The sequence below is a fragment of the Stegostoma tigrinum genome, chromosome 38, assembly GCF_030684315.1.
Source record: "Stegostoma tigrinum isolate sSteTig4 chromosome 38, sSteTig4.hap1, whole genome shotgun sequence".
NCBI lineage: Eukaryota > Metazoa > Chordata > Chondrichthyes > Orectolobiformes > Stegostomatidae > Stegostoma > Stegostoma tigrinum.
The window spans coordinates 19,753,806-19,880,691 of record NC_081391.1 but is presented as its reverse complement, the minus strand read 5'-3'; the positions used below and the strand labels follow the sequence as shown (position 1 = coordinate 19,880,691).

General features: G+C 43.1%; 1 protein-coding gene across 3 annotated transcripts; it reads right to left on the bottom strand.

The window, feature by feature from the left end:
• Positions 1 to 7,405: 7,405 nt before the first annotated feature.
• Positions 7,406 to 104,882, bottom strand: LOC125447222 (transcription intermediary factor 1-beta-like). 3 transcript variants are annotated; one of them, XM_048521460.2, is made up of 20 exons: positions 104,515 to 104,882; positions 67,855 to 67,970; positions 53,170 to 53,317; positions 44,354 to 44,486; positions 39,828 to 39,944; positions 39,213 to 39,327; positions 37,768 to 37,914; positions 36,423 to 36,540; positions 35,100 to 35,851; positions 34,027 to 34,374; positions 30,404 to 30,571; positions 27,279 to 27,470; positions 26,135 to 26,207; positions 22,791 to 22,839; positions 20,549 to 20,735; positions 14,815 to 15,167; positions 13,491 to 13,614; positions 12,110 to 12,187; positions 11,227 to 11,361; positions 7,406 to 8,113 (listed from the first exon to the last, which is right to left on the bottom strand). In XM_048521460.2, exons 1-20 carry the CDS (start codon positions 104,756 to 104,758, stop codon positions 7,895 to 7,897), a joined length of 3,816 nt encoding a protein of 1,271 aa, XP_048377417.2. In that variant the 5' UTR covers positions 104,759 to 104,882; the 3' UTR covers positions 7,406 to 7,894. The 3 variants fall into 3 exon arrangements, with proteins under 3 accessions (XP_048377417.2, XP_048377418.2, XP_048377419.2); XM_048521461.2 differs by lacking the exon at positions 27,279 to 27,470 and having other exon boundaries at positions 104,515 to 104,881; XM_048521462.2 differs by lacking the exons at positions 27,279 to 27,470; positions 30,404 to 30,571 and having other exon boundaries at positions 104,515 to 104,881.
• Positions 104,883 to 126,886: the final 22,004 nt, after the last annotated feature.

Below are 126,886 nucleotides of genomic sequence, written 5' to 3'. Positions count from 1 at the left end.
GAATAAGAAATGTTTGCAGGGATATGAGCCATGGTTTGGGATTATGGTTGGCTGTATGACTTTATGAGTGAGACAAATAAATGGAGATGATGCCCAGAGGGATCCGAAGGGATTGCTGATCATAAACAGGGAGAGAGATAAATGCTAAATGGGTGCTAACGACAAGTCTGAATAGTTGAAAATGGGTTGGCTGTGCTGGGAATAATCCATGCAGAAGAAAGCTTGGGGGTGTGGGGTGGCTAATGAACGTGGAGATAGTTGTTAATGCTCTGAAATTGTTCAACTCATCATTGACTCCCAAGGGCTGTAAGGTACTTAGGCAGAACATGAGGTGCTCATTGTCATCTTCTTGTTCCTTGTTGTGTTGAGCCTCGCTGGAGCACTGCAGCAAACCTAAGACAGAAATGTAGGCAATGGGAATATGGCAATCAATATTTATTCCTTAATCAATATTGCAAAGAAAAACTCATCCAGCTTACATCTGTGAGACTCCTGATGGTTTCCAACTTCCTAGTGGGTTGTCACATGGGACACTCAATCCTTCCATAACTTCTGAAACCCTCCAGGGCAATCTGGGGGCTCTCCACTTCCTCCTTGAATGGAGGCCAAACTGGTCACCATCCAACAACATCTTCGTTAGCCTGGCTGCATTTGTCCTGACAATGAATGGCTTCTCAATTGACTTGCTTAAATTAAAGATGTTGCTATGGGCAACTGCATAACTGCACTTGCCTGTTTCCGGAGCATCTCATGTTCTGATCCCACAGCTCATCCTTCAGAGTATTCATAACTGTCACTGATGCTTTGCCCAGCCTCTCCTTTTAAATTGGAATACATCATCAGTTTTGCTTCCAATTCCACTTTAATCTCACCTTCACATGGTCCACCTCAGACTCTCTCTTCCTCAACTCACTACTTCCATTTCTGAGCCGGATAGTCACTATCAAATCACATGCCTGCACCTGCCCATTGTGCCTGACAGGACCATCAGCCACATCCATCCCATGTCCCACATTCCTGTCATTCATAGAACATAGGAACAGGAGCAGGCCATTCAGCCCTTCAAGCTGTTCTGCCATTCAATATGATCATGGTTCATCTTCCAGTGCAATATCATGTTCCCACTTTCTCCCCACATCCATCAATCCTTTTGGCCCCAACAGCTACATTCAGTGTTTTGGCTTCAATTGCTTTCTGTGGTACAGAATTCCACAGCCTCACCACTGTCTGGGTGAAGACATTTCTCCTCAACACAGTCCGCATTCATACCTCCTCCAGTCATATATATTGTTTCCTTACTTTTCCCATTAACACTCCATACAACACCAACTCTCTATTGTCATCTGATCTCTCTTTACAGATCTGCCCTTTTGTTCTTTATACACATTTCCTCTGCTCATGCCCCTCCCCCACCAAACCCCGCTTTCATTTGCTTAACACCAATTACGTTGCTCCCTTTCTCCAGTTCTGATAAAAGACCATGATCCCGGAACTACAACATTCTTTCTCACCACAGAAACTTGTTGAGTATTCGTTCACAACAATTTCTGTTCTTGGTTGAAATCTCCAGCATCACCACATTCCCCTTTGATAAAACTATTCGAACTGCTCGTTATCTCACTGCCAGTTGTGAGATCTTGCTGTGCACAATTGCCTGCTGACTGCATTCCAAATTTGTTGCCTGTAAAGTGCTTTAGGACATTCTGATGTTATGAAAGGCACCACATTGAAGAACAACTTGTCATCAGACTTATCGTACAATCCCTACAGTGTGGAAGCAGGCCATTCAGCCCATTGAGTCCAAACCAACTCAAAGAGCATCTTACTTACCCTACCCTATGGTCAATCCACTTAACCTGCACATCTTTGGACTATGGAGGAAACTAGAGCACCCGGAGGAATGTGCAAAATCCACACATAAAGCTGCCCAAGGCTGGAATCAAACCTGGGTCCCTGGTGCTGTGAAGCAGCAGTGCTAACCACTGAGCGAGTGTCATCGACTGGGACCTCTCATATATTAGAGTGGGTTTTTCTCTGTAGCTGTGACACTACAATGTGCATTCTGTCAATTAACCTGTTGTACCTATGTAAGGTATGATTTGCCTGCTTAGCTCACAAAACAACACTTTTCACTGCATCTTGGTACATGTGACAGTAATAAATCAAATGTTCTTCCCTTTCCCCTCTCATTTGTTTTGATGTGGTGTCCAACTGTAATATCTTCTAGTCCTGAAGGTGGTTCTTTAAAGTCAAAATACTACTTGACCTGACTGCAGCCTCTCCACCTTATCTGCCCAGCATTTCGCTTTACAGTTGCTGAATCTCAGAATGGCAGGCATTGAACCCTGGGACCTGTGCTGTTCCCATTGAGAAACACAGCAAAGGGATTATTTCTGCATTTGCAATGGCTACGTGTGCACTAATTCTGATACTCCGGAGCTGGCTGAATGGATGACTAGATGTGTTGACATTGAAGGTTCCAGGACTGGGTGCCTGACTTCACACACAAACATAAGAATTAGGAGCACAGGTAGGCTATTTTCCCCATTCGGCACTATTCTATAAAGTCACAACTGAGTGGATTTTGGCTTTAACCCAATTTTTTTCTCTTGTCCCTCCAACGTACATACCTTCCAGTTGGAGGTCCCTTCACTAGCAATGGCAGTGGCATAGTAGTGTGACTACACTAGCAATCTAGAGTCCTTTACTAAAGTTCTAGGATCAAACACCCAATGTCAAATGGTAAAACTTGAATTCAGTTGAAGTTCAGAATTAAAAGCTAGTCTGATGGTAACCGTGTAACCACTCTTGATGTCATTAAAACCCATTTGGTTCACTGATGGCCTTACCTGGTCTGGTTTACATATGACTCCAGACCCACAGCAATGAAGTTGATTCTTCATGCCCTTGGAAAGGGCCAAATAAGCCACTCGGTTCAAGGACAATTAGGGATGGTCAATAAATGTTGAAGGTGCCATTATTTATTTTTACAGCAAAAAGAACATACAAGACTGAGCTCTGCAGAACTTCACTGGAAACAGCCTTCCAATCACAAAATACCCATTAGCAAATAACCTTTGCTTCCTGGCACTGACAGCATTTTCGATCCACCCTGCCACTTTCCTTTTGATGTCGCAGGGTATTACTTTCCAAACCAGTCTGTCATGTTGGATCTCATCAAAACCCTGCCAAAATCACAGACTACAATAAACATGCTAACCTCACCAACCCACGCCATCTCATACAACAAAATACAATCAAGCTAATGGAATTAAATCCATTGGTTTCAAAGCCCATATTTTGGAGGTGGTCCCTAACTAAAAGCCCAGGTTTCTAGGAAAGGGTGTAAATTCTAATTCTTGGCTGTGACATCAGGCCTCTCAGAAAGGAAGTCTCTGTCTCCAATTGCTCAATAATTGGAAATGCATTTCAGAATACTTACACAAACTGATTGACAAAAATCCAGTCAAGGTCATCGAGGAGTTTTAAGATCAAAATTTTCCAGCTGGAGGAAAATGTTTTCCTGATTGTGAGGAAGCTGTATGCAAGACAGTTAAGGAAGGAAGTCATGGTGCATTAGAAGAGAAAGCCAAAAAGGCCAGTTCTGTGAGCAGAGACAACAGGATAGGCAGAAAGATGTGCCTTTTCTTACTTGTGAAACACTGGTACTGTAAAACTGTCATTGGGCGACACTTTGTGACCAACTCTCACAGGAGTAAAAGAAGTCAGTAGTTCCTTGAAAGTGGAATCACAGGTAAACAGGGTAGTGAAGGCATTTGGTACACTTTAATGGTCAGTGCATTGAATACAAGAGTTGGGATGTCATGTTGTGGCTGTACAGGACATATGATTGGCCACTATTGGAATACCACATTCAATTCTGATCTCCCTGCTATAGGAAGGATGTTGTTAACTTGAAAGGGTTCAGAAAAGATTTACAAGGATGTTGCCAGAGAGGCAGTGCATTGGTGCTGGACAGATAACCCAGAGACCTAGGTAACGTTCCTGGGACCCCTGTTTGAATCGTGCCATGGCAGCCAGTGGATTTTGAATTCAATTTTAAAAATGTGGAATTAAGAGTCTAATGATGACTGTGAATCCATTGTTGATTGTTGGAAGGAAACTGCCATCCCTGCCTGGTCTGGACTACATGTGACTCCAGACCCATAGCAACGTGGTGGACTTGTAACTGCCCTCTGGGCAATTAGAGATGGTCAATAAATGCTGCCTGGCCAGCATTGCCCTCATCCCATGAATGAATAAAGAAAAGAGCTAAAGTTGGAGGGTTTGAGCTATAGGGAGTGGCTGAATAGGCTGGGGCTATTTTCCCTGCAGCATAAGAGGCTGAGGGGCGACCTTATAGAGGTTTATAAAATAGATGTTGCACAAGCTATTGTGAATGTAATTTATTTGATTTGATTTATTAGTGTGACATGTACCTGAACAGTGAAGTTGTTTTTGCATGCAGTACCGGCAGATCATAGCATCCAAAATTCATAGGGTGATAGAGGAGGGTGAGGAATACAATGTTACAGCTGCAGTGAAGGTGCACAGAGATGAACACTAAATTTAAAATCTGAGAGGTCCATTCAAAAGTCTAATAATAGTAGGGAAGAAGCTGTTCTTGAACTTGTTGGTACCTGTATTTAAACTTTTGTATTTAAACTTTTGTATCTTAGGCCTGACAAAACAGGTTGGAGGAGATTATAACAGGTTGGCACAGGTCTTTGATGACGCTGGCTGCCTTTCCAAAGCAGCGAGAAGTGTAGATGGAGTCAATGGATGGAAGGTTGTCTTCCAGAATTATGGATCCTAACAAATACAAGTTCAACGTGAGAACAGATAAATTATGTTAATCCTAGTTTGATTGTCAATGGTTAAAAGTTCAATAATATCCATTGGTTTCTTCAAGATAACTGTTGAACTACAATGTCAATGTGAATACAGTTTGGCGGTTCATCATTGTTAATATATCAGAATGTGAACTATTCGGGAGATCCTGTTTAGCTAGACCTCGAATGCCTGTGGTTACCTTATGCTGTTCAGCCTGGGATTTCATTGACAGCAAGCAGGTAACCAAAATAAAAACTCCCCACAAGCATATTTCACTCGTCACTAAAACGTAGAGTTGCATCAATGACAAAAAACCCAAAGATATGTTTTGCTTTAGATCTTTCAGTTTAACCAATCAAATTATGTCTGGAACGCAACACCTTACACATTTACCTTTAAATTGTGGAGGAACAGAGGGATCTTGGGGTTCATGTCCACAGCTCCCTGGAAGCTGCCACCTAGGTGGATAGAGTTGTTAAGAAGGCATATGGTGTGTTAGCTTTCATTAATAGAGGGATTGAGTTCAAGAGCTGTGAAGTTATGCTCCAGCTATCCAAACCCTGGTTCGGCCACATCTGGAGTACTGCGTCCAGTTCTGGTCGCCTCATTGCAGGAAAGATAAGGCAGAGGAGATTTACCAGGATGTTGCCTGGAATGGAAGGAATGGAGGGAGGGTCTTAGGAGGAAAGGTTGAGAGAGCTAGGGCTTTTCTGTTTAGAACGATGAAGGATGAGAAGTGACTTGACAGAGGTGTACAAAATGATCAGAGGTATAGATAGAGCAGACAGCCAGAGACTTTTTCCTAAGGTGGAGGTAGCTATTACGAGGGGGCACAGTTTTAAAGTGAGTGACCCATAAACAAATAATTTTTAAAAGTAAAGTTGTCATAGTCCCAGGTGGAAGATATAGAGGAGACATCAGAGGTAGGTTCTTTACTCAGAGAGCGGTCAGGGCATGGAATGCATTTCCGGAAAGGGTAGTGGGGTCGGCCTCATTAGGGGCATTTAAGCAGCTATTAAACTGGCACATGGATGATAGTATAGGTAGGGGTGTACCTTAGGATTAGGCTAAAAGTTCAGCACAACATTGTGGGCCAAAGGGCCTCTACTGTGCTGTACTGTTCTACATCCTATGTTCTAAAGTAAGAAAAAGTTAGTGTTTGGACTATTTTGAGGGGGTTTGGTCTAGTCCATAACAACAGACACTCATAATGCTGTTAGGGAGGGAAATTCCAGGAGTTTGGCCCAGCAGCAAAGGAATGACGTGTGGCTGTGTGGGAAATTTGCAGGCAGTGGTGCTCTCACATATCTGCTGGTATTGACCTTCCAGGTGGTACAAGTTGTGGGTTTGGCATGTGCTGTCAAAGGCATCTCAACTTTGCAGCTGTGCACACTGTAGATAGTCCACGTTGCCACTACCATGAATTAGTGGTAAAAAGCAGTGAATATCGAAGGTGGTACCAATCAGATAGCTGCTGTGTGCTGGACTGTCAAGTTTCTAGGGTTTTTTAAAAATTCATTCATGGGTTGAGGGCAGCACTGGCTCGGCTACTGCCCATTTTTGTCCCTAGAGGACATTAGTGAACCAGATGGGATTTCCTGACAACTGACAATGGATTCATCGTCATCAGTAGACTCTGGATTCCAGACTTCTATTGAATTCAAATTCCACCCCCTGCCATAGCAGGATTTGAACATGGGCCCCCAGAATATTGCTTGGGTCTCTTAGATTAACGGTCCAGTGATAATACTACTAGGCCATCACCTCCCCTTGTTGCCAGAGCTGCACTCATCCAAGAAATAATGTTCACAGAAATGATGATACCTGGGTCCACCTCTCCTGCTCATTGCCTCTATGACAAGGTGCAACAATTGGCTTTATTATTCATTCATGGGATTTTGGATATTACTGGCTTGGCCAGCATTTACTGTCCACCTCAATTGCTGGAGAAGGTGATGAGCTGCCTTCTTCAACGTCTGCAGTCCCATCTTGTGTCAACAGGGAGGGAATGCTAGGATTTTGACCTAACAACAGTGAAGGAACAGAGATTAGTTGCAATTTACGATGGTGTGTGGCTTGGAGGGGAACTTACAAAATGATTAGGGATGATCAATAAATGCTGGTCCAGTCAGTAATGCCATGACCCATGAACAAATAATTTTTAAAAGTAAAGTTGTGATAGTCCCGGAAAACCATACGTTGCTCTCTCATTAGAAATGGACAATTGGTGGTGGTTGAACCTGAGGGTCACCGGACCTCAGGTAAGGGGAGAAGGACAGTCCTTCATGGTAAGTGACAGGCGAGAGAAATGGCTAGCTCCAGTGTTCCCTCTGGATGGCACTAGGTGGAAAAAGAACCAGTGGTTTCTCGCTCCTACTTCATTAACGGAGTACCATTATGTTGTTTGTTTGAGGAGCAGAATCAAATTTGTCTTTTGCAGTCTCACTCCAACACCCAGTGACAACCTTGAGCCATACCACGAGAATGAAGAAAGGAGGGGATGGGGGTGAGAGGGATGGGGAGAGGGAAATACAGAGTGGGAATTGAAGAGAGAGTCTACTCTGAATAAAGATGGATTTTCCTTTCATTTTTATTACTGAGTGACGTAGTATTTCCCCTCAGAGAAATGAGTTTATTTCCTTTTCTGTTTTACTATGATCCAGTATGAATTTCAACATGAAATACAGACAATGTATATTACACATTATCGAATTCTTTTAATACATACAGTTTACATATAGAAAAACACAACTCTCGCTCTGACTTCTGCTTGTAAAAGTCTCAGTAGACCAGAAACCAAGAAAACAAAATTATCTTTGCACTAGTTGGACTTGATCCAACACTGGGCACTTCTGAAGATGAAGTTTTCCAATGCCTGTTATTGCCCAGGACCCAGCTTGAGGCACCCTAGCACATCAAAGTCATTGAAGATTGCTGGGGCTCTCGTGTATTTAGTCTCGTAAAACGAAAATCACTTGAATAAGATCGGCATGTGCACTCAGCTGGCAAACCATTCACCTAGTTACTGGTTCGTAAACACAAGCTTCCCAACCCAAAGCTGCTAGTCTTCATCCAGCCGCCGCCTTTTAGCTTGAAGTGGGCTGCTGTCAGCAGAACAAGCCGGCTCCCTCGTGTCAGTTTCGTCACAGTGTTTGATGACCAATTCCACCTCTGGCTTATCCACAGGGGACGGGGTGAAAGTTTTGCCGCTGAAGACATCCGCCAACCTCTCCTCAAAGAACGAATGCAAAGTCTTCACAGACTCTGTCACTTCCTTATCCTTCAAGAGAATTTGATTGGAAACAATTTATATTAAAACCATTGCGACTGAACAATGAAAGGGGGCCAGGAAGTCAAAATGCTTGAAATTCCCATCAGGGGTCTGTCTAGTGAGCTGTCATTGAACACAGACCGACATGCATTCACACAGTGAAAAAAAAATCTTTAAATCAACTTTGGCATCAGTGTGCTCCCCTTAACCTGCATCTAACTGAATCGACTTCCTTAGACTCACCTGAAGAGGAGAGAAGAGTAAAATGCAGGAAAAAGAATGGTAAGTGTGGACTTCAGAAACTGGGACTGGGGTCCTCAAAGCACATTTCTGACACAAACGCAGAATTGTTCTTCGGTTCACAAACACCACATTGCATATCAAGTGTTTCTACCATTGCAAATCTGGCACTTTGAATTTGTGATACACGATACTACAGGCCCCCCCAATAGCAGCAGGGAGATTGAAGAAAGCATAGGTTGGCAGATTTTGGAAAAGTGCAGACGTAGTAGGGTTGTTGTAATGGGTGACTTTAAACTTCCCAATATTGATTGGAACCTCCTTCGAGCAGAAGATTTGAATGGAGCTGTTTTTGTAAGGTGTGTTCAGGAGGGTTTCCTAACGCAGTACGTTGACAGGCCGACGAGGGGAGAGGCCATTCTAGACTTGGTGCTCGGAAACGAGCCGGGGCAGGTATCAGATCTTGTGGTGGGAGAGCATTTTGGTGATAGTGACCATAACTGCCTCACATTCTACATAGCTATGGAGAAGGAGAGGATTAGGCAAAATGGGAGGATATTTAATTGGGGAAGAGGAAACTATGATGCGATTGGACACGAGTTAGGAAGCATGGACTGGGAGCAATTGTTCCATGGTAAAGGCACTATAGACATGTGGAGACTGTTTAAAGAACAGTTGTTGCGAGTGATGAGTAAATATGTCCCTCTGAGACAGGCAAGAAGGGGTAAGATAAAGGAACCTTGGATGATGAGAGCGGTGGAGCTTCTCGTCAAAAGGAAGAAGGTAGCTTACATAAGGTGGAGGAAGCTAGAGTCAAGCTCAGCTCTAGAGGATTACAGGCAGGCGAGGAAAGAGCTCAAAAATGGTCTGAGGAGAGCCAGGAGGGGGCACGAGAAAGGCTTGGCAGAACGGATTAGGGAGAACACAAAGGCATTTTACACTTATGTGAGGAATAAGAGAATGGTCAAAGAAAGAGTAGGGCCGATCAGGGATAGCATAGGGAATTTGTGTGTGGAGTCTGAGGAGGTACGGGAAGCCCTAAATGAGTTTTTTGCTTCTGTCTTTACGAAAGAAACGAACTTTGTAGTGAATGAAACCTTTGAAGAGCAGGTGTGCATGCTGGAATGGATAGAGACAGAGGAAGCTGATGTGCTGAAAATTTTGTCAAACATTAAAATTGACAAGTCACCAGGCCCGGACCAGATTTGTCCTCGGTTGCTTTGGGAAATGAGAAATGCAATGGCTTCGCCACTTGCGAAGATCTTTGCATCCTCGCTCTCCACTGGAGTCGTACCTGAGGACTGGAGAGAGGCAAATGTAATTCCTCTCTTCAAGAAAGGAAATAGGGAAATCCCCAGCAATTACACACCAGTAAGTCTCACGTCTGTTGTCTGCAAGGTGTTAGAAAGGATTCTGAGGGATAGGATTTATGACCATATGGAAGAGCATGGCTTGATCAAATGCAGTCAACACAGCTTTGAGAGGGGCAGGTCATGCCTCACAAACCTTATCGAGTTCTTTGAGGATGTGACTAGAAAAGTTGATGAGGGTCGAGCTGTGGATGTGGTGTATATGGACTTCAGCAAGGCATTTGATAAGGTTCCCCATGGTAGGCTTATTCAGAAGGAATGGGATACAGGGCAACTTAGCTGCCTGGATACAGAATTGGCTGGCCAACAGAAGACAGCGAGTGGTAGCAGAAGGAAAATATTCTGCCTGGAAGTCAGTGGTGAGTGGTGTTCCACAGGGCTTTGTCCTTGGGCCACTACTGTTTGTAATTTTTATTAATGACTTGGATGAGGGGATTGAAGGATGGGTCAGCAAGTTTGCAGATGACACGAAGGTTGGAGGTGTCGTTGACAGTATAGAGGACTGTTGTAGGCTGCAGCGGGACATTGACAGGATGCAGAGATGGGCTGAGAGGTGGCAGATGGAGTTCAACCTGGATAAATGCGAGGTGATGCATTTCGGAAGGTCGAATTTGAAAGCTGAGTACAGGATTAAGGATAGGATTCTTGGCAGTGTGGAGGAACAGAGGGATCTTGGTGTGCAAATACATAGATCCCTTAAAATGGCCACCCAAGTGGACAGGGTTGTTAAGAAAGCATATGGCGTTTTGGCTTTCATTAACAGGGGGATTGAGTTTAAGAGTCGTGAGATCTTGTTGCAGCTTTATAAAACTTTGGTTAGACTGCACTTGGAATACTGCGTCCAGTTCTGGTCGCCCTATTATAGGAAAGATGTGGACGCTTTGGAGAGGGTTCAGAGGAGGTTTACCAGGATGCTGCCTGGACTGGAGGGCTTATCTTATGAAGAGAGGTTGACTGAGCTCGGACTTTTTTCATTGGAGAAGAGGAGGAGGAGAGGGGACCTAATTGAGGTGTACAAGATAATGAGAGGCATAGATAGAGTTGATACCCAGAGACTATTTCCCAGGGCAGAAAAGGCTAACACGAGGGGTCATAGTTTTAAGCTGGTTGGAGGAAAGTATAAAGGGGATGTCAGTGGCGGGTTCTTTACACAGAGAGTTGAGAGAGCATGGAATGTGTTGCCAGCAGCAGTTGTGGAAGCAAGGTCATTGGGGTCATTTAAGAGACTGCTGGACATGCATATGGTCACAGAAATTTGAGGGTGCATACATGAGGATCAATGGTCGGCACAATATTGTGGGTTGAAGGGCCTGTTCTGTGCTGTACTGTTCTATGTTCTATATACCATTGGACATCACAGTTTTAAAGGTGGGGTGGTGGTGGGGGGAGAGCTCAGAGTGGCAGAGAGTTTTAATCAGGGAGAAACTGTCACATTATCGCCTTAATGAGAAGCACAAGCAAGTGAACCAGCAAAAATAAAGCTAGCGAGAATAACCGGCTGGATTCTATTACCTGAATCAGTTTGCTGTATGTCTTAAACATTAATCGAACCTCCATCACAAATTCATCAGGTCTGGAGTAATGGTGTGAGCTCATCTTCTCAAGTCTTGCTCTAATGGAAGACAGATTGACCGGCTGATTCTTCAACTGTAACAGATAGAAGACCACGGTTAGGCTCGGGGAACGGGCGGCGCGAGGCCAGGCTCGGCGAAAGGACGGCACGAAGCGAGGCCAGGCTCGGAGAAAGGACGGCACGTAGCAAGGCTTGGGGAACAGATGGCACAAGGCAAGGTGAGGTGAAAGGATGGCGCGAGGCAAGGCTCGGCGCGAAGAGCAAACACCCAGCAAAGTAGAGCAGGGTTAGGGTGTGAAGGAAGTTCTTGGTGAATTTCTCAGCGGTGGCTACTGGAATTGTGTGCAGACATAAAGAAAAGTAATTTAATTTACATAAAAACACCTTTCAGAATATGAAGATGGCCCTTAAGTACTGACTAGCTAATGATGCACTGTGGCAACAGTTCATCCAGTGCAAGATCCCATAAAAAGGAGAAATAATGTCTTGCACTGATTCTGGAATAAGTGGTGGACATTGGCCCAGGCACTGATCTTCAAAGTAGCAACATGAGACTTTCACTGTCACCCATCAGGCCAGACTAGATCTGAACTTAAGTCTCATTCTGAAAACAGAAATTCCAGTAGGACAGCACTCTTCAGTGCTGGGACTGTGACTGTCAGGCCTCTGGAGTGGGGGCTGAAATCACGGACGACAGGGCTACTCACTGACACATAATCCTTTACACATAACAGATGACTCGGATACATTTGATACATTCGTTTCTAAACAAATTGAGCAAGCGAATGTCACAAAATAAAGACCTATTCTTCAAATACGTACTTGCAAGAGTCCAGGAGGATTCTGAAGAGCATGACTCCTCTTATGAGAGAGAAGCAACAACAGCAAATGTTCACATTTCTGTAAAACAACAAATGAGTCACATTAAGCTGACAGCACTCTTACACCTAGACAATGTGTACAAACAATAAACCTAAAAAATTGCAGATGCTGGAAATCAGAAACAAAAACAGACTCTGGATGTGAGTTTGCTCGCTGAGCTGGAAGGTTAGTTTTCAGACGTTTCGTCACCATTCTAGGTAACATCATCAGTGAGTCTCCGGTGAATCGCTGGTGTTATGTCCCGCTTTCTATTTATATAGAACATATATAGACATAACACCAGCGATTCACCGGAGACTCACTGATGATGTTATCTAGAATGGTGATGAAACGTCTGAGAACTAACCTTTCAGCTCAGCGAGCAAACTCACATCCAGAACCTCAACTTGAGCTACAAATCTTCTCAAAACTCGCTAACAAAAACAGACATTGCTGGGAATACTCAGCAGGTCAGGTAGCATCTGTGGAGAGAAAGCAGAGTTGACGTTTTGGGACCAGTGACTTTATGTTCTGAAGAAAGACACTAGACCCTAAACAATAACATTGCTTATTCTCCACAGATGGTACCAGACCTTCTGAATTTTCCCAGCAATGTCTGTTTTCGTTTGCCTACAAACAACTGGCAACTCATTTTCATTGGGGTAGCTTTTGCCTTTTGCACTTAAATGCTTTAAAATGCCAGGGTATAACTTGGATAAGTATGAACCAGGTTGAGGTTGCAGTTGGATAGATACCAGGCCACGTGCACATCACTTGACCAGCGAATGTCAGCAGTGTAGTCTCTGCTGTCGAATATCAACTTCACTCGGGCGTGCGCACACACACTGCATTTTCCAGAAGGACTCTTCACTTTCCCGGTCGTCAACTCCCTGGACCAACGGGCTGCTGAAAATAGCTGCCAGAAGTCCAGCTGAGGAATGACTGGACTGACAGCTTCCTGAAGGATTTGTTCCTTTCCAGCAAGCCCAGGGAGCGTTAGTGGCCAGTTTGAAATTTGGATGTACTGCAGCAGAGTCAATTCTGCTCTCCCCAATGTGTTGCCTGCATCAAGGTTTCCACACGATAGCAATCAGTTGCAGAAAATGAGGTTGATCCTCCCTGCTCTAGTCAACAGCTACTCAGGATTAATGGCTGCACCCTAACTGCTACCTTTAGCTAAGAACAGCTAACTCAGTACAAACCATAGTTACAACTCAGAACTTTAAATGTCTAGGTGTGTTTGTAGCGCACTCAAATTTAATTCTCATCTTAGAGAGTCACAACAGAATCGGGACCCTGCTCATACGACCTCTGAACATTGACATCCAGTTTTAGTACAAACCCTCTGATTGAGAGTACTAAGACTGTCTGATGAACCATTTCCAGCTTCCAATACCGCAGGTGAACTTTCATTCTGGATTTCAGATGCCGCCCAATCCACACACAACGAACACGTCCATTCAACGCTGCAGAGTGAGTGAGAGAGAGAGAGAAAAAACACAATCACAGCTGTTTAAAATAACCAGCAGGTAATGTATGGCATTGCTCAAGATATATTTTAGAATACACGTGCACCATAATGCATGGCATGGAGTGACACCTCTGAGCAGTATTAAAAAAAAAGGATAGAGAGGCAGTGACAAAGATGCTCCAACCAAGAGATCTCCCATGGTGTGCTGCATTTGTCTGCTGTAGCTCATCTGCAGCCACTCTATACATCCACCAGGTTGATGCCTCTTTCTGCTGCCTTCAACTTTGCACACAGTTTTACAAGGACAGTACCAATACTCAGAGGTTGCACTCATCAGGAAAAACCGAACAGCAAATTGAGGGGAATCTTCTTTACCCTGGCAGAGGTCAGAATAAGGAGCTGGCTACCATATAGATAGTCAGAAAAACATTGATGCATTTAAGAGGAAGCTAGGTAAACATGTGCAGGGGAAAGAAACTTACTGTGTAGATAGAGTGAAAAAGCATGAGAGAGAGACAACTGGTGATAGTTTAACCTGAAGGTCATCACATCTCAGGTGAGAGAACAAGCTGAGTAGGTGGGACCTTCATGGTGACCTCAGCCAGAATGGTAATTGAACCCGTGCTGTTGATGTCACTCTGCATCAGCCAGCAAACTGACCTCTATGCTGAACCTCTATGTTAAAGCATCATTCCGCTGCTGTGATCACAGTTAAGTTTAAACTGGCCTGTTCTAAGTCTGCAAGATCCAAACATAGCTTAAGGTCCATACAGCTTCCTCATTAGTGAAACAAGCATGTCAGCTTCAGGCTGCAGCTCAGTAACATCCAGCATTGGATGATTGATTTGCCTCTGTATCAAGATTAACTGCGGGAAATGATTGCTACACCAGCAATTTAGCAGTCCACAAATGGGAACTGTTAAAAGTTACAGAAATCAGCACTGCAACAGACTGGACTTTCAGGTCACTGTGTGTCTCTCAGTTGGCTGGAGTTACAAGTTTGATCATTACATGGAGGGAGAAAACGAGCTTTAGATTTCAATCCAAAATTACTTTTCCAGGATTTTCATGGAAGTGCTCAATTACACCTCTTGTCAGGATGACAACGGGCTAAAGAGAAGATGGGGCAGCCACACTGCCGCACCCAGCTGGGCCAAAAAAGCAGCTTTTCAGCACAGTATGATTTTAACCTCACCTGGGCACACTAGGCAAAGCAGGAACGTGGCAATCCATGTGGAACACCTTCAGACAGCGACGACAACAGGGCAGCTCACCTCCTTTCCCACAAACGACGCAGACGACTTCATCTGACTCCTCACCTTTTTCACTGACGCTGCACAGTGGAGATGCCTTTAGATCTGGAATGCTCCCGGGTGACTTCTCACTGGGGGAGGGCGTGGGGCTGAGGGGGTGGTGGTGTTGGTGATGGTGATGGTGGGACCGCTTGGTCCCCACCTCCATCCTCTCGCTGAACACAAATTCAATTTCAGTTTCTGACGCAGGAGAGGCCGAGTTCGGTGGGGTCAGCGTGCTCTCCAGAGTTGGTGCCTGCGGGTTGGAGACAGTTATTATTTTCGCTGCTGGGGGTTGTAGTCTAGAGTGGGAAGGGAGTTGGTGAGGGCTGTCAGGTTTGGGAGTGGGTAATCTTAAAATTAAAGAAACAGCAACCAGTGACGTTCTGCACACAAGGCATTGTGAAATCTAGATCGCTATCCCAAATATCATGACAATTTTGATGGGGAGGCGAGTCAGTTGAAAATTCCAAATCCACGATACATAGGTAGTTATTAGGCAAGACTAAGAACAGGTGCAATGCCAAGATGGATAAATTGGCAAGATTAGTCGTAATCTAGTCTAAAATGTAGGTTTAAGAGGATGCTCCTAATTAATCATACTTACATCACCTTCACAGAATTGTAAGAGCACAGAGGGAGGTCATTTCGCTCACCGCCCGCACTGGCTTTCTGAACCTAAGCACCCAGTGCCATTCCATCTTACTTTCTCCCCAGATCCCTGTACATTCTTCTGTTTCCGATAATAACCCAATTCCCTCTTAATTGAGCCCGCCCCGCCACACACTCAGGCAGCACATTCCAGATCCTATACTGCAGCTCTTTTGATTTTCATTCTAGACTCTAGCCTCTCACTGCTGGAAAATGTTTCTTCTTATGTGACTATTGTTTCTTTTGCCATTTACTTTAAATTCTGTGCCCTCTCATTCCTGACTTGTGCACCAGTGAGAGAAGTTATGCCCGATCTGCTCTGCCAAACCTCTCTGATTTTGAATACCTTTATCAATCCCCATGCAAATGTCACATTAATGACAGCAACCACTACTCTACTCTAGCTCACTTCTGAAAACACTGTCATCAATCTTTTTCAAATCTCAAAGTGTGCTGCCCAAAACTGGCCTCAACACTCCAGTCGAGACCACACCAGCGCTTTAGGCCATCAGACTACGGCTTTGCAATTCCCTTTTCTCGGTTCACTTCTCCTACTCTTCCCCTCAGGCGTGGCAAGGTGTAACACAGCATTTTCGCTACCTCCACTGGTGGCATGCAGCAAGATAGTGCAGAAGTCAGCTCTTTCAGCCAGACAGCACCACGAGGATACACTAGTGCAAGAGGTGGTTTATATGGAACCCCATCTGGCATGCTCCCACTCCGTCCCACTGAAATATCAAAAGGTTTGGGGTTATGTGTCCAAGAGCATTCGGCACAATTCCACAGCTGTGAATTGGCTTACTTAGCAAAGTGAAGGCTGTGAGTAGTTGGTGTTACAGCTGAACACCATTCTATCTTCCACTGATATTCAGATGAGCACTTTGCAATAGGTTAGCAATCAGAAAAGAGAACCTGTATGACTTTCCAAGATAATAAAATGTGAGGCTGGATGAACACAGCAGGCCAAGCAGCATCTCAGGAGCACAAAAGCTGACGTTTCGGGCCTAGACCCTTCATCAGAGAGGGGGATGGGGGGAGGGAACTGGAATAAATAGGGAGAGAGGGGGAGGCGGACCGAAGATGGAGAGTAAAGAAGATAGGTGGATAGATAACCTCATCCCACCTCCTTGACCTGTCCGTCTTCCCTGGACTGACCTATCCCCTCCCTACGTCCCCACCTACACCCTCTCCACCTATCTTCTTTACTCTCCATCTTCGGTCCGCCTCCCCCTCTCTCCCTATTTATTCCAGTTCCCTCCCCCCATCCCCCTCTCTGATGAAGGGTCTAGGCCCGAAACGTCAGCTTTTGTGCTCCTGAGATGCTGCTTGGCCTGCTGTGTTCATCCAGCTCCACATTTTATTATCTTGGAATCTCCAGCATCTGCAGTTCCCATTATCTCTGTATGACTTTCCCACTCCTTGGCCCATATGATGGAGGTCAGCGCAGCTGAGGCATAAGTTGGCTCCTGAAGTTGGCATCTTCACAAGTGCATTACACACTGTGTTACAATCTCAGCTCTCTCCCTTTCACAATAAAAGCAGGACATTCTGGAAATGTTCAGCAGGTTAGGCAATGGGCAGCTCAGAAAGGGTTACCATTGCAGGGTACGTACTACCTGGAGTACCGAGCATTTCTATTTGTATTTCAGATTTCCAGTGTCTGCAGTATTTGGTTTTTGAAACTTTGTTCTTGTTTTTGATGATACATTATTGCAATTTGCTGCCTGAATATTCAGTGCCTTTGTCACAAATACATAGTAACTTCTGCGTGTGTTATCGACAAGTTACAAAGCAGTAGCTTTCTAAGTCATACAGAAAAACTGTCACCTCTACACTCCTGTGCTGCAGTGAGACCTAGAATGTGTATCAAAAACAAATAAAAAATTTCATCGGCAGTGCGTCTTCCACATTCTCCTGATTCAAGTGAAGTCTAGTGTCTATCTTGAAGCCTCCTCCACAAGCATTCATCCTGCAAAAATTAATGATACACCAAACGCTGTGTCCTGATGGCCAAAAAATCTCTCAGGTCCTGTTTTCTCAACTCTCAAATGTCCACGTTCTAGCAGAGGACAAAGAAAATGCTTCCAAGAGACTCAAGTGCTCTTTGACATTAGTGTGCGTGGAACCTTGCTACCAACTTATAAAGCTGCATTATGCTTGGCGGCCAGATGCCTTAAGGGTAAAGCAGAATAGCAGCCGAGGAGGAAAGAAAAGGCAGGAAGTATTTCATTCTGGATAACATTATCTCATGGAATCACCCTGCCCCATCTGCCTAAAGGTAAGTGGATCAACAGCAGTCTGTTCAGTCATATGAAGACCCATCACAGAAGCACAGCACACAAGTCGTCTTTGAATAATGAAAGCAAAAGCTGCAAGTCATTGAGGCGGCTTCAACAACACATCCCAAAACCGTGGCTTCTACCTGCTAGATTTTCAAGGGTATTTCAAGTCACATGCCATCTTCACCTGGACATATAATCATTGCTCCTTCATCACCATTGCGTCAAAAATTATTAAACATCCAGCCCAGCAACGTTGTGGGGAGGACTTCTCCACATGATCTGCAGCAAGGGCTCAAAATTAACTTCATCACCACTTTCACAAAGTAACTCAACTTTTAATAAATTATGGTGCAGCACCCACACCCCAAGAATGAATTCAGGAACCATCCATCATCCACTGAGTCTTCCAATAAATACGATGCATATTTTATTGAACAAGAGAAAATTTCTTTTATAATCTAATTCACATGCTTTAATTAGCAGAAATAATATGACATCCCAAAAGGCTTCATTATACTCTCCAGGTTTCTCAAAAGTAGAGAATCATAATTTGAGAATAGTCTGTTTGAGCAGAATTTATAAGGAGACTAATCACAATATGTTAATGAGTCACTTCTATTATTATTATAACTAAGGGAAATGATTCCATCGCGCATAACCTTGGCATACTGGGAACACATGTTGCATAACAGTTTGCTTTAAGCCTCTGGATTTCCACTCCCAGCAAGTGCCAACAAACAGTGTAAGAGAATTTCTCTTTTGGACTGCAAGTTCTATGAAGATTCAGTTTACAGTTACAGGCTACGTACTTCATTCTTCACTAACCTGAATCAGTGTCAGCAGGTTCAGTTTTACGAACATGCCAACAGATCGTCTTTAATCAGAATGCAGTTACTCCTTAAGGCCAGCTCATGCATGGATTTATGAGAGTAAGGTAATGGTTTGCAGAAGTGAAGTATTCTTCATGAATTTCAAGAGCAATAACATTTGCTTTGCCAAAAAAGAGACTTTTGAAGTGACCTCAGAAATGGAAAGGGAGTGATAATCGATGCGAACAAACTGCTTGCTGTGAAGAAAGGTTCTCACAAAAGTGGCAACATCCACAGTTGAAAATACACGCAGAGTACACAATCATAGTAATTACACACTATTCAGCCCATTAAATTTGTGCTAGTCCAAGATCTTTCAAATATATTCTGATACAACTTCCTTTCCCTTTATCCTTTTAAAACAAACTTATTAAACAAAAATATGGTCTGCTGCTGACATTTCAATGTTATTTGTGAACTTAAAGTGAATTATTCAATTGAGCTAAGTAGGAGAGTAATTAGAGCATTGAATTCAGGAATAAAATTACTTGATAGAGGTGTTCAAAATGATGAAAGATTTAGACAATGCAGTCAGAAAAAAATCTGTCCCCACGGGTGGGAGTGTACGTAACCACAGGTTTAAACCAACACTCTGGGTTCAAATCCCACCATGGCAGATCGTGGAATTTGAATATCTGGAATTAGAGATCTAGTGATGACCATGAATCCATTGCTAATTGTTGGAAAATCCCATCCGATTCACTAATGTCCTTTAGAGAAGGAAACCGCCATCCTTACCTAATCTAGCCTAGATGTAACTCCGGTTCGACAGCAATGTCGCTGACTCTCAACTGCCCTCTGGGCAACTGGGATGGGCAACAAATACTGCCTAAAAGCAACGTCCTCATCCCGTAAATGAATAAAGCCAAAAAATTTAAACACAGTTGGCCAAAGAGCAAGAGGAGAGACATGGACACATTTTTAACAATACAGCAAGTTGTTGCAATCTGGAAGGAACTGCCTGAGGGAGCAGAGGAAGTAGTTTCAAAAGGAGTCTATAATCTAGAGGTTAGAAAAACAAGATGACCGCATTCAACTATAGAAAATTTGTACAGACTGGTAGATATAAGAAGGATATTTGCCCTGATTTTGAGGGAAGGATGACAGACAGACAGTCTCAGAAACAGGGTAGATAATTAGGACTGTGGCAAAGAGCAATTTGCTTGCCTAGAAGGTGGACACTTTGTAAATTTCTCTGTCCAAGAGGACAGTGGAGCTCAGCGACTGAATTTGATCAAGACTGAGATCAATATATTTCTACATTTAAGAATTCCCAGGCATTTGGTAAAACTGCAGGAAAAGTGATGTTGAAATGGAAGTTCAGCCATAGTCACAGAGTCATACAGCACAGAAACAGACAATGCCGAACATAATCCCAAACAAAACTAGTCCCACCTGCCTGCTCCTGGCCCATATCCCCCTAAAACTTTCCTTTTGGCATACCTAATTATGTGTCTTTTAAATGCAGTAACTGCCTGCATTCACTTCTCTCAGCAAGTTCATTCCACAGGCAAACCACCCTTTGTGTTAAAAAAAATTGCCCCCATGTCTTTTTTAAATCTCTCTCCTCTTACCTTAAAAATATGCCCCCTAGTCTTGAAATCTGCATCCGAGGGAAAGAACACCTACCATTAACTCTTATCGATACCCTTTATGGTTTAATCCCATTGAATAGCTGAGTGGGCTTAAAGGGCTGAATGGCCTGCTCCTATTTATGTTTGTATTAATGTAACCCATAACATTTTCAGGTAAATACACGGAATTCATTTATGCGAATGCAATTGCTAGATTATAAATTGTGGCAATTCTGAGTCAAAGAACAAGCCTATAAATACCCTGAAGGATGGATTCAAAGGTAAACCTTCTCCTTCAATGACGATCAGGCTGAACTCATCCTGGCCACTGCCTGGTAGCAATTTGAAGGTTGGTAGCTCGGTGTCAGTGGACAGATCAATCTGCAAGCGTTCTAGCCGCACATACGGAACCTTTGTCCTCAATTTGGATTCAGCCCTGGAGTTGGAACTATAATCAGAAAGAAAAGCATTCATCTTTATGCAATGTTACCAAACACCAGAAAACAAACGATTAAAACAGTCAGGAATTGGAAGTTGCAGTAATTGAGGTAAAGTGAATGTACTATAGCCAAACTTGCAGATGACACAAAAATATGGCGGATTGTGACTGGGATACAAACAGTTTACAGAGAGATATCAGGTCAAGTAAGCAGGCAAAAACTTGGGCAAATAAAGTATAATGTGGGCGAATGCAAAGTTGTTCATTTTGGAAGGGACAATAAAAGAACAGAATATATTTTTCAACGGAGGAAAACTGCAGAAAACACAAAGGGACTTGGGGGTTCTTGTACACAAAACACAGAAAGCTAGCACACAGGTTTAGCAGGTTATCAGGATGACAAATGGAAGGTTGCCCATTATTTCAAGGGGGTCAGGGTGTAAGAGCTGCGAAGTCTTACTGCAGCCGTACAAGCGCTGGTGAAGCTACATCTGGAGTACTGTGAACAATATTGGTCCCCTTATTTAAGGAGCGATTATTTAATTGGAGGCAGTTCAGAGGTTCTCTAAAATGATCCCGAGAACGGAGGAGTTGTCTTATGAGCAAATTACAGTATTTGGGACTCTACTCACTGGCATTCAGAAGAACCAGAAGTGATCTCATTGGAATATACAGGATTCTTAAATGCTCGACAGACTAAATGCTAAGAGGATGTTTCCCCTCACGGGAGAGTCTAGTACCAGAGGGCACCAATTTAAGACTGCGATGAGGAGGAATTCCTTTTCTCAGAGGGTTCAGAACCTCTAGAGTTCTTTGCCACAGTGAGCTGTGGGGACAGAAGTCTTGTATATATCTAAGGCTGAGATAGATAGATTACCGATCAGTCATGAATAAGGGTTATGGGGAAAGGGGATGCGAGCAATGTCAGATTAGCCACAATTAAATTAAATGGTGGGGCAGGCTTGACGGGCCTACTCCTGTTCCTGTTTCATGTAATGTTCTCCTCCGAGGTTCAGCGCTAGAATGGGTAAATGACATGCTGTCTGTTCACTCTCAGTCTGGGGGATAATGAGTACACAGGCCTTTAATGCCAGGGTCTGAGAGATATCGTTCATTAGTAATTCTGCCCTCACCTAAGCGTCTCACTGCAGGGACCTGAGGTGATTTCCATTTTGATCTCCCCGTCTCCAATGAATACTCTCAGGTTAGGTGACACACAAAATCTTATGAAGCACTGAGACAGCTCCTTCTGTCAACGGCTTTACAGAGCGCATGAGCTTAATGTCAGTTTGACTGTGGTCCCTAAGCAGTGGCATAAACTTGAAAGCTTCTTCAGCCTGTGGTAGCAACCTATAATGGTGAAAACTCTGCAGTGCACTGTGAACTCAGACTAAAATGTTACTGCACGTAACTGTGAAATTGACCTTCAAACCAAGATGCACCACCTTCTGGGGGCAGCACAAATAGAAGGGAGAGGTGTATCACTGCTTAGGTTATTTCCCAGTGCAAGAGAAAGGTGCTTACTGGTCAAGAAAAGGGAATAATGTGGAAAGAACAAGAGATAGGAAGTTAGATATAGTCAATATGAAATTAACATCACACATAGAAAAAACTCCAAAGTTCAATTGCAGGACTGGGGCTACGATGAATTAACTGGATTAATCTCAGGAAGAAACAGGGCTGTGCCACGTGTATTGTCGACAGACTTTGATGTACATCTGCAGGTTCATGGCTCTGATGAAAGCTCAACTAATTCTGAACTTGTTGGTTGCCCCAAGTTTATCACAAGATGAACAATGACTGTGGAAAATCAAATCTTCATGCATGCAAAAAAACAAAGGAGGAAGATTTTGCAGGGACTACCAGTTGCATGATGCAGTTGGGGGGGAATGGAGATTAGAAGGCTATATAGGGAATGAAGAAAGTCAATTTCAGAGTTTCCATCTCAAATTGGAATACTTTAAGTACCCTTGAAAAGTATAGTGTGTACTTCTATCCTTCTATTATTCCAGCCTGTATAAACTGGTTTATTAGGAAATTACATTGTGAAACATCAATTCTTACCTGTCACCACTGCACTTCAAGGTACGCGGCAAAGGTATGCATCCAAGCTCTAAGCAGTTAAACACAAAATTAACTGGTCAAATAAGCTGCATAAATAAAATAAATACAGAATGGTTTCTGTATTACTACTAACATACTATGCACATAATATGGAATGCACTTAATTATATTAAGCTAGATAACACATTGAAAAGGTAGCTCTCATTTAACGCAATAATGGCATTTTGTGTGACCTCTCATGATAGAAAATGGCTATGCCTATACAGCAAAACATTCGCATTACCCAAACAGCGTCCCCATTCATCAATGTTTTACAGCCAATTCGCGTTAATAACACACGTTATAGCAGAACTACCTGTATAGAAATATTTAAGGGAGCAATACCCCTAATGTGTTGGTGTGGGGAAAACACATTTGCTCCTGTGCCTGTACACAAGTTGAATTTTCTAAACTTTGGATGGTTAAGCTTCACAGAATCAGAGAACTGAAATACAACAGCACAGCAGAGGACATTCAGTCTGCCACTATCGCACAAGCTCTCTGAAGGAGGAATTCACAGAATCACAGAATCCCTACAATGCAGATAGAAGCCATTCGGCTCACTGCGTCTGCACCAACCCTTTGAACGGCATCCCACCCAGACCCACCCTATCCCCAGAACCCCACATTTAGCCAGGCTAATGCACCTAACCTACATATCCTTGGATACTACAGGGCAATTTAACATGGCCAGTTCACGTAGTCTGCACACCTTTGGACACTAGGGGGAAACTGGACCTCCGGGTGAAAACGCACACCAACACCAAAGGCTGGAATCAAACCAGGGTCCTTGGTACTGTGAAGCAGCAGTGCTAACTACTGTGCCATCCCCTAGTGTCAACTAATTCACCTAGTGTCACTCTCCCTTTAAACCCTGCACATTGTTCCTTTTCAGAGAACAATTCAATTCCCTCTTGAATGCCCCTGTTGAAACTACCATAATCACTGGCATTGCATACTAACTATTTGCTGTGGCTGAGTGTTTCTCTTCATGTCACTATTGCTTTTACCTTAAATTTGAGCACTTTGTTCTCAATCCTTCCAGCAAGTGCAATAGTATTTCTCTATCTACTGTTCAAGTCCTGCATGTAAATACTCCATCAAATCTCCTTTCAATGTTCTCCAAAATAAACAGTCCCAACTTCTCCAATCTACGTAACTGAAGGCGCTCATCCATGGAACCATTTGATTCAAGTCTTCAAGATGTGAAAGGAGCAGACAGTGTAGATAGAGAGAAACAACTTCCAATCAGTGAGGTCAAAGACTAAAGGACAAAGCCTAAAACGCCTTCGCCTGGCTAAATTCGTAAACACTTGATTTTTTATTCACCAGCCGAAGGGGATATGGGGCAACGGTAGACTTATGGAGTTAGGTCGCCAGGGGCTGAAGCGACATGATCCTACTCCTGTCTCACATTTCGGAAGTGCTTTTTGGGGGTGTTCCTGGTTTTCTGTGCTCCTCCCTGAAGCTACTGAAATATAGTGCATTAATAAGGAATTTTAAAAATGATTACATGGCTCTAAAATCCCTGCCAAGACTAGCTTTCAATCATCAAATCTTGGGCATGACTCTTTCTTTCATCAGACTAGGGTGCGATGCCTTCACAAAACACCAAGGTTGAAAAGAACAGACAAAAGGTGACAGGAACAGAACTGTAGTGATTCAACAATGTAGGGCTTCGTAATGAATGCTTATATTTGAGGAAAGTGTCAGGGAAGAATGGGGGGGGGGGGGGGGGTGACAGGATCCACAGTTTGGGAGTACAAAGAAGTGGTGGATTGAGTAGGAAGTAGCACAATGAGTTTTGAAAAAGTCAGAACTGATGAGGAACAAAAGGAAAGACAAAAAAGCGGAAAAATGGAAGGTCACCTCAGGATTCAAACGATGGGCAGAAAGATGAATGAGACAATCACATTCTTGAACTTCTAAGAGGTCTGGGTAGAAAAGGGAAAGTAGCAAGGGATTTTAAAAGAAATATCACAAAAATACAAGGACATGGAAAAGTCCTTGCTCATTCATTCCTGGAATAAGAGAGTTGCCCTATGAGGACAGAGAAAGTAAGAGTAAGTCGATGGTTCTCTTTTGGCCTTTAAATGATTAAAACACAGAAGATAACTGGCCCATCATGCCTGCACTGGCCCTCTGCACCAAAAGATCTTATTCTAATCAATTTAGAAGATTGAGAGGTAATCAAATTGAAGATTGAAAGGCTCAATAGGGTGGTGCAAGAGGCTTTTGTTTTGGTGAAATGTGTAGAACCTTAGGTCCAGAGACTTCGGACGAGGGGCTAGATCATAAAATCCCTGCAGCATAGAACAGACCCTTCGGGTCAATGAGTCCATAATGACCTCAGAGTATCCCACCCAGACCAAATCTCCCTATAATCCACCTAATCTACCCATCCCTGAACACTACAGGCAATTTAGCATGGCCAATCCACCTAGCCTGCATATCTTTGGACTGTGGGACGAAACTGGAGCACCCGGAGGAAACCCACACAGGCACAAGGAAAATATGCAAACTCCACATATTCGCCCGAGGGTGGAATTGAATTCAGGTCCCTGGCAACCGAGACAGCCGTGGTGACCACTAAGCCACCAGAGAAATTTCTTCATTCAGAAGATCTGTGAATCTTCTCGGAGGATGAGCTGTAGACTATGTTCTCAACAGAAACTGATAGATTTTTGGGCATTAAAAAAAAATCAAGGGATACAGGCATGGATAAGAAGTGGAAAGTGATTAGCCACAATTTGAATGAATGATAAAGCTGGCACTTGGAGGCATCTGTCTTAATCCTGCTCATGAAACACATTGGGGTCCGTGCAACAGCAGATACTGTTCATTAGCTGCAAAGTGTTTGAGGTGCCTTGAAGTCAAGAATGGTGCTCTATAAATGCAAATTCCATGAGAACTAACAGGATTTGTTGCACACATTTTTCATCAGGTGAATGGTTTCACGATTTTGGTTAATGTTAGCTGTGTTGTGTTCGAATATACTTTAATTTCCTTTATTCTTTCACAAGCTATGGACATCACTGGCAAACCAGCAGTTGCTGCCTTTTGTTAATTTCCCTGCGCTTAATTGCACAGGGCAAGTCTAGAATCATCCAAATTGCTTTAGGTCTTGAGTTGTATGTGGGCTAGGAAGGACAACAGATTTCCTTCCTACAGGATAACGGTGAACTCGATGGATTTTTATGACAATTGATGATAGCTCCAATTATCTTGAGACTCTGAGCCACTAATCTGACAACATTTCCACTGCTTCACCATCTCCCCAAGTTTTTCACATCCAGGTCAGTTACCTGAAGTTTCCTGAAGCCCTCCAATGCAGCTTCTCTGCCCCTCGTGTTCCACGCTGCTACTGGCATCCGATGGCTGTTAACAAGGAAGAAAATATAATGATAGCATTTTATTCCTCAGATAGGTTTTATTAACCAGTGAAGCATCACACTGTGATACTGCTGCAAGAGGCTGATCATTAACAGATAGGATGATGCTGCCTCGATTTGGAAGGAAGGCTTGAGACTGGGGAAGGGTGGTGTCTCATGCTGTTTACAAAGGGACTGAAAGAATGAACATGCACATCTGAAGAAGCATGCTTAAATGTTTCACTTCACACCACAACAGCTATATTCTGAAAAGATGTCTCTGAACAGAAATTGCTCCAAACAAATTCTAAAGTTAATCACACAGTGAGCTCCAAATGGCTGGCCTTCTTCCAGTCATCACCCCCTGTCAGGTGGGCCAGCAATGTTCTCCCAGATGGTAGAAACCACTCACTGTTGATGGGAATTCCAAACTACGATAACAAAACCTTACTTTACACCTTTCCAGGGGCAGGAAATCTCGTCTTTGCCCACAAATGTCCAAAAATCCTCTTTACCCCAACTCCTGCATTGAGCGGGAAAACAAATCTCTCCACTATGAGCAAGACTCCACCATCACCCCATCCCACAGGGGGAAATCCCTCACATTCCCCCTCTCACAGCAAGTCAGACAGCTCCTTCTGCCCTCCTCTAATCACAAGTTGAAAAAACCTCATGTCCACTCTTGAAATGAGAACATCCATTTCCTCTTCCTTCTTTCCACTCACTGCCCCCTCATGTCTTCCCTAAAGAGTGTGAACTACCCCCATCCAGCTTGAAAGCCCAATGAATGGCAAAGACCCTCATGCCCCACTCTACCTTCAGTGAGCCGGACACCTCCTAGAAAATGGAGCAGCTGCCTTTAAACCATTGCATTCTTTAATACATTATGGAGAAAAAGAAACGATTGTGGTTTGCTGGAGCAGTGTACTGAAATACATGTAGATGGTGCCATGATGCCCCTTCCATTCACAAATACAAAAACATGGAGGGATGTGACTGAATTGGAGATGGAATGAAGGGCCACAAGCTCCACAACAGGAACAAGGCATGAAGCTTGCACAACTTGTTTTCCGCTAACCTTGAAGGGAATACCCCTCCTTGGTTCTGGAAACCCACGAGGAACACGATAGGCAGATTGCCCTTCAACAAATTCTTCTGCACCTGACTCAGACCAGGACATGGCTCCATCGGAGGTTGGAATCAGAGAGTACATTAAGCTATCAGCTCTATCAACCTGTGGTGGCACCAGAGAGGGGCCTGGATAGGAATACTGCAACACAAGACAGCATCTGGTAATGAGATAAGCAAAAGGAAAGACTCTACAGAAGAGGGATAACCTGAGTTACACAGTGAATGCAGGGACAATCAAGATAAAATCAAAACCAGATGCAATTCCATTGCACTTTCCAGAGATAACAAATGAGGTTGTACCCCTTATGATGCCCAACTTCCTTCTACGCAAATGCCATTTAACTTGATTGTCATCTTTCTACACTATCTTTTTTTTAAATTAGTCCCTGGGATGTGGGCATTACTGGCTGGACCAGCATTTATTGCCCAATGATATATGCCCTGGAGGTGGTGGTGGCAAGCTGCCTTCTTGAACTGCTGTAGTTCTTAGTGTGTCAATAAACCCACAATAGTGCTTAGAATTTGTAGTGGGTTGACACAACTGACTGGTTTGCTGGGCCAATTCAGAGGATACTTAAGAGTCATCAGCAATGCTGTGGGTCTGGAGTCAGACAAAGGCGAGATGAGGAAAGGATGAACATTCACACAAACATATGAATTCTGATGAGTAGGCCATCACTCAATCCCATGAGCCTGGTCTGCTGTTCAATCAGATCATGGCTGACCTGATTAGTTCACAATCCTGGTGATCATCAAGAATCTACTTAACTCTGACTTAAAAAGATTCAAAACTCTGCTGTCATCACCGTTTGAGAAACCGCCTTCCAACAACTGTCCCTTTTGAGAACAATTTTTGCCTCATACCTCTATTAAACTGACAACTTCCTATTTTTAAACAGGATGGCAGATTTCCTACCTTAAAAAACATTAGCGAACGAAATGGGTTCTTATGACAATTAATCACGTGTTATAGTCAACATTAGACTAACTTTTAATTTCCAGACATTACTGGAGTTGAGATATCACCATCTGCCATGGCTGGGCCCATAGCAGTCCAGCAATATTACACACGATAATGCCTCCTCATTCAATACTACCTGTTTTTTCCCTAGTGGCATCTACAGGGTTTCTCCAACTAATGCTTCCAATGCTCTGTCCTTCAACCGCTACCCCAATGCCAGTTAGCTGGTACCTCTGATATTAAAAACCCATTCTGGAAAGAGGTTGCTACCCTTTGCTGGCGAAGGATCACTGGACTCAAAACGTTAACTCTGCTTCTCTCTGTGGATGCTACCTGGCCTGCTGAGTTCCTCTAGACTTTTTTCTTTGTGCTACAATCCCAAGATGGTTCGTTCCCTAATTGAAAGATGATGAGCAGCTCTCCTAGTCCACCTGCTTCTAAGTAAGGGACAAACTTCAGGATAGCTGAGAAGTGGAGCTTTCAAGCCATTCTGTCCAAACCTGTTCGGAGAATCACAGAATCCCAGTGTGAAAACAGGCTATTTGGATCATGAGTCCACACCAACTCTCCAAAGAATATCCCACCCAGCATTCCCCAACCCTATCCCTGTAACCCTGCATTTCCTGTAGCTCATCCACCTAACCTACACATCTCCGAACAGTAAGAGCAATTTAGCATGGCCAATCCGTCTAAACTGCACATCTTTCGACTGTGGGAGGAAACTGGAGCACCCAGGGGAAACCTACACAGACATGGGGAGAATGTACAAACTGCACACAGTCACTCCAAGATGGTATTGAACCTGTATCCCTGGCACTATGAGGCAGCAGTGCTAACCACTGAGCAATCATGCTGACCTTTTCGTGCACCAAAGAAAATGCTAGTGTGTGGTATCGAAAGGAGCAAAGAAATAGTTATATTTATCCCACATTGCTGACAACTAGCTAGACAAGGTACAAATACTAAAAAACCTTTTGACAGTACAGCAAGAAAAAAGATCAAGTAATCAAGATACTACTGCAAGCTGAGACTTATCCAGGCTTTTTTAAAATTCATTAATGGGATGAGGGCATTGCTGGCTAGGCAGCATTTATTGCCCATCCCTAATTGCCCAGAGGACAGTTCAGAGTCAACCACACTCCTGTGGGTCTGGAGTTATATGTAGGCCAGATCAGATAAAGATGGCAGTTTCCTTCCTTAAAGGACATTAATGAACTAGATGGGTTTTTCCGACAATAAACAGTGTATTCATGTCCGTCATCAGATTCTCAATTCCAGATATTTTATTGAATTCAAATTCCAATATCTGTCTTGGCGGGATTCGAATCCGTGGCCCCAGAGTGTTATCTGGGTCTCTGGATTAACAGTCCAGAGATAATTTGCTCGGTCATCGCCTCCCCTCTTTTTACAGTAAGGGTAAAGAATAAGAGTAATTTTATCTAGCCCCTATCTTTGGTCCATTCTCTCATTTTTCTAAAAAAAAACTTCTTTCCTTGTTTAGCCCACTCCCACTGAAAGTAGATCAGTATTAGTATCATATGGTGTGGTTTTCTCTTGACCCCAAGAAAGCTTAGGTTGAGAAACAGTTGCGGATGAGTCAGACTGACCAACTGTGTAGGTCTACAAATCCTGCGAGATCATGTCAGATGAAATGTGCCTTTGGCAACTTTAGCTGGGATTGACTGTTGAAGGTTGGAAATGGCCGCATATGTTGAAAGCTGGGGGAGTACAGAGCATGCCAATCCAAAGTTTCAATAAATGACAGTACACAGTGTGGCTATTGGACAATAACCAAACGCATTAAGCTGGTGAGAGCATAAAGACTTTTATTGTCTGCTACAAAGTTGTGCCTCAACAGTGTTGGCAGGATGAAGATGCAATTATATGTTAAGTATAACTTAGAAAAACTCAGTAATTCCTTTTACATAATCTCACTGCCCAGATTCTACTTTTGAAGCAACACAGCTAATTAACAAAGGACACATCTCTTTCAAAGTAAAATCATAATGAGAACAGAGATGGGAATTCCAGCTAAACAAGCTAGTGTCAGCACGTGCACCTATTTTTGTTTAAACTCTCACACTTTTGTTTCTAATTCACTCAGTAATTACCTGCTTCTGCATAAGATCGTGCGCATTGGCTGGACCATCTCTGTGGGGCAGAATGACACAGGGATACGAGGTTGCCTGCTCCACCAACATCTTGAGTTGGTAAACCGGGCTGCTGTCAAGGTGAGGGTTTGATGTTGGAGACTGACGGCAATTCACACCAACCTGAGTCTAGAGAATAGAAAATTGAAGGTAAGTGTTTAAGTTGCAGATGGGACACAAGCTCAGTAAAGCTGTGAAATTTTAACTAGTTGGGGGTTGGATGAGGGCAGCAGGATGGAGCAGATGCATATCTGCACTGTTAAGCCTCCTTCCTCACAACTAGCCTCACAGGTAACATCAGGCTCATCAGTCCATCCTGCCCCTTATGACATGAGCAATGCAAATCTGTGGCCAATTTTTAGAACACAGAAAGGGACAGTTCTCCCCAAGATGGGGAATAAAATTCCATTGGGCTTTTTAAAAAAAAAAACAAAAGATATAAAACCTGATCTTACTCTGCAAAATGCTGTACTGTGCACAGCCTGACATGAACAGACGATGGACAGACGGAGGTGAGCAAACACAATAGGAATTGAACTATACAGTTAGTGACCTGCTCAGCTGAGCCAATGGCTAGGGTATAAGCCACAATGTGTTGAGAAAGAGTGTCGCACAGGGCAGTATCAGCCCTTTGAACTTTTAACAAACTTTTGTCAGCAGCCCTTCTTGTGTTTGGGATTTTCTAGCTAAAACAAAACAGTTGGAATGCACAGGATTGAACACCAGTCCATCTCTGCCGTAACACATGTACAAGAGTCAAAAGGACAGGCACGGTAGAGTGGAGGTAGTTCTTGTTGGCTCCCAAGGTCCGTAGCTGAGTCATACATCCAAACAAGCCCGAAGTTTGATTCCTGCTTACTGCTGAGTTAACACATCTCAGCACGTGGCCATGATGAATAAACAGATGAGACGACCAGGATTGATGCAAGCGTGCTCCTTCCTGCTGATGCATCACATTTTGGTGGTTCCTGCTGAAAATTCATGACGCCACAGGGTAAAGGCTGGATCAGGTGTGCTGGTATCAACCCAAGATTGAAAAGCCATGAGCCAATTTAAATGCGGACAGTAAGGATTGCAGCAAATGACTGCCTGAATTACTGGTGTACATTCCTGGAGGAACAGAATGTGTAAGCTGATTGCTGGCAGTATGAATCCTTAAACTGCCTAACCTTATACGTGAAGAACAAAGTGCCAAAGCAGGTACCTGCTGGCCCAAGGATACTAGGCCGTGGCATTCAGCAAAGCAAGGGAAAAACTAGCAGTAAGACATTTCTGAAATTTAATCTTTTATATCTCCCACCCACATCTCATAACTTTATCAGGCACCGCGGTAGTTGCTCACACAGGCCACTCATCTCAGATTGCCTTAGTTTTGCTGCCCTGATGGAGATATGCACTGGCGTGAAAACGCCATATACTTAACCGTTACATCACAAACCTATGCACATACACAACTTGCAACTTTATTAGAACATGTTTTACAACCGGAAGGGTCAGGGGTCAAGCTGCCGGCACATTGCTCAACCAGCATGTCTGAAAGCTGCTCAAAATATGTCACGTTTGCTGCTTAAAGAAACATTTTCTCCCTTCACCTTCCCAAGGAGACCGATCGCTCTCCATTCCTTCATGCAAGTAAAAAACCTAAATATGCCAACAGCAATCATCCACACAAAGCACTCATTCATACAACAGCATTGTCAATAAGGATCGTCAAAAACTGTTCAGAGGATATTCAACCACAGTGGCCATTGCGGCCAAGTCCAAGTCTGCTTTTACCTGACAACACAAGATGTGGGTGTAAAATGCATTCTAAGGTCAGCAAATTTGTATTGCTAAGGAATTAAACCTGGGTTTGTAGGACTTGTTTAAGCAGCTGTAAAGTAGCATCTCATCACTCTCTCAGAAATTTACAGTTTACACTTTGGATAAGAGATTTGAGAAATTTGTCAAGTGCATTGTGCAGACTAACAGCAGGCAATTCGTACACAGCAAAATGAATGACCAGTTAATCCAGAGATAATGGGAACTGCAGATGTTGGAGGATCCAAGATAACAAAGTGTGAAGCTGGACGTGCACAGCAGGCCAAGCAGCATCTTAGAAGCACAAAAGCTGACGTTTCGGGCCTAGACCCTTCATAACGTCAGCTTTTGTGTTCCTAAGATGCTGCTTGACCAGTTAATCCACTTGTTTTGCATTTGTGGGAGGTGGTAACACTTCTGAGACACCGGAATAATTAACTCCTCTTGAAAATTGTCCCCCTAAATCTTAAATGCACATCTGAGGAAATAGAAGCCCTTATTAACATCTAATTTGGAAGGATAAAGGCTGCATTGACAAAGAGCTCCTTCTGTACTGCCCCAGAATATCTGCCGAAATTAGGTTCAAATCCGAGCACTTGCCTTGAACCCATGTTTGGAAGAAAGGCAAATCATAATTGTAGAATGGAGGATGTGAAGAAGAAGATAAGATTTATCCTACGTCAAAAACCACAATTCCCTCTAATGCTGGCGTCTGAGTTTGATGTCAACTGTGATCAAAGTGAATTCCTCCTGGTGACTATAGCAGGTATAATACAACTTCTCTGTCATCATTTTCCAAGCTTCGAGTCTTCATTGCCAGAATTTCAAACCAGAGTTTCACATGCAAAGCATTTAAAATAAGATGTACACAAGGCTACCAATCAACCAGAAAGTCAAGAGAACAAGCAAAAGCAACGGTGCTCACTAATATTTCAATAAGTTTGAGAGAGAGGTTCCTGAGGTATCTAACCAAAAGGTGATGTTTATTACTGTCTGGCGATCCATTATTAAGTAATGGTTGTGACGGAGAGAAACTTGAGGCTATTAATTAAGAGGCACACCATTAAAGTATATTGGTCATGTGTAATGTTTCAGACAGAAACTAGCGCCATGACATTAAATTAACCTAAAAATCAATAAATATTGCTGATAAGAAAAACTCATTGCCAAAGCTTATCTTGTATTCATCAGAATACAGGAATATCAAATTTCATATGATTACAACAACTTATCCCACATAGTGATTAAAAAAACAGTACCAAATAGTTGGCAGGTCAACTCTGACTGTTACTTCCTCCACGGTAATGCCTTGGTCAAAGTACAAGAGGGTAGCATTGATTTAACAATCCTGAGTGCAATGAAGGGACCTCGGCCACGACCACACCACTTGGCAGAGCACGTCTTGAAGGGCCATGTGGCCTGCTCCTGCTCTTAGTTTCCATGTGCTTATAGCCAAAACCAAGAAGCAATGTAACGTCACCAGTAAAGCTCCTAAAGTGGTTCATCTTCACTTGCTGGAAGGGACATACAGAGACCCATTCCCTGCAAACAAAACATACATTTGAAGCTTCATGCCTATTTTAATTACTCAGGAGCTTAGGGAACCTACAGTATAAATTACTTTGATCACTGAAACTTGTACTTATCCTCATGAGTACAACAGAAAAGGCTTCATCAACCTGCTTCCCTTTTCAACAATGCAGAGGTTCAACATCACCAAGAAACAGGCAATGTTAAAAAATTAAACAAGTAATTGCAATCAATACATTTTCTCAATAACTTACATTTTGACTGGCAGAAGTGCTGGGCTGAACTTGCTGGGGTCCAGCATTTGAGAGGAATCGACGGTTAAAAGTAGTGTTCGATTTGAGTGCTTGCTGCACGGGAGGAGAAGGACGGCTGATGGGCACATTCAGTTGTGCGATGGATGTAGATACTTGCTGCACTGGTGGGGACTGTCTGCTACCAGACATACTGGGTCCAAAGGGCAGTGGCTGCCGCTGTATAGGTGAAGGTAGTTTGCTGATGGCAGTAGGTTGCTGGACAGGCATTTGTGGGCACAGAGTGGCAGACTGCTGCCCACTGGTCAGTGGCTTGGCAGCTCCCTGAGTATGTCCTTGAGGCTGGTGGACCTACGTTGAAAGAATAAAACTTGAAGAGATAAAAAAGAAAACAAAAGTGTGCATGCTAGAAGCCAGCAATTACCGGCAATACTCACAACGGAATATAAAAAAGGAGCTTGTGGTGGCAGAAATAAACAGAGGCAAACCAAATGACCCCCATTCTCTCAGTTCTGCAATAACGACTATGGGATTGCAATCACTGGAAAGACTGGACACAGGAGGATAATGTACTTAAAGAGAAGACTTGGCAGAGCTGCTCATAATCATGAATGATTTTAACAGAATAAATAAGGACTAAATATTTCCGTCAGCAGAAGGGTTGCTAAACAGAGGGCATGGACGTTATTGAACTGACAAAAGTACCAGAGGCAACATGAAGAAATCTGGTAGGCTGAACTGATTCCTTCTGAGCTGCATTATTAAATAGTTCAAAAGGTTGCTGGCTTTTTGGTGAGATTGACTGAATGAAAAACCACAAATGCTCACTCGGAAGGTACCTGGTGGGGTGGGGGTAAATGTGGTGGTGATTGTGTTGAGGTGGAGGAAGGTGAAACATAGAAAATTGGTGCAGCAGTAGGCCATTCAGCCCTTCGAGCCTGGACCACATTTCAACATGATCATGGCTGTTCATGCAATTTCAGTATCCCATTACCGCTTTCTCTCCATACCCCTTGATCTCTTTAGCCGCAAGGGTGGGTGCAGCTCAGAAAATAATTTCTGAATCATTAACTTACTTGTACTCCATTCATCTGTGGCAGTAATAGCATTTGACCCATGAGCTGTTGCTGCTGCTGCTGCTGCTGCTGCTGCATCTGCACAATGTTCCCTTGTCGCACCAACTGAACTTGCATTTGCTGTAGGTATCTCCCATTCGCATTTGGCATTGCAGCTGTTGGCCTCACCAGCTGCACAGCTTGCTGCATTCGCGTCTGTCCACTCACCGGGGGCCAGGATGAAGCTGAGTGTGGCTGACGCATGAGAATCTGTTGCGTGCTATGTTGTGCAGGAGACTGGCGAGGAGGTTGGAGTTGATGGTAACTGGGTGGTGGTGGTCGATGGGAGGATTGCGCAGACATGTGGTTTCGCCAAATAGTTCCTTGGGTTATAATCATTCGACTATGCTGGGAGGCAGGAGGGTGCTGGGAGACGGTGGGGTGCTGGGAGACGGTGGGGTGCTGGGAGACGGTGGGGTGCTGGGAGACGGTGGGGTGCTGGGAGACGGTGGGGTGCTGGGAGACGGTGGGGTGCTGGGAGACGGTGGGGTGCTGGGAGACGGTGGGGTGCTGGGAGACGGTGGGGTGCTGGGAGACGGTGGGGTGCTGGGAGACGGTGGGGTGCTGGGAGACGGTGGGGTGCTGGGAGACGGTGGGGTGCTGGGAGACAGGCGGCTGCTGAGAGGCAGGCTGAGGGCAATGGCCAGATGTGGAAGGATGCTGAACTGGAAGATGTGCTGACAATGTTGGAGGAATTTCAATCACAACATTACCTGTTAGGAAACAAATCAATGGTGAAAATGTCATGATTATCAAGGGACCATTTTGCAATATCGCAATTACAAAAGTTGCAGCTATTACAAGTTGGTCATATTCAGTAAAACATGACAAGCACTTAACGTGAATGTTACGAGACAGTGAGCCAGACGGCATATCGAGACAGGTCGCTCCCAGGGAGTATCTTTAAGAGTGCAGAGGTAGGAAAAACTTGAGAGTGAATTCCAGAGCTTAATGCCTAGGTAGCTGAAGGTATAGAAGTAAACAGTGGAGTGGTTAGAATCAGGAATGCCCAAAAAGTTCTTGGAGAGATTCAAAACTGGAGGAGGTCACAGAAATGTTTAGGAGAGGCCGGCATTAGTGATAAAGGCATGAAGATATTGTTGTCAGACTGTATGCTAATGCTAATCAGCAAGCATAGGATGATGAGAATAGGACTTGGCGCAATTTAGGATTTGGGCAACAGATCTTTGGATTACCCTGAGTATTTAGCATGTGGGACATGGAGAATGGTCAAAACTGCTTGTGAAATCTAAACATATATTCAATTTTTAAACAGTCGCTTACCAAAATTGGCTGCATTCTTAGTCCAGAAAGCAGAGTCCCAGAGGAATGTAATTATGTCATTTTTCAACTCCTCTGTGTTCACTTTGGATTGTAACCCTCTTTGCAACTGAAAGAAGATCTGTAAAAGCAAAAGCAAAATAAAACGCCTTGGCTAAATATGTTTCTGAAACAGTGATCATTCAGAGCTCAAAGGTTAATCAATAACACGTTACTGATAGAGGGGCGAGCTTGAACTGATGACAGCTTCACCTTGGACACCCAGCTCTGATCTTTCTTAATTAAATGCTGTACTAACATACACAGGAACGCAACGTCTATGCAATAAGACAAACAAACAACAGATCAATTTCTCCAAGGGGTTTCAAAGGTGCAAGATTTGGTGGGACGGTTTCAGTACTCTTGACACCCATTTGCTATGAGACACCTCTCATGCTACAATCTTGTTATGCCTTCGACATGGTCATGTGCTGGGCATCAGGAGCATGGCCCACATCCTGAATTAAGTAAAAGCTAAATATTGTGGATGCTGGAGATCTGAAATAAAAATAATGTGCTGGAGGAACTGAACAGCCCTGGTAGCATCTATAGAGAGAGAAACAGAATGAATGTTTCAAAGTCAACATGACTCTTGTTCAGCATATCAAAGACAACTTAAATTGGACTGAAAATGCCTGTTTCTCGCTCCACTGAAGCTGCTAGATCTGCTGAGTTTCTCCAGCAATTTCTGTTTCTTTTCTGCATCGCTGAATCAGGTTTACTGAGTTACAGAACTTGAGCAAGGAGAACACATACTAAACAGCACATGCTTATGCGCAATGGCAGCAGTTAGGTTTCCCCAATTACTTACTTATTTATTATTGTTTTTGTTTAATCTTTCATGTAGTTTGGAAAGATTAAAAACTAAATGGTTGTGACAATTGATCATAGTTTTGTGATCACCACTACCATTACTGATACTAGCTTCCAGTTCTGACTTATTAAGAGAATTTAAATTCCACAGTCTTCCCTGGTGGGATTTGAACCCATATCCACAGACTGGACCTCTGGATTACTAGTCCACTGACATTACCACAACACCCTCACTTACATCCAGCTCTTGACAGCAATCATACAGTCTCTTTAGCAGTGTCTCTCCAAGTGGCATAATCTGAACAGTGTGGCGTTTCAGTCCTTGACAATGTCACAAATGCAATGACAATGTCTATCTGGGACAGACTTGTCCACAATGCCTTAAAAAGTGGTTTCCACTCCCACACACATTTAATCACTGAAGTGGTAATCGGTGCAGATAAGAAAGTGGCTAAGCTCTAAGTAGAAGTACAGGTTAATCAACTTTTGTACATACCAATTTCTTGCAGAGCAGCAGGGCTGTGCTGTTATCGGTGCTGATAGCCCAGGAAGCAAACTTTAAGACGTGATCCATTTGCCAGTACAGTTTGGACATGGATAAGTGTTGCTGCCCTAGCTGCAGCTGCCTCTCCTCTGTCAACTTCTGTCAGAGTGTAAAGCACAAGTTAGAAACTTGTAAATATACCCACCAAATGCCCACAAAGAGTATAGCCAAGAGATGTGACCCCTGCTGATGCTAACCTGAAACAAATCTCTCTCTTTCCCAGTGGGGAACCATCTTAGAAAACGAAAAGCATCACATATACACCAAGAAAAGAATTAACGGCATAAACTTGCGTACTGTAGCTTGGAGAGCTTGCAGACCTACTGAAGGCTACAATATGCAAAGAACAAAGAACAACACAGGACAGGAGCAGGCCCTTCAGCCTTCCAAGTCTGTACCGATACATTTTGCCCTTCCAGACTACAACTGCCTTCACTTACAGGATCCGCATCCCCCATTCCCTTCCTATTCATGTATTCGTCCAGGTGCTTTTTGAAAGCAGATATTGAGTCTGCTTCTGCTAACTCCTCTGGCCGCACATTCCATGCACTCACCAAAAGTTTTGGGTAAAAAAACTTGCCTCACACATCTCTTTCAAACTTCCCCTCCTCGGATTTGAACCTGTGTCTCCTAGTAATTGGCCCCTCCATCTTGGGGAAAAAGCCTCATACTTTCCACTCTGTCCAATGCCATTCACAATATTATAAACTTCTATCAGGTCACCACTCAACCTCCTGCGTTCCAGTGAAAACAAACCCAGTCTATCCAACCTTACTTCACATCTAAAATCCCCCATACCAGGCAACATTGTGGTAAACATTTAGCTCGATGTGAGCATAAGGTCATCTGAAGACTCACAATGGCTATTTGAAAATGACAAGGAGAATAAGACAAACAAAATTCTAACTATAGTTTAAACAAGAAAGAGTGCTCCGTTTTCCCCACAGCTTCAACATGGAGGGTAGCACTACTGTGAAGTTCCAATTCCCATCAAGATTCAGTTCAATGACATATCAGTGCCCAAAGCCCTTTCTTATTTATTAGGCTAGGATGGAGGAGGTTGTTAGGCTATTAGACCTTACTGGAACACAATCGAGGTCAACTTGGGCTCTTAGCTGTGAGAGCCACTGGCAAGCAAATAGGAATGAGGATCTTGATAGGATTTTCCAATTTTGACAAGTGGGAGGTAGGACTTTCTGCAGTGCTCCAACAATGACTTGACTACAATGAGTCAACTCAGCATGAGCTAGCATTCATTTCTGTACTTAAACAGAACCTTGTAAGCACTGAGTTTTGCTAGCTTAAGCCCCTGCAGATACAACGTTCGGAAATAGCAGCAAATACCATGATGGTTGCATTTTGTATGGAACAATATCCAGTGTAGGTACTGTGGTTACCTCCAATCTCTGGATAAGCGTCTTGCCCCGTTTGTTAAGCTCTCGCATTATCTGAAGGATAGCCATCTTGATCTCAACCTGTACCTTCTTTTGCATGTCCTGGACATCTCTCAACCTGACAGATGAAATTAAAACCACTGATTCAAACACAATTAAAATACCTAATAAATGTATAGTTCACAGAAATATAATTTCATACAGCATGATAGTAGGTCAGAGAGGCAGCACACAAGAGGGGTTGCGCAAGACCAAGTGACTGAGAGCAAGCGAGCGAGAGCAATAGAACATCACACCACTGACTTATCCAGATGTGTGCATAGGAAATCTTCAGCAGAGACTCCCAGAAAGCAATCAGGATTGGGAATCCTGCTCCTTTTTTCTCCACGGTTCAAAAAACTTGAATAATTGCCACGCACGGCTGACATCAGTTAACATGGCTAATATCTGAGATGGCAGCTGTAAATGAATTTTTGTGGCATGTAAGTCATGAAGATCATTGCTCTTGCTTTCAGTAATGGTGTTTAATGTTGTCACTTCCCTGTTAATGCAGGAGAACAGAGATATGCAGTACAGTTCTGACAACATGGTAAAATAATTTCTCAACTGGAAACATACCTTGTGCGGACCTGTTTGGTGGTAACTTGCAGCTGAGTTTTCTTCTCTGTCAACCTCTTCACTAGATTTTCCAACGTCAGTTTCTGATTCTTAATGGCTTCCTCTAGAAACTGGTACCTATGAAGTACATTTTGATGTTAATTATGAACGTATTCTTACGCAACGCTCGCTGAAAGTAACCAAAGACGATCTTCTATTTGCATACTTCATAACTGTTCACATCACAGTTAAACTAAGTTAATTGGTTGGTGATCGCTACTAATTTGATTAATATAGGCATTTTTGAGACTGAAGGTAAATAGGGAATATATTCACAGATTACAAAGTAAAAGACCAGAGGGAAAACTCAACTTGGGAACTAAGTAAATAAAAGAGAGATGCAGGGCTAGATGACATGTTGTAACTGCATTATGTGGGAGCTGGTGGACCCCATTGTGGTTGATAGTGACCACAGCAAGAGCTGGTTGCTTGAGGAACTCCGACTCAGAGTTGATGAGTTACAGTCTGAGCTTTGGACGCTGTGACACATCAGGGAGGGGGAAGAGTTACTTGGATGCTGTGTTTCAGGAGGCAACCATAACCCTTACATTAACTACCTGAAATTCAGTCAGTGGGTCAGGGACAGGAAAATGTGACCACCAGTGAGGCAGGTAGAGATAACAGATCGTGAAGGCACAACAGAACTTCATCCCAAGGAAGAAGAGACATACCGGGGGGAGGACAAGGCAACAATGGCTGACAAGGGAAGTCAGAGCAGCATAAAAGCTGAAGAAAAAGCATACAATGCAGTAAAGATTCGGAGGGAAGCCAGAGGCTTGGTAAGCCTTTAAAAACCAGCAGAGAGGTAACAGTTCAATGGGTGGGGGTGAGGAGGAGGCATGCGGAAGATATATACGAGAGAAAGCTAGCTAATAAATAAGAAGATTGTAGGAGTTTTTTTAAGATATATAAGAGGTAAGATGGGAACAACAGTGGACATTGTATCACTAAAAATAAAAGAGGCTGAAGTAGTATTAATGAGAAATAAAGAAATGGCAGAGGAACTGAATAGGTACTTTGCATCAGTTTTCACATTGGAAGCTACCAGGAGCCTACCAAAACTTCAAGAGAGTACGTGAGAGGAGGTAAGGGTCACAGCTGAAAACAAAAATGTCGGAGATCACAGCGGGTCAGGCAGCATCTATGGAGACAAAGCAAGCTACTGTTTTGCATCTAGTTGACTCTTAATCAGAGTTATCTAGGCTTGAAACATTAGCTTGCTTTCTCTCAGTGAAAGCTGCCTGACCTGCTTGGACCTCCAGCATTTTTTTGTTTTAAGTACAGATTCCAGCATCTGTAGTAATTTGCTGCTGCCTGGTAAGTGTCATGGCCATCACTAAGAAAAAAGTGCTGGGGAAGCGAAAAGATCATAAAGTGAATAATTCTATCCAGCCTGGATGGTCTACACTCAGAGACTGAAGGAAATAGCTGAGGAGATTGTAGAAGCACCAGTGGCGATGTTTCAAAAATCATTGGAGTCAGGGAGGGGGCAAAAGGACTGGAAAGAGGCTAATGTAACACCCCTGTTTAATAAGAGAAAGGTAGAAGACAGGAAACAATAAGTCGGTTAGCCTGGCCTCAGTCTTGGTTCAATTTTAGAGTCCATGGTAAAATAGAGCTGAGTTAGCATTGCTTCAACAAGGGGAGGTCATGCCTGGCCAATATGTTGGAATTATTTGAGGAGGTAAAGACAAAGGAGAGCCAGTTGACATGATCTATTTAGATTTCAAAAAGACCTTTGCCAAGGACACACACAGAAGGCTGCTAAATAAGAACACACAGCGATAGTGGTAAGGTACTGACATAGATAGAAGATTGGGAGAAAGGCAATAAGTGGGGATAAAAAGGTCTTTTTCTGGATGGCAGCTGGTGACTAACCGAGTTCTGCAGGGATGTTGGGACCCACAACTATTCACGTTATACATTAACGATATAGATGAAGGAACGGAGGACATTATTGTTAAGTTTGCAGATGACACAAAGACAGGTGGAACAGCAGGTAGTGTTGAGGAAGTGGGAAGGCTGCAGAAGGACTTGGTCAGGCTAGGAGAGCTGGCAAAGAAATGCAAGACGGAATACACTGTGGGAAAGTGTGAGGTTATGCGCTTTGGAAGAACAGAGGCGTGAACTATTTTCTAAATGAGGAAAAGACTTCAGATCCGCAAAGGGACTTGGAGCCCGAGTTCAGGATTCTCTTAAGATTAACACGCAAGTTCAGTTGGCAGTTAGGAAGGCAAATGCAAGGTTCGGATTCATTTCAAGAGGGCTGGAATGCAAGAGCAGACATGTACCGCTGAGACTGTATAAGGCTCTGGGTCAGACTGCATTTGGAACATTATGGGCAATTTGGGCTCCGTATCTATGGAAGAACACATTGGCAATGGGCAGGGTCCAGAGGAAATTTACAAGAATGATCCCCATTGTGAAGGGCTTATTATGTGAGGAGCAGTTGAGACCTGTGGCTCTGTACTTGATGGAGTTTAGTAGGGCGACGGTTATGTCACTGAAACTTACAGGACAGGCCTGGATAGAGTAGGCATGGAGATGATGTTTCTACGAACGGGACAGATTAGGATCTGAGGGCACTGCCTCAGAGAGTGATGATACAACCCTTAAAGACTGAGATAAGAAGGAATTTCTTCAGCCAGAGGCTGGTGAAATCTGTGGAACTCACTGTCGCAGAAGACTGTGGAGGCTAAGTTATTGAGTATATTTAAAAGAGATAGACAGGTTCTTGATTAGTAAGGAGATCAAGGGTTATAGAGCGAAGGCAAGAGAATGGGGTAGAAAAACATATTGAATAGTGGAGCAGTCTCGATAGGCCAAATAGCCTAATTCTGCTCCTATATCTTATGGCCTTATGTGGTCAAAACCCAGTCAATGAGATTTCCATCACTGTTGTGTGGATCCTTGGCACCGAATGTCATTATCACAGATGCCTAGCTCTTCACATACTTTGTGTTAGGGGTCAAGTTAGATACACAACATTCATATGACATATTTTTCTGTTTATTGAGAAAAGTAGTAAAAGCCAGAAAGGAAACAAGAGAAGACAGATTTATATTGTGTGTTTCACAACCTCAAGACACTCCAAAGTGATATGTGGCCAATGATGCATGTTTACATTTATAATGTAGGGAAGCAGGGCAGCCAACGTGCACAGAGCATGCTCCCACAAAGAGAACTGATATAAGGTTTTAGTACAGTTTGTTAAGGATGTGATCTCTACTGGCACTTGGGAAAAGTGTTCTTCTTCAAAATAGAGTCAAGGTATCTTTTAGGCTGAAACAAAATCAGGCACCTCATCCAAAAGACAGCTAGACCAACAGTACAGCATTCTCTCGGTACTACAGTGAAGCATCAGCCCAGAATTTGTGTTGCCTGGTGTAGGCCTCCAAATCCTCTGAAGAGTGCCAAGACTGCAACAAACAGCACCACAGCTGTTACACCAACTTGTCTCAACACTCAAAACCACACAGTGGGCTACTTGACAATATATGTAACTTGCATTGATTTTCAAAGTTCCTTTCTTTCATTCCGTCATGGAATGTAAACATCACTGGCAAGACCCAAATTTGATGTCTGCCCCTAATTCACCATGAACTGAAGATAAGAAGCAATCACATTGCTCTGGGTCTGGAGTTGCATGTCGACCAGACTGAGCAGGGATGGCAGATTTCCCTTCCTAAAGTGCATCAGTGAAGCAGATGAAATAAAAACAAAGTGCTGGAGAAATACGGCATGTTTGGCAGTACCTGCGGAGAGGACAACAGGATTAATGTTTCAAGCAGGATATGAATTAGATTTATCCATTAAGTGATCAATATCATTTAGTTAATCTTTTCCTCACAGCAAGAGAGATTTCCATTTATGTAGCTCTTTGCCTCACAAGTGCTATATTGCCACAGCAACACTTTTTTGAAGAGTAATTATTGTTGTATTGTAGGAATTGCTGCAGCTGAATTGCACACAGCAAATTCTCACATACAGCAATACAATAATGACCAGATAAAAGGTTTAAGCGAAGTTGACGGAGGGATAAATATTGGCAGTGACACCAGGCAGACATCTGATGCTCTTTTTTGAGATAGTACAATGGGATTTTCTTATTTTTTTACATACCCCAGATGGGATTCAGTTTAATGTCACATCTGAAGGACTGCACCTCTGACAATGCAGCCTCCTTCAGTACTGCAGCAGAGTGTCAGTGCATTCTCAAGCAGAGACCCTGGAATCCTGTGACTATGAAGTATAAATGATACCAATTGAGCTATGTTTCACACTGCAGACTATGGAAGACATGCTGCCTTCTCTTGATGAGGCATAATATGAACTTTCCTTAACTTAATCAGTACTTATTAAATTGGAGAGATAGGTAGCCACTTGGAAACAGCTTAATTTCAACACTTCCTTCACCCACAAGCAGAAGGCAAATACACAGAGCAAGGTGTGAAAGCATGGTTGCAAACTGGAGAGTGTTCCCATACCTGTGATCTTTGTGCGTGAGCAGCTGACAGTCTCGACAAGTTAGAGTGTCACATGTCTCACAGAACAGCTTCAGGGTCTCCTGTCTGTGAATGGAGCAGAAGATCGGGCGTTCGCAATTTGTCCTCCCATCAACTAGATGGACCAAAGCAAGAGACAGTCAGTGCGGAAGGAAACACTGGCGGTGGTAGAGTTCTATAAATAACTGCAGCTTCTTTCCTAAACTGACCACTTGAAATATTTTAAAATCACTAATGGTGTAATGTCCCATTACATGTACCCAGATACAAGATGCAACTCGAACCGACTGGCTGGCTAGTTAAACATAAATCAATCATCAAACCAAAAGGCGATTATTTGACATACAGAAAACACAAGTTTGCACTTCAACAGCTCAGATGGATAGAAATCCCCAGCATTTTAGTTTGGACAAAAGGAAAAGAAAAATGCTATGCAGCAATACCACCAGATCAATTTACCTCGAATAACTTGACCATGCTTGGACAGAGGGAACATGCTTAATGAAGAAGTTGGTTCCATATCAATCAAGCAGCCCTCAGTACACTACATACGGATTCCACGCACACCCCACCACACGCAACCCCCCCCCCCCACCCCGCATCCCCACACCACCCTGGCAAAACATCCAGAATTTGAATGCGTTTCTGAAGAAGAGTCCAGACCCGAAACGTCAGCTTTTCTGATCCTCTGAGGCTGCTCGGCCTGCTGTGTTCATCTAGGTCTACAACCTTCTTATCTCAGAATTTTGATAACCTTGGGGATGACAACTGACAAACGATGTACAGTGATGCCTCCTCCTTTTAAACATTTTGCCAGCATTTACCATCTTGGCATTGCTCAAGGGATTTAAGCAGGATGCAAAAGCTTTCCAAGTGAAACTATACAACTGTAAGCATGAAGACATATGGGAACAAAAGACACACCTTTAACTTGGCATCATTATTAACCATCAAGCATTGTGTATTATCTCAAGCATACCTTTTTCTGAATTCACAAATTACTGACAAGTGCAAAACTGCCCATATCACAGAGTAATTAGGATACACGACTGTCAGAAATATGAGGGGGCACGGTCCAAAAGACAAGATAAAAACATCCCAAATTGGTTAAAAGTTATAATCAGATTGGACACAAATCATTAGATGGTTTCAAAACAGTCTTACGATAAAATCCTATTTTTATATCCACACGTGCAATGAGACTGGCAGCCTGCCAAGACAGTAACATTGAAGGTCAAGGTGTTCCAATGCTTGACAGGTTTGTTCCTCCTCAGTAACAAGAATGGGGCTCTGGCAGAGTCTTGATAGACTAGCCCGATTAATTCAGGGGTCAGTAAAGGGCATTTCAAGGGTCTCAGTAAGTGGTAGCTAGAGAGAAGTCGTCACAGACTCCATGTTGGTCGAAGGCAGTTCAAGCACAAGGCTCAGGCTGTAGCATGTTTGTCAATCAGATTCTTAGAAGCAGGCCAAATGTGACTTTAGTAAATACATTCTGCTAGGAGCAATCTCCAAGCAGTGTCCGTTCAGGAGATGACCCGAGATGTTGTAAAGGCAACAAAAGTTCAGTGGCTCAGTGATGGGCAGTCAGAATTCAGAAGGTGTCACTGATAGTTCAGTTCAGCTGAAAATGTTGCTGAAGGGGCCCACAAGCAGTATTTTCTTGGTGTAGTGAGGAAGATTGGAGTCTGGAGAAATCCAGGGAAAATTCCAGTTCATTGAAGAGTAAAAAACTAGTGAAAGACCTGGGACTGTAACCAGTGGCAGGAGGAGTCCAGCCTCAAGAATCCAGTCCACAGAATCCCTTCAGTGTGGAAACAGGTCCTCCGGCCCAACAAATCCACACCAACCTTCAGAACATCCCACCCAGATCCATCCCACTATAGCCCACCTAATCTATACATCCCTGAACACTATGGGCAATTTAGCATGGCCAATCTTACTAGCCTGCACATCTTTAAATTGTGGGAGGAAACCAGAGCACCCAGAGGAAAGCCACACAGACACAGGCAGAATGTGCAAACTCCACACCGACAGTCACCCCAGGTGGAATCCAAGCCAGGCCCCCGGAGCTGTGAGGCAGCAGTGCTAACCACTGAGCTGCGGTGCCACCAAATGCAGCCCCAAGGCAAAAGAGTGACCTAGCAGTCATTGAGGCAGCCGGTGACAGAACTCAACAAGTTCAAAGGGTAAATCATCAAAAGCAAAGAAATGGAAGCTCTTGTAAAGGAGACAAAAGTTGAATGAAATCGCATGACCAACTGCGTTACTATTATGAGGTGTACTTCACTGACAAATCCGTGGGCTTGGGCTTGACTACATCTGCTATTTAATGTGTTTTGTGGAGTCTGTGACCATTGTTTGTCATTAATTATGGCTGTTAGATTATGAGTTGTATACATGTAGTGAACTGTTTTACTTCTCCAAATCTGCACCATAAAGCTAGCTCGAAACAGGAAAAATTTAATGGTACAGGAGATGAGACAGATGTGCTGAATCAGCTCTCCAGCAGCTTCTGCGTCTCTGTTGCTCTGTTGTGGGGTCAACTCAATGAAAGAAGGCATAATTTGATAGGTAACTGGACATTAACCAGAATAAAGAGGGATAATGTTAATGCTCATCTTATTCTTGATAACTGTAAAGTGAATCTTAAAAATAACGTGAAATACAAACTCAAAGGCATCAACAGTTTCAAAAGAGGGGCAAATAAAACAAAACCTGCCAAGAAAAAAAAAGCCTTCTTGACAAGCTCAACTTTACATCACAATAAATGCTCACAGCAGGCTAACAAGCCTGCATAGCACCATCCTAGCTCCTTGGATGACACAGTAAAACATAAGTATTTGAGTACTTTCCCAAGGCTACGCAGAAACGAGGACCACTCTCTGTTTAAGTGCATAAGTGCCTGACCCTATGAACTGATCTATTGATCAGTTCCCAGCTGCCGAGGTTGAAGCTAGCAATTTGAAACAAGAGGATCACAAAAGAACCAAAACCTCTGCAGCAGTGTGCACGCCTTGCCGAAAGGAACTAAGGACAGCATACGGCCATTGATTTTTTTTTCCCCATTCATGAGAGGTGGGCATCACCAGTTGGACGTGTATTTGTTGCCCATCCCTAACTGCCCTTGAACTTGAATCTATTTCAGAGGACAGTTAACAATCAAAAGAACAAAAGAAATAAGAACAGAAGCGGGTTGTTGAAGCCCTCAAACCTGCCCTACTGATTTTTCTTTGAAGTCATTCTATCACAGAATGTGGACATAAGCTGGCTAGGCCAGCAATTATTGCCCATCACTTAATGTCTTTGGGAAGATGATGCATGAGTCATTGTCTTGAATCGCTGCAGTCCACGTGGTGTAGATGTACACACAGTGCTGTTAGGAAGGGAGTGCTTGCATTCAGTGATCCAGTGACAGTGAAGGAGTGGCAATACAGTTCCAAGTCAGAGCGGTGTACTGCTTGGAGGAGATCTTGCAGGAGGTGGCAACTCCACGAGTCTATTCCCTTGACCTTTTAGGTGACAGGAATCACAGGGTCAGAAGGTGTTGTTGAAAGGGCCTTGCTAAGTTGCTAAAGTGCACCTTGTCGTTGGTACATTCTGCTGCCATTGAATCACAGGTGAAAGGGGTCAACGAAGGTGGTGGATGAAGTGGCAGTCAAACAGGTTATTTTGTGCTGGACGGTGTTGAGGTTCTTGACAGATACAGGACAAGATACAAACACCCCATCTAGTCTCAAAGTAGCACCACTTTGGGTGCAGTAACCGGTTATCCTTGAAAACATGTTGGGTACATTCTCCACCCTTGGCAAGTTGTGGCCCATTGGACACTAACCAACTCATGATTCTCACATTCCCTGATTCAATTGATCCCCTCCTCCCTTCAAAGGAGTCAACGTGTGGTGTCAAACAATCACTGCTCCTTTTGTTTGGTTTAAGATATGACAGAGATTTTACATGCTTATTACCTAATAAGCTAGTTTCAGATTTATTACAGGAAACAGGAAATAAAATAACTCAAACACAGAATCAGAGTTATACAGAACGGAAACAGACCCATCAGTCCAACTTATCAATGCCGACCAGATGTCCTAAACTGATCAGGTTCCATTTGCCAGCATTTGGCCCATATCCCTTCCTTTCCACGTATCCATCCAGATGCCTTTTAAATGTTGCAACTGTGCCCGCCTCTTCCACTTCCTCTGGCAGCTCGTCATATACATGCACCATCCTTTACGTGAAAAAGTCACCCCTCAGGACCCTTTTAAATCTTTCCTCTCTCTTCTTAAACTTATAACCTCTAGGTATGGGCTCCCCTACCCTGGGAAAAAGACCTTGGCTATTCATTCTACCCATACCCATCACCATTTTATAAGCCTCTACAAAGTCACTCAACTTCTGATGCTCCAGGAAAAACAAAACCCAGCCAATTCAGCGTCTCTCTGTAGCTCAAATCTTCCAACCCTGGCAACATCCTTGTAAATCTTCTCGGAATACTTTCAAGTTTAACAATATCTTGGATATAGCAGGGAGGTAAGTACTGAACACAGTATTCCAAAAATGGCCTCACCCACATTTTGCACTACTGCGACATGAGCCAAGTCCGAAGCTCAATGCAGTGACCAATAAGGGCAAGCATGCCAAACATCATCTTCACCACCCTGTCTACCTGTGACGCCACTTTCAGGTTTCACAGCAACTATTCACCTGCACCCCCTAGGTCTCTTTGTTAGACAAAACTCCCCAGGGGCCTACCATTAACTACATGAATCCCGAGATAATACGAACTGCAGATGCTGGGGAATCCAAGATAACAAGATGTGGAGCTGGATGAACACAGCAGGCCAAGCAGCATCTTAGGAGGCAGGAAAGCTGACGTTTCAGGCTGAGACCCTTCATCAGAAATGGGGGAGGGGAAGAGGGTTCTGAAATAAATAGGGAGAGAGGAAGAACAGATTAGGGAGGCGGGTTTTGAGATGTGGTGGGGGGAGGGGAGATTTTGAAGCGCACATTTAAATCCACATTGATACCATTGGGCTGCAGGGTTCCCAAGCGGAATACAAGTTGCTGTTCCTGCAACCTTCGGGTGACCCAGGTCAATTCCCCGGGTGACTGTTTGTGTGGAGTTTACACATTCTCCCCATGTCTGCATGGGTTTCCTCCAGGTGCTCTGGTTTCCTCCCACAGTTCAAAGATAGGCAGGTTAGGTGGATTGGCCATGCTAAATTACCCATAGTGTACAGGGATGTGCACACTAGGTGGATTAGCTACAGGAAATGCAGGGTTACAAGAACAGGATAGGGGAAAGAGTCTGGACGGGATGTACTTCAGAGGGTCGGTGAGGACTTGATGGGCCAGTGCTTCCACATTGTAGGGTGTCCAAGATAATGTCCAGGAACACTGAAATTCTCCCTGATCTCCCACATATGCCAGATAGAGCACATCACTCTACCAAAAGCTATCCTTGCCTCTTAAGCAATCTGCAGGCCCAGAGAATGCTCAAAGAACAAACACAACACACTTCCCCAAAATGCAGTGTGACCACAGTATTACTGCTCAAAAATACTGCCCTAAGGTAATATAAAAGATAGGTATTAAGTTCAAATTTAAATCAAGAAGCAGATCTCAGTAAAACATTTTAAAAACCCTCACCCTACTCACTATTATGGATTTACAAAAAAAAATTACGATGTATAACCTTCATAAATCTGAAAATCAGACTGATCAGGCTCTGAAATGATAACTTTTCACTCCCAGCTGCAGTGCGTAGTATTGATAAACAGAATTCCCAAGGTCAGCTATGAAACTGCACTGTTTGGTTTTTAATCTGACTGATCTCCAGGTACCTTTCACAACTTCAGGATGGCCCAAAGTGCTAATATGATTAATGATATTATTTTCAAGTATAGTCGAATCTGCGATGTAGGAAACGTGGCAGGCAATTGGTGTACAGCAAGGTCTGACAAACAATGTGATAATAACTGGATTATCCATTCATTTTAAGTGTGGAATGGTAGATACATATTGCCAGGATAGTGCAGAACTTCTCTGCTCTTCTTCCAAGCAGTGTTATAGAATCTTTTACATCGATCTGATGGAGTGGATGAGGACTCAGTTTAACATTTCATTCAAAAGATGGTATCACCGCCATTGAGGCACAGAGACGTACAGCACAGGAACAGACCCTTCAGTCCAACCTGTCCATGCCGACCAGATACTCTAATAAATCTAGTCCCATTTGCCAGCACTTGGCCCATATCCCCCTTAAACATTTTCTACTCATTTACCCATCCAGATGCCTTTTAAATGTTGTAATTGTACCAGTCTCCACCACTTCCTCTGGCAGCTTATTCCACAAACACACACCACCGCTTTGGTGGAAAAGCTGCCCTTTAGGTCCCTTTTAAATCTTTCCCCTCTTACCTTAAACTTATACCCTCTAGTGTTTGACTCCCCCACCCCAGTCAAAAACCTTGTCTATTTATCCTATCCATTCCCTTCATGATTTTATAAAGCTCTATAATATCACCCCTCAATCTCAAATGCTCCAGGGAAAATAGTTCTAGCTTATTCAGCCTCTTGCTATACCTTAAACCTTCCAAACTTGGCAAAATTCTCATAAATCTTTTCTGACCACTTTCAAGGTAGACAACAGCCTTTCTATAGCAAGACCACCAAAATTGCGCACAGTATTCCAAAATGTCCTGTACGGTTGCAACATTACCCCCAAACTCCTACACTCAATGCACTATCCAATAAAGGCAAGCATACCAAATGCTTTCTTCACGATCCTATCTACCTGTGACTCCACTTTCAAGGAACTATGAACCTGCACTCCAAGGTCTCTTTGTTCAGCAACGCTCCCCAGGGCCTTATTGTTAAGTGTATAAGCCCTGCCCTGATTTCCCTTTCCAAAATGCAGCGCCTCACATTTATCTAAATTAAATTCCATCAGCTACTCCTCAGCTCATTGGCCCATCTGATCAAGATTCCATTGTACTTCAGGTGAAGAAGGAGCAGCACTCTGAAAGCTTGGGATTTCAAACAAACCTGTTGGACTAGAACCTGATGTCAGGTAAATAACCTGACAGTAATGCAAATCAAGCACTCATTTTGCAGTCATCTGGACAATTTGACAGAAATACCAAAACAAAGGGAAAAGAACATTCACACAATATGAAGGGAGAATCCTGGCTGGTTAGCTGGTAATGTGTTGCCATGGAGGACAGCAATTAATGATGGCTACGAACCTTTGTGTAGATGTTAAACCAAGTAGATTGACACCGATTGGTAAAAGCATTCCCCTGAGATATGAAGCATAAAATGGCTGCCCTGCATTTTCTTATGTTGAAATGAGCGCAGAGCGTGTACATACATTGCCTAACTAAAACTATGTTCTTTCCCTACTGTCTGCAAAGATCAGTTAATTCTACCACACAGCAGAATTTCACCTCAGTGATAATGTAGTTCAGAACATTTTCTCTCCAAGCACAACTCACAGTTCATATATATTCATGAATTCTACAATTCCATGCTTTTCGCAGGTGAAACGACTAGTTTTAAAATTTCACAGGTACACAGCCAGTCTTAATTGTCACCCTTCTAAGAGAACTGAAAGAAACTGGTGCACCAGGTGGCATTTTGTTTAAGTTATTCTCAGAAGGTGGGCAACACCGACAAGACAAGCATTCACAGCCCATGAGGTGGTCATGATGAGCCACCTTCAAGGACCACGGCAAACCAGGCGGTGAAAATGCTTCCATGTTGCCACCAGGTTGTTCGAGAACATTGGCTCTGAGGCAATGTCGAAATGGTTAATACATGTCTAAGTCAGGATGGTATCCAACCTAGAAGTGGTGTACCAATGCATCTGTTACCTTTACACTCTAGGCAGTGAGGGATGACCATTTAGGAGGATCATTGGTGACATCTTGGTGAGTTACCACAGTCTATCCATAATGTACATGACTAAAAGAATGGGATTTAATGGGAATTTTATGTTAAAACTGAAGATCTGGAATTTTTTTAAATTCAGGGTTTTAAACTTTTGACTAAGAATTTCACAAACAAGTGAACAATTTTGAGGTGCCAAATAATCTAGATGCTCTGGTGTAGGAGTTTAAAAAAAATAGCATGCAGCTTTAGCAAATGATTAAGGCAACTAACGGAATGCTATCCTTTATTACGAACTGAACTGAACACAAAAGTAAGTATGTTCGGCTTCAGTTACACAGAGCACAAGTAAGATCACATCTCAAGTACTGTATGCAATTTTGGTCTTCATTTTTAAGGGAGGATGTACATGCATTGGAGGTGGTTCTGTAGAGTTTCACTAGATTATAAGGAAAGATTGGACACCATGGGCTTGCTCTCACTAGAGTTTTGATGAGCGAGGAACATTCTGATTGAAGTTTTGATGTTTATTGAAGATCCTTATCTGGAAATCAGTGGAGATACTACAACTGTTCTTAGTACCCTCAAGCCAAAGAGAATCGCTGTCACCCATGGTTCTTGGTCTCATTCATTTAAAACTATCCTTGTTGGAAGGTACATGAATAAGATTGGAGTTAGCTGTGAAGACCTGCTCAATTGGGATAAAGTGCCAAGATTCTCAGTCTGTGCTAACAGCTCAAAACATGATCAGGTCCACAATGGCTGTAAAGCACTGAAAGTCACAATTTTCAAAAGGGCATGAAAACTTTTGATCACTAACTCCAAAGGCTGACTCACTCATACACTCCTATAAAAGTACACCTGTGCATGTGTTGAAACATGTGGACAAAATTTTTAAAAGTCAGTACCTGTGAGCCCTGGATTCTTCTTGCTCATAGTGTGGTCCTTTGTGAATTTCACTCTCTGGTGAGCCTCAACACAGGCATCGCACAGCCATTCAGCACACTCAACACAAAAGCTGGAGGACACGGCGTTATCTTCACAGCTGGTACACACCTTGGGGAAGAAAGGGAACCAAGGAGGCAAAAGTCAGTTCACAGCATGACAGCTTACCGTACTGGCAAAGTTCCTTAATCTCACTAAAGAATAGCTTCTCGAAAACTGGTCTTTCGGTTTTCAGAGTTGTGATATACTTAGAAGACTGAATGCTTTGGCAAATGCTCACACTATTACATGGCTTATAAAACAGCCGGAATATCTAGTTATTTTAATGAAAACAACCACCTCTACAATATGGGAAGTATTTGTTACAAAGACACTGTTTACTTAATATTTCTTGGAGGATTTCAGTTGTGAATCAAGAAAAATGGATTCAATACTTAGAGTGGTTTCTTTAAAAAATGTCATTGAAAATCCACTGCGGCTATTGAAGATTGAAGGCAATCTCCAATTTACGAATGGCAACTTAGAAAAAAGATCCTCTATTGTTAATTTTAAAGATCCAACATGCATTTTCCTGTTCAACTAACTTATGTGGTACTGCACTGTGCTGTGTTAACTCATGTACAACTACACTTACAAATGTACTCAAGACAGAACCTACTCATAACCCAGGGGCTTGCTGGTATTTTTGAAATGTCTTCATTGAAATCACACGACTAATGATAATTGTTTGCTTTACTATAAAGTGTGCTGGGACTGTTTTTGAGCACTGACTGATTTGGAGATGTTCTTGTTTTTATCAGTTGGAACACAGTCTAAGAACAAGCCACCCAGCTGATTACTCCCATTTCTGAAAATAAAACCCTATTGCTGGACTCAAGGTGAAAATCATTTACTCTCTCAAAAGATGATTGAAGGAATCTCTCAAGCTTGCATTTCCTCAGCAAGCTGCATCTGCGAGATTTCAGAGACAACTGTGGACAATTGGTAAGGTCACAAGTATTAGAACACACTATGACAGGGCTTCCCAAATCATGGATCCCTCATCTCTTTGGGACCAGCAAGTTGAATTTTGGGGCAGCGACGGCTGCTGTGTAGCCTCAACTGTTAACAGCTACGTGGCACTTTTAAATCATGAGTGTTTTATTTTAAATAGAGTGTGTGACCTATTGCCCCATTCTGGAGGCCTAAATTCTGTCTTGAAAATCCTAATAGGAAGGTTGGTTGCTTTATAAAATGTTGATTAAACCACTTCCTCCCACACCTGCTGCTCCAAGAGGTTTCTGACCCACTACCACACAGATATCCTGCTCATTCCCATAGGAGTGAAGCCCCTCACAGGGCTACCCCTATTCCATCACAATTCTGCAACTGTAGCAACTTACTAGCATCGAAACAGTGTCACATGGCAAAAAGTAGGAAGCACCATTTTACACACTACGCTGTCATCTTCAAGAATAAACTATCTGCCAAAGCTTTTCTCAAAAAAAAAAGGACATTCAAGCTGATTTATTTGGAAAGATTATGCCCTCTTTTCCCAGAGAATGTCTGTGTGCATATTCTCCCTTGAGGTCAATTACAGCAATCTACATTTACACTTCTATAATAATTTGGACCTGTATGTAAACCAATTATTGCATCACCATCCAAGAAGTTTCAATAGTAAACCAATTACTGTATTTAAGTAAGTTGTTTGATGCAATCTTCTTGTTTAGAATCTGATACAGGCAAGGAAAAAGTATTTTTGTTCAGTTTAGTGACCAGAAGTATACTGGGACTAGAGTGACAGCACACTTCTCCTGCCTCAGATGTAACACATGGCAGATGATGGAACACTTCCTGCAGAGTTCTGATGAAGCTCAGTCTCCGCTCAAGGAACAGCACCTCATCAACTGATAAGACGCTTTACAGCTTTTAAACAGTATGATGGAAGATGTGAGTGTTGCACGGGACAGTTGGGATTTTAAGCGAGTGCATGTATGAGTTTCCTCTATTTTAATAGAAAGGATAAATTATTAACTAGGTCAGTCTTTTCAGAACCTTGACTTTAAACCAATTTGTGTCAGACAGCAGGTGACCAAAAGGTGTCCTGCAATGTTAGTGGATTTTTGTTTAAATTGTAGGGTTTAACGACAGGAGAAGGAAATTACACCAATCTGTTAACTTGGCCAAAGTTAGCAGTAATTTTTGGAATTGTTAAAAGCTGAGTTTAATTCAAAGGAGACCTGTGTAAGCACGGCTTCCCCTAGAAAAAGGTGTTTATTCAGAGCAGGCAAATAAATAAATTGCCTCAGGGTAAGGGCTTCAGTTTGCGATAGCTTCCAGGCCAGGATTTGGAACACTGCAGATTACTAAAGGACCTAGGAAATCAGAACTCAGCTGACTGGTTGTGGGGGAAGGCCTCACAGGACTGAATTGAATGGCAGTTAAATCAAATATACAAATTTGATGAAGACAGAAAACTCATCTGGATTTTGGTTAACTGTGGTTTTTGGAAGTAAATGGGATTTACTTTTACCACATGTTCAAAATCTTCCAAACAATGATACATTTAGATAGCTGAGCATTCTTGTTGTGCAGTGGTAGTGCCCCCACCTCTGAGCCAGGAAGCCCACATTCGAGTGCCACCCACTCCAGTGATGTGCAATAATACCTCTGAACAGGTTAGCCAGAAAATATCAACATTTAGATAGTTACAGAGCTCTTGTGGCACAGCTAATCTAATGGCACTGCTCAGTTTAACTGGAATGACCAATTTAATGCAGAGGCTCATGTTCCTGGAAAAAGTTTAAAAATCTCTGAAGGCAGAGACTGATCTCGGCCCGAATATCAAAATAACAGAAGGCAACTTGTTTTCAATGCAGACTTAAAAAGTAGCTCCAATAATGATATTGCTTCGGCTCAATATTAAGACATTGGCACCCAAAGCTTGATGCCTGATTATGGACAAATTGTTGCTATTCTGAACAAATGACAGCATTCTTCTCACTGTCATGAAAGGCAATACTACCAACATTTGAAGGAGAGCTTTCAGAGCATCTTTCAAATATATTCGCAGTCCTCCCCCAGACTGGGGTGTGTGTGCGTGTGCTTGTGTGGTGGTGGTGGTGGGGTTTGGAGACATATTGGTGATGCAGATACTATATCCAGTCCACTGAAGTTGGCTTCATAGGAATGTTCTCTCAGCTGGCTTCAAGAAAATACTAGTGATTATTCAAAGGCCCTCCCATTGATTCTGGAGGATATGACAGAGGAACTGCCAATGGAACTTCTCTCACATTTGCTTCACACAGATACACAATCCAAGTCTCACTGCAGTACAGGAGTATGAAGACAACCATCAGATTAGGCCTAGTGGCAGTCTTTTTGTTGCTAAACACTCCACCATAGTTTGTAAAAGCTGAGCTAATACAGCTGGATGAACCAGACAATGGTGGCCTATTGACAGGTGCAATTGTGAAGGTATGGAAACTGTTCAAGAAATTCCAGAAACCATCCTTCCATATACATCAGAAGTGAAATGTTTGAAATTCAAATACAGGATGGGCTTCTAGAATGCAGAATTAAACCTGTCAAAAGTGTTTGGAAATCAGGTGCAGTGTGGGCAAGGCACAACAATGACCACGAACTGCAATTAATGCATGTCTTTGGTGGTTAATTTAGCATTTACATGGAGGAACCAAGGTTAGACTTTTCTAGCTCAACAGCATTTAACACTTACATTGGAGAGTAGTGACTATTGAAGTGTAGTCACTTGTCTAATGCAGAAAAGATGTCAATTTGAGCACAGTCATTTCCTACAAAAAGCAACTTGATCAACAGTTTGAGTGAGATAACATGGTGTGGAGATGGGTGAATACAGCAGGCCAAGCAGCATCAGAGGAGCAGGAAAGCTGGCGTTTCAGGCCTAGACTCTTCTTCAGAAAATGAAGGGGGGTCTAGGCCTGAAACATCAGCTTTCCTGCTCCTCTGATGCTACTTGCCCTGTGTTCATCTAGCTCTACACCTTGTTATCTCAGATTCTCCAGCATCAGCAGTTCCTATTATCTTCAAAACAGTTTCAGTGATATTGGTTTTGGGAGAAATGTACCACAAAGATTGGTGCTGCGTCCACTTTTGTCTATCATTTATATAAAATGATGTGGACAAGAATACAGTGGGTGTGGTTAGTAAATTTACAGATGATACCAAAATTCATGATATAGCGAACAGTGAACTGGGCCAATGTGCCGAGGAATGGCTGGAGGAGTTTAATTTGGATAAATGTGAGGTGTTGCATTTTGGCGAGACAAACCAGGGAAGGACTTACACAGTTAATGGTAGGGCCTTGGGGAGTGTTGTCAAACAAAGAGACCCAGGGTGCAGGCTCACAGTGCTTTGAAAGTGACATCACAAGTAGACAAGGGTGGTAAAGTCAGCATTTCGCACGCTTGCCTTCATCAGTCAGTGCACTGAATACAGGAGTAGGATGTTATACTACTGCTTAACAAGACATTGGTGAGGCCACATTTGGAGTTCTGCGTACAATTTTGGTCACCCTGCGAGAGGAAGGACATAATTAAACTGGAAAGAGTGCAAAAATATATTTACAAGAATGCTCCGGAGGCTGGAAGGTTCAAGTTCTAAGGAAAGGCTGGAAAGGCTGAGTTCTTTCCCGAGAGCATAGAAAGTTGAGGGGTGACTTTAGAGGTTTATAAAATCATGAGGACATAGATAGGGCGAACAGCCAAGATCTTTTCTTTGGGGTAGAGGAGTCCAAAGCTAGACAGCATCGGTTTAAAGTGAGAGGGTAAGATTTAAAATGGACCTGAGGGACAACTTTTCATAATGAGGGTGGCTCACATATGGAATGATCTGGCAGACCAGCAACAGAGATGGGTATAATTACAGCATTTAAAAGGTATTTGAATAGGTACATAGATAGGAAAGGTTTAGAGGGATACAGGCCAAACACAAGCAAATAGGACCAATCATTTGCCCAATCATTGGTCGCATGGACAAGTTTCCATACATGTGGGGAACCGGGAGTAATTTCCACACCACCTCTTCCAGAGAGTACCAGGAGACCTTTTACACCTACCTGAAGAGGCGAGCAAGATCCCTTAATGTATAATTCAAAAGATCCAACAGTGCAGCACCCACTCTGTACTGCACCACACTGTCAACACAGATTTTTGTGCTCAAGTCCTCAAGTGAACTTCAAATGGGAACCACAGTTGGCAGTAAAATCAAACACTTGAGAGGCATAATTTATTTAAACTGCAACAGATCCTTCAAGAAAACAATACTCGTGCTGTTGAAATGATGGACGTCTAGAAACATGCCCCATTTTGATCATAAAAGTCATCACCTGGATCATTTTCAGGACATGAAACTAAATTGTCCTAGGCTGGAAACCCAATTAGGACAAGTATGGTCAGCTTTCCACCAAATATGATACCACATGGTAACAAAGTGCGGGGCTGGATGAACACAGCAGACCAAGCAGCATCTCAGGAGCACAATAGCTGACGTTTCGGGCCTAGACCCTTCATCAAAAAGATGCTGCTTGACCTGCTGGGTTCATCCAGCCCCACACTTTGTAATCTTGGATTCTCCAGCATCTGCAGTTCCCATTAGCTATGATACCACATGAACAAGTTGTGACACACTGATTGCTTCCGGTAAAACAGATGAACCGACAGACATGGAAGAAAGGGTACGCATCAAAATTCTTCAGGTTACAGTGGAACTTGCATCAAGATCAGCAAAAAAAAAACGTTCCAGTAAAAAGAAATCCTAATCATTGAGTCATTTCTTCACAACCAATTGGTTGCTGGGTCACAGGGAGTTTGGTGTTTCCCATTAAGCTGAATTAACTGAAACTCCACATTATTGGTTTTAAATGGCACAGGGAAAGAAGCAAACAGAATTTTAGATTCAGCATTGAAACATGCTGTAAGTGTTTTCTATGTCATAGTGGTAGCGTCCCTAGCTCTGAACCAGGAGGCCCAGGTTCAAATCCCATGCTCCAGAGGTGTGTCATAATATCCTTGTAGAGGTTAATTAGAAAGTATCTGCAAACTGGTTTAGCACAACCTTCACAACATCTTCAGTGGGTTCAATACTCTCTTAAACACTGTTGCTCTGGGGTTCACCAAACTAAGAAAAAGCATTGGGTTTCCACTGTGCCCTTCTCAATCTCTGAGTTCTTTTTACATTCATTCAAGGGATATGGGAATTGCAGGCTAGTTTACTGCCAATCCTTAATTGCCCAGAGGATAGTAAGGAGTCATCCACATTGCTGTGGGTCACTTGGCTGTGACGTCAGCCAAGTCAGGTTCAGGTGGTGGACTTTCTTTGCTAAAATTAGCTAGGTTTTCACAATCAGTGTTTACATGGTTGTAATTCGTCTAACTTTTAATTCTGAGTTTTTTTTTAAATGTAAGTTTCACCACACGCCGTTTGAGGATTCAAACCTATGTCCCCAGAATGTTCACCTGGGTTTCTGGACTACAAATCCAGTGACAGCTCCAGCACGCCAATGCTTCCCCTCAACCTGCCTGCAAGAGTGGACACAAACCCATGTCCACAGAGAGTGTTAGCCAGATGTTCTACATTGCTACTCCAATGAAATTATTACTACAACCTTGTTGCAATCAAGGACCCCATCGCTACATAGTAAGATCCCATGAATTGCACTAAATATGGTCAGATCATTTGTTTTTCTCTAGTACAGTTACAAGCGATCCTTTACACAGGTCTTAGTTTAAGATCTCATTCAAGAGACAGCACAATATACACTTTTTAAAAACATATTAATGAAATAAAAGTATTAATGGCAAGGCATTAATAGCACAGCCAACTTAGAATGTTAGTTTGCTAGTATGATCTAACTACGAAGTTTGCATGGAATGGAACCTTTAGTATTATAAGAATGGTAGAAAATCAGCTGACTACCACCATGCTTTGTCACAGCTTGCTAAATTATTGAATTGGGGTCAAATAAAATTTGGAGAAGCAGGTCGTTTTACAATATTGCCAAATCTGTTCTTTATTCCTGTTTATATCAGTGTCGTGAGAGCCTTGTTTACAGACAAGTCTTTCCCAACCAGAAGACTGTAGTAGATTTTGTGACATGCACACCTGGTTACAGATTAGCATGACTATTGGTTTCTGTGCCATTTGCAGAACCAATGGCAAAAGCCTCGGCAACAAATCATTCCCTCAGAGATAATAGGAGCTGCAGATGCTAGAGAATTTGAGATAACAAGGTGTGGAGCTGGATGAACACAGCAGGCCAAGCAGCATCTCAGGAGCGGGAAAGCTGACGTCTCGGGCCTAGGCCCGAGACGTCAGCTTTCCTCATCCTAAGATACTACTTAGCCTGCTGTGTTCATCCAGCTCCACACCTTGTTATAACAAATCATTTCCTGTTTTTCGATGTGGTTCGGCTGGATTGTTTGGACTCATACTTTTTATACTGAAAGGAAACTTGAAATCATAGAATCCCTATCATGCAGGTAGAGGCCATTGGCTCATTGAGTCTGCATCAACCATCCAAAAAGCATCCCACCCAAATCTCCCACCCCATCCTATTGCCATAAGCCCCACATTTGCCATGGCTAATTCATCTTACCCGCACATCTCTGGACACTATGGGCAATTTAGCATGGGCAATCCATCTAACCTGCGCACCTTTAGTCTGGAGGAGGAAACTGGAGCACCCAGGGGAAACCCATGCAGACATGGGGAGAATGTGCAAACTCTACACAGTCACCTATGGCTGGAATTGAACCAGGATCGCTGGCACTGTGAGGCAGCAGTACCAACCACTGTGCTGCTGTGCTGCCTAGCATGGAACTTCAATGGAAGTTAAAGCTTCAGAATGCATTTTGTGCCAAGTGTCACAAAGGAGGTCCATTTCCTTGCTTGCAATTTCTTGAAGTTTACAGCAGAAATTTGGATGATTTCCCAATCAGTTTGGGGCGTCTACGTACTGTCTGAACCAGTGAGCCTCTGGAGGGGTCAAAAACATTTGAAGCATTCAACTAGAGTACAGCCTCTCATTTCAGGTCAAACTGCATTGACTTTCCCAGAGGAGCTGTAGTTCACTTCAAGCAGCACTCTTGTCTGGTCAGAAGACAAGCAGCAAAGTCCATTGAGAACTTACTGCTGTCAAATAAATACAAAGCTGAACAATGAAAACCGCAACTCAAAATTCATTATCCCAACCTGCCCCACAGCTACAATACTGAATTCAGCTTGTCTGGCTTGGCTGCAATTTCAGTAATTTGCCTGATAACGCAGGTCATGCGGTTCATCTTTTGTCCCATCCAACACTCAAGTGTGACAACAATTAAGGTGTCTCAGCTCAATCCACAGGTCTGGAGTCAAAGCTTCCAAAGGAAAATAACCCTTAAGTGCTCAGATGTATTCTGGAAAAAAGTCTCAAAATCATACAGCACAGAAGGAAGCCACTCAACCCATCTGCCACATGGGAAACAAACTTCAACATTATGCCCTGTTCTGTGGGGCATGTAAATATCAAAAAGAACAATACACAGATATTTCAAATGGAGTTTTATTAAATATAATCTTACAGCTCAAGTTTGTCATCAGTCGGGCCGCATCTGTGGAATAGTTACATTTGTGTTTGTACTGGACAAACAATAGATTTTAGCATGAAAATATTTATTCCTATACTTTACAAAAAGGAACCAATAACACAATGTTTTAAATCAAACTTGACCTAAACAAACTCTCATTCCTGGGATGTCTACCAAAAAGAGTTTGCTGCTTAAGAAGGCTGACAATAAGCATCAGTTTCAGGACTAATTGAGGTAATCAATTTGTATTAAATATATTAAAGAAATATGCCAAACATGCATTTAACAAGGTATTTCACAAGAAGCTTGCAATACCACCTCAAAAGCAGTCAACCTGTATGTACAAGTACATAGAGGGAAAGGAGTTCAAGTTCAACATTCTGCAGTCTGGTGACACTGACACACTGAATCACATCATCCCTTTAACTGGTGTCATGTTCACATGCTCTGGATATAGTGCTGATCTCCAGTTGTTCTCTCTCGGTCCTGATCTGTCACCAACAGCATAAATCTCCCAAAGTGGCTCATGACATATTATACCTTTTCACTTATTTCTGCATTATTTTTTGCCATTTGCTATGACAGTCTTTCCTTCTTTTGCATTTTGTCATTTCCTCTTTCTTCTCCTTTCGTTGTATTTTCTCCTTCTTTGTCTGGTTTTCTCAAGTATATGGATTCATTTGCATATATTCTGGTGGCAACAGGGAGAAAGGAGTATACTGGGCACAAGTAGTATCTGCTTGGGTGGAAACAGACCTGATATTCCTTCAATCCATCCACCTGTCATCTGAAATTTCTACATCACAAATAAAAGGGGTTTTCCCTCAAAATGGGGAAGCACCTGAATTTATGTCAAAAGCAGCTCATAAGCTGGATCTGATTTCTGAAATGCAGAAATAGAATTATTACTTTTGAGTAGCTCTTTAAAGAACAATAAAAGAACAGGGGCTCCCCAAAATGAGAAGGGAATCATTGCCAATTGAGATGTGCAAGAATTCTTGGGGAGAGCAATCACAACATGATAGAATTTTTTTAAAAATCAAGATGGTGAGTGACGCTGTTGATTCGGAGACTAGTTGCTGAACCTTAATAAAGGAAACGATGAGGATGAGGCATGAGTTGGCCATGATAGACTGGCAAGAGTTACTTAAAGGGATGACAGTAGGTAGACAATGGCAAACATTCAAGGAGCACATGGGGGAAACTGTGACAACTGTTTATTCCTAACAGTCGCAAAAGCAAAATGAGTAAGAGGGCCAACCCATGGCTTACAAAGGAAATAAGAGATAGTATCCAACGCAAGGAAGAAGCACACAGATTAGACAAAAAAAAATCCGAGGACTGGGAGCAGTATAAGAGTTCAGAAAAAAAGGCCAGGGGATTGATTAAGAAGGGGGAAAATAGAGTACGAAAGTAAGCTTGCAGGGAACACAAAGACTATTGCTAAGTGTTTCTATAGATACATGAAGAGAAAGAGATCAGTAAAGACAAATGTACGTCCCCTACAGACAGAAACGGGGAATGTATAACAGGGGACAAAGAAATGGCTGAGGAACTGAATACATACTTTGGTTCTGTCTTCAAAAAGAGGACACACATAAGATACCAGAATTGTTTGAAGATGCAAGATTTATTGAGGGGGAAGAACTGAGGGAGATCAATATTAGTAGAAAAATGGTGCTGGGAAAATTGTTGGGATTGAAGGCTGATAAATCCCCAGGGCCTGATAATCTACATCCCTGAGCACTTGAGGAAGTAACTCTAGAAATAGTGGATGCATTGGTGGTCATCTTCCAGGATTCTAGACTCTGAAACAGTCTCTGCTGACTGAATATTGGAGTGACATTAGTCATCCTCCAAAAAGGGAGGTTGAGAGAAAACAGGGAATTACAGACCAGTGGACCAAACATCAGTAGTGGGGAAAATTTTCATGTCAAGAATTTTATAACAGAGCACTTAGAAAGCAGTGGCAGAATCAGACAGAGTCAGCATGAATTCATGAAAGGCAAATCATGCTTGATGCTTCTGTTGTAATTCTATGAAGATTAACTAGTAGAGCTGACAAGGGGGAGCCAGTAAGTGCAGTATATTTGAACTTTCAGAAAGTGTTTGACGAAGTCCCACATAGAGATTAATATGCACAGGATGGGGCAAGTGTATTGAGATGGGTAGGAAACTGGTTGGCAAAGGGGAAGAAAAACAGTAAGAATTAATGAGTCATTTTCAAATTGGTAGGCAGTAGTGGGGTGCTAAGAGAGGGAACAAAATGTATCATCTCCAAGTTTGCGGATGATACCAAGTTGGGTGGAAGGCTGAACTGTGACGAGGATGCAGAGATCCTTCAGCATAATCTCAACAGGTTGGGTGAGTGGGCAAATCAAATGGTAGATGTGGGATAATTTGGGCAAAGTAAGATTATTCACTTCGGAAGCAAAAACAAGGTGGCAAATTTAAACCTAAATGGCTATAAATTGAGAGAGGGGGGTGTGCACCAGTCACGGAAGGTAAACACGCAGGTGCGGCAAGCAATAAAGAAGGGAGATGGTATGTTAGCCTTCATTGCGAGGGGTTTCGAGCATAGGTGCAGGGATGTGTTGTTGCGGTTATGAAGGGCCTTGGTGAGGCCACACCTGGAATAATGTGTGCAGGTTTAGTCTCCTTTTCTGAGGAAGGAGACTCTTGCTCTTGAGGGAGTGCATCGAAGGTTTACCAAACTGATTCCAGGGATTGCAGGCCTGACATATGACGAGAGATTGACCGTGTTGGGATTGTTTTCACTAGAGTTCAGAATGAATGAGGGGAGATCTCAGAGACTGATAAAATTCTAACAGGACTGGGAAGGGCAGATGTAGGGAGGATGTTCCCGATGGTGGGTGCATCCAGAACCAGGGGGTCACAGTGTGAGGATTCAGGGTAGACAATTTAGGATGGAGATTAGAAGACATTTCTTCATGCAGAGTGGTGAGGCCGTGGAATTCATTATCATAGGAAGTAGTTGATGCCAGAACATTGAAGGTATTGAAGAGGCGACTATACATAGCACTTGGGGAAAATGGGTTCAAAGGTTATGGAGAGAAAGCTGGATTAGACTACTGAGTTGGACAATCAGCTATGATCATGAAGAATGGCGGAGCAGGCTCAAAGGACCGAATGGCCTCCTCTTGCTCCTGTCTGTGTTTCTAAAATAATGGGGAAATACTTTTGGGGGACCTTGGCCTGCAATTCAAAGGCAGTTCACAGCAAGCTTACAAATGGGATTTTGAAATGCGACAGTTTCAAGAGTAGAGTCAGGTCGACCCACCATAGAGACTAAAAGGACATGGGTGAACAATGAAAGTGAGCTGATGGAGCAGAAATAACACATAGAGGCACAGAAATAATTCAGGGATATTTATTTATGGAGAAGGCAAGGAAGTAAAAAGATCACCCCGATTATGGGAAACACATGGGGAAAAACAACAAAATAGTGATGGTGCCTTGAAACTGTCACCAGTGGTAAAAGAAATGGAGCTCCAGGATGATCAATGACAGCTAAGATGTCCAACTTGCTTTCCAAAATGTTCTCACGTTACATTTCAAAAGTGCAAGTGAGGTTTACGCCACAAAAAGGACCAACAGACGGCGTACACTAAGAATAAAGACACAGACACAAGGACACAACATTTAAGAAGTGTGTCAGAACTTAGAATCACGCAAAAGTCAATTGACAAAACAGTACAATGGTTCAGAATAACAGAAAGGAGGAAGGCAGCCACAACAGAAGTCAGATAGCTTGAGTGTTAACCATTTATTCAAATGGGGGCGACTGGCTTTGGCATGTGTATACTTTTACTAAACTAAAAGTTCTTGCAAATAGGATTTACAAGGTTAAAGTGAAGCTAATCACTAGGTTTCTTAAAAGTTCAGTACAGATCTTTAAAAATATTCCCACAACTGGAAAAGTAATCTCAAATCATTTTCAGCTCATTTGATCTACACTCTCATGACTGTACAGCCAGTGTCATAACAGCCCCATTATTTAGAATCAGATCATAGAATCCCTACAGTGTGGAAACAGGCCCTTCAGCCCAACAACTCCACACCAACCCTTGGAGCATCCCACCTAGGCCCACCCTCTATAACCGATCTAATCTACACACCCCTGATCGCTATGGGCAATTTAGCATGGCCAATCTGGCCTGCAATCTTTGGACTATGGGAGGAAACCAGAGCACCCATAGAAAACCTACACAGACACAGGGAGAATGTGCAAACTCCACACAGACAGTCGCCCGAGGGTGGAAGCGAACTCTGGTCCTCTGGCGCTGAAAGTCTGCAGTGCTAACCACTGGGCCACCAAGTCGCCTCCACTTCAGAAACGGGTTGCTGAAACTGCCCAGAGACGGAGCAGATGCAAAAGGAAACAAATAATGCTTCCATGGCATGGCTTTTTGTTTCATGAACTCAGTTTACTTAAAATACTGAACTTAGGCCAGGTCCTGCAATGATTTATTGGTATCATAAAGGTAACTTTCATAATACACGCTGAAAATTTCTTGTGGAGTGGTACTCCAGAATTTCTTATTAACAAAATATTACATTAGAATTTAAAATTGGGAGTCAGGTTTATGATGCTTTTAAACGTACTGGATTAGATATCAAGCAAGCAAGGTCTGGAATAACTTGACACAAACAAAACTACTCCGAGATGTCAACCCCATCTTAATAATGTTCACTTTTCTATCACAACCTTTCTGAAAAAGCAAAAATTGCAAAGTCTGATCAGTCATTTGGATTTTTTGTGCATTCATTACATTAAATGCTGGCTTTGATATGTTAGAGGAGTTATTTACTGAAATGAAACATCATAAAGTTGAGAATGTTAAGCAAGAAGAAAGTAAAACCAAAACAAAACCCAGCTTTAAGCTCCTATATTTCTAAGTTCCTATTTTCCAGGTGACCCAAAGAACATTGAAGCAGTTGATTTTAAGTGACATTTTATACTATTTACGAGCAAAATGTTATTAACTCAAAAGGCTAGGAAAGTAAGTAGTCTAGCTGTTAAAATGTTGACTCTTTGTGGAGGCACTGCATGTTGGATACTATTCGCCAAATATTGTGAAAGATTCTATACAAGGAGCTAACTGAAGATAACATAACCATTGAATATAATGAATATAAATGAAGATAATCATTCATTTAGGGACAATGCTACTCTATGAAAAGTGCTGGCTTGAAACTAACGTTAGAGAGAAAAGAATCTCTAAAGTGAAATGGATGGCTGCATTAGTCAACTGTTCCACAAAAAATTGTTTGTTCAAGGAAATTGTTAGGACTCCTAGTAGAGGGCAATCTCGCAATGATATGCTTTGCACAGACAATGGAAGTGCTTTTAAAATGTGACTATTTTGGTGGTGCGAATTAACGGTTCCATTTAAAGGGGAAGGGAATCCATTGATTGTATGCTGTTGTGCTCAATCAAATATGGATGGTGAGCCTTTAGTGGGGTTTCACTTGAAAACATGTAAAACACTTACACAGTGTGACTGAGTTATGTGGTATGTGTTTGTAACGGTTCACTCTGCAAGGAATTGTAAAACTGAGTGAAGATGAGCTCAACTAGCTTTCAAGAGTGGAAAAACTGATATCAGATGAAGTAATCTGCAGATCCTGATTTTCTCTCCTTTTCTTGAATAGCCGTTCTATATTTATTTCACTTCCCATCCACTTGGACTGTTCTAAAATCCACTGACTTTCCAAAATCATAACCAGTGTTTTCAATATCTCCCACTACCGCTGAGGCAGGTGTAAAGCTGGCCAGGTAAAACTTTCTTTCTGTACTGTCCATGAGTCAGATGCAGGGAACTCATCAAGACAAAGCTGCACAGCTGCAAAGAAATTTTAGACTCTACTACTTGCTTTCTTCCACAGGATGCTTATTTGGCTCAGTTTCAGTCTGCACCAGAAGTAACAGCAACCGTGCTACTTAGATAATGCCAGCTAGAAAGTTGCAGAAGGAAGAACTGTGCATTACAGGCTAACAGAAACTGCCTTTGGAAGTTTTCATAAAGTTGTATACTCTACCTGGCTAACTTTCCTGTTCGAGCTGCTGTCCAATTCACCAGTGTCCCTCAGAAAGTAATTCTCGATGATGTCCTTTAAGTAACATTGCTGCCTGCATACTGGGCAGCAAATGAGCCCTGAGGAAGAAAGACACATAATTCAGCACTTTTTAAAAACAGGCTTGCATAATACAATAGCTTAAAAATGAACTCTTTCCTATTCATTCCTGGTCAGCATCACAAGGCCATGTGCTCATGGTCAAAGAAACAGATAGCTAACTGAGGCATCACACAGATGTATTGAAATATACTGAAAGCTCTGATACAATTGAGTTTAATTTAAAACTTTCCCAGCAGTGAAGAGATTAATTTGTCAAGGAGTCAAGCTACTGGCATGAAACATCCGAGTCCCAAGCATTTTTCACCTACTCATGAAAAGCCTGTAGGGCTCCCAAAAATGGCAGTATTTTTGTATAGAATTAATATATCTTATTAAATACTTTCCACACAGATGCCAAATCCATGTCCAAAAATAAACCATAACAACGTCTCAAGTTAAAATTAGAGTAGGCAGTCTTTAATTTTTTTGTGCCTTGTCTTAAAATGGGATTATGCAATTAAAGTTACTCTGTGTTAGCAAAGATTTCAGTTTTACTCAAATTTTGCACATCACCCTATAAACTTAATGTTCTATCCATGCTCCCAGCTGCCCCAAAGTCTTCACACATCAGTATCTGGCGTGAGCTAGATGACTAACTGTACAAAGATTTCCAATGCAGGTGATCAAAAGTACACCTTCGTTGGGGAGTTTCTGTGATTCCTTAAGATCAGGAATACTTTGGGGACTGCATATAGAAATCTGCATTCATATCGCCCCTGACATGGGCTATCAGTGTATCAAAGATGATCTCAGATTTGTGCATTTCTATTCCAAATACTAGACAGGTATCGAAACCTAGGACTTAGAAGTAGGAAAGGCCTTTTCACCCTTCAAACCTGTTTCACCATTCAAAAGGTCACAGCTGACCCGATTATGATACCAGCTTCAACTTACTGTCTGCACACCCAGCCTTCAACTGTCTCCACTTTCAAAACTTTTATTCAACTTAACCCTGTGTAAAATTAAAGATTAACCTCCACTACCTTCCGTTGAACAGAACATTACATTACATTCTAACAGCGCTCAGGGAAAAAAAAATGAATTTAAAAGGGATAACAAGGTGTAGAGCTGGATGAACACAGCAGGCCAAGCAGCATCAGAGGTGCAGGAAAGCTGACGTTTCAGATCTCGACCGTTCTTCAGAAATGGAGGTAGGGAATGGCAAGGGGATTCTGAAATAAATCCTGGAACTACAATCAAGCCTACCCCAGCTCAGAGCCTCCCTCTCCCAGACCTGCAAAGGACCTCTTCCTGTTTTTCATTCTTTGCAGGATCCACAACCTGAGCTCACAATTCTACTCAGCTTTATTGGGCATTAAGAACCACAAGTACACTAAACTTACTGGTGCCTGCCACCCAACACAGGCCTCTTCCACCCCCCCCCCATATCCCCAGTCCTACCCAGGACATTCCCCACAATGTGGCCGCCACCCTTGGCCACGTGGCCACTTTCGGAGCACCCACGGATGATGTCACATCTGCTGATGCCCAGTATGCCATGTCCGGTACAGCAAACGCCATCGACACACAGCTGATGCCACCACCTCCGTTTCAGAGGCCAACATCAGAGACACCAAGGATGCTGCTGCCTCCGCCGCCAACATCCAGGATTTACCAGCCTACACCACTTCGGCAACCGCCATCGACTCTGCTCCACCCACCGTCTGCTCCGCCCTGCCTATCGCCAACACGACTCCGCCCATTCCATTCCACCTACCGCTGACTCTGACGTCGCTCTGCCAACCGCCCTCCCTCTACAGGCCCCTTTTCCCACCTCTAACACACCCTCTCCTCCTGGACATCACCCCAAGGCCTCCTACCCTCCCTCAGCCTCTTCATCTCTAACTGCTATTGAGACATCAGTTGCCTCAACCTCTCCACCCCTCTCACCCACTCCAATCTCCCCCCCACAGAACGTGCAGCCCTCCACTGCAATCCCAGCCTCACTATAAAACTCGCGAATAAGGGAGGCACATTTGTAGTATGGCGCACTGACCTCGACATCGCCGAGGCCACAGGCCAACTCTCCGACACCACCACCTACCATCCCCTGGGTCATGGCCCCACCCCTGACCACCTCATCTCCCAAACCATCCACACCCTCATCACTTCAGGTGACCTCCCACCCACAGCCTCCAACCTCATCATTCCTCAACCCCACACCACCCATCTCCACCTCCTTCCCAAAATTCACAAACCTGACTGCCCTGGTCAACCCATTGTCTCCACCTGCTCCTGCCCCACTGAACTCATCTCCACTTATCTCCACTCCACCTTCTCCCTCTTGGTCCGGGAACTCCCCCCACTACATCAGTGACACCACCCACACCCTCCACCTCCTCCAAAACTTCCAATTCCCTGGTCCCCAACACCTCATCTTTACCATGGACATCCAGTCCCTGTACACTTGTATTCCCCATGCAGATGGCCTAAAGGCTCTCCGCTTCTTCCTGTCCCACAGGCCTGACCAGTCCCCCTCCTCTAACACCCTCATCCACTTAGCTGAATTCGTCCTCACCCTTAACAACTTCTCCTTCAATTCTTCCCACATCCTACAGACAAAGGGGGTGGCCATGGGTACCCACATGGGCCCAAGCTATGTCTGCCTCTTTGGAGGATACGTGGAACAATCCCTCTTCCAAAGCTATACTGGCCCTATTCCCCACCTCTTCCTCTGTTACATTAATGACTGTATCAGTGCTGCCTTGTGCTTCCACAAGGGGCTCAAACAGTTCATCCACTTCACTAACATGCTCCACCCCAACCTTAAGTTCACCTGGACCATCTCCAATACCTCTCTCTCCTTCCTGGACCTCCAGGTGGTTGCCAGAGATGGAAACAATGTCCATTTCAAGCCCACCGACTCCCACAGCTACCTAAGAATACACCTCCTCTCACCCAACTTCCTGCGAAAAGGCCAGTCCCTATTCCCAATTTCTTTGCTCTGCTGCATCTGCTTCTGAGATGAGGCATTCCACTCCCAGACATCCCAGATGCCCTCCTTTTACAAGGACCATAATCTCCCCTCCACAGTGGTCGAAAAAGCCCTCAACCGTGTCTCTTGCATTTCCCGCAACTCATCCCTCACACCCCCACCCGCAACAACCACCAAAACGGAATTCCCCCTCATTCTCAAGTATCACCCCACCAACCTCCGGATCCGACACATCATCCTCCCACACTTCTGCCATCTGCAATCTGACCCCACTACCAAAGACATTTTTCCCTCCTCACCCTTGTCTGCTTTCCAGAGGGATAACTTTCTCTGTGACTCCCTTGTCCACTTCACACTCCCCACCAGCCCCACTACCCCGGTACTTTTCACTGCAACCACAGGAAGTAATACACTTGCCCCTACACCTCTGCCCTCACCCCCATCCCAGGACCTAAGACGACCTTCCACATCAAACAGATGTTCACCTGTACATCTGCTAATGTGGTATACTGTATCCACTATTTCCATTGTGGCCTCCTCTACATCACGGAAACCAAGCGGAGGCTTGGGGGCCGCTTTGCAGAACACCTACACTCTATTCGCAACAAACAACTGCACTTCCCGCGAACCATTTCAAGTCTTCCTTCCACTCCTTCGACGACATGTCCATCTTGGGCCTCTGCAGTGCCACGATGCCACCTGAAGGTTGCAGGAATAGCACTTCATATTTGGGAACCCTGTAGCCCAATGGTACCAATGTGGACTTCACAGGCTTCAAAATCTGCCCGCCCCCGACTGCACTCCAAAACCAGCCCGCTCATCCCCGCCTCCCTAACCTGTTCTCCCACCTATCCATTCCTCCCACTTCAAGCCCCACTCTCATCTCCTACCTCCTAGCCTCATCCCGCCTCCTTGACCGCTCCATCCTCCCCAGACCAACCTATCCTGTCCCTAACTCCCCACCTACACTCACCTTTGTTGGCTCCAATCCCACCTCTTTGACCTTCCCGTCTCCTCTCCACCCATCTTCTCCTTTATTCATCTTGTATCCGCCTCCCCATCTCTCCCTATTTATTTCAAAATCTCCTTCCCCTCCCCCATTACTGAACAAGGGTCTCAACCTGAAACATCAGCTTTCCTGCTCCTCTGATGCTGCTTGGCCTGCTGTGTTCATCCAGCTCTACAACTTGTTATCTCAGATTCTCCAGGATCGTCAGTTCCTGCTACCTCTGTCTTAAAAGGGAGATGTCTTATTATTTTTTTAAACTTTGGCCATTAGTCAGTCTTCATCCACAGGAGGAAACGTCTTCTAGATCTTATCTAGTATGCTAGAGTATGTTTCAATAAGATCACCTCTTATTCTTACTGAATTGGTTATTGGAAGAAACAACCACATTCTTGTAAATAACGCATGAAAAGAGAGACCAGTGGAGGTCAAATAATTGTACCAAAAGCTCTCAACTTCAGGTAGCAGCTTCAACAACTCTTGCTTCACCAGAACATTAATACACCTCTTTAATGCTGAAAGTGAGTTGTCAATTTAACCAATAAGTAAATCTTGTGAGTGAGTGTGTCCTGCAATTCTCTCAAGTGTGAACAAACTATTTTCCATAGATGAATTCACTGAAATCCATCCAATCTAGATCTGGGGCATCAATTGTAGTCTATACAGGATGCCCCTTCCTGCAGGAAAATTTGCCCCTCCAGTGGGTTTCACTTCAAGGACGGATACTCCCCATTTGCACTATAGTAGTTTTGACAGAGTGCTGTCCATAACAATTGGATTCTGGGTAATCCAAAATGGAGGATGGGAAAAAACTGTGGCTGTAAGAGCTGCTCCTTTATTGAGGAATTTTCAGTGTTAGACCTGATGTACTCGAATTCTAGGAGCAGTAATTACTGTTTTGTAAGCTGTTGCATTTTTTGGAAATTTGGGGAAAATAAAGATCAAAACAACAGCACTTTAAAATGGAGGAAGAGAGACATGGTAAGTGATTCAAATGGAGAAAGAAATCTACACTGCTGTCTGACCCAGCAGTAACCTGCACCACTGCTGCCTTTGCTGTCTGCTTTCGAGTATCTTTGGATATCGGAGTTGGAGGTCATTCTCAGAAAAATAAACAGCGAAATTCACAGTTGACCGTAGGGAAACGTGTGTGGGAGCTCACAGAGGAGCAGCTAAGTTTTTTTTGAAGTGTAACCTTACTGTTTTACTTTAGTAAATCTACAATAATGAGTAGAGTGGTTTTTTTTATTGTGTGTTGTTAATGAGCTGTCAGAGGAAGTGGGAGAGGCTGGTACAATTAAAACATTTAAAAGGCAGGTAGATGGGTATATGAATAGGAAGGGTTGAGGGGGTAATGGTCAAAAGCTGGCAAATGGAATGAGGTTAATCAAGGAAAATCTGGACGGCGTGGGCAAGTTAGACCGAAGGGTCTGTTTCCATGCTGTTTATCTGACTTTATGACCTGTTTGCCCTACAGTATTCCATTATGTCCACACTTCTGCAGATATCATCTTATGAAATTGACCATGTGGTAAATTAGTTCCTTTGACCAATGGTAATGCTAGACAGCATCACTTTTACATCTCCAAGTTCCATTCAAAACTGTAGAGAAATTCCACTGATCCAACAAATTCTGTTTCCAACAGTAAATAACAAAATTTGCACAACTATAATATGACAAAATCAATTACCAGAATTATGTATGGTCCTGGTTCAATTATCCATACCCTGTAACAATTCTTTCCTTGAAGATTATTTTTGGTCTTTACATGGTTCACAAAAGCCACAGAACATCAGATTTAACTTGTTGATAATAACTGGCATCGAAGCAGGGCCAAACTTGAGCCTCAAACATTTGTGAAGTGCCTTGGGCCATTTTACCACATTAAAGATATTACAGAAATCTCAAAACCCAAACACTCCTATCATCACTGCAGCTTGCAAATCAGACAGAGACAGCACTGTGGACTAAAGATGACAGCGACTCACTCAGGCAAGACTTGAAATAGGACAATGTCTAGGAATTGATATAAGCTGTATTACACAATCCTCCAGCAAACAACAGGGAAACCGGGATATTAAAGTTTGCTGCAGCATTCTACAACTTTTCCTTAAGTTGCAGGAAAGACATGCTTGTTAGTAAGTGTAGCAGCTGTCACTTGTTATTTTATTTTATTCAAATTAGCTTTACTGCAGCCTGTTTCTCTTCTCCCTATCATGTCTTAGAGTGGCCAAAGGTTGCCTTAAATCAGATAACGCAGATTAAATTCTGCAGCATGCACTGAACACTTGAGTCGAGGGACCAGGATAAATGGAAAACAGAAAACTGCTTAGACTGAACCAACACATCCGTTAGCTAATTCTAATACAGGCACTGTGCAATTCAAACTTAGCTAGGATAAACGCACTCCTAAAACAATCCCTCCACTTTGTATACAACTCCATGTACTCAGTATTGAAGCTAAATTATTACAGAGCATCTAAAATTAACGAGCAGTTAATGTAACCAGAGGGCAAATGTAATGTCAACCTTATTCCAAAGGATACTAGAAATGAAGTTAATACAAAGAGAAAATACAAGGCTTCCAGTATATACATCCAATGCTCACTGTGCCACTGGTATCTAAAATATGGGACATACAAAAATTGATGGACAAACACACTGTCATTGTTTTATCCAGCAACAGCTGGTGAGTCGTGCATTCTTTAAACCACAGAGGGATATTTACACTGAAGTAAAGAAACCTAAAAGCTTTTCTATGTTGTGTACATGCACATGATCAATTCAAATGTCGTGTTCAGTTTTTTGGGCAAGGAAGTGGCAGTGACTTGAAAAAAAATATATTTGGGACAGCAGAAAATAGCAAATAGGTGCTTGTGACAAGGCCTATATTTATTGTTGTCACGTAGGTACTGCTCGTCAACCACACCACTGAACTTGGAGATAAACCTGGGAGGATCCAGTCAATAAGTATGTTTAAGAAGGGTAGACATGCTCTTTTTCTGACAAGTTGTCCAATGCAACAAAAGTGTAGCACTTGCTGAATGGTCCTTCCAGAGTGGAGCAAAGTCCCACGAGTAGCAACACAACGATAACTAGGTTATCTGTTGGCAGAGGGGTAAATATTGGCAAGAACATGGAAAGAACATCCCTGATCTCCAAAATACCACTCTCCGGCCTTTTACTTCTATTCAACTAGGACAGATGGAATCTTGGTTTCCCATTTTATTGAAACTACAGGTGTATTTCCTTAGATAACACAGTGAAGAGCTGGAGAAACAGCAGGCCAGGCAGCATCACAGGAGCAGGAAAGCTGATGTTTCAGGTCGGGACCCTTCTTCAGAAATCGGCGAGGGGAAGGGGGCTCTGAAATTAATGATGGGGTGGGGGGGGGGGGAGGAGTTGGGCAGGGGAAGGTAGGTGGGATGGCAATAGGCGAGTGCAGGTAGGTAGTAGTGTGGATTAGTCAGTGAGGTGGGGGGCACGGATAGGTGGGAGAGAAGACGGACAGGTCAAGGAGGCAGGAATGAGAGGGAGGGTTGGTCTTGAGATGAGGCCCGGGATGGGGAGATTTTGAAGCTAGTAAAGTCCACATTGAGGCCATTGGGTTGTAGGCTTCCAGGGCAGAATATGAGGTGCTGCTCCTCCAGTGTCCAAGTGGCGTCGTTGTAACACTGAAGGAGGCCCAAGATGGGCATGTTATCCGAGAAGTGGGAGGGGGAGTTGAATTGGTTCACGACTGGGAGGGGTTGTCATTCTTCACGGACCAAGAATAGGTGGTCAACAAAGCGGTCTCCGAGCCTTTGCTTGGTGTCCTCGATGTAGAGGAGGCCACATCGGGAACAGGGGATACAATAAACCACATTAGCAGACGCACAGGTGAACATCTGTCTGATGTATCTGCTAATCTGGTCTATTGTATTCACTGTTCCCGATGTGGCCTCCTCTGCATTGAGGAGACCAAGTGGAAGCTCGGATACCGCTTTGTCGAGCGCCTACGCTCGGTTCGCAACAAATGACAACCCCTCCCAGTCGCGATCCACTTCAACTTCCCCTCCCACTCCCTGGACGATACGTCCATCTTGGGCCTCCTCCAGTGTCACAACACCGCCACTCAGAAACTGGAGGAGCAGCACCTCATATTCCGCCCTGGAAGCCGACAACCCAATGGCCTCAATGTGGGCTTTACTCATTTCAAAATGTCCCCAAACCAGGCCTCATCCCAAGACCAACCCTCCCTCTCATTCCCGCCTCCTTGACCTTGTCCATCTTCTCTCCCACCTATCCACTCCTCCCACCTCACTGACTAATCCACACTACTACCTACCTGCACTCACCAATCACCATCCCAACTACCTTCCCCAGCCCAACAGCCTCCATTAATTTCAGAGCCCCTTTCCCCTCCCCCATTTCTGAAGAAGGGTCCCAGCCCAAAACGTCAGCTTTCCTGCTCCTCTGATGCTGTCTGGCCTGCTGTGTTCCTCCAGATCCACACAGTTATCTCAGACTCCAGCATCAGCAGTTCTTACTGTCCCTGAGGAGCACTTCCTTAATGGATAACATGCTCAGTTTTCTGGAGTTGTCTATAACAATCTGATTCAACATTTTAGGACTTACAGAAATAAATATACATAACAGAAATGTAAACAGCTTAAACAGAGCACTTAAAGTACTGGCAAAGACCTGCAGCTCAGGTTGTGGATGAGGGTGTTGACTTCGTCGCCAAGCTGGCTTGTTTTTGTTCAGGCGTTTCGTCACCATGCTAGGTGACAGCAGCAGCGAAGCCTCCAATGAACTGATGTTCTTCTAATCCATTTGGAATTTATAATGTCTGGTCCATTATGGTGAGTAGTCATTTCCAGTTTTGATCTGTAGATTTTATATATAGGATCCAATTCGATATGTTTGTTGATTGATGTATGGGTAGGGAACCATGGCTCTAGGCCACCAGTTTAACTGGGACAAAGTAACCATCGTAGCCCAAGCCAAACATAGACATGCACAGGAATTCCTAGAGACATGGTTCTCCACCCAGACTTCAATCACAAACATACAGAATTGACCCCATATATAAACCCACACAGATCAAAGCCAGAAGTGACAGTACTCGCCATAACAGACCAGACAGTATAAATTCCAAACGGAGTAGAATAACATCGCTTCATCGGAGGGTCCTCTGATGATTTCACCTAGCATGGTGACAAAACGTCTGAACAAAAACAAGCCAGCTCAGCGAGCAAGACAACAACCTTAAACAGAGTGCCTCTAGATGACAGGGATTAAAAGATAAATGCATTTAAATATTAAAGTTTTTGCATATATAGGTGTTCATTAATGCTTTTACATCAAAGAGTATGGCTATCAAATGTTCCTGCGCAGCAGGCCCCTGATATAGGTCAAGTATCTGCCCAAATTTTAAATTAGAAATTCCAGCTATTCCATACTAATGTAGAATATTTATTCGTACAGATTGATAAGATATACACAGCACAGAAAAAAAAATTACAAGTTCTCAAAATGTCAATGGCAATAAGTGTTGCTCCAAGATACAAATCTGATTAAATCTAATATTACAAATGTGTTTTGCATGAATAGGGTTCCTATCTGGTCTAAGGGACTTACTTGTATATATTTAAGGCTGAGATAGATGCTTGATCAGTAGGACAATCGAGGATTATGGGGTAAGGGCAGGCAGATACATGTGAGGAATGTCAGATTATCCATGATCCTACTGAATGGCCGCACAGTACTGAAGAGCCAAACAGCCCATTCCTGTTCCTATATCTTACGCACATATTCAAATGGTTCACACAATTCATAACCAATACATTTTTCAACAGAACTGCAGTTAAAAGGCAAAGGTTTCATAAATAACTTGATATGTTGACTGACATTAATCAGAATAATTAACTGATGTGCTATTAATATACCAAAACAGTTTGAACACAAAACTGCTAAATCTTAGCTAATGAAAATTAGTTAGGCTCTCATGTCATTGCTAATGACCAGAAACATTATTCCCGTTACTGTGCCTGCTTTCAGCATCTTTAGCTGCTTCCTCAAATGAATCTGCCTTGATCATAAAGTAGGAACTGGGGTTGTCCACTCAGTGTGGGTATCGTGCCGGAAGATTGAAGAGAGGCAAACGTCATTCCCTTGTTCAAAAAAGGAAATAGGGACAACCCTGGAAATTACAGGTCAGTTAGTCTTACGTCAGTGGTGGGCAAATTACTGGAAAGGGCTCTGAGAGATAGTATTTATGATCGCTTGGATAGACACACTTTGATTCTTGATAGGCAGCAGAGATATGTGAGGGATAGATCATGCCTCACAAACCTTATTGAATTCTTTGAAGAGGTGACCAAACATGTGGATGAAGGGAGAGCAGTGAATATGGTATACGTGGATTTAAGTAAGACATTTGATAAGGTTCCCTATGGTAAACTCATGCAGAAGGTAAGGAGGCATGGGATGGGGGAAAACGTGGCAGATTGGATTCAGAACTGGCCTGAGAAGTCAAAGGGTGGTAGTGGACGGAAAATATTCAACATGGTGCTCAGTTACGAGTGGTGTACCACAAGGATCTGTTCTGGGTCCTCTTCTATTTGTGATTTTTGTAAATGATTTGGATGAAGGAGTGGAAGGGCGGGTTATTAAGTTCGCCGACAATACGAAGGTGGGTCGACTTGTGGACAGTGTGGAGGCCTGTTCTAGGTTAGAAGGGGACATCGATAGGATGCGGAGCTGAGCTGAGAAGTGCCAGATGGAGTTTAACCCTGAAAAGTGTGAGGTGAAAGCAAAATACATGGTTAACTGAAAGATACTTGGCAGTGTTGAGGAGCAGAGGCATCTTGGGGTTCATGTCCACAGTTTCCTGAAAGCTGCCAACCAGGTGGATAGAGTTGTTAAGATGGCATATGATGTGTTAGCTTTCATTAATAGAGGGATTAAGTTCAAGAGCTGTGAAGTTATGCTCCAGCTATACAAAACCCTGGTTTGGCCACATCTGGAGTGTTGTGTCCAGTCGCCTCATTGCAGGAAAGATGAGGCAGCATTGGAAAAGATGCAGAGGAGATTTACCAGGATTTTGCCTGGAATGGAGGGAAGGTCTTACGAGGAAAGGTTGAGAGAGTTAGGGCTTTTCTCTTTAGAACAATGAAGGATGACAGGTGACTTGACAGAGGTGTACAAAATGATCAGAGGTATAGATAGAGCAGACAGTCAGAGACTTTTTCCTAGAGTAGAGGTTGCTATTACAAGGGGACACAATTTTAAAGTGAATGGAGGTAGATATAGGGGTGACAGCAGAGGTAGGTTCTTTACTCAGACAGTAGTCAGGGCGTGGAATGCATTGCCAATGAGGGCAGTGGAGTCGGCCTCACTAGGGGCAATTAAGTGGCTATTAAATAGGCATAGGGATGATAGTGTAAGGTAGGGGTAGAGGTTAAATAGACCTTGGGATTAGGGTAAAAGTTTGGCACAACACTGTGGGCCGAAGGGCCTGCACTGTTCTATGTTTTATGTTCAACTGCAGTGTTCAGTTCCAATCCTAGCTCCTCAATAAAACAGTCTGTTCCAGAAATGAAGCTACGTCAAGACAACGTTAAGACATGTTTTTTTTAATTCACTAATGGGTGTTAGATATTTATTGCTCGTCTCTACTTGCCCTTGTGGTGTACCAGGATTTTGGCCAAGTGACACTGAAGGAATGATGAAATGTTTATCAGCTAGGATGGCGAGTGGCTTGCAGGGAGTGGTGTTTCCATGTACCTGCTGCCCTTGTCCTTCAAGGAGTAACTTTCATGCCACACAAGTGCCACCTGATGATATCAGCTGGGCACAAGTCATGAAAGTGATGGAATATTCTCCACGCGCATGAACAAATACAGCTCTACCTACTCTCAAGAAGCTCAACACCATCTGGAACCAATGAATTAACTTGATTGAATGCCATCAACCATTGAAAACATTCTCTACATACACCAGTGTATCAGTGCATTGTGCAGACACATCTGTACGCACATCAGCAACTGGCCACGGTTTCTTAGACAACATCCCTCAAATCTGTGGCCTCTTGGGCTTAGAACAATGTGGACAGCAAGGGGATAGGAGCCTACCATTTCAGAGTCACACACCTTCCTGACCTGGAAATATAACACTGCCCCTACATTATTGCTGAATCAAAATTTTTCTACACACTCCACAACAGCACTTTCACTATTGAGATTGCACACAATTCAGGAAAGCAGCTTATTAACACCTCAAATGAGAACAATGAGGACTGGGCTCTTCAGCATGGTCATGAAATCTCTCTACACATCCAATCCCAATGAGGATGGCCGAAGTGTTCTCACGTCATCCTTGAAAGAGAAGCCTGAGCAGTCCTCCGTTGGCACCACTCTCCTTTGCCTGAATCCTTCTCATTTTGAAGTTTCTCTTTTAACTTGTCTCACTCAGCCACATCTTTTAGATGGCAACGGGTATGCACATGGATCCCAGGTTTGCCTGTTGCTTTGCAATAGAATACTCCTATTCTGTCTGCAACTCTCCCCCGGGCACATCATTGAGAGTGTTATTTTCAACGCTTGATCAGTAATCTTCACACAGCCAGGAAGGAGAGGTCACATTCAGAGTGAGAGACAGCCTGAGTGAGCATATAGTTCGGTGGCAGTGAGAGGATTGAGGCAGAGGGGAAGAGGCACTTTATGCTTGCCTTCTTTTTAAAAAGCTGATAGTCTGTAAGGTTTCTTAAAAAAAAGGACAAATTGAAGCCAAGATCAGAGGCCCAGTACAAAAGAGTGATATCGCAGTTAAACCATACATTCATTGGTTGTTGATAGCTACTAACTCAATTATCAGCTACGTTCAGATTTAGAATAAATAGGAGAAAGAGTAACAGGTTACAAACTAAAAGAACAGTAAGAATTTAAAAAAAGACAAATCAAGAACTAAGGAATTAAGAGAGATGTCGGGCCAGATGATGAGTTGTAACTGCATAATATGGAAGCTGTTGGACCTATTGTGATTCACAATGAACACATCTGCAAGTGTCAGTTTCTTGAGGAACTCCAGCACAGAGGTGATGAACTCTATGCAGAACTTCAAATATTGCAACCTGCAAGGAAAGAGAATGTTACCTGGACACAGTTTCAGGAGGCAGTCACACCCCTTAGATTAGTTACCTCAAAAAGATGCGTGACTCTGAAATGGTGGGGCTCCTATGCTCTTGCCATCCAGATTCTTCTGAGCACAAGAGGCCACAGGTTTCAGGGATGTTGTCTAAGAAACCTTGGCCAGTTGCTGATGTACCTATACATGGTGCACTGTGCAGGACACAACGTCCCTCAAAGTACAGGGACAGCAAGGTGGGACTATCAGTGAGGTAGGTAGAGGGATCCAATAGGTACTGCTGAAGGAGTCTCAGCCCTTAAGTATGTCTAACAGGTTTGAGGTTATTGTTTTCTGTGTGGATAAGAACAGGGGTTGTAGGGAGGATGAGCAAATTAACAATAGTACTGTAGTATAGGGAGCCATTCTCGAGATGGGAGACAAAAAATTTTTAACTGTAATCGAGATAGTAGTTAGAGAAATAGTCTCTTTGGCCAGGACTGCAAGTGCTAAAGGCTGTGTTGCCTCGCTGGTGCCCCAATTCAGGATCACTCATCTCGGCCACAGACGAACTTGGACCTATTTATCATCTAAACGTCTCCTCTACTACCATTAGCACTCCCTTTGCCCTGGGCAAGCTCTCTGCCTCTGCATCTGTCACACACACCCCCACCAATTTTGTCAACAGCATGGTAACCATTTTTTTCAGAACAGAGGGGGGCTGGAATAGAGACACACTGGGCTCGAAATGTTAATTGTTTCTCTGTCCACAGATGCTGCCAAGCTTGCTAAGCTTCTCCAGCATTTTGTTTTTATTTCAAATCACAAGGATGATCAGTACTTTTTTTTAAAACATTCACTCACTGGATGTTTGATAGCCACAATGGCGGACACAACTGTCTCCATTGGCAGTAGCCCTTTAAAATATAAAAAAAGTGCACAATAACATGGGCATAAATTTCTCAGTTTTTCCCCAGCTCATACATATACAAGAATGCATCTTTACAATTTGGAGACTAATGTAATTTGCAAGCTAGAGCTACACTGCCAAAGAGGTTAGATCACACTGGAATAAATGCTGTCTTGATAGGGCAACTGATGCCAGAAATCCAGATGAGTCCAGAAGGAATTGCACTTAACTCAAAATAAGGAGCCGACTGGGAATGCAGATTTATATGGAGCTCTGCTACATTCTGTGTTACATTAATTCACACAGCTGTAGTTCAATTACCTAACATATGCTGTCTCAACTGATCAACCGCTAAAATCAACAGGATGATCTGTGTCAATTAGTTACATGAGTTGGAAAGAAACCTCATGCCTCAATGCACCAGATAAAACTAACAGCATGAGCTATGTGCAGCTCCAGATCAAACCTTCACTGATTTTCACAGGTCTTCAATATTTAAGGTTCTGGCATTGAAGTAGATGAACACAGCAGGAATTAAACTCTTCACTGTTAAATAAGTACAATAGAAATGCAAAGTTTTCACTACTCAACAGAATCAACGTGGAAGGAAATATAGTTCAGAAAGAAATGAACAGAAATTTGAAAACCAGCAGAATTTCCTACCCGTTTTCCCTGTATGTGGACTGGAACAGGTTTGCAATCAAAGTGAGCAAGATTTCTTTGCTTATATAAATAGCTTTTAGGGTGACTTCAGCTGGAATGAAAACAGGAACAGTTTTGTTTTTACTTCCTTGAGTAGGGAAAGAAAGGTTCCAACTCCTGCCCGATATCATCCACTGGAACTTATAGGAAACAGTGGATGCGCACTGGCATCCCATTAGCATTGATGGCTGATCAGCCCATCAACCAGTATCATGTATGGGTAGTATCTACTTGGGCAAGCCACTCAACTAGTGGGTCATATGTAAAGCACAAAACCCCTAGTTTAGGGCAGGATGAGGAGATGGAAAACTAGTAGGGTTGGGGGGTGTTAACACAAGCACTAATAAATATCAAAGTTAGGCAACAGGATAATACTTAAAACTGTCCAAATGGACAAGTATCTAAAAAAAAATGGAAAGCCAGCTACACATTCTACTAATTGATTCAAAAAGGCACACAGGCAATGGCAATCAAAACCAAGGTTACTACATCTGCCTAAATGACACTTCATTACACGTGCATATCTGCTGCCCATCACTGGGAAATTTAATGGTGGACGGGGAAGAGAAAGGTGGAGCAAAGAAATTTCTGGGTTATTGAACATTAATTTCTTTTAACACAGAATGAAGTACATGAACATTTAGAACACCTTGTATTTAACATAGTAACATGCACATAAATGATTTGCAGGATGAGGGAATTATCCTATGAGGTAAAGTTGGAAGCTATGCAGTCTGTATTCATTGGTGTTTAGAAGAACAATGGTTAATCTCATCGAAATGCGTGGCACGGCGGCTCAATGGTTAGCATTGCTGCCTCTCAGCTTCAAGGTTCTATTCCCCCCTCAGGTATCTGTGCAGAGCTTGCACATTCTCCCCATGCCCACCGACTCCCACAGTTACCTAGAATACACCTCCTCCCACCCACCCTCCTGCAAAAATTCCATCCCCTATTCCCAATTCCTCCGCCTCCGCCGCATCTGCTCCCACGATAAGACATTCCACTCCCGCACATCCCAGATGTCCAAGTTCTTCAAGGACCGCAACTTTCCCCCCCCTCAGTGATCGAGAACGTCCTTGACCGCGTCTCCCGTATTTCCTGCAACACATCCCTCACACCCCGCCCCCGCCACAACCGCCCAAAGAGGATCCCCCTCGTTCTCACACACCACACCCACCAACCTCCGGATACAACGCATCATCCTCCGACACTTCCGCCATCTACAATCCGACCCCACCACCCAAGACATTTTTCCATCCCCACCCCTGTCTGCTTTCCGGAGTGACCACTCTCTCCGTGACTCCCTTGTTCGCTCCACACTGCCCTCCAACCCCACCACACCCGGCACCTTCCCCTGCAACCGCAGGAAATAAAGCTACACTTGCCCCCACACCTCCTCTCTCACACCTATCCCAGGCCCCAAGATGACATCCCACATTAAGCAGAGGTTCACCTGCACACCTGCCAATGTGGTATACTGCATCCACTGTACCTGGTGTGGCTTCCTCTACATTGGGGAAACCAAGCGGAGGTTCGGGGACCGCTCTGCAGAAGACCTCCGCTCAGTTCGCAACAAACAACTGCACTCCCAGTCGCAAACCATTTCCACTCCCCCTCCCATTCTTTAGATGACATGTCCATCATGGGCCTCCTGCAGTGCCACAATGATGCCACCCGAAGGTTGCAGGAACAGCAACTCATATTCCGCTTGGGAACCCTGCAGCCTAATGGTATCAATGTGGACTTCACCAGTTTCAAAATCTCCCCTTCCCCAACTGCATCCCTAAGCCAGCCCAGTTCGTCCCCTCCCCCCACTGCACCACACAACCAGCCCAGCTCTTCCCCTCCACCCACTGCATCCCAAAACCAGTCCAACCTGTCTCTGCCTCCCTAACCTGTTCTTCCTCTCACCCATCCCTTCCTCCCACCCCAAGCTGCACCCCCATCCACCTACTAACCTCATCCCACCTCCTTGCCCTGTCCGTCTTCCCTGGACTGACCTATCCCCTCCCTACCTCCCCACCTGTACTCTCCTCTCCACCTATCTTCTTTTCTCTCCATCCTCGGTCCGCCTCCCCCTCTCTCCCTATTTATTCCAGAACCCTCACCCCATCCCCCTCTCTGATGAAGGGTCTCGGCCCGAAACGTCAGCTTTTGTGCCCCTGAGATGCTGCTTGGCCTGCTGTGTTCATCCAGCCTCACATTTTATTATCTTGGATTCTCCAGCATCTGCAGTTCCCATTATCTCTCCCCATGACTGCGTGGGTTTCCTCCCACAATCCAAAGATGTGTAGGCTAGGTGGATTGGCAATGCTACATTGCCCGTAGTGTTCAGAGATGAGTTGATTAGGTGGGTTATAGGGGGATAGGTCTGGGTGGGAACTCCAAGGGTAGTGTGGGTTCGTTGGGTTGCAGGGCCTGTTTCCAAACTTATTCCATGATTCTATGAAGCATAGAAGATCCTGAGGGGGCTTGACAGGGGCGTATACTGAAAAGACATTTCCCCTCACGGGAGAAACCTGAACTAAAGGGTCACAGTTTAAACAAAAATAACGGTCTTCAATTCAAAAAGGTCACGAGGATTTCTTTTCCATAACGGTGGTTCTGGATCGAAGGGCTGAATGGCCTACTCCTGCACTTATTGTCTATTCCTCTAAGGGTCATTATGATGCAGATCTCTCTTCCCAGAGTATGGCAGATGCAGTGTCATTGAATAGCTGGAGACAGATAGATGACTCCTTGTTGGTCAAGAATGAAGGTATCAGAAGTAGAAGGAAAGTGACATGAGGCCACAAGATCAGACATGATCTTACTGAATGAAGCAAGCTCGAAGGGGCCAGGTAGCCTACTCCTGTTCTCAATTCCTATCTTCACACAAATGCTTGACATCGTGGTATTCAGTAGACACCGATCTGAATAAAACAAATTAGAGGAGCAAATCAGTGCTTGCTTAAAAAGGCAGAGTTTTTTTTAGGGAAGATTTAAAAGTAGGAGAGTATTTAGGGAGCAAGTTCCAGATCATGGAACCTGGTTAGTTAAAGCCAACAATGCAGAGGAGTGGAAATGCTAGTTGGCCCGAAACATCAGCTTTTGTGCTCTTAAGATGCTGCTTGGCCTGCTGCGTTCATCCAGCTCCACACTCTGTTATCTCAGATTCTCCAGCATCTGCAGTTCCCATTATCTCTGTTTAGTATTTCACTTTTTTTTAATAACAGCAGATATTGAGGGAAATGTTGCAAACAAACAGGGTGGAGGTGTACGGAGTAGTCTACGGATATGACATGACCACACAGTTTGGATGAACCGAACTTAGTGACTCAGTATCAGAACAGTTCAGCATTAAAATATGACTGTCTGGATGACACACACGGATAACCAACGGCAGCGACTAGTCACATTGCACCATGTTTTTCAACAATATTGACCTAAGAGCAGTATACCAAATGACACTCCATAAACAGGAATTTTATAAACTGAGAAAGCTTCCACAACGTTGTCAAGTACTTAATCGCGAAATCACCCCAATGTTCAGATTTAAGTCTGTGAAAACTGATTTTGTTCTACATAGACAGGTGCATCAATATGCTAAGCCACGTCCAGAGTTTAAAATGATTAAACTTTAATTAATGACACTAAATCAGCTCATCAAAATCTCAGGTACACATGATATAGTGGCCGTAACATGCTTAGCTAAAATATCTCAGTTGGATTGAAGAATCTGCTCAATCCTGAATTTTAAAGGTTCCTTGTGCAACAGCAGTAGTCTCTCTACTGCTGGGCGAGGAGGCCTAGGTTCAATTCCCACCTGGCATGGTGGTCTAGCATAACATGTCTAAACAGGTTAAAACCCTAAACTAAGGCCACACAGCTCCCACCAAACATCAGATAGAAATGTTTGTGTCTAGACTCTGTGCAGCAACCAACTCACACATTCTGCATATTACTGTGCAAGACACTTTCTTCACACTAAGAACTGGTGCTATTCCTGCAAAGCTTGGAGTGTTTAAGCATTCAACTGTTTCAGTAAGAATTGTAAAGAATGCCTATTACAACAACCAGCAGCCACAATCTTCTGGCATTGGAAGGATTTGAGCATGTGCCTTCAAAGACATACAAGAAGTGGATAGCATCCAACAACAAAAGGCAGGCCAATAAAACAGAGAACCACATAACAGTGAAGTTGCCAAATATTTTATTACAGTATATTAAAGTCATACTGTCACGCACACTTGGATAAGGAAAACTGTTTAAACAAATCAAAAATGGCATCAAATCTGTGATCAAGATAAGATGATCAACATTTTAAAGGTCTGAGATAAGCGTGCCCAATTCCAAAACAGCAATTTAACCTAATTCAAGCTGTCAATTTTTAAACACTTGGCCACATTTTAACACATCCAGACTCTAATTCTACATCATTCCCTTTGTCTGCTTTCATCTCCTACGTATCCTGGCCCACAAAATCCCAAATTCTGACCTTGCTGGCATAAAGTCACCATAGTGCTACTAGACAACGTGGCTGCTCTCTCATTAGACAAACATGACTGGTGGTGGTTTAACCAAGGGTCACTATGCCTCATGTAAGCGGAGGAGTCGAGAGAGAGCAAGAGCGCGTGAGTCCTTCTTAGTAACCTCAGCTGGTGTGACAATTGGATGCACAATACTTTGCAGTGCAAGCCAGCCAACCCAGCTTCATTTATCTCCCCCGCCCAACTGCACTCTGCACCCACCCCCCTCCCCCCACCCAAGCATGGCATACACATGGCCCCACTTCCAAATAAATTGAAAATGCTGACCCTGGCCTTCAAATCTTTTCTGTTTTACCCTGGCTACATCCCACAATCTGTTCTCTCCACAGCTCCAACTTATTTTTGGTGTAATCATTGGCTCAATTATTGGTACATTGACTCCATCTATACTTCCCACTGCAGAGCATGCACTTTTCACTTCATCTTGGTACATGTGACACCAATATATAAAATCAAATCTTCAGCAACCTGCAAAGAGGAAATTCCCTCTGTGAGCCTATTTCCACCTTTAACTTCTTCTTAAACCAATCTGACATATTGTCCTATCTGAGCTCACCATCCATCCATTTGTTTGCTGCTTTTCTGATCCTTGGGAAATTTTCTACATTAAAGGCCCTTCATAAAAGCAAATAATAGATAATGTTCCACCCTATCTCGTAGGAGCTTCATCATTTACCAAAGACGAGTAAAACAATGATAGTTACCCTGAAGTAATAAGCCTCGAGGAATTTTTGCCTGGAATGGTTCTGTCATAAATCAATTATTTCAAGGTCAATGCAATAAAACTGTGCCACGCTTCCTAAACAAACTTTTTTTATTGAAGGAAATAATACTGTGATACTACTGACGTTTCTTTTCAAAAAATACACATCAGTGGTTATGACAATAATTATGAAGTAATATATTTATCTAGTAAAGTAACAAATCAAATCACACTTAAGCAGAGCAAGGGGGCCACAGGTCATTATTTCTAAGAACACATTACAAAATAGCAAATAGTCTGAGATAACACAGAGTGGAGCTGGTGAAACACAGCAAGCCAGGCAGCAAAGGAGCAGGAAAGTTGATGTTTTGGATCAGGACCCTTCTTCAGAAACTCAGAAGGGCCCCAACTTAAAAAGTCAACTTTCCTGCTCCTCTGATGCTGCCTGGTCTGCTGTATTTCCTCCAGTTCCACATGGTGTTACTGCTGACTGCAGCATCAGCAGTTCTTACTATCTCTGAGCAAATAGCCTGATTCTCATTTCAATCTAACAAGTTCAATAACTCTAAGTCACCTTCAGTTGTGCCTCTAGCAAGTATCTTTCATTTAATGTCCTTTTTTTTCTTGCGCTGCATCATCTATATTTTTTGACAGCTCTTCAAACATACAAATACCTACAGCCTTACATAGTTCCTTGGTTGCGTTAAACGTGACAGTCTCTTTCTCTCTCTCTCACAGCATAATCAGGATATTTTTATCCAAACCATGTTTTATTTCTGAATCAAGATCATTTATGCAAATTGAAGTAAGTGTTATGAGTTCTCGAGGCACGCAACTTAGTACATGACCCACTGCAAGATTATTCAGCTTTTTAAAAATCAACCAGTTTGTCATGTTGACATACACAATCATACACAGGTGAGGTCTGTCAATGTCAATGACTTTGCTAAGATTAATGGGCTTGTGACTGCCCAAGCTTGTCTAGTGAGCTTTTGGTTTTAGAAAATAAACATCATGTGGTCTTATTTCAAGTCCGGTGTTTTGATCAGCTCTACATAAACACCATACATATTTGAGGAATTTTATTTCAGGTCTGTCTTGGATCCAAATCAAAGACATTAAAAATCATTAAATGTACTTGTGGTGCCTGCCATTTCAAATTAGTGTGTTGCTAATGTATTCTTTGGTAAGTACATCTAGGGAGTAATCATGTTAGTGCATTTGCCTTGTTCAGTTAAATCTCACTTTCAACTCTGGTTACATTCTTAGGGAATTGTTTTTTTCCTCCAACAATAATCATATTACAATTTTAGAGATCTATTGCTGTTTTGGCATTTAACTAGATATCAAATAAATTTACATGAAGAGCACCTACCCAGGACCATGGTAATGTAAATTGAGAAGATGCCTTGCACAACCAGAAAGATAATACAAAAAGAAGAGAATGCTACATAACCTCTTCAAGCCAATTCCACCATTCATGGTGACCTCTATCGCAACTTCATTTTCCTGCCAGATCCACACATCTGTTCATCCTCTTAAAAAGAGGTCAAAAGAAATCTAACTTGAAGAAACTCATCAGTTCAGCTTTCATAACCCTCTGGGGTAAACAGTTCCGAACACTAACAACCCCGAGTGAAGAAACGTCTCCTTTTAGTCCCAAATGGCCAAAACCCAATTCTGAAACTATGACCATTCAAATTCTAGACTTTGTAGCCAGGAGAAGCATCCAGCTGATGTTGAATATAATACATTTTAATGAAATCACCTCTCATTCTTCCAAACTCCAAATAGACAGGCCCATTTTACCCAATCTCCTCTCTTCAGACAACCCTCCTATCTCCAATTAATGCATCACACTGAAGATAAGTATGCACACCTGAAATAAGGAGGCCTAAACTGTAGGCTGTTCTACATGGATGGGATCACTAAAACCCCACACAATTTCAATATGCCTTCTTTAGTCTTAGACCATAAGAAATAGGAAGAGTACACCATTTGGCCCCTCGATCTTGCACTGCCATTCGTTAGGATCATGGCTGATCTGGCATTCTTCATAATTACCTTCCTGCATTTTCCCTCTTAATCCTTGATTCCCCTAATGATCAAGAATTTCACCTTTAAATATACATGACTCTGGCCCAACAGCTTCGAGGCAGGGTCTCAAAGACTCTCAAATCTCAGAAGAAATTCCTTCTGATTTCAGTCTTAAATTGGCACCTGTTTATTCTGAGACTCTGCCCTCTGGTCCTAGACTTTCCGATAGGGGAAAATATCCTTTCAGCATTTAGTCCATCAAGCTAATTAGGAATCCCGTATGTTTCAATGAGATCATCTCTCAATCTTCTAAACTCCAGTCAGAGTCCCAATCTGTTTAGCCTTTGCTCATAAGACAATCCATCCATATTGGGGATCATTCTAGTGAATCTTCTCCAAATGGTCTCCAATTAAATTATATTTTTCCTTAAATAACGAGACCAAAACTTCTCTCAGTTCTCCAGATGTGGCCTCACAAGCACCTTTTACAGTTGTAACAAGGCTTCCCTATTGTTATCCTCCAACCCTCTTGAAAGAACAGTCAACATTCTATTAGCCTTCTTGTTCTGCACCTGTGTGCTAGCTTTGTGTTTCATGCACAAGTACCCCCTAGTCCCTCGAAGCTGCAGCTTTCTGCAGTTTTCCTCCATTTAAATAATATGTTCTCCCTGCAAAAATTAATAACGTCATATTTCCCCATATTATGCTCCATTTGTCAATTTATTTAGCCTGCCAATACCTCCCGGCAAACTATCTGTATCACTCTTGCAATCTGCCTTTCCACTTATTTTTGGATTGTCTGCAGTTTTGGCAACAGTACAATTCATTTCCATCCTCCAAAGTCATTAATAATGAATGAACAGTTCCAGTTCCAGCACTGCTCCTTGTGGTACCCCACTGATTACAGGTTGACCACATGAAAAATAACCCTTTATCTCCTTGCAGTTTTCTGCTCATTAGCCTATCCTCTATCCACAATAATATACTACCTTCAACACCACCGGCTCTTACAACTTAACCTTTTGAGAGGTAACTTGTCAACTGCCTTTGGAAGTCCAAATACAACACGGCAACTGGTATCTCTCCATTAATTCTAGGTTGAACTTCTTCAAAAAGCTAACAAATTATTCAGTCACAATTTAATGATGACAAATGTGTCGTCCTACATACTAGATCCAAGTTTAGGTTGAATGGGTTGGGGGCGGGGGGGTAGTGCATTCAAGTCTTTGCATGACTCCCTCTGTAGTGAGTCCTGAGATGGGTGATCCCATGGGTATGTCATTGATCTGTTTGTATACTTGACCATTAAAGGCTTCATGGCAGCCCTGGAAACTACATTAAAACACAACAAGCCACCTGACAAACTATAATCCCCACACTAAGCCGAGGGAACAAATGGGACACGTTTAACATTTCAGACAAAAAAACACCAGAAAAACTCAAAGACAGGAACATTATATTCCTACCTGCGGACAAAGACTGCATGACTGTCACCATGAACAAACCAGACTACGTTGAGAAAGCACAGGCATTGCTCACTGATACAAACACTTACCAAAGGTGGCAACAGACCCAACATCACAGTTAGGAAATAAGGTCACCCAAAAATCAAAGAGACTAAAGAATGCAGGACATAAGAATGAAACCAGAAGGCACGAACACCCCTGCTTCCATCGACTCCCTAAAGTATACAAACCAGACATTGCCTTCAGACACATTGTCTCCCTACTAGACACACCTTCACACAAACTGGCCACGGGTATACAACACAAACACCTAGTCGACGGATCAATCCGTCCCATCCACTCAACCCAAAAATTCCACAATACCCTCAAGAACATAAAAATCTGCAATGATGAGATTATGGTATCTTTTGACGTCACAGCATTATAAATGTCAAGTGACATCCCACTAGCCAAAGAAACACTGGCCACATTATCAGAGGAAGCAGGAACACAGACGAGCAGCTCCAGCAGCAATGACTAACAAACTTGTGCCTCACCACACACTTCATCTTTGATGGTCAAGTATACAAACAGATCAATGGCAAACCCATGGGGTCACCCATCTCAGGACTCGAGTGGGATTAGTTGGACATTTAAAGTATTGTGAGCAATTTTGGGCCCGACACCTCAGGAAAGATGTACTGACCCTGAAGTAGGTCCAGAGGTGGTTCACAAGAATGATCCCAGGAATGAAAAGCTTACCATATGCGGAATGTTTGAGAACTATGCATCTATACTTGTCGGAATTTAGAAGAATGAGGAGAGATCTAATTGAAACTTAAGGACTAGTGAATGGCCTGGACAGAGTGGATGTTGGGAAAATGTTTCCATTGGCAGGAGAGACTAGGACCAGAGGGCATGGCTTTAGAGTAAAGGAAAGACCCTTTAGAATGGAGATAGGAGAAATATCTTCAGCCAGAATAGCAAACTTGTGGAACTCACTGCCACTGAAGGCTGTGGAGACAGATAGATAGGTTCTTGATTGTCAAGGAGATCAAAGGTTACAGGAAGAAAGTGGGAGAATGCGGTTGAAAAACTTATCAGCCACGATTGAATGGCAGAGCAGACTCAATGGGCTGAATGGCCTAATTTCTGCTATGCCTTTTGGATATCTGAACTGGCACAAGCACAATGGGCCAAACAACCCTCTTCACTATTTATTCCATAAGGTTTTGAATCAGTCATAAACATTTACTGCAGAAAAAAAATATGGACCAGAGATCAAATAAGGCAGTTTAATTTACTGTTCCATTCCAGGTTATTCAGTAGCTCTCAGTACTAACCAACAACCCTGCCGGTATATTTGTTCTAAACCCTTGCCTTGACCTTTGCATCCTGCATTGATGTTCTAGTGGTGTGCACTCACTCTTCAGCCAATTTGTAAGTAAATAATTCCACAAATGTCCCAGAACAATCTTACATGTGTTTTAAGATGCTAAGATCCTTATGTTTTCACAGTGAACTGTCCTCTATAGCAGGTTATTCAAACTATTTCCCATGAGCCATCTATGTTCCCTGCACAGAGACAATCCAGCACACTTTATTCACTCCTACAGAGTATTTATTATTTAAAGATTTATCTGTTTAAATTGAGTGTGCCTGGGCATTTAAGTATTGTGGTTTCATGTGAAAACAAATGCAAAATCCCTGCAACAGTGAGATGGGGCACTCAAAGTGCCAGTAAATTAATGGGAATATGAAATTACGAATTTGTGCGCAGCCCAAGGATCTCAGTTCAAATCTAACAGGGAAAGCATGGATATTTGAATCCATTGTGGGACTGTAAGCCAACTCTCCACTCATTTTTAAACAGCTATTTTGTGAACTACTATAACTAATGGGCATGAACAACAGCTTACATATTATTACAAAACACAAAGTCATCTCAAGCAACTGTGTGCGTGTGCTGCTTTCTTCACCAAATATCATCCTTCCTGAAGGCACCAACTACTTGTCAATCATACTGCTAATTACACACACAGTTTTTGATTCAAAATGCTATTAGCTCTATTGACATTATTATAGAGCCACATTGCACATAAGAGGCCTTCAGTCCATCATAACTATGCCAACTTAACTAAACTAATCCCACTTTCAGCATTTGGCTCTTGGCTTAGAATGTTATGATATTTCAAATGGTCATTCACCTGCTTTTTAAAAGTTGAGAGGCTTCCATTTCTACTACCCTTTCAGATACACTCCACATTGCCACCACTTTCTAAGTGAATTTTTCCTCCTCAAATCCCCTCTCAACCTACGTTCCACTTTAAAATCAGGCCCTCTGTTCTTAAGCTTTCAACTAAGGCAAAGCTTGTACACTCAAGCAGGTCACAACTCGACCTATCCAGCTTTTCATAGCTAAAATGCTCCGATTCATGCAACATCCTGGTGATTCTCCTCCACACCCCTTCCAGGATGATCACATTCTACTGTATGATGGTAAGCTAGTTAATCGCAAACTCAATTCTGCCAAGAGACACCAACTGTTACAAATGGCTAAATAGCACAATAATTAGTACAATTTGGTTTATAAGGAACTTTTATTTCAATCTAAAAGTTTCACCATTTGAACACAGCACAATCAAAAATCACCCCTACAATGATAGATTTTACCATTACCCAAGTAGACACTTCATTCTCCAAGAACCAGTCTAGAATTATTCTCAGTTCCTGATGGTTTACTTTCTTTCGCTCTCCTAAAACAAGTACCTTGATGCCAAAACTCACTTTTAATGTAAGGGTTACACTTAGTTTTTTTCTCTTTAGCTATAACTTGGTGAATCTTTTAGCCTCTTTCAAAACCTTGCAAGCTCAATCTTTTTAATCAGGGCACAAGCATCCACCTCCATTCTGTGCGGTGAATAACAGAATTTCTCCCTGCTTCAGATTTGGCCTGATTGCCTCTAAAACCTGCTCCTTGCTTCACCCAAACTGTCGTAAGCTAAGTGATTTTAGAAGAAAGCCTGCAACTCAATCGCAAAATGACTTTCTCTGCCCTCTTCCCATGGCAACGTGAAGCCGTGCATCCAGCAATAATGTCAATTAGCTATCTTTGATCCCAACTCCCTTTCGTTTTGGAAATAAATGGATTGGCAGCACAATCATTTATAATTTCTTATAACTTGGGAGTAATACAGCCTACTTATGTTACACTCAGATACTGCTGCCATTGCCTCCCAGCATAAATATCTTGTACTTGCTCAGTAAAATAATCTAATCCTTCTCTTGATCTGCAAGCCAATCAATACATCTACATCTAGGCCCGAAACGTCAGCTTTTGTGCTCCTGAGACGCTGCTTGGCCTGCTGTGTTCATCCAGCTCTACACGTTGTTATCTCAGATTCTCCAGCATCTGCAGTTCCTATTATCTCTACTACATCTAGATTTATCATCAAGCAAACAGCATAACATATCACATGACACCCTCCCTTCATTTACCATAAATTTAACAATACAGACCCACAATCTCAAACCTCAAAGGTAACAGTGGATATTGAGCCTGGACTTCACAACTTAACAGATAAATGAATTGAATTAAAAGGAGAACTTCAGCTGAGGAGGAAGAGGTAAGAACTACCATAACTTACAATTGTGTGTTAAATGCACCCCACACAATATCATAATGCAAAAATCCCACCAACCTCTTAATTTGCTTCAAGTCCAAAAACGAAAGGCCGTTCTGATTGTGCCACTGGGGAAGCTCATCACTAGACAAGCTTGTTCACCAAGATATAAAGACATGAACTCTTGGACCTGATTCGCAAACTGTGTGGAATTAGTTACTTCTCATGAAAGTGGCAATAGAGTGTGATGCAGTAACCTCAATATTTCTGAAAAAGACAGCTGCAAGAACCAAAATCTACGCAGTTGCTGATTCTGTCTGCTGTTGGAAATTCATTATGGGTCAATACCAGGCTTCCACCCAGTCGTAAAACTCCCCACAAAAGCCCAACTTGCCAACATTCACTGTCCAGGAATACGAATAAAGCATCAGATACTCGGCCAATATGTGGAACCCAACTGCAGAACAGCTTCAATGAAAAGAATAAAACTGGTGAAAAGAAAGACATGCAGGATGTTGTTAAACTCAAGTACATGGTAGGAGTTAAAAAGATAAACCTCACTCACCACAGTTCCACTCAGCACTCTTTATCATGTCCAGCTTAACAGCTGTCAGCATCAGTTCTTCAACACTATAGCCCTGGTTTAATTTGTTCTTGTGAAAGCACAAACTCGTTGCCTTGGTCACAGGACACACACTGAAGATTAAAGTGCCATTTTCCAGCAACTTAATGCATCGTTGATGTGAGAAGACAGAGCTTGAGGAAACTTGGAACCTTTACCCAGCAGATGGTTTTGCAATTTTCTCAATATCTGTAATCTCATTCGAAAATTTCTAACTATTGAAGTACATGAATTTAAAACAAAACAAGATCAAAATGCAGGTTCCAATTCTGAATTTTCCTTGGTGAGGGTGGAGGTGAGGGAGGGGACAGGAATCTTATTTCCTGTAAGCCCAAGATAAAATAATAAAACATGACATCAAGCACACATGCACAAACAAAGGTGAAAGTTTAAAGGGGAAGTGGTGGAAAGGTGACAAGTACAGCAGGAAGAAAAACCCATCTAAAATATTAAAGCCCGAGTTGTGACAGCAGAACCAGAGTTTACAGCAGTTTAGGCATTATGTTGCTGCCCCAGCAATAGCAAAATTTGTAGAATTCTTAAGTTCTTTGTAAATGAGTGTTTTTCCAATCAGACACAGGTTGAGTGAAACAATGGAGGGGCAAGAGAGAGTAGCTACAGTTGTACAGATCCTGTTAGGGACATGTAAACTATTCCCACCATCATCATTTTCCCTTTGTTATTCCATCCATACAGACTTTACATCTTCAGATGCAAGATATTTCTTACTATCATAGACCAAAGACCAAACACAACCAGGAAAGTCCTTATAAGGATTAATATATTGACACAAAATTAATAAAGGGTGTGGACTTGTTGGGCTGAAAGGCCTGTTCCACACTGTAGGGAATCTATTCTAATCTAATCTAAAATCTACGCTCCTAACATTTGCCACACTATACATACCTTTTCTGGCAGTTGAAATATCCCATAATAACCAATAATGCCAGATTAGTGCTTCTGCAATTGACTGCTACTTTACACTTGCGTTGACCAACTCTTCTCAGAAAAATTCAGTTTCCAATATCATTTGCAGCACTGTCAGAAACAAAATTCCCAACTGGTATATTCCTGATCCCCCAGGACCCAAATCAAAATAAGCTGTTACTTATTATAACAAACTTGCACAACTTCAAAAAAAGCAGTTTTCAGTCAGATGTTATACCAGCTTGTACTTTTAGCAAGAGCCAGGCACTACATTCACAGTTAGACAGTCGAAAGTTGTCTGGCAACAGCCATTTTCAGATAATAAACTCAGTCCAAAGTATACTGGCAAACCACTCAAATGCATCCAAGTCTCTCAATTACATTATGATCTTGTAAAGCCATTAGATGTTTACACAAGTCAATAAATGATATCGAGCAGTGGGAATTGAACTATACAGACAGCAACTTGGGCCAAGGGTTAGCGCAAGCGAGAAAGTAAAAACAGAAATAGTGGCACACTGAAAATTGAAGTAAGTTACAGATACTGCATCCACCCACGCTGTTAGTAATGTGCAACAATGGACAGATGCAATGTTCATATTCTGTACACCGCATGTAGCCAGTGGAGAAAATAACCCACTGGTCAAAACTGCAGCATGTGGGGATCATGATCACTACACTTACAATGAAGCTTTTATAGAGCAAACTCTAAATTAATTAATCTTGATATGCATTTTTAAATTAGGTTAATTAGAAGACAAACATTCTTGAAGGCCACATTTTATCCTTGGGAAATTTGGGTGTGTATACTAATTATATCATTTAGATTGAACTATGAATATCAGATGCAAATTACACATAATTGCACAAGCAAATGGGGTTTAAAATTACATTTTCCGCTTTGCTCTATAAAACTTGAAACATTAATTATGTTAATTAGATGTATTTACATATGTTCCATACTCTCAGCTTTTGTCATTCAGCATGTTTTATTCTAATTAACCTCAATTATATCCCAATATTGTATCAAATATGAGCATTTCAATATAATTTGTAATAACTTGGTCACTTTGTTATAAAAGGGTAGAAAATCTTTCTTAAGATATTAAAGATTCATTTTATTTCAAGAAAGGACTAGGCAAGTGGGAAGCTCAAAACACAATCTAAAACTCAGATTACATTAGCAAAGTTAGCCTAATTAGCACAGCCTCTCCCATTTGCACCATTACTTTGGTTTCTGAAAAGCTAGAAACTAACTCATACATTGTATGGCAAGCAATATTCCAATTAGTCCAATTTACTTACGTAAATTACATTGCAATCATAAGCCATTAGTAAATACTAATAGCAGTGCATTTTAGGTTCCAGAAACTCAAGATCTGTGCTAAATTTTTTTTAAAGAAAAGGCTAATCAAATTATAAAAACATCCAATTGCACTCCATCTTCACAACCTCAACCTTGAAGCCACTCATGACGGTTTTACAAGAAAGCAAACAACGATAGATGCCCCAAACATTGTACGAGACAAAACCTGTGTATATACAATGGCACCCAGCCAGGGTACTTTCAAAATGATCAGGACCAGGAATCCTTACTGTTCCACCTCCTCTACAACTTAAAGAGACCCACAGGGCAAGTGCAGTATACACAGTGAATCAGGTAATTTAACCACTGATAGAGGTTAAAAGTTCCCAAACTGTACTAATTGTTCATAACTTTCACTTGTCTTGGTATTTCTATTTCTTTTTGAAAACAAACTAAACAGTTACAATCACACTAAAAGATTCAAAGGAAATAAAAGGTAAATACTGTAGCACTGAAAGTAGGAGGCAAACGTGTTAAGCTACGTTCAAGGCTGAAATACAGTTGACAAATGTTAAGTCACTAAATATGTGCAGTAAACCAAAGGTTAGGATTGATGATCTAGAGACACCAGTTATAACAAAACAAGTGATTTAAATTCAAGAAATTAAATAGATCTGTAATTCATAGCAATATCCATAACGGTGATCACAAAATTACCATCATTACAAAACCCCAATTCACCAATATAACTGAAATCCTTCAGGGAACAAAATGTGCTTTTTCCCAAATGCAGTCAACAACATTCCCGGAGTGTCTAATCTTTAATTCCCAATTTATATGAGTTTGCTGATCTCACTTAGCAACCATCTGAAAGAGGGAACTAATCCAATGTATTCCGAAACCTCCCACAGTCTCTGCAAAGCAAACATGCTTGGACCTGGGACGAAGACAGAAGGCGACTAAACTATGGTCAAGGACTCCTCAATCAGATTTTCACATGAAGAACGGCAATTTGGATTAGCCACTGGAAGGCAACTGAAGAAAACAACACGATAAAGCTGGAAGAAAGAATAAGCTGTGAAACACAAAATGTTTAAAAGAAACCGAAAACAAAGGATGTCTTCCCATTATCCTTTTGCTGTAAGATTCTCATTACAGGGAGTGACGTAGGGAATACTTTCAACTGCATCTATTCAAAATACAAATTTATTCATTACAACTAAAGTTTGATTGCAATTTTTCATATGCAAATACCTGGGATGAATAAGCAAATCACTCGATAACATGTTTTGAAATAGGATTCGAATAATATTAAAATGTTCACTTGGTGATACAGTATTTGAACATTGCTAAGTGAGCCATTGCCAAAGCTGTTCACCTTGTATTCAGCAGAATGAATGCAAGAATGCCAAATTTCACACAACAACAAATTCTCGTAAAGGAGAAGGCAATGATCGATTCCCATGACAAAACGAAATGTTGAGGTGGTGCCACAGCGAAAGCAACAGGATGCAGCAGGCTTCTCATGTTCCAGGGCAATTCCAAAAAAAGGCAAGGCTTGAACATATTCTGTTTGCAGAGAAAAGGTTCCTGCATATAAATACACATTGAAAGTGAAAATGAACCACATTACAAATCTGACTGAATGTTAAATTGGTTATTGGTGGGTTTTAGCACTTGATTGTTTGGCAGGTGCTGCCCAAATGCAAATCACTTTTAAGAGTAAATATTTTGCTTTGGGTCCTGCAAGCATTGGCTGGTTCTGTATTATGCATGGTCTACCTATCACAAACTATAAGAACGTGCAGAAACAAAAACAAAAACAGGAATTACTAGAAAAGCTTGGCAGGTCTGGCAGCATTTGTGGACAGAAATCAAATTTAACGTTTCAGGTATGGCGACCCTTCCTCAGAATGGACCAGAAACATTTCATAAATTACTTATGCCCAACGCCACATAATTCATCTGAGCTGATCATGATTGTTGCCCCTTCAACAGTGACTGCTCGAAATATACAATGAGCACCATTTGCAGGATCTGACACTTTCCAAAACTGTACCAGCAAAACAGCTTATTGAACTTTTTAAATGCTTTGTTCAACATAGCTTTCACAATTTGTTTATAAATTATGCTTTGAGATTGTGGAACTCCTGATAATAGTGCCACTGAAACTTATGATATCTATATTTATTTCACTATTCGTTCAGTCACGGACTCATACAGCACGGAAACAAACTCGTTTATCCAGTCTGCCCAGGCCAACCAAGTTTCAAGCTAAACTTGTCCTGCTTGCCTGCATTTGGCCAATGTTCTTTCACTTCAGGCAACTGCTGCACTTTCCCAGGGGATCGGGCATGACTGTTGGAACAAAGGCTCCTGTTCTGATGGTATAGTGTTGTGCTTTGCTGCCTATGGTCACTACACAGTGATTACAGCATCCAGAGACCACATTAAGATCAGCTGCTCTCAAGGTCAACTATACCTCAAGCCTCCTTCCCATTCTTTACCCAAGAAATTGCAAATGTTAGATATTTTATGAAAGTTACTACAAAGAGCACTTCCACTCTTTCAAGCAGTCGATTTCAACAGGAAAAATAATCACTGCTTATTTTAATTTATCTTCAGAATATATGACATGTTATAGAACATAGAACATTACAGCACAGTACAGGCCCTTCGGCCCTCGATGTTGTGCTGACCTGTCATACCGATGTTATGTCATCTCTGGCTGCTTGGCCAATTACCTTAAACCTGTACATTCTGCTTATTGATCCATGCGTCAACAGAAACAGTTACCCTTATTTACTAAATCAAAATCCTTCCTAATTTCAAAACAGCTCTATCAACCACCACCACTCCAGAACCTACTGTGCTCTGAAGGCCACCTTCTTCAGTCTCTCTACATAACCTGGCTGGCATTTTCATGATTCTCCTCCATACTATTTCTAAAGCTGTGATCTGTCCTAAAATGTGATGTGCAAAATTAACAATACTCCAGATTAAGCCCAAGTATTGTTTCTTAAAAGACTGAACATAACTTATTTTGTACATAGGAAGTATTAATTGTCATTAAGGAAACAGAGTCATTAGCATTAAAATAAATAATTTGCTAAAATGCTTAAATAAACTACCACCACCTACTATGGACCTTTAACTCTTTTCTACAACCTTTACCACTATTTTCTTCTGTGACCTCTAATCTCCATCATCCTCTAACTTATCCTTTCTCCTACCCACCCTTTTCTGGAGAAAACTAATCACTTTTCCACCTTCCTCTCTCTAGTCATGAAGAGTTTCAGACTCAAAATGTAAAACCTTTCTCTCCACTCGTGCTGCCATAACAGAGTTTCTGTTATTTATTCATTTTAAACTTCTGTTCCTAAACAGGGCCATTTACCAAAGGTGTCACTATGTCAGAAACATAGCCAATAAGCTAAACATTACTTACATATTCTGTTGTAAAGGCCAAAGTGTATCAAATATCCAGAACTATCACAATTAAAACCCTTAATCATAGTTTAGCGCAGAACTTGCATTTATATGGCGCATTTAACACTAGCATTACAAGGCATTTCACAGGAGCTAGTGGCCAACCTGTACTCATGTACGCAAAGGGAACAAAGTTCAAGCTTGGTGTTCCATAATCCAACAGTCGTAGATTGCTATGACATTCTGTAAAAGCACTTAGTCCCTCCTGATCAAGTATAATTTTCACACGTCTGGATATTCCAGTACTGATCTCCCATTCCCTGATCTCATGTCAACTTGTGAACATATTCCAATCAGCAAAGTCACAACCCTGCAGTAGCAGAGATAATGGGAACTGCAGATGCTGGAGAATCCAAGACAACAAAATGTGAGGCTGGATGAACACAGCAGGCCAAGCAGCATCTCAGGAGCACAAAAGCTGACGTTTCGGGCCGAGACCCTTCATCAGAGAGGGGGATGGGGTGAGGGTTCTGGAATAAATAGGGAGAGAGGGGGAGGCGGACCGAGGATGGAGAGAAAAGAAGATAGGTGGAGAGGAGAGTACAGGTGGGGAGGTAGGGAGGGGATAGGTCAGTCCAGGGAAGACGGACAGGTCAAGGAGGTGGGATGAGGTTAGTAGGTAGATGGGGGTGCGGCTTGGGGTGGGAGGAAGGGATGGGTGAGAGGAAGAACCGGTTAGGGAGGCGGAGACAGGTTGGACGGGTTTTGGGATGCAGTGGGTGGAGTGGAAGAGCTGGGCTGGTTGTGTGGTGCAGTGGGGGGAGGGGACAACCAGCCCAGCTCTTCCACTCCACCCACTGCATCCCAAAACCAGTCCAACCTGTCTCTGCCTCCCTAACCTGTTCTTCCTCTCACCCATCCCTTCCTCCCGCCCCAAGCCACACCCCCATCTACCTACTAACCTCATCCTACCTCCTTGACCTGTCCGTCTTCCCTGGACTGACCTATCCCCTCCCTACCTCCCCACCTATACTCTCTCCACCTATCTTCTTTTCTCTCCATCCTCGGTCCGCCTCCCCCTCTCTCCCTATTTATTCCAGAACCCTCACCCCATCCCCCTCTCTGATGAAGAGTCTCGGCCCGAAACGTCAGCTTTTGTGCTCCTGAGATGCTGCTTGGCCTGCTGTGTTCATCCAGCCTTACATTTTGTTGTCTGTTACCCTGCAGTAGCAATTAGTTTTAACTCAGGGAAAGGTACTCCAAGGCTAGAATATCCAAGAATGCTGAACCAGATATCAGGTGCCACACAAACATTGAGGTAGAGTGTTTTTCCCAGTAACATTTCCAGACTAAACTTAACTCTAACATCACTTATCATTTCATGCTTGGATCTCTAACAGCAGCATGAGTTGCTCTCAGCTGCCTATGTCCCAAGTTCTGGAATTCCATTATGATCCTCCTTATGACATTTAAAACTTGCCCCAATCCAAGAATTTGTTCAGTTGTCATATTATCTCTCATATGGTTTCAACTTTTTTTTGGATCAAATTCCTACGAAGAGCCTTGGACATATTATTTTAAATGCATACGGCTGTCCTGCAAACATGTTAGACTGCATTCAATGGTCAAGTGTGTTGGCCCATTTAATATTACACTACCAATAATCTGTACAAGGAATTCTACTCAAGTCAGTGAACTTAGCAAAACAGTAATCAGCATCTATCAATAAGCCAACCTGCAACATACTCATTTTCACAACTCATTTCTGTTTTGGTTACATAAATAGAGAATACAGATCCGTATTGAATATTTTCATCATTCATATGACAGCTCTGCATTTTGCTGGCAATCTAGAGAATGATGTACCGTATCTAAGCCGACAACCCATCCAACAGTAATGAAGTTACTGAAGTCTCAGTACAAACCATCAGCTTTATTTCAAGCAGCACGGGCACAGTGGTGCAGGAAGTTGTCACATACAAACACAAAAAAAAGCAGTTATAGAAATGATCACCTAATGTTCAAGAACATGCATGTATACCCGTGTGCAACACCAAAAGCATCTACTGGTGCACTTACTTCATACTGGCGCTAGTTATTGGGTGCAATCCAACTTTATTTCACATCGCTTTAATAAAATCACCACACCCAATGACCTCCTCAAACCAATCCTACCCAACTACATTTCATTAGTGACTGTTTTTAATAGGGATACAACAATTAAAACCAGTCAAGGCAGCCAAATATTATAACGAATGACAGATAATTCTCAAACCTGATTAACCAGAGGTACAACCAGACCTGGCAGCGCAAATGCAAAACCAGAACTTATTTTCTCCAAATTCCAGAGCAGCATGTACAAAGCATCACTGCTTCCTACATTACACAAGATCAAATCTCAACCAGCAAAAGGTAAACAGTAGGTGCTCAGATTCATTCAGGAATTTGAATGCAGCAATTTACTATCCATTCAGTAAAAATGAAAGTCAGTCATTAATCAGTCGAGTTGCCTTAGTAGGTTGTTCCTTGGGGTTGTAGTTTGCAACTCACTTACTTCATACTGGCGCTAGTTATTGGGTGCAATCCAACTTTATTTCACATCGCTTTAATAAAATCACCACACCCAATGACCTCCTCAAACCAATCCTACCCAACTACATTTCATTAGTGACTGTTTACCATTTGTAAGTGCTGTTTTCCACTCCAGTGATTCCCTTCATTTCTATCTCTAAAAACGCATACCACCGATTCAAACCTCAAAACTCTACATTCACTCTGCATTCCCACAGCTTACACTGTCAGTATCACCTGCGCCCATACTAGGCTCCCAGCTCACTTTCCACCAAAAATCTTCCCCAGTATTACTGCCCCGATCATCCATCCATCGACGCATCAATCTTGCTGCCACAATACGCCACTTCTCCCTTACATTCTCCCCACTTCCCTTCTCCCGCTATCTCTCACCCCAAGCCGTTTGCTTCTCCATCCCTCTCTCCTCCTGATCCCGGCCATCTCTTCAAATCTTTCCTCTCCCCTGACCCATTTGTCCACACACCACCCCCCACCACACGCCACGCACACTCAACATCCACCAGCCATTCCCTTCCCTCTCCTCCCCCTGTCCTCCCCCAACCCTCGTCATTCCTCTTTCTCTCCCGCCCCCCCCCGAAGCCTCCCCATTCTCTCTCCCCCTCTCTCTCTCTCACACACACACACACTCCGCCCCCTCTGGGCCTTACCTTCCCCCGGGGTGGTGGAACTGGATCCGATACAGCCCTTACACAGCGAGTGCAGACACGGCAGGAGCCGGGGCTGCCGCTCCCTCAGGGCCTCACGGCAAACTCCGCACCGCTCCAGCTGGCTCAGCTCTGCTACCGCCACAGCTGCGTCAGGCGGCTCGGCCTCGGCAGCGGGCCTCGGGTCGTCAGGCGATCGGCCGGACTCGGCGGGATCGGCGGACGGCAGCGCTGCTGGGCTCTCCATGGCTGCGGCTCGGTCACTGTTCCAGCGCCCCCGGACTCAGCAGCTCGGCGGCGACCCATTGTGCTTGGCGGCCATTGCCCCCGCGGTAAGCGCGGCCCAGAGATCTCGCGACAACAGGCAGAGAGGGCGTGGCACGGGCATCGTCCCCCCCCGGGGGGGGGGGGGGGGCGGACGACACAACGTCACCACGGCCGTTGGGACGGTGAACGTACTGGGCGTGGGTAGTGACGTAAGGGGGCAGGGACTAGGTAAGATGTCCGTGCCGATGACCAACGTGGTTAAGTGGCGGGCCTGAGTTACGTGAGGAGTGGATGGGAGTAGCCAGACGATCTGAGGAAGAGTCACCGGACCTGAAACGTTAACTCTGAGTTCTTTCCACAGACCCGCTCAGCTTTTCTGGCCGTTTCGGCTGTTTCTGTCGTTTGCCTGGGCGGCCCTGGAGAATGACGTTCCTTCGGGGGCTGTACGTGATGACATAAAAGCGCACGTCAACGTCCTCCTTTCCCCCTTGACAATGGCCTGAGTTGATAATGGCCCCATCCCCTTCCAGGACACCTCAAGAAGGGGGAGGCAGCGTTTTCATACAGCCCACCTCCCAGAAACACAGCCCCTGCATCCACTCGGAGATTAGCAAGAGCTGCAGGTGCTGGAGTCAGAGATAACACATTTATCCAGGTACTGGATGAACACAGCAGGCCAGGCAGCATCAGAGGAGCAGGAAAGTTGACGTTTCGGATCGGGATCCACCACGTTTTGCTTTCATTGTGCTTGCTGCCAGCTTTGATTCCGGTGTCAGGCAGCATATCTGCTTGAGGCACCAGGTTGAAATACGCACCTAACGCTGATGGGGGCTGTAGGAGCTGAGGTTGCAAAGCACGCCGGTCAGCGTCTCCTGCCTGTTGAACGATGAAAGGACTGACTCATGTAGAGTAATAGAGACGTACAGCACCAGAACGGACCCTTCAGCTCAACTTGTCCATGCTGACCAGATATCCTAAATAAACTTTGGCCCATATTCCTCTAAACGCTTCCTATTCACATACCCATCTAGATGTCTTATAAATTTTGCAATTGTACCAGCCTCCACCACTTCCTTTGGTAGCACCACCCTCAGTGTGGAAATAGTTACCCCTTCAGTCGCTTTTAAAATCCTTCCCCTCTCTCACCTTGACCTATGCCCTCTAGTTTTGGACTTCCCCCACCCATTTTGAGGAAAAGACCTTGTCTACTTACTCTATTCATGCCCCTCGTGATTTTATAAATTTCTACAGGGTCACCCCTCAGCTGTAATGCTCCAGGGAAAATAGCTCCAGCCTATTTGGCCTCCCCCAATAGCTCAAACCCTCCAACCCTGGCAACATCCTCATAAATCTTTTCCAAACCCTTTCAAGTTTCACAACATCCTTCCTATAGCAGGGAGACCAGAATTGCATGCCAGTACAGCCGGTTCTGCTAGAACACATGTTCTGGCAATGTGAAATAACAAAGTGTGGAGCTGGATGAACACAGCAGGCCAAGCAGCATCTTGGGAGCACAAAAGCTGACATTTGGGGCCTAGACCGTCCGATGAAGGGCCTAGGCCCAAAACATCAGCTTTTGTGCTCCCAAGATGCTGCTTGGCCTGCTGTGTTCATCCAGCTCCACACTTTGTTATCTCGGATTCTCCAGCATTTGCAGTTCCCATTATCTCCTGGCAATGTGAATTTGGCTTTAACATGACTGACCAATAGGGGAACGCTATCTAAATCGCAAACTTGTGTTGGCTCTAATGTGATTCCTCAGTGCATGGAGGAGTACACATCAACATCACATGATCATTTTGTGAGCTTTGTCCTGAATGTGCACAATGTTAACGCCGAAAGAGTTTCTGTGCCACCATCATGTGATCATCTTGCAGATTTAGTAATTAAGTGCTTTCTGAGTGGACACTTAAAGCTTAAGCCTGGAGTGGCTCGCCACTCTGCCAATTGGCAAGCCTTGAAAGGTTACCTTAAGTCTACCCAAAGCGTCTACTTTATGTCAAGCAAAAGTGATTGGATGACAGGGCAAATTTTTTTCTGACCTTATTGTTGATTGTTTTGGAAGATGTTTTTAGAATGTATTGCAACGCCATGAGAACTTTCCACTTCTGTTTTGTCTTCTGTCCTGAGGGAAATTAAGAAGCAGTTACAGCTCTTAGAGATAACAAGGTGTAACGTTGGATGAACACAGCAGGCCAAACAGGATCAGAGGAGCAGAAAAGCTGATGTTTCGGGCCTAGACCCTTCTTCAGAAATGGGGGGAGGGGAAGGAGATTCTGAAATAAATAGGGAGAGCAGGGAGGTAGATAGAAGATGGATAAAGGAGAGGATAGGTGGAGAGGAGACAGACAGGTCAAAGAGGCAGGGATGGAGCCAGTAAAGGTGAGTGTCAGTAGGGAGTCAGGGAGGGGATAGGTCAGTCCAGGGAGGACGCGACAGCTCTTAGAGGACAACCATTACAATGCAGAATGCTGCAGGGTAGCAGTTCATGGAATAAGATTTTATTTGGCACCCTATGAACAGCTTCTTCATGAAATAAGAAAAAGGGCAATGCTGCCAAAACTGGAATTTGTTTTAAACCAAACCTCAAGAAACAGTTTGAAGACAATGAACCATGACCATCCACTTCTGAATTAACTATTTATTTGCCTTAACCCCGCAACTAAAACTGCACCTGAAGGTGACGATGATGCTGATGACCCTCAGCCCCTACATTACTAACAGAGCAACCTCAAAATCTCCTCCCCCAACAAGTCATCTTGACATTTTTTCAAGGTAATGCGTTAAATTTACTTTTATTTCACTATTAGATATGAATTAAACATTTATTCAAACTGTACTATCCTTTGTGTTAGACTTTTGAGTGATTTTTGAGCGATTCTTGTGACATTTTTTGGTGGCCTGCCCCTAATCCTGCTTTTCCCTTATTGTTTCTGTAGCATCATTTTCTATAACATTATGTTGTGCAGGAACGTATCTATCATGATATAGCAAAACCAACTGTAGTGGCCTAACCAATGTCCTGTACAGCCAAAACACGTCATCGCAACTCCCATATTCAATGCACTGACCAATAAAGGTAAGTGTACCGAACAACTCTTTTGCCATCCTATCTAAATGAAACTCCACTTTCAAGGATCTGTGAACCTACACTCCAAGGTCTCTTTGTTCAGCAACACTCCACAGGACCTTAGCATTAAGTGTATAAGCCCTGCCCTGATGTGCCTTTCCAAAATGCAGCACGTCACATTTATCTAAATTAAACTCCATCTGCCACTCCCCAGCCCATTGGCCCATCAGACCAAGATCCCATTGTACTCTGAAGTAACCTTCTTCGCTGCCCACCACACTTACGCTTTTATTGTCATCTGCAAACTTTCTAACCATATCTCCTGACTTCACATCCAAATCATTTTTATAAATGGTAAAAGCCAGTGGACCCAGCACTAATCCTTGTGGCCCACCACTTGCGACAGGCCTACAGTCTTGGCCATGTTCTCCCGCACTCTTTTCCCCTTTTCAGATAATAATTCAGTTCCCTTTTAAATGCGTCAATCGAACCTGTCTCCGTCCACACTCTGATGGTGGAAATAACAAATGCGTCAATGGTAATTTTCCAAAATTTGTTGTACTCAGGGGTGGTTCCAGCAGATTGAGAAACAGTAAATGTGATGCCATTGTTTATAAAAGGAGGTAGATAAAGGAAGGTAACTATAGGCTCATTAGCTTAACTTCCGTAGTGGGGTAAATGCTTGAATCTATAATCAAGGAAGAAATAGTGCGACATCTGGATAAAATTGCCCCATCAGGCAGACACAGCATGAGTTCATGACAGGCAGATCATGTTTAACTAATTTACTGGAACTTTTTGAGGACATTACAGTCCAATGGACCATGGGGAATCGGTGGATGTGGCTTATCTGGACTTCCAGAACGTATTCAACAAGATACTGCAGAAAAGGCAGCTGCATGGCGTTACAGATAATGTATTGGCATGGATAAAGATTGGTTAACCAACAGAAAGCAAAGAGTTGGGATAAATGGGTGTTTTTCTGGTTGGTGATCAGTATTGGAACTGCAATTGTTTACAATTTACATAGCCGATTTAGATTTGGGGAAGCAAGTTTTGTGTGTCAAAGTTTGCACATGACACTAAGATGAGTGGTAGAGCAGAGTATGCAGTGGACACTGAAAGTCTGCAGAAGGAATCTTTTTACTCATTAACAGGATGAGGGCATCACTGACTAGGTGGCATTTATTACCCATCCCTAATTGCCCAAAGGGCAGTTCAGAGTCAACTACATTGCTGGGGTCTGGAGTCACATGTAGTTTAGACCCATGGCGGGATTCAAACCCAGGTCCCCAGAACATTGTCTGCGTCTCTGGATTAACATCCAATGATAATACCACTAGGCCATTGCCTCCCTGTGATTGGGATGAGTGGGCAAGGGAGTGGCAGATGAAGTACAATTGGTAAATATGAGGTAATCCATTTTGGTAGGCGTAACAGCAAAATGGACTGAGTTAAATGGTGAAAAATTGCAGCATGCTCCAATGCAGTGGGATCTGTTTGTTCTTGTGCATGAATTACAAAATGTTGGTTTGCAGAAGCAGCCGGGATGGAGTTTAAAAATAAGGAGGCAATGCTGCAGCTGTATAAGATGCTGGGGAGGCAACACCTAGAGTACCGTGTACAGTTTTGACCTCCTTGCTTGAGAAAGAATGTACTGGCACTGGAGGTTGTGCAGGGAAGGCTCACTTGGTTGATTGCAAAGGTGGGGGGTTGGTTTAAGAGGAGAGATTGTGTAGACTGGAACTGTACCCTTTGGAATTTAATAGAATGGCGGGGGAATCTTATAGAAACATATAAAATTATGTAGGGAATAGATAAGAGAGAAGCAGGGAGGTTGTTTCCACTATAATGAAATGTGAGGCTGGATGAACACAGCAGGCCCAGCAGCATCTCAGGAGCACAAAAGCTGACGTTTTGGGCCTAGACCCTTCATCAGAGAGGGGGATGGGGTGAGGGTTCTGGAATAAATAGGGAGAGAGGGGGAGGCGGAATGAAGATGGAGAGAAAAGAAGATAGGTGGAGAGGAGAGTACAGGTGGGGAGGTAGGGAGGGGATAGGTCAGTCCAGGGAAGACGGACACGTCAAGGAGGTGGGATGAGGTTAGTAGGTAGGAGATGGAGGTGCGGCTTGGGGTGGGAGGAAGGGATGGGTGAGAGGAAGAACAGGTTAGGGAGGCAGAGACAGGTTGGACTGGTTTTGGGATGCAGTGGGTGGAGGGGAAGAGCTGGGCTGGTTGTGTGGTGCAGTGGGGGGAGGGGACGAACTGGGCTGGTTGTGGGATGCAGTGGGGGAAGGGGAGATTTTGAAGCTGGTGAAGTCCACATTGATACCATTGGGCTGCAGGGTTCCCAAGCGGAATATGAGTTGCTGTTCCTGCAACCTTCGGGTGGCATCATTGTGGCACTGCAGGAGGCCCATGATGGACATGTCATCTAGAGAATGGGAGGGGGAGTGGAAATGGTTTGCGACTGGGAGGTGCAGTTGTTTATTGCGAACCGAGTGTAGGTGTTCTGCAAAGCAGTCCCCAAGCCTCCGCTTGGTTTCCCCAATGTAGAGGCAGCCATACCGGGTACAGTGGATGCAGTATACCACATTGGCAGATGTGCAGGTGAACCTCTGCTTAATATGGAAAGTCATCTTGGGGCCTGGGATAGGGGTGAGGGAGGAGGTGTGGGGGCAAGTGTAGCATTTCCTGCGGTTGCAGGGGAAGGTGCCGGGTGTGGTGGGGTTGGAGGGCAGTGTGGAGCGAACAAGAGAGTCACGGAGAGAGTGATCTCTCCGGAAAGGAGACAGGGGTGGGGATGGAAAAACGTCTTGGGTGGTGGGGTCGGATTGTAGATGGCAGAAGTGTCGGAGGATGATGCATTGTATCCAGAGGTTGGTGGGGTGGTGTGTGAGAACGAGGGCGATCCTCTTTGGGCGGTTGTGGCGGGGGCGGGGTGTGAGGGATGTGTTGCGGGAAATGTGGGAGACGCAGTCAAGGCCATTCTCAACCACTGTGGGGGGAAAGTTGCGGTCCTTGAAGAACTTGGACATCTGGGATATGCGGGAGTGGAATGCCTCATTGTGGGAGCAGATGCGGCAGAGACGGAAGAATTGGGAATAGGGGATGGAATTTTTGCAGGAGGGTGGGTGGGAGGAGGTGTATTCTAGGTAGCTGTGGGAGTCGGTGGGCTTGAAATGGACATCAGTTACAAACTGGTTGCCTGAGATGGAGACTGAGAGGTCCAGGAAGGTGAGGGATGTGCTGGAGATGGCCCAGGTGAACTGAAGGTTGGGGTGGAAGGTGTTCGTGAAGTGGATGAACTGTTCGAGCTCCTCTGGGGAGCAAGAGGCGGAGCCGATACAGTCATCAATGTAACGGAGGAAGAGGTGGGGTTTGTGGCCTGTGTAGGTGCGGAAGAGGGACTGTTCCACGTCCGGTTCCGTAGGCAGGTGCTGAGGAAGGTGATATGGCTGTGGTACCTGGTTTGCTTCAGGACATGGTCGAGCAGTTTCAAGGCCGAAGAGATTTCAAGAGAGTTGCAATGGGAAAGAGATTCCCTGAGGTTGGTCCAGAGGGAAGAGGGTAACTTCTTCAGGTTAGGCATCCCTGGAAGAGGTTTCCACTGGCAGGTGAAACTAGAACTAGGGGACATAGCCTCAAAATAAGGGGGGAAACAGATTTAGGTCTGAGTTGAGAAGGAACTTCTTCAACCAAAGGGTTGTGAATCTGTGGAATTCCCTGTCCAGTGAAGCAGTTGAGGCCACCGTCATTGAATGTTTTGAAAGCAAAGATAGATAGACTTTGGAACAGTAAAAGAATTAGGGGTTATGACGAGCAAGTGAGTAAGTGGATCTGAGTTCAAGAACAAAGAAAATTACAGCACAGGAACAGGCCCTTTGGCCCTCCAAGCCTGTGCCAATCCAGATCCTCTATCTAAACCTGTTGCGTATTTTCCAAGGATCTGTATCCTTCTGCTCCCTGCCCATTCATGTATCTGGGTAGATGCATCTTAAATGACACTACCATGGCTGCCTCTACCGCCTCCGCTGGCAATGTGTGCCAGGCACCCACCACCCTCTGCGTAAAGAACTTTCCATGCATACTTTTCCCCTCTCACTTTGAACTCATGACCCCTAGTAATTGAGTCCCCCACTCTGGGAAAAAAGCTTCTTGTTATTCACCCTGTCTATACCTCTCATGATTTTGTAGACCTCAATCAGGCCCCCCCACAACTTCTGTCTTTCTAACATAAATAATCCTAATCTACTCAACTTGCCTCCATAGCCAGCACCCTCCATACCAGGCAACATCCTGGTGAGCCTCTTCTGCACCCTCTCCAAAGCCTCCATATCCTTTTGGTAATGTGGTGACCAGAACTGTACACAGCATTCCAAATGTGGTCAAACCAAAGCCTTATATAACTGTAACATGACCTGCCACCTCTTGTACTCAATAACCCGTCCGATGAATGAAAGCATGCTGTATGCCTTCTTGGCCACTCTATCGACCTGCGTTGCTGCCTTCAGGGTACAAAGGACCTGAACACCCAGATCTCTCTGTGCATCGATTTTCCTCAGGGCTTTTCCATTTACTGTATAAAAAATCATGATCTTATTGATAATGGGAACTGCAGATGCTGGAGAATCCAAGATAATAAAATGTGAGGCAAGCTGGATAGGTCAGATGGCCTCCTCCTATTCCTATTTCTTATGTTCTGATGAATACATTCCAGGTCTTATAACCATTTACTTTGTGAAGAAGCTTTTCTCATGTCTTCATTGTTTCTGTTGCCAATTACCCTAAATCTGGCCCATTTTATATTTCAACTTTCCACCAATGGGAACAACTTTCCTCCATCTATTCCAAAATGCTCATGCTTTTGAAAACTTCTGCCAAATGTCCTGTTACCCTTCTCTTCACTAAGTAAAAAAATCCCAACCTTTCCAAGAAATAAAATACTGCCGACAATGAGAATCTGAAACAAACACTGAGAATGCTGGAGAAACTCAGCAGTATGTCAGTATCTGCTATTACCAATAGGATTTTACTTCATAACTCTATGGAATACTGGTCTTGGAGAGTTAAAGACTTAACTTCCTTCTGAAACATCTGCACGAGCCAAGGATTCAAGAAATGGTTCATTGCCACCACCATCTGTTCAAGAACAATAAGCAATTAGCAGCAAGCGTTGACTTAATTAAATCATACCATAGTTACAGTACTGGATTGGAAGAGACCACTCAGTTCATCGTGCTAGTGCTAATGTCAGGTCAAGAGTAACTCAGCCAGTCTCATCCACCCACTGTTTATTAACCATGCAAATGTTTTCTATTCAGTAATGATCCAATTCTTTGGTGGAAGTCAGGATTGAGTCTGCCTGCATCAACTTCCCAATGTCTGCGTTCCAGATCCTAGCTAATCACTCTGTACATTTTATGGGATTAGGAATGTGGGAACTAAGGGATAAATGTGAGGTCATGCACTTGGTCAGGACAAAATGAGGCAAAGAAATGCATGAAGAACAGTAGGACCCTGGGAAGCACCAAGGACCAGAGAGACTTGGTGTGCATGTACTTAAGGTGTATGTTATTGAAGGTATTCAGACCACCCAGGTTGACAGGGCTGTTAAGAAGGCATACAGTGTTTTAGCTTTTATTAATAGAGGGATCAAGTTCCGGAACCAGGAGGTTATGCTGCAGCTGTACAAAACTCTGGTGCGGCCACACTTGGAGTATTGTGTACAGTTCTGGTCACCGCATTATAAGAAGGATGTGGAAGCTTTGGAAAAGGTGCAGAGGAGATTTACTAGGATGTTGCCTGGTATGGAGGGAAGGTCTTACGAGGAAAGGCTGAGGGACTTGAGGCTGTTTTCGTTAGAGAGAAGAAGGTTGAAAGGTGACTTAATTGAGACATATAAGATAATCAGAGGGTTAGACAGCGTGGATAGTGAGAGCCTTTTTCCTCGGATGGTGACAGCGAGCACGAGGGGGCATAGCTTTAAATTGAGGGGTGAAAGATATAGGACAGATGTCAGAGGTGGTTTCTTTACTCAGAGAGTAGTAAGGGAATGGAACACTTTGCCTACAACGATAGTAGATTCGCCAACTTTAAGTACATTTATGTCATCATTGGACAAGCATATGGACGTACATGAATTAGTGTAGGTTAGATGGGCTTCAGATTGGTATGACAGGTCAGCACAACATCGAGGGCCGAAGAACCTGTACTGTGCTGTAATGTTCTATGTTCTAAGTGGATAAAGTGGTTAAGAAGACATGTGATCTACTTGCCTTTTTAGTTGAGGTTCAGAGTTTAAGAGCAGGGAGATTATCTTGGGATTGTATGAAATATTGTTAGGACACAGTTAGAGTATTGTGTGCAATTCTGGAATCCACATTGTAGGAGGGATGTGATAGCACTGGAGAGGGCGCAGAGGAGATTTACCAGGATGTTGCCATGGGGGCTGGAGAAGTTCCAGTTACAATGAGAGATTGGTCAAGGATTATTGTCTTTACAGCAGGATACATGACTGACATGTACAAAATTATGTCAGGGGCGTAGATCAGGTAGACAGGAAGAACCTGAGACCTATGTTGGAGGGATTAGTGACAGGGGGCAGAGATTGAAGGTAAGGGACAGGAGGTTTAAAGGGATGTCAGAAAAACATTTCGCTAAAAGGGTGGTGGGAATCTGGAACTGTACCTGTGAGATGGGCAAGGCAGAAGCTCTCATAACGTTGAAGAAGTATTTAGATATACACTGCAATGCCAAGGCATAAAAAACTATGGGCCAAGTGCTGGGAAATGGGAATAAGGTAGTACCAGCACAGATGTGATCGGCCAAATGGTCTTCTTCTATGTTGTAGATTTCTATGATTCTATGGCACAGACCTGCCAGCATTGTGGAAATCAATTAAGAATCCTGCAAAGTGTTATCACACAACTACAGGCCTTTTCCATCCAAGGTAGTGTTATTGCCCCACATTCTGCGTCAATTCACCCCATCAGTCGGGGCTGCCTTAGTCCTAGAGGACCGTAGGCTGTTCTCTCATTAGAAACATTGTAATGTGGTGATTTAACCTGAAGGTCACCACGCCTCAGCTGTGCGGGATGAGATTGAGAAGGTGGGACCTTCATGGTGACTGCAGAGGGTACAAGAATCAAAGACCCGCTAATAGCACCACTCTACATCCCAGAGCAACCCTCCCCCAATCAACATTTCTTTCAGATCCTACATGACTGGTTTATTGAATTACAACAAATCTACTGTCACATTTACAACAAAAACAGAAATTGCTGGAAAAAACTCAGTAGGTCTGGCAGTAACAGTGGGGAGAAGACCTCATTAACATTTTGACCGAGATAGTAGGAAGCTGGATGAACACAGCAGGCCAAGCAGTATCAGAGGAATAGGAAAGTTTAACGTTTCGGATCGAGACCCTTCTTCAGAAAGACCCAAAACGTCAAAATTTCCTGCTCCTCTGATGCTGCTTGGCCTGCTGTGTTCATCCAGCTTCACACTGTGTTATCTTAGCATTTTGACTCTTCTATTCTGGACTCGAAACATTAACTCTGCTTCTCTTTCCACAGATGCTGTCAAACCTGCTGAGTTTCTCCAGCAATTTCTTCTTTCTGTTTCAGATTTAGAGTTCCTTGTTTTATTACCCTCAGCATTCATGCAGGTAGCTTGTTGCTGATTAGGCAGAAATAGGCCTTGAACCCACAGCCTTCACATGCAGAGGCATCAGTACAACTGACTAAGCCAATTACTTATTGGTTTTGGTAGTCTAATGAGATATTAAACTGTTTGTTCTTTGGTGACTGTAAACAATCTCACAAGCATTATTTCAAAAAAAATAGCAGAGGATTTATCATGGCAGTGGATAACAATTATCTGTCAGTTACATCACAGAAAAACAAATTATCTGGTCATGGTTATATTTCCCTTTGTAGGAGATGACTGTGTACAAATAGGCTGCCCCAGTTCTGTACTACAATGACACTTCAAAACAGAAAAATTAGATGCATTAAAGAGTACTTTATTAGCTGCGAATAAAACTCTGCAATGTTCATAGGAATGCAAGGTGCTATACAAATGCCGTGTGTATTAAGCTCACAACATTTCCAAGTTAATTTGATTCGTCTTTAAGAGCAGTGTAGCTTCAAATGACCTTAGCTGCCTGGTACCTAATTTAATGAGTGCCCCCAAGGACCATGAGTCACTGGGAAAATTAGAGGTACCAACCGCGTCTACGATCCACATACTCTGAGGATTGGCAGATAATTCAAGAAAATATTGAAGCCACAGTCCATCCTAGTCAGGGGCTGTGCTGCTGCAAGTTGAGCTGCAAATCACAGATCCTAACACTCCTTCCTTTAAACTTGCAGCAATTGTTAACGTGCATAAGGAGGCCATTCAGCCCATCAGGCTCAATACCTGTTCTATCTCCTAATGCCTGTCTCCTGCCATTACTCCCCATGACTCTGCACACTATTTCCATCCAAATAACAATGCTGCACTCTCTTAAATGCCTCATTTGAACCTGCCTCTGTGTCATTTCTCACGCAGTGCGTTCCATACCCTGGGCAAAAACCCTTTTCCTCACTTCACCCTTGCTTTATTTGCATGTCATTTGAGATCCACGCTCTCTCATTCTTTTGCCCTTGTAAATGGGATGAGCTTCTCCCTGTAGGCTCTGTCCAGTCTACTCATGATTGTCCAGGACCCTGGGCTCCACAGGGCTGGGGACTGACTGACTTCCAGAGTTTGTAGGAAAATGTTGCCCCACAATTGTGAGCAAGTCAGAACAGCAAAGGCAAAGACCTCCTGGAATATGTCCAATTAAGTTGGCAACCTTACAGGGTGTGCTGTAATGTGATCACCATCTGGCACATTAAGTTGTAAGTGACAAGTGACACTAACCATACAGATCGCCCCATGTGACATTAAACACACAGCTCACCTTGTGTGACATTAAACACACAGATCACACAGGTCGCCCCACATGACATTAAACACACAGGCCACACTCTGTGACAATAAAAACACAGATCACACAGTTCGCCCCATGTGACATTAAACACACGGATCACACAGGTTGCACTGTGTGACATTAAACACACAGGTCGCCCCATGTGACATTAAGCACATAGATCACACTGGTCATGCAATGTCACATTAAACACACAGGTCACACTATGTGACATTAAACATGCTGGTCAACCTAATCTCGACATTTATCTTGTTACGATCATTAACCTGATGCTAAAAAGGAAAACCTTAATGTATGGCATAATTCATGCTGTATTTTATAAATTAAAAAATGACTATACACAAATAAACCTGTCATAACACAATAAGACCATATAACATAGTAGGCTGTTCAGCCCACTGAGTCTGCTCTATCATTCAATGAGACCATGCTGATTCGATAATCCTCAACTCTACTTTTCCGCTTTCCCCATTTGATTTCCTTCCAGTGCCCCACAGCAGCACGGGAAAGGGGTAGGAAGGCAGGCAGCTCAGTTTGCATTGGGGGCAGTCACAAGTCCCACAGCAGACTGGGAGCAGGAATAAAAAGTTGGATACAAAGTCTACGCTGTGAATGTAGAAATGCAGGCAGGGAACTATGGAGGGCAGGAAGGAAAGAAACCTTAAAATTGGTTAGTGAGTCAGGACCAGTCTGAGCAAAATGCTCAAGAAGTAGAAAGCCCAAGGGACAAGTTCCCTCACATCTCGGCTGGAGAGTAGGATGCTGTCCCCACCACTTTAGCGAGACTGAAACATTCTGTGCCAACAGCCTATTTATCTTCTTGTGTCAGTGAACCATCCCCAGTTGTCATGTTGTATATTTTCTTTGTCCACCTAGCTAACATATCACCAGTTTAATTGGTTTTACATTTCAGAAGCTGTGAGAAGCAGCAGTCTTTAATTGAGGTTATCGTGTTACTGGCCAATTCGAAAATGCGACTCGTAGATAGTTCAATGGAAAAGTAAAGATCATCGTCAACAGGAGCTGTACTGTAAATTGTAGAAATATGCGATGTTAATTATGCCTGTGTCCTTGATAGACTTTCAAAAGAGGTTATGAAAGGAACAACTGAGTTAGAAACTATCCATAATAAGTTAGCCTTCGGTGCCCATTTGTGTGCTTTACAGTTGAATAAAGAAAGTAAAAAGCAGTGGAAATTTGTAAAAGAGCTGCAGGGTAAAAATGATTACCCACTGGAAAGCACTGTACTTCATACCAGGAAAAGGCTGCGAGTTGGTCCAACAATGCAACTGGTGAAAGTGGAGATTGGTTTTGAAACTGATGGCAAAATGGACTTCTCCTTTGATATAGAAAAATAGCAAAACACATTTGACAGAAATCTGTGAACAGACACCAGCTGAGGCTGTTATCTTTGCAGGACCTTGAGAATATTGTTCATGTTTTCCCACTGTCTCATCTCTGTGTAGTGAGACAAAGCTGGTGTGTAATGTCACCCATGAACCAGGAAGGATGGACAGAGGAATAGGACCCTTTGGCACAGTTAGAGGCTTTCACTTTCCCCCAGTGAAGTTAAGGAAAGAAGCCCTCTGTGAAAATTGGATTATATTCACAGAGAATTACCACAGCAGTTACAAGGAGAGCATTCATTACATTTGACTGAGATCAGTACTCAAACAAGGTGTAGTCCAAAAGCACCATTGTTTCAAAACTTTCAAATCACTGAAAACTTTTAAAAGTGTGTTTTTTAAGCTGCTACAGAAAAGATGTTGTGGAAAAAAATGGTTCAGTCATTTATATAAATGATTTGAATGTGAACAGAGGAGGTATGGTTAGGGAGTTTGCAGACAACACGGAAATTAGTGAACAGTGAAGATGATTACCTCAAAGTACAATGATCAGATGGGCCAAGGTGTGGCAAATGGAGTTTCATTTAGATGAACGTGAGGTACTGCATTTTGGAAAGGCAAATCAGGGAAGGACTTATACACTTAATGATAAGGTTCTGTGAGGTGTTGCTGAACAAAGAGACCTGGGATTGCAGGTTCATAGTTCCCTGAAAGTGGAGTCACAGGGAGATAGGATGGTGAAGAAGCTTGGTACATTTGCCTTTATTGGTCCATGCATTGAGTACAGGAGTTGGGAGATCATATTGTGGCTGTACAGGACATTGATTAGGCCACTTTTGGAAGACTGCATGTCATTTTCATCTCTGCTATAGGAAGGTTTTTATGAAACTTGAAAGGATTCAGAAAAGTTTGACGAAGATGTTGCAAGGGTTGGAGGGTGAAGCTGAGTAGACTCAGATTATTTTCCCTGGAGCGTCGGAGGCTGAGAGTTGACCTTGTAGAGGTTTATTAAAAACATGAGGGGCATGGATAGGATGATTATCCAAAGCCTTTTCCCCAGGGTAGGGGAGTCCAAAACTAGAGGGCGTAGGTTTAAGGTGAGAGGGGAAAGATTAAAAGGGACCTAAGGGACATCTTTTTCATGCAGAAGGTGGTGCGTGTATGGAATGAACTGCCAGAGGAAGTGGGAGAGGCTGGTACAATTACAACATTTAAAAGACACCTGGATGGGTACGTGCATACAAAGAGTTTAGCAGGATATGGGCCTAGTGCTGGCAAGTAGGACTAGATTGATTTAGGATATCTGGTCAGCATGTGCGAGTGGGACTGAAGAGTCTATTTCCATGGTGTACAACTCTATGACTCTAGCTTGTTCACAAATAATAGATAAACCTTTTTGGAAGACATCCAATTTGAACTCTTAATTTGGAATGAGCAGTGTTTTATCCAAATACTTTCTAAGGAAATGTTTTCAAAAGCAAAAACAGAAATTGCTGGAACTCGTTCTGAGGAAAGATCACACAACCCAAAACGTTAACTCTACTTTCTCTCTTTACAGCTGCTGCCAGACCTGATGAGTTTTTCCAGCAATTTCTATATCTGTTTCTGATGTTTAGCACCTACAGTTCTTTTGGTCTTTATTGAGAAAGATTTTTATTTAAGACAATAGAAATTTAAAGTGCCAGTTTGAGATAATTAGAAGATTTTGTGACAGTTTTTTTTAAACTGAATGTGTGAAAGTATGATATGACATCATCTGATGACTTGGGCTTGGCCACTTCTGTGACCAGCAGAGTTCATTCTTCCTAAGGGCTGGCAGATTTGAATTTTCTCACACACATTCCTTGTGGTGAGATCTGGGTATTATTATCCCACTGGGATTCTTCCAGTGCCAGTGGTTTTGTTTTTGAACAGGCTTCAAGAACACAGCACAGGAGCTGGAATTCTTGCTGATGGAAAGTCTTTGAAATCAGGAGAAATCTGAACTGAATATAATCACCGGAACCCCCAATATAAGAGGACCATTTCAAACCACAAAGTTTGAATGTAATTGATTCTGAAATTGAGATTGGTGAAATTACTTGATACAAGTAACTAGTTAAAAAGAACTGGGAAATTCAATTGAATGTTAAAGGGTAAATAAATTTAAATCTTAATTTGAAACATTTTTATTTATTCATTCACTGTCTAGCCAACATTTATTGCTCATTCCTAATTGTTAAGTGTCAACCACATTGCTGCAGTTGCGAAGGATGGCAGATTTCCTTCCCTGAAGGACAGCAGTGAACTAGATGGGTTCTTTTCCCCTGACAATTGACAGTGGATTTCAGTTGACTTCTAATTCCAGATTTTCTTTTTAGCTGAATTCAAATTCCATTGTCTTTTGTGTAGGATTTGAACCCAGATCCCTACCTGGCCTTTGGATTAACAGTGTAGCAGTAATACCACTAGGCCATTGATTCCCCAGGTTTGTATCAGGAAAAATTGGGATAGATTGTTTTGGAAGAAAATAGTTGAAATCTGTTAACCCTCAATACTACAGGGACTGTACACAGAGGAAACTTGAGTCAGTTGTTGTCAATTTTGAATTTGGAATAATTTTGGAAGAAGGAAAGCCAAGTATAATACAGGAAGTTACATTTAAGAAACAGTATATAGTTTTCTTGTAATAAAGACTGAACAAGTAAAACTTGGTAATGCTTGAAACCATACGTAATAACATTTGCTTATCTCTTAAGACTGTTGTGAAAATGTTGCTTTATGTTTTCTTAGTAAGGTATCTCCTGAGTTCCTGAATCAACTATAATGGTAATGAATGGGGCCATATTTAGAATAAAAGAATCGTAACAGGAAAAAAGTGACAGAGCATTAAATGGAAATGGGAATGAATTACCTTGGGTATTGTTAAATCTTTTATTCATTCACAGGATGAGGGCATCACTGGCCAAGCAGCATTTATTTCCCATCCCTAATTGCCCAGAGGACAGTTAAGAACCAGCCACATTGCTGTGGGTCTGGAGTCACATGTAGGCCAGACCAAGTAAGGACATTAGTGAACCAAATGGGTTTTTCCCCAACAATCGACAATGGATTCACGGCCATCATTAGACTCTTAACTCTAGATATTTAATGAATTCAAATTCCACTATCTGCCACGGCGGGATTCGAACCCATGTCCCCAGAACACTGTCTGGGTCCCTGGATTAACAGTCCAGTGATAATGCCACTAGGCCATCACCTCCCCAGTTCTTGGGATCACAGTGAAAATTTAAACAGGGGTAATGAGGGTGATAGAAAATTATGACAAGGCTTAACAGAATAGCGAACCATGTCTCATTCTCACAGCATTCCCTGGCAAATTATTACTGAATTCTTTCAACACAATGCAATGCGTAATGCAGCAGCAGGCATAAATATCCAATGTAACGTAAGTGTAGACAGAATTTAGATAATTAACAGTTTTCTCTTGGGGACATGTGAGCCCTGTAGTTTTTTTTTAAGTGAACTAAATCAGCTGATTTGGCCACCCCTGCACCAGGCAAGGAGAACACACACGTAACACAGTGTGGAGCTGGATGAACACAGCAGGCCAAGCAGCATCTTAGGAGCACAAAAGCTGACGTTTCGGGCCTAGATCCTTCATCAGAAAAAGGGTCTGATGAAAAGGTTTTTCTGCTGTGTTCATCCAGCTCCACACTTTGTTATCTCAGATTCTCCAGCATCTGCAGTTCCCATTATCTCTGAGGATCCACAGGTCCTATTTAGTGACTTCTGATCTCTCAAAAAGATCACCTGAAAGTCAACAGTGCATGGCATGATCTTGGAAACCTGATGTAAGTGCACAGTGGCAGTTGTTATCTCTGAAGTGACTAACATGCATTAATGAAAATACATTGGAGAACAGACATCAGACATGTACATCTACTTGACAAAATGATTAGTGTGGCCTGGAAAAGCACTAAAGCATAGTTTAAATGATAAAGCACTGGCACATAATCCATAGAGAAATTGACTTTTGGAATTGGTGAGGAGATAAAAATTACAATGGGAGACAAAGAGGGAAAAATACTGAAGGAATATTCAGAAGATTGGTAAAAATGAAGGAAATGCTGAAGAATCATTTAAGCCCATGGGTAACTTATCACCAGTTAAACATTAGACAGTCTTAAAACTTTATTGTGTCTATAATCAACTTTCCATTATTGAACAATATATATGTACTTACATGAGGCCTTGATCATATGGTTTGAAGGTATTAAGGATTGAATGTAGTGCTACGATCAAACATGATACCTTCAAAATGCATCATTCAGGGTTATGTTAAGGATTATTTACACATGACAATGAACAATTGAAATAAAGTGGGAAAGTAGGCAGCAAGGTTGGCAAAACAGGCATTAATGCCTGGATCAATACCATAAAGCTGTAGACCAGTTTGGCATCTAGGCTAGGGGCTAAAGCAGAGAGTTGTTGGAATTCCCCATGTTTGTGGGTAACGTAAGATACCCGACCGTGGTCTTTAGCTGATGTAAGACAGCTGAGGAGAATTGCTCAGTGATGAGGAGTAATTTCCTCTGTCAGATGTTATCATTCTGTGGAGTTCTTTTTCTCAGAGAGCTGTCAGTGCTGGACCTTTGAGTATATTCAAGGCTGAAATAGATTGTTAATCAGTAAAGGAATCAAGTTTCATGGAGAAAGAACAAGAAAGTGGAATTGAATCTGATCTGACTCTTCTTCAAAACTATTCTTCTCATTGTTTCTGGAGAAGAATCTTCTGAAGAAGAGACTTGAAGCGTTAACTCGATTTCTGTCTCGCCAGGTGCTGCCAGACCTGCTGAGTTTCTGCAACACTTGCTGTTTTTATGACTCCATCCCTTTTCCCCTCCTCAACTGGACCCCCAGCTGTCCACCTACCCATGAAATAGTCAGCTCTGAAGGAGTAACAATGCTCAGGTCAGCCTTGCCCCCGGGTCAATGTGCTGTGTGGATGGAATCAGTAGAGAGTGTCCAACATCCAACACAAAACCAAAACATATTCAGAGCCATGAAAATATTTTTTCTGTTAAAAACCCAACTATTAAAATGATCTTTGGTTGACTTTTCATCTTGGATCCTCCATGGGCCTGAGCTTGTCCAAAACTGCCCATTTTTCAACCTAGACCAGTTCACTCTGTGCTTTTTAGTGGCACCATGTCTATCAACACTGTGATTCCAAAAGCCTTCACCCTTCTATTCAATTCCCAGGTGATGGGTCAAGAAGGTGGTCAGAAGGATGAAGGATGGGGGAAAGGTGGGGAAAGGATAGTGGGAAAGAATTCAGGGGCAGATGGCGGTTGGTGAGAGAATAGGGGAGAAGTCTGGGGAGAGGATGGGGTTTAGTAGGTAACAAGTACCACTGTACGCTTACATCGGATTCCCAAGACCATGCCATGCACTCTTGAGGAGAAATGCAATAGAAATTTACTGTCACATATACTGTTACATGAAAAATAGTGAAAAGTTTTAAAAGTCGCCCCACCACGGCGCCAACATCAATGACAGATCATTCACCAAAATTAGAAAAAAGTAAATTAAGACAAAGTTCATCACAGTTCCGTTAACAGCTGCGGGCTCAGGGAAAACCGATTCAGGAACGATGGAACGCCCAGAAGATGCAGCCAAGACAAGACCGTCATGCTGGATACTAGGCTGGAAGCCTCGTCCAAACAAGACCGTCGGGCTGGGCCGAGACCAACACTTTTGGTCAAGACCACCACGCCAGGCCATTGGAATAGCTAGCCAAAGGCGGCTTCCACACAGAGACCACCACCCCAGGCTGAGACCACCTTTCTCCTCCTTCATTCACCTGGGCCTAACTGCGAACCCTGGGCTAGCCTGTGAGTCTCTGCCAGGGGAGTCAGCTTGCTCACCGGGCAACTCCAGGTAGAGCCACGTCCGGCTCATCCTGGCTTTGTTGCAACTGCTACTGCCAGAGGCTTGAAAGAAAAGAAAGAAAAAAGAAAACAATAAAAGAAAGCGCAAAGTAAAAAGAAGAAAAAAGAAAGAGAAAACTGAAAGGAGCAGAAGTTCCTCAGGCTCAGCCCCTCTACTCCACCACGGTCTTGAAAAAGAAAGACTACAATATAATAGAGATGATGAAGTTTGGGGGGTGGGGGGCATTGAAGGTGGATGGAGACGATGACCAGCAGTCCAACAGAATCCGCTCTTTTATTGAAAGTTCTAGCATCTACTAAGGTTTGAGTGGTGGAGGTTGACTCTGACCGACAACCTGTGCACATTGCTTCGTCAGGCCCTGCAGTGAGAAAGAGAGATAGTGGTGTGAAACATTGGCCACACTTCCCTCTCTTCCACAGTTCAACAGCACAGACTCATTCAGACGTTACTGGGGGAGATGGGCATGCAGAAAAGAAGCAGAAAGAAATGGCACTCCTGCTTTTTTGCATATGTAGAATTGCCGAGACATAGACATAGAAAAAAAACTCAGGAACTACTTGAAGAGGAGAAATATGGAGTGCTAGCCAACATTTGTGTATAGGCTGTTCTAGTACAGATCAGATTTGAACTGAGAGAAGGGCAGAATGGCTCAAGGGGCTGAGTGGCCTCCTCTGCTTCCTATGAGATAGAAAACCTCCCCTAATCATTCCCCTTACAATGTTCAGAGAGCAGGAACCTATTAGATTACGTGTTCTTCTTTCACTCTGTGAAAGGCATCAGGCCATGAGTATAGGCTAAGAGCCAACAGGTACTCACCTGTATCTTGGCCATCTGCTTGGCTAGTTTATCCCTCAACTCCAGGAGGATCACTGCCTTGCGGACTCGGATTAAGCGCTCGGCACCTTCCTCGATCCCTGTGTAGCTGTGCATGACGTGAGGAGACTCAATGCTATATAGCTGTCGTTCCAAGGAAGGCGAAAAGCAAGTCAGTAATATTACCAAAAGACAACTTTTGCTATTTTTTTAACCTCTGGAACTATCTGTTTCGGCAGGAAGAACAAAAAACATATTATCGATGTGATAAGAGATTGCAGAGGGATCTGGGTGTTCCAGTGCATCAATCACAATGGGCGAATAAGTAGCTGCAGCCATTAATTATGAAAGCTAATAAAATTTTATCATTTATCATGAGAGGTATTGAGTACAAAATTAGGGATGTTACATGTTAGTTACACAGGGCGCTGGTGACATGGCAAATGGAGTACTGTGTACAGTATTGGTTACCTTATTTAGGAAAGAAACAAGTTCACTGATGGCAGTTCACAGAATGTTTACAACGCTATTACCTGAAGTGAGTGGGTTATTTTATGAGGAAAGGTTGTACAGGCTAGGCCTGTATCTGCTAGATTTTTGAAGAATAATTGGCAACTCAGTCAAAACATACAAAATCCTGAACAATCTTGACAGTGTGGGTGTTGAGAGAATATTTCTTCTGATAAAGAATCAGAAATTAGGGGTCAGTACTTAACAATGAGGGCTCACCCTTTTACAACAAAGTGGAGGAGAATTTTTTCCTCTCAAGATCAGGAGTCCTTGGAACTCTCCTCTTGAAGGATATTTTTAAGGCGGAGGTAGATAGATTACTGTTCAGCAAGGGGGTGAAAGGTTATTGGAGTACATGGGAGTTGAGGTTACAATTCAGCTGTCATCTTCATGAATGGTGGAGCGGGCTGATTGGGCCAAAAAGCCTACTTCCGCTTCATATCTGTGTGTTCTGTTAACCCCTATTTGTGCCTTTAACTGAGTAATTCATGGGAGTGAGTTCCAAATGAAAGTTGACACTGAGCCATTATCAGAACAGATGACCAAAACTAGAGGGCATAGACTTAAGGTGAGAAGGCAAAGATTTAAAAGGGACCTATGGGGTAACCTTTTCATGCAGATGGTGGTGTATGTATGGAATGAGCTTAATGTTTTAATGAAGGTCTGTACCTCAGGTTGTGATTGGAGTTGTAGGTTGGTTCGCTGAGCTGACTGGTTTTCGTGCAACAGTTTTGTCTCCCTTCTATGTGACATCTTCAGTGCTGCCTAGCCTCCATTGAAGCGCTGGTGTTCTGTCCCACTCTGAATTTATATGGTCTCGTCTGTCATGGTGGCTTTGTCGCATAGTGGTATGTAGAGGGGGTCTATTTCCACATTTTTGTTAATCGCACTGGTGGTTGAAAAACCAAGCCTCCAGGAATTCTCGTGCTTGTCTTTGTTTTGCTTGTCCCAGTACTGTTACTTTATCCCAGTTTAACTGATGTCATTTTATGAATGCCTCAACACGCTGGCCACCCTACCCTATATTAGGAAAACGTTGGAACCAATTACAAGATTCCTATGACTTCTTAGAGTAATGATAACACAAACCAACAGCTACACTTTGTCAGAGGTAATGGGAACTGCAGATGCTGGAGAATCCGAGATAACAAAGTGCGGAGCTGGATGAACACAGCAGGCCAAGCAGCATCTTAGGAGCACAAAAGCTGACATTTCAGGCCTCGACCCTTCATCAGAAAAGGGGGATGGGGAGAGAATTCTGAAATAAATAGGGAGAGAGGGGGAGGCGGACTGAAGATGGATAGAGGAGAAGATAGGTGGAGAGGAGAGTATAGGTGGGAAGGTAAGGTGGCATTACTATGGCACTGCAGGAGGCTCAGGATGGACATGTCGTCCAAGGAATGGGAGGGGGAGTTAAAATGGTTTGCGACTGAGAGGTGCAGTTGTTTATTGTG

Coding starts and splice junctions, on each gene's coding strand:
- LOC125447222 (XM_048521460.2), bottom strand. CDS start 104,758: ATGGAGAGCCCAGCAGCGCTGCCGTCCGCCGATCCCGCCGAGTCCGGC. Junction 37,915..39,212: donor CGCTTATCCAGAGATTGGAG/GTAACCACAGTA, acceptor ACACTCTGACAG/AAGTTGACAGAGGAGAGGCA. Junction 27,471..30,403: donor ACGATCTTATGCAGAAGCAG/GTAATTACTGAG, acceptor CTTGTGTTGCAG/TATTCCTATCCAGGCCCCTC.